The sequence below is a fragment of the Cetorhinus maximus genome, chromosome 24, assembly GCF_964194155.1.
Source record: "Cetorhinus maximus chromosome 24, sCetMax3.hap1.1, whole genome shotgun sequence".
NCBI classification, from domain to species: Eukaryota; Metazoa; Chordata; class Chondrichthyes; order Lamniformes; family Cetorhinidae; genus Cetorhinus; species Cetorhinus maximus.
Window position 1 is genome coordinate 37873884 of NC_135902.1, and position 144179 is coordinate 38018062.

General features: G+C 41.8%; 3 protein-coding genes across 4 annotated transcripts in view; all 3 read right to left on the minus strand.

Moving 5' to 3' along the window:
- Window positions 1-10433: 10433 nt before the first annotated feature.
- faap100 (FA core complex associated protein 100) lies at window positions 10434-40048 on the minus strand. 2 transcript variants are annotated; one of them, XM_078571023.1, is made up of 9 exons: window positions 39870-40048; window positions 33769-33887; window positions 25730-26718; window positions 24365-24521; window positions 23155-23978; window positions 18519-18661; window positions 18057-18173; window positions 13838-13924; window positions 10434-11640 (listed from the first exon to the last, which is right to left on the minus strand). In XM_078571023.1, exons 1-9 carry the CDS (start codon window positions 40023-40025, stop codon window positions 11509-11511), a joined length of 2724 nt encoding a protein of 907 aa, XP_078427149.1. In that variant the 5' UTR covers window positions 40026-40048; the 3' UTR covers window positions 10434-11508. The 2 variants fall into 2 exon arrangements, with proteins under 2 accessions (XP_078427149.1, XP_078427150.1); XM_078571024.1 differs by lacking the exon at window positions 39870-40048 and having other exon boundaries at window positions 33773-33876.
- A 14874-nt stretch (window positions 40049-54922) lies between these two features.
- On the minus strand, window positions 54923-71874 carry LOC144699792 (uncharacterized). The gene is made up of 4 exons (XM_078571028.1): window positions 71822-71874; window positions 71326-71413; window positions 60071-60200; window positions 54923-55323 (listed from the first exon to the last, which is right to left on the minus strand). The coding sequence occupies exons 2-4, from the start codon at window positions 71405-71407 to the stop codon at window positions 55068-55070; spliced, it is 468 nt and encodes a 155-aa protein (XP_078427154.1). The 5' UTR covers window positions 71408-71413; window positions 71822-71874; the 3' UTR covers window positions 54923-55067.
- Window positions 71875-87422: 15548 nt separating this feature from the next.
- The window catches only part of nploc4 (NPL4 homolog, ubiquitin recognition factor), a 60271-nt gene continuing 3514 nt past the window's right edge, over window positions 87423-144179 (minus strand). Inside the window, exons 2-17 of the mRNA XM_078571025.1 lie at window positions 137969-138049; window positions 130425-130537; window positions 125031-125222; window positions 122775-122823; window positions 118908-119002; window positions 116338-116461; window positions 113654-113833; window positions 110013-110099; window positions 108527-108598; window positions 105980-106106; window positions 105324-105484; window positions 102148-102219; window positions 95278-95373; window positions 93497-93613; window positions 89947-90049; window positions 87423-87757 (exon numbers count right to left, since the gene is read on the minus strand). Of these exons, the coding sequence (XP_078427151.1) occupies window positions 87600-87757; window positions 89947-90049; window positions 93497-93613; window positions 95278-95373; window positions 102148-102219; window positions 105324-105484; window positions 105980-106106; window positions 108527-108598; window positions 110013-110099; window positions 113654-113833; window positions 116338-116461; window positions 118908-119002; window positions 122775-122823; window positions 125031-125222; window positions 130425-130537; window positions 137969-138049 (1827 nt within the window). The 3' untranslated portion in view covers window positions 87423-87599. The remainder of the gene's footprint in view (window positions 87758-89946; window positions 90050-93496; window positions 93614-95277; window positions 95374-102147; window positions 102220-105323; window positions 105485-105979; window positions 106107-108526; window positions 108599-110012; window positions 110100-113653; window positions 113834-116337; window positions 116462-118907; window positions 119003-122774; window positions 122824-125030; window positions 125223-130424; window positions 130538-137968; window positions 138050-144179) is intronic.

The following is a 144179-nucleotide window of genomic DNA, read 5'->3' on the forward strand; positions in this document are numbered from 1 at the left end:
GAACCCGATTCGCAAAGAATTCCAAACCCTGGATCATTCTGTCCACGCCACCGATGGTCCGTGTGTCAATCCTGTCCAGTTGCTGCCACATCAGGATTCAGAGCCGACACCACTCGCCTGAATCCGTTAAAATAAATAAAGGAAACTTGCCGTCAGTGGATCAATATCAGGGAATCAAATCCTAAAGCTCCTAGTTGAGAGTGGGATTGGAACTCTGCTGGTAGAGTTGAGTGACCCACCTCAAGGAAATGCTGGTGGGGCTAACGTCCTATTGAATCCTACCCCATCGCTGTGTAATCAGAGAGCAGAATCCAAGTACAGCTTCCCGAGCGATTTGGGCAAAAATGCTTGTAGCCCATGATCGCCGGTTTGGGCTTAAATACCTTATCTCAGATAGGGCTGCGAGAGAGACACTCCCTCACGCCTTCTCCTCCTTCCCAGAAACATGATAGGGTCCCCCTTGTCCTCACTTATCACCCCACCAGCCTCCGCATTCAAAGGATCATCCTCCGCCATTTCCGCCAACTCCAGCATGATGCCACCACCAAACACATCTTCCCTTCACCCCCCCTGGCGGCATTCCGTAGGGATCGTTCCCTCCGGGACACCCTGGTCCACTCCTCCATCACCCCCTACTCCTCAACCCCGACCTATGGCACCTCCCCATGCCCACGCAGAAGATGCAACACCTGCCCCTTCACTTCCTCTCTCCTCACCGTCCAAGGGCCCAAACACTCCTTTCAAGTGAAGCAGCATTTCACTTGCATTTCCCCTAACTTAGTCTACTGCATTCGTTGCTCCCAATGCGGTCTCCTCTACATTGGAGAGACCAAACACAAACTGGGCGACCGCTTTGCGGAACACCTGCGGTCTGTCCGCAAGAAAGACCCAAACCTCCCTGTCGCTTGCCATTTTAACACTCCACCCTGTTCTCTTGCCCACATGTCTGTCCTTGGCTTGCTGCATTGTTCCAGTGAAGCCCAACGCAAACTGGAGGAACAGCACCTCATCTTCCGACTAGGCACTTTACAGCCTTCCGGCCTGAATATTGCATTCAACAACTTTAGATCTTAAACTGCCCCCCACCCATCCCCCCCACCCCTCCCCCCATCCTCACCCCGTTTCTCCCCCCTCCGTTTTTTTCCCAATAATTTATATAGATTCTTCTTTTCCCACCTATTTCCATTATTTTTAAATCTAAAACTAAAACTTTGTTAGTCTTTCCACCCCACCCCCACTAGAGCTGTACCTTGAGTGTCCTGTCTTCCATTCTTAATTAGCACCTTTCTTAGACAATATCACCACCTTCAACACCTCTTTGATCCTTTTGTCTGTAACATCTTTTGATTATCTGCTCCTATCACTGCTTGCTTATCTCCACAATCACCACACCCTCAACTTCTCTCTCTCCCCCCACCCCCCCACCTTAAACCAGCTTATATTTCATCTTTCTCCTAACTATGCTTCAGTTCTGCAGAAGGGTCATGAAGACTCGAAACGTTGACTGATTTCTTCTCCACCGATGCTGCCAGACCTGCTGAGTTTTTCCAGGTAATTCTGGTTTTGTTTTGGATTTCCAGCATCCGCAGTAGCTTTTAGCTTTTTGTTTTTACCATTGACCTAAGCGTCTTCAGGTTCAATTGCGGAAAAATGAGCATGATTCCCGCTTTTGATTACTAACTACATCCTCTGATGAAACAGGTGTTACAATTGAGGTTTGTAAGATTGTTTTGATTTGGGGCTGTGTCTTAAATTTAAGGTAAAATGAAGGGGGGTCTTGTGACCTGTTCTGAAGTCTGCCTGACAGCAAGCCTGGTTGGTTTGATTGCTAGAGATCAAAGGGAGGCCAAATTGTATTACTGGCAAGAGGTTGCAGGGTATTTACACTTGGAGACAACAATGGCAGCAGCCTGGGTACTCACAGTTTATAGACTGAGAGTCCCCAAAGTCGCAACAAAGTGTTGAGTTCGGGTTGTAAACAGTTTCCCTTGAAGCTGTGCATTTACTTCCAAGATAAAAGAGAATTATAGTGTCAAGGCTAGTTCATCAGCATTTATGCCTGGATACAAGGTCCATATGACTCACATTGCCATGGCGATGGGATTTGAGAGGAGAAGGATTTCTAAGTTATCCCTCTCACAGATAAGGTTAGTCTGCCAGGATCCAGGAGAGGGAGAGCAGATAAAGGCAGCAAGATGCTGTAGTTCACCGTGCAGGGATACAGGTGGGTGCTCACCGTGGATTGGAAAGACCAAATGCAAGGGGAGTTAAAACGAGGCTGGAAGATTTGCCTAGCTTTAACTATAAGGAAAAGTCTCCAGGAAAATTCATGCCTTAAAAGAAAGTTCCGGAGTTAAAAGTTTCCAGGCTGGGAAAGGAAAAGATCGGAAGTAAACCCTTGGAAGCTAAGAATCATTTTGGACTGATTCTGGGAGAATTGAATGTCTACTTAAAGGGCAGTGCAATGTATACCTGTGAAGTGTGTTTTTTTGGCTGTGCTAAAATTAAAAAGGGAAAAGTTCCACACTGTGGTTTAAAGTATAAGTTGCCTACAAAAATGGTGTTTAGATATTAGTGCTATTAGTCTGGTGCCACAGTAAAAGTCTTAAAATGTGAAATCTTGCTGTGTTTTTAAAAAGTTATTGGTCTCTTTGGTGATCATGACTGTGATGTTATCTGCAGCTAAATGGCATTCCAATAGCACAGATGAAGATTAGCTCACTAATCAAAAAGCACAATACCGTGGATGCTGGAAATCTGAAATAAAAACAGAAAATGCTGGAAATACTCATTAGGTCAGGTACCACCTGTGGAAAGAGTCAGAGTTAATGTTTCAGGTTGAAGACCTTCCATCAGAACTGGGAAAAGTTAGACATGTAAAAGGTTTGGAGCAAGCGGTATGTGGGGCAAGGACAAAAGGAAGGTCTGTAATAGGGTGGAAGGCAGGAGAGATTGAATGACAGAGGAGTTAGTCCTCTAGGGCCAATGAGAATGGAGATGGTGCAAGAAAAGAAACAAAAATAGCAAAAGATGAGCCTAACCCAAGTGTTCTGCTGTCTGAAAGCAAAAGGAAGAGAAAAAAAAGTGAAACATGCACAGAAAAGGAATCAAAATGGGGGACAAGAGTTTATGTCCTGAAATTGTTGAACTCAGTGTTGATTCCAGAAGGCTGTAAAGTGCCTAACTGAAAGATGCCGTGCTGTTCCTCAAACTTACGCTGAGCTTCACTGGAACAGTGCAGCAGGCCGAGGACAGAAATGTCAGCATGAGAGCAAGGCGGAGCAGAATCACAGAATTTTAATGGCACAGAAGGAGGCCATTTGGCCCATCGTGTCTGCACCAGTTCTCCAAATGAGCATTATTGACCGAGTGCCATTGTTCTGCCCCATACCACCAGCCATCAGAAGCTTGAGGTCACACTTGCAGACTGAACGGGGACAGCTTCAGAAAAGAGCAAAGCAGTGCTTCCTCAGAGGCATCCAGGTGACTAGATACAGGACTGCCCAGGTCCAGAGGAAACTAAGGACAGGAAGCTCCTGGGAGCCCAGGTATTACAGCTGACCCTCGATCAATGTCCAGATCGAACCTGATGGGCAGGATCCCTACTTCACTGGTGATTGAATAAGCCAAAGTCCATTTATGTACACGGGAATCTGGAATTTGTGTGCTGCGCCATTGGGATGACATCCCACAGTTCCATCCATTTTCTGTGAAAATTACAAACAGATGGCTATGCTGAGGGGCCAATTTTGATTAATGAGCTGGCCAACTACTAAAAAGAAACTGAGAGCATGTTTGAACAAAGGCACAGCACCACCTACTGACACTCAGTGCCATTACACAAGCAGCAGAGAGAAAAAAAATCGATCAGCAAGGTTTCTAAAGGAGTCCATCCATTACATTAATCTGTTTGCATAATAGCTGCAGTGCAATTTGATTCCTAGACTTGAAGCACTGATATGGAGTGGTTAGTGTTACCCGAAACTGCTTAATCACAATCCAACCTGTGGAATAGAGACACACGATTTGCCATACTAGTACAATAAGCTGGATACTGCATAGTATTGCACAGTATTTAATAGTTTATTTCTGAAAAAGCGTGTAATTCAAATTCTTATTTATTTTAAAATAAAATTATTAACGCTTTGAGACTTTTCTATGAATTTCCCTGACAAATGAGATCCTCTAATTAAGCACAGACCAGGAATCACCACTCACAGGGTCTCCTGAGTCTGTACTCCTTAGTATCATACCAGGTGGGGCATTTAAAACATGAAGGCTTGCAACTTTTATCAGAGCTTGCAGCTTTTCCCTTACATTTCTTCCTCTCCTGAAGCTGCTGATCGAGACAGTTTTGCATTGGCGCCAGATGCCCTCTGCTACCTCATGCAAGTGGCCATTCCCCTCAGTTGTAAACCTTGACAGTGAGCATTGGCAGATTCTTCAAGCCACGTTGTCCAGATTGTCTCCCCTAATTCCTGCTCAATCTCTAACCTCCCCTTTCTTGCCCAAGGTCCTCGAGTATATCATCAGCACCCAGCCGTGTGTTCATCTCTTTATTTGAATGCCATCGGCCTCTGTTCTGCCCTGGCCAAAGCACCAAGGCCACACTAGTCAAAGTTGCCAGGTATCTTCTGTGACTGCAACAATGGCAATTTACCCCTCCTTGACTTCTCTGCTACACTCGACATGGTTCAGCATGCCATCCTCCTCCAGCACTTCACTTCAGTGGAAGCGCTCTTGCTTGGTTTACCCTGTTAGCTGTCCCAATGCAGCCAGCACATCTCCAGGATCGGCATCTCCAAAGTCCTGCAAGGTCGCATAGAAAAACAAGTTGTTGTGGTCGCAGTCAAAGTTAATCCTGTTTTCAAAAACATGTTTTCTGACAGCTGATTGTTGGATAGTGACCAGGAGCTATAAGACCTGTTGAGTTACCATTCCCTTGCCCAGGGATAATGAAGCCAACAGTAGCATCGCTGCTCGCACTCTAACAAGAGAATAAATAACTCAGGAGTTAAATCTACGACCTGCAGATCAATGTGGTTGAGCTAAATATAATGCCTTTACCAACTGACCAAAAAAGGACAGCTTTTAATAACAAACCTGCTAGTAATTTTTGGTCCAATGTCTAATTGCCTCCATCATTTTTCAAGACAGACTGTTGTGGATTTGTGTCCCAGAGGCAAATTTTAAGCCCGAGGTCTAAGATTTATCTCTGGCATTGCTTCATGAAGTTCAAAAAAGTATCACATTAAAAACTTTATTAAACTAAAATATTCATGTGCTTTTTAAATGAAATATATATTTTCCTCCCTTTCAGCTTTGAATAGAATCGACCAACTGGACATATCCAAAGGCGGCCAGTTAGCAGAGGACAGGTCAGGGACCCAGGCAGGTCAGATCTCTATTTTGACCACAACTAAACAAAACAACGTGGACCCAGATGAACGAGCTTATTCGTTGGATCCATAAATACATAATTGGCCCTAGAAAATTTTCTTCTTTACTTTTTATTTTATTTTAATTGCTTCAGCTTACCCAGTATTCAAGAAACTAGGCAGGTGGATGAATGAATCCAGCGTCCAATGCTGGGCAGGTGGATCAATAGCTCACAAATGCAATGCTGGACCAGCAGATCAATGCCCTAGCCCACAGCCACAAAGGCAGTGGGGGTAATTTCTCCAAGGGCTTTTCCAGTGCCTCTCAGAAAGTCATATATTTTCAGGTGAATGTTATTTTCCTTGACTAAGCTTTCATTATAAGAGAACGAAAGAACACAATAAATAACAGGAAATGGAGCATGTTGCAAATAAAGCTGGAAAGACAGAGAACCCCTAGGTTACACCTACCAGTATCCTTCAGAGACTTAATTCTATGAAACCTACCGGCCCCAATTTGTTTAATTATATCCACACATTTACGCAGAACAGCAGTTTTGTAAATTACATATATACGTATTAATATTTAAAGATTCACATTAGATGAGTATACCCAAGAACCAAACACCTTATTTTGAGGATATGAAAGAATTTGCTGACCAGACCCTTCTCTTGAGATCACGCATGGACACAATTGATTCGCACAACTGCACCAGCTCAGAAAGTGCTAGCTCTATTGTGGCAATTAATCTCCCTCCTTTGTACACAGTTAGACAACTATTGCGCTTGCATTTAAGGAAAGGTTGGACAGGTTGGGCGTCTATCTATTGGAATTTAGAAGAATTGAGAGGTGATCTTTTTGGAACATTTAAGATCTGAGGGAGCTTGACAGGGTGGATGCTGAGAGGATTTTTCCCCTTGTGCGTGAGACTAGAACTAGGGAACAGAGTTTAAAATAAGACAGAGATTAGGAGAATATTTTTCTCTCAGAGCATAATCCATCTGTGGAATTCTCTTCCCCAGAGAGCAGTGGAGACAGGGTCACTGAATATTTTTAAGGCCGAGTTAGGTAGATTCTTGGTTGATAAGGGAGTCAAAGGGTAGAAAGGAAAGTAGAGTTGAGGCCGCAATCAGATCAGCCATGTTCTTATCAAATGGCAGAGTAGGCTCAAGGGGCTGAATGGCCTACTCCAACTCCTAATTTATCTGTTCGTATTTGTAGAGCATTCCCCACTTAGGACATCTCAGATCATTTCACAAGAGTGGTGGACTACACTTAGGAAGTGAGGAAAATTGGGGGGAAGAGATAAAGTCCTAAGACACAGTTTACAAGGAGGCCCTTGAAGATAAGGCGAGAGTTAGCAAAGTGGTATTGGACAAAATTCAAGAGGGAAGAGACACAGTGACTGAAAGCTTTCTCTGCTGATTACAGATTTCCATACCACTGCAGGATTTCTCGTGCCCTTCATTACATGGGACTTTATGAATTGTTTCACTACAGTTTAGACCACACTGTCAAAAGGAAAATTACTCACTTTACCTTTGGTTTTTCTCAGTCTTTCAACAATCACCACTCGAACCTGAATTCCCTATGATTTTTTTCTCAGCTGCATACTTAAACCAAATAGTTTGTCTGCCGCCCCTTATGATTCAATGCTTAAAATGCTTTTCTCATAAGTGAACCCAGTCCGTGATCAGCGATTGATAAAACAAAGCTGGGATCTCATGAAACACAGTGTCAGACTACCGCCATTTCTTTTTCAGGTGAAGCCAGTGCTTCAGAAACATATGTGAGCTCTTACATGATGAATTCGGAGCGATGGCTTTTATACATTCCGGCGAGAGGAAAATGCTTCAACTTGCATCCGATCTGCGCTCGAGGTTAGTTAGCAAGAGCCACATTTTGCAACTACTTTCGCTGCTTGTAGGTTACTGCTGGACAAGCACCATTAACAATCCGCATTAAATCTCAATGCTGTCAATTCATTCAAAGGACTGTTTGAAAATGCATCTCACGTTTTACTCACCATAATTAAAGGCAAGAGATTGGTTATCACAGGATGCTTACAGGTAAGGGAGGCCATTTGGCCCTTCTTAAATTTCCATCCATATTCTAGTCTTTCCACCACTACAGTTAATTGTTTTTTAAGCGTTTCGAGATTTTGCCTCAACTATGCTATTTGGAATAAAAACAAAAAACTATGCTATTTGGAAGTTCATTCCAAATGTTGATCACTCTGCGTGAAGAATAATTCTGGGTATGAGCCTTAAGACAGTCTTTTATTGGTTGAAACCTGCATCCTTTCATTCAATTTCCAGTTTAATTCATGGCTTTCCACATTAGTATCCTGTATAACTCTGAAAGGTCACCTTTCAGACATCTCTTTCCAGCATGAATCGTCTTGTTCTCGTCTCTTATCTCAGACCCATGGCTAGGGAGCAGCCTCTGCACTGCTGCAGTGCATCAATGCGCCTCTTGTTTCTTGGCACAGTACTCAAGGTGCAGTCTGGCCAGAGGACTACAAAATTTGGTCACCTTTTCCTACAACTTCATATGGATCCACTCAGAAACAGACATTTTAATTGCCTCCAAGATCGCAATGCTTGGGCAGTAGATCACACAATAGGTGGGTAAGTGTAAAACATTGTGGCGTTTGTCATCCTGTGGATTGTAGACACCGCAGCTATGGTGGAGGGAGTGGGTGTTTAAGCTGGTGATGGAATGCGGACCATTATGCTGGATAGTGTTGCTAAAGCTGCACTCATCCAGGCAAGTGGAGATTGTTTCATCTCATTGCTAACTTGTTGGTGGTGGAAAGCCTTTGCAGAGTCGGGATATGAGCCACTCATAACAAAATCACAGAATTTTACAGCACAGAGGGAGGGCATTTGGCCCATCGTCTTTGCACAAGCACTCTGAATGAGCAATTCACTTAGTGCCCATTCTCCCGCCTTCTCCCCATAACCATGAACATTCTTCCTTTTCAATAACAATCTATTTCCCTTTTGAATGCCTCGACTGAACGTGCCTCTACCACACTTTCAGGCAGTGCATTCCAGACCTTAACCACTCACTGTGAAGTTTTTTTCTCATTGCTTTTGCTTCGTTTGCAAATTAGTTTAAATCTGTGCCCCCTCGTTCTCAATCCTTTCACAAGTGGGAACAGTTTCTCCCTATCTATTTGGCCCAGGCCCCTCATGATTTTGAATACTTCTATCAAATCCTCTTTCAGCCTTCTTTTCTCCAAGGAAGACTTCTCCAGTCTATCTTCATAACGGAAGTTCCTCATACCTGGAACCATTCTGCATCTTTTCTGCACTCTCTCCAATGCCTTCACATCTTTCCTAAAGTGCAGCGACAGGATTGGACGCTCCAGCTGAGGCCAAACCAGTCTTCTATACAAGTTTAACATAACCTTCTTGCTCCTGTACTCTATGCCCCTATTAATAAAGAATACAGTACCCTAGGCTTTATTAACCACCCTCTCAACTTGTCCTGCCAGCTTCAATGACTTATGCACATATACATCCAGGTCCCCACCCAGTGCGGAGGGAGTCGGGGAGGGAGGGGGACCTCCTCCTAAGCTTCCTTCTGAGCCTGGACAATTTGGCCATCAACAGGTCCAGGCAGCGGCAGTCAATGTTCTGAAGAAGAGTCATACAGACTCAATACGTTAACTCCGTCTTTCTCTCCACAGATGCTGTCAGACCTGCTGAGTCTTTCCAGCACTTTTTGTTTTTGTTTGGGCAGTCAAGGGGCTTGTCCTGCCTGTCTGTCTGTCTGCCCCTCTACCGTGGCAATGTTCGCGGCCGGACGGCCCTGGAGAGGTAGCACGCGGTGTCCGCCGGTACACTAGAGGCCTTCCGCGATCGGTGGGCTGGGGGGTGCATCATCACCCCCGGAAATGGCATTTTGGTTTGATTTTGTAAGTTTTTGTTTTAGCTACAGTGGCCCCACCAGGGGCCGTCACCCCCTCTGATTTATCGATTTTTAAGTTTGATTTATTGATTTTTGTTTCTCAAAAAAGTACACCCAGTTCCCTCTGCTCCTGCGCTCCCTTGAGTTATACCCTTTAAATATTGTCAGTCCTTGTTCTTCCTATCAAAATGAAACACTTCACATTTCCCTGCATTGAACGTCACCTGACACCAGTCCACCCATTTCACTAACTTATCTACGTCCTTATGAAATTCTACACTATCCCCCTCACAGTTCACAATACTTTCAAGTTTCGTATCATCTGCAAGTTTTGAAATTGTGCCCTGTACACCGAATACCCAGTTATTGACCTGCTCTGGTAGCCACAATATTTATGTGGCTGGTCCAGTTGGATTTCTGGTTCATAGCAACTCCCAGAAGGCAGGGGATTTAGTGATGCTAATACTGTTGAATGTCAAAGGGAAGTGGTTGGACTCTCTCTTGTTGGAGATGGTCATTTTCTGACACTTTTATGGTGCAAATGCTACTTGCCACTCATCAGCCCAAGCCTGAAATTATCCAAGTCTTGCTGCATGCAGGCAGACAGCTTCATTATCTGAGGGAATGTAATTAAAGCATAACACTCTGGAACCATCAGTGAAGAGCTCCACTTGTAAATTTGTATCGTGCACCATTCCTTCATAATTTTTTCCTCTCTAATTTTCTTCCCTCTTGCTCTTCTGAAGATGTCAACTTCCTCAATGAAGGTAGTTCAACAAGCATTAGTCCTAATGGGCACTGTTCACACGTCCCAACAGTGAGTATCAGTTGCTGAAAACAGACCCGTCATCAATTAAAATCCAAATCTGTCCTTTTCAGCAAATCAGCAATCAGGAAAAAGAACATGATCAAATTTTCCTCATCCCTAAACATTAGGGCACTGAGACCAACTGTTGTACCTCAACCCCCCGTGTGGCTCAACCACCACAATGCAGTCTCAGGATCAATAATGGAGCCTTCATTATCTAAATGACTCTTGGATAGTGAATTTACCTCCAGTTTTTCCAACACTTTATAATGCTTTACGCTAACGTTTTCTATAAAAAAAACATAACTTATGAATACCAAACAGCAACTTATTTCCAAACAATTTTATTTCAAGCTTTTCAGTTCTATAATTTTTTTTTTAAATTACATTTCTGTATCACTCTCATTTGATAAAACTAGCTTCCCACTTGAACCCATCACATGCCTGGGATCACACTGCCAGGCACATTTTACCACCGTGGAATGCTGGGTTATGCAAGTCCTTGTTTAGCAATGAGGCTCATGCAAATGGTACAAAGGCTGCAAACTATCGCAGAAAAATATCAGCCCACAGACTCTAACCTGTCCTGGTCCACAATTCTTATGACCATCATTGCCATTCCCTTAGGTTTATATAGAGCTCCGTCACAACATTTAAATGTCTCAAGGTGTTTACCGTAATGAATTATTTTTGGAGTGCAGTGATTCTGCTTCTTCAGACCAGTCCAGATATTTGCATTCCCCAAGGTGGCTGCTATTATGTTTTATGTAATAACTGAGTGTCAGCTTGGCACAAAGGTAACGTTCTGGTCTCGAAGTCAGGAGATCATGGGTTCAAGGCCCAAAGCGGAATTGGAGCACATCGTCCAGGCTGCCAGTTCAATGGGGTACTGAGGGAGCACTGCACAGTCAGAGATGACATCTTTTGGAAATCAAAGCCCCATTTGCCTGTTTAAGTAGACATAAACGATCCCATGGCACTGCTCAAAGAGGAGGCACCTCTCCTGACATCCTGGCCAATGTGTCTCTCAACCAACACCTACTAAGCTGGTCAAAGGGAATCATTTATTTCACTGCTGTTTGTGGAACCTTGCTATGCACAAATTGGCTGCCAAGTTTGTCTACAAAATAACAGCAACTACACTTCAGAAGTAATTCACTGGCTGCGAAGTTCTTTGAGATCTCCTGAGAATGAGAGAGGAGCTACATTAATGACAATTCTTTCTTCATGACACATGGCAAATGGAAGAAATATCAGAAGATCAGCATTCAACAAGTTAGCAATTTAAAACTGACACAAAACATAAAAGTCCCCTCTCATTAGATGTGGACTGCTAAAAAAAATAAGTGGAAAACAAGCTCAGCATTATCTGGAGATTGTGGCACTTTGAACAATTCCATTTGTTACACAATAACTAGATCAGTGTTCCTCAGTTGCACGTACAGTTGTAGAATTTTGGCCACGGTGTCACTCATGTTCATTTCCGCCCCAACACACAATTGGTCACGCAGTGAATGCACCTCTTTGAGAAGGGCCTGAAATAAAACAAGGTCGAAATAAAGAAATTATCATCTGAAGATTACAAGAGAAATTTCTTGTATTTTCGGTAAAACAAACTGCATTCACATCCAAGATGTTATTCTAGGCAGTCTGGAGAGAGAGTGCTTCAGCAGTGGACTCTCGAGCTGAGCTGCTTCACATTCGCAAAGTTAGGAAAATCGGTCAAACTGTACAATAAAAGCAAAATACTGAATTGCTCAACTGATTCCTGGGACGATGGGGTTATCTTATGAGGAAAGACTGGACAGGTTGTGCCTGTATCCACTGGAACCTAGAAGATTGAGAGGTGATCTTATTGAAACGTTTAAGATCCTGAGGGGGCTTGACAGGGTGGATCCAGAAAGGTTGTTTCCCCTTATGAGATAGACTAGATATGGGCACAGTTTAAATACAAGGGTGCTCCCTTTTAAGACAGAGATGAGGAAAAATGTTTTCTCTCAGAGGGTCATTAAACTGTGGAATTCTCTTCCCTGGAGAGCAATGGAAGCAGGATCACTGAATATTTTTAAGGCTGAGTTAGACTGTTGATTGAAAAGTGAGTCATAGGGCAGAATTTTTCCGTCAGCGAGCTAGGGGCGGGGCCCACTCGCTGACGCGAAAATGACGCGGGATAACGTTGGGGGGAACCCCCGATGTCATCCCGCCCCATTTAAATATTCAGGAAGGTGGGGGCACAGCAAAATCAGCTGTCCACCCATCGACCTGTCAATGGCCAATTGAGGCCATTGACAGGATAATTAAGCCAATTAAAGGTCCTTTAATTGGTGGGATGAGGTTTCATGTCTGTTTTTAAAAACTTTATGTGATATTTATTAACATGTCCCATCTCGTGTGACATTGTCACATGAGGGGGACATGTTAATAATTTTTTTATTTTTCTATTTTTGAAGTTTATAAAACTTTCAGCGCTCTCCCTGAGGCAGCACTTAGTCCCAGGGAGATGTGCGCTCTTTCATGCGCATGCACGCACTCTGACAGTTGGGGAATCCCTCTGCCCCCCCCACCCAACAAACCACAGGAAGTGCATAACGCTTCCCGTTGGGTAGCCCAATGAGTGGGCCTTAATTGGCCCGCCCACTCAAAATGGCGGCGGGGCCCGTTTTGGTGGCGGCGATCGGCTGCCCGGCCGAGCTGGTGGGGCCCGCCCGCCCATCAAGGGCAAAATTCTGCCCAAAGAGTATAGGGTGTAGACAGGAAAGCAGAGTTGAGGCCACAATTAGATCAGCTATGATCTTATGAAATGGCAAAGCAGGCCTGAGGGGCTGAATGGCCTACTTCTGCTCCTAATTCGTACGTTCGTATGTAAGTACCGTGAATGCTGGAAGTCGGAAAATACTTAATAAGTCTGGCAGCATCTGTGGAGCGAGAGGCAGAGTTAATGTTTTGAGTTAAATGTGTTCTGAAGAAGAGTTATGTTTGACTCGAAACATTAACCCTGTTTTTCTTGCCACAGATCCTGCCAGACCCGCTGAATATTTCCAGCATTTTCTGCTCTTAGGTCAAACTGTATATCTGGATCACGGAGCTTAGGAAGGTAAAAGTGGAATTGAGCTTGACTAAGTAAAACAAATCCTATATTTATTGTTTTAGGAATTTCAAACTTAACTGCATTTTTGTTGGGATGGGAATTCTGTTCATGGAACTCAATCTGCCTCCCAGTAACCAAAAAAAAGAGGAATTTAAAAAACTTAGCATGTATTTATTCTTGGAATAGAAGAACAGTATATAATTCCCATCTTTAGTTGCCTTGAAAGCATTTACAGTCTTCAACTTAGTGTGGGACTGGAATCACAGAACAGCTAGGCTGCTGTATTCTTTTGGTCCTTGGGAGTTTTTCTATGAATGCAAAATGGACAGATTTGTGCATTCTTTTACTGCCAGCAGAGGACTCTAGCATGCCAGATAAACTCTCCATCAAAAGAGTCATTACTTCAGCAGGCATTTTTTTTCTAAGTTGACTGTTAATATTTAGGTTGTTTCAGAGAACATCAGAATGAGGGAGGGGTTGGTGGGGGGCAGGGGACCGTGTGGGGAAATGGTAGATGCACATTAATCTTGGGGTTTGTGTTTTTCAATTACATGATCACAAGCACAGTCTGCCTTCCCAACATCTGTCCAGCACCTTAACTCAGACTCTGCAGTATTCCCAAGTTTGCTTCACACTCCCCTTACCTCTGCATTGTGTACCAGCTGTCTGAGACACTGTACTCGAAGGCCAGGCAGTGAGTCACCACTGGGAGAACTCTGCTCCAAAAGCATCTGTTCAGCGTAAAAGAAACACACGTACAATTAATCAATTTGAGAGGACTAGTAAAATGACGTTTGCTATGAAGCTCTTAAGCGTGTATTTTAATGAGCACTGCCTACATTGTATGTCCCTCTCATTTCATTATTTTTTATAAACAGTGACTGTTTGAATAAGAAATGTCAATAATCAAGGGAGGCAGTGGCATAGTGGTATTGTGACTGGACTATAATCCAGAGTCTCAGGGTAATTCCCTGTGGACTCAGGTTCCAATCCCACCACAGCAGATGGTAAAATTTGAATGCAATAAAAATCTGGGCTGTCTAATGATGACCATTCTCGACAATTAAACAACCCATTCTCGACTGTCGTAAAAACCCATCTGATTCACTAGTGCCTAAGGAAATCTGTCGTCCTTACCTAGTCAGTGCTTCCTCTCAGTGATGTCCAACATGGAGAAGTACTGATTCATCTGCGTGGTGATCAGCAGGAGGTTTCCTTGCCCATGTTTGACCTGATGCCATGAGGCTTCATGGGGTCTGGAGTCAATGTGTGGCAATACTACCATTCTAAGTGGGATAGATTTCGAACAGATCTCGATCAAGATTTTGCAACCATGAGGCGCTGTGGGCCATCAGCTGCTGAATTGTACTCAGCCACAATCTGTAACCTCATGTTCCGGCATATCCCCAACTCTACCATTACCACCAAGCCAGGGGATCAGCCCTGGTTCAACAAAGAGTACAGGAGGGCATGCTAGGAGCAGCACCAGGCGTACCTAAAAATGAGATGTCAACCTGGTGAAGCTACAACACAGGACTACTTGTGTGCCAAACAGCATAAGCAGCAAGTAATAGACAGAGCTAAGTGATTCCACAACCAACAGATCAGTCCTGCCACATCCAGTCGTGAATGGCGATGGACAATTAAACAACTCACTGGGGAGGAGGCTCTGCAAATATCCCCATCCTCAATGATGGGGGAGCCCAGCACATCAGTGCAAAAGATAAAACCGAAGCATTTGCAACAACCGGCCTGTCCACCATCTACAAGGAGCGGAGGATCCATCTCGGCCTCTTCTGGATACAGATCACAGATCCCAGTCTTCAGCCAATTCGACTCACTCCACATGATATCAAGAAATGACGGAAGGCACTGGATATTGTAAAGGCTATGGGCCCTGACAATATTCCAGCAATAATACTGAAGGCTTGTTCTCCAGAACTTACTGTGCCCCTAGCCAAGCTGTTTCAGTACAGCTACAACACTGGCATCTACCTGGCACTGTGGAAAATTGCCCAGGTATGTCCTCTACACAAAAAGCAGGTCAAATCCAACCCGACCAATTACCGGCCTATCAGTCTACTCTCGATCATCAATAAAGTGATGGAAGGGGTCATCAACAGTGCTATCAAGCAGCACTTGCTTAGCAATAACCTATTCACTGAAGCTCAGTTTGGATATCGCCAGGGCCACTCAGCTCCTGACCTCATTGCAATCTTGGTTCAAACTTGGATAAAAGAGCTGAACTTCAGAGGTGAGGCGAGAGTGACTGCCCTTGACATCAAGGCTGCATTTGACCAAGTGTGGCATCAAGGAGCCCTAGCAAAACTGAGTCAATGGGAATCAGGGGGAAAATTCTTTGCTGGTTGGAGTCATACCTAGCACAAAGGAAAATGGTTATGGCTATTGGAGTTCAATCATCTCAGTTCTAGAACGTCACTGCAGGAGTTCTTCAGGGTAGTGTCCTAGGCCCAAACATCTTCAACTGCTGCCTCAATGACCTTCCTTCCATCATAAAGGTCAGAAGTAGAGATATTCGCTGATGATTACACAATGTTCAGCACCATTTGCAACTCCTCAGATACTGAAGCAGTCTATGTGCAAATGCAGCAAGACTTGGACAATATCCAGGCTTGGGCTTTCAAGTGGCAATTATGATTCGTGACACACAAGTGCCAAACAATGACCATCGCCAACAAGAGAGCATCTAACCATCGCCCCTTGACATTCAATGGCATTAGCATTGCTAAATTCCCCACTATCAACATCCTGGGGGTTACCATTGACCAGAAACTGAACTGGACTAGCCATATAAATACCATGGCTACAAGAGCAGGTCAGAAGCTAGGAATCCTGCGGCGAGTAACTCACCTCCTGACGCCCCAAAGCCTGTCCACCATCTACAAGGCACAAGTCAGGAGTGTGATGGAATACTCTCCACTTGCCTGGATGAGCATAGCTCCAACTACATTGAAGAAACATGATACCATTCAGGACAAAGCTTGATTGCCACTCCATTCACAAACATTCATTCCCTCCATCACCGACACACAGTGCCAGTGGTGTGTACCATCTACAAGATGCACTGCAGGAACTCACCAAGGCTCATTAGATAGCACCTTCCAAACCCATAATCACTACCATCTAGAAGGACAAGGGATGGGAACACCTGGAAGTTCCCCTCCAAGTCACTCACCATGCTGACTTAGAAATATATCGCCGTTCCTTCACTGTCGCTGGGTCAAAGTCCTGGAGCTCCTTCCATAACAGCACTGTGGGTGTACCTACACTACATGGACTGCAGTGGTTCAAGGAGGCAGCTCACCACCACCTTCTCAAGGGCAACTAGGGATGGGTAATAAATGCTGGTCCATCCAGCGAAGACTACATCCCACGAATGAATAAAAAAAATTACTCCACAAAGAATTAATTTAACTTGTAAAGATTAAGGATTTGTACATGCCAGTGATTTGAGCTGTATTTTCTCCTGTTAAAGAAAAGCTGTGCTGTTACTCCTTCTGTCCTCTTTCACCCTCTGTACTTCCCTCTCCAGGTGCCCTAAAAGTAAACCAATTATCAACCAAGGAGAAACCCAGACAAGCTGCAGTGAATGGCTAACTTTCAAGGAGGGGGTGGTGAGAGGGGGTGGCCTTGTGCAGCCACTCCTCCTAATCTTTCCACCCTTCCTACACAGAAGTAGCTGAGCTCTATTTGCCTTCATTTCCTTTTCTCCCCCCCACCACCATCCCACTGCGGAGATAATTAACTTGCCAAGTCAGGAAGCGGTGAGGATCCATGTTGGAATACGGAATGAAGACAGCCTACTTTGTATTTTCCCACTAACATTGTGCTTCAGCATCACTTTGCCTTGCTTTCTACAGCTGTAATATCAGGCTTTGCGAATTAGGGTATTAGAGCGTTGGATTTCAATGGGCCGAATGCTTTTTCTCAACCCTAACTCCACCTCTCACCACCCAGAGACTTTATGTAACAGAAAAAAATCTTTTCATTACCTATCTAGTAACAGTGGAAATCAAAGTCAAAAGACCAATGATTCAATCACCTATCCTCTTGCCTGTTAAGAGAGGTAGCACATTCCCAATCTTGAAGGGAAATCTTTCATTCTTACCAGCATAAAAGTGCTTAACACAAAATCCACTCTTCTCAGATTTTGCCCCTAATAAAGTATTTTTGTGGGGTCCCATGGCTCCAGAACAGCTAGCTTGAAGTATTGGTCCCATTACTCTTCCCTACAGATCTTACAAAGCAGCATCTCCATACAAGAGGAAACTTGACTTTATTCAAAAACTTCAAACAAAATTCTGTCTAATCTATTATATCACTGCATAAAACTGAGGAGTACTTTGAACTGCAAGGGGCTCTCCCTGGACTCTCTTTTCACTTTTGAGTGTCTTTTCAATGATTGACTAGCCATGCAGACTGACAACAGGTCAAAGTGAAACAATTTTTGCACCAAACACAGAGATCAAAACTAAACTGGTTTTATCAGCTCCATTTAACAGGGCTGCTGTCCGGTGGTAACAAGGAGAAAATACACAACCATCAAACTGATTCTGATGAACAGCTTCACCAATTGATGGGAAAAAATACCAGACCAAGAGCCAGCACAGTCATAATAGGCCAAATGGTCTCTTTTGTGCTGCAGGATTCTATGAGTAACAACAGATGATCAGTTCAGAGCTCAGTCAAAGTTCCACTGAAGCACAATATGCATGACTGGATAATGTATTGCACTGCAGCAGGGATCAGCCTGGGTGACTGCATGGACTATTAAAGACTGCATAATGTACGGCAGCAAGTGTGGGGATAGCTCTGTGCTGGGGCAGACTGTCAATATCCTACCTGGACACGCCGTGCAATTGCCTGATGCAAGAAACAAAACATAGTGAGCGAGGAACACTCCATCACAATTTCCACTGTACTGAGTGGTCCATCAACAGAGAAATCGGCAACAACAACCTGTAGGGAAAGGAGTAAAAGAAAAATGCAATGTATTTGGAGTGGCAGTGTCACTCTGTTAGATCTAAATGCGACTAATGTGAGGGATATCACCGATTAGTCATTAAATACTGCCGCTGAAATTAAACAAACAAACACTACACATTCTGTACATTGAACAATATCTCAATTGAACTCTATAGAAATTATTCCAAAAACTGAGAGCTCCCCACCCACCGTTCATCACATGTTGCTGCTGCCCTCTCCTGTCTCTCATTGTATAAGCCTTTTAATAATGGGCAGGACATGTAATCCCATCAGTAACTGACTGATGTTCATCTACAAGGCCGAGCATTAACCATTCACCTGCTTTGTGAGTATCCGGACACTGCTGCCGTCTGGGGCAGTGCAGTGCACAAACGGCAGAGGCTTCGTCCTTACTGTCGCCACCTGGGGATTGGCAGACAGCAGCCACTGAAGGACATCAGATCCATTCTCCTCAGCATTTCCTGTGGTGGGGGTGCAAAAAAAGTGAACACAACAACTCATTGAAAAAGCTCAGAAAGGGCCACTTTGAAGTCACCCAATGCAAAAAATGTTAGTGCAGTCAATCATGAGGAAAAGAAGTCACAGAAATTTACAGGACAGAAGGAGGGCATTTGGCTCTGACTGATCAACAAGAAGCCATCCAGCCTTATCCCAATTTCCAGCTCTTGGCCTGTGGCCTTGTAGATTACAGCACTTCAAGTGCATATTTAAGTACTTTTTAATGTTATGAGGGTTTCTGCCTCCACCACCTTTTCATGCAGTGAGTTCTAGACCCTTACCACCCTCTGGGTGAAAAAACTTTTCACAGCAAAACCTGCTACCTCTTACCTTAAATCTATGCTCCTTGTTATGGAATCCTCAACCAAGGGGAATCAGTCCTTCCTATCCACTCTATCTGGACCCTACAAATTTTTATGCACTTCAATTCGGCCTCCCCTCAGCTTCCTCTATTGCAAAGTAAATAATCCTAGCCCAATCCAATCTTGCCGCATAACTAAAATTTTCCAGTCCAGGCCAAACCACTAACTACAAAAAAAAACCAATCAGATTCAAAGCAGGAAACTATTTTCAGGGTAATGGGCCGAATCTTGGGTTTCAGATCTGTCTTCCATTTTAAGTTGGTACCTGCAGTAACATCAGTCCGAGATCCAACAGACAAGTGGAAGGTAATATTCCAGCACTGCAGTACACCAATCCTGCTCATAGATTTCTGTAACACATTCCCCGAGTTAGCAGCAACTTCAACACTGCAACAGTACAGTGCTAAACTTCAACCCCGGGTAGATCCATTGGCAGAAACGGGGCTGAAGGACTTGGAAACACTGCAGTCTCTGCCTGTCTGGCAATGAAAATTAGGATCAGCATCAAGTCCATTTTATGCCAAATGGAGGCTGATTATTTCTCTGTCTCGTTTGCTCAAGCTTATACATTTTGACTTGTAGTATGAACACGACAAAGCAGTCAGGTTCCAATATAGTGTAACACGACAACAAAAACAAAAGTACCTGGAAAAACTCAGCAGGTCTGGCAGCATCTGTGGAAAGGAGCACAGTTAACGTTTCGAGTCCGCATGACTCTTCGAAACGTTAACTGTGTTCCTCTCCGCAGATGCTGCCAGACCTGCTGAGTTTTTCCAGGTATTTTTGTTTTTATTTTTGATTTCCAGCATCCGCAGTTTTTTGCTTTTATCTCGGTGTAACACGGCACATTGTCCACCTCCAAAAATCAAAATTATTTCAGCATTTATTTGGGGAGGTGGGGTGGCGAAGAGGTATCACATAGTGGTAAGGACTCAGCTGGTTTTAATATTACGAAATTAACTGCCTTTCTGATTTTAATAAACTGCCTCTTCCGAAAAACATTTTTGACAGCCCTACCCAAACCTGAACCTAGCCCAAAATAAGTATTGTTAGGAGCAGCAAGCGCTTTAAATGGATACCATCTTCACCATATGTATTAAAGCAGAGTAAAATTAGATACTTTCCTCACATAATCCAGCTGTGTGATCATCGTGAGTGTCATGGTTTGTTCTATGCACTGTGGATCCTGCTCATCTTTAGCAGTAACACCCAATGTAAATGACTGAAAGCCCACCAACTCCTAGCAGCTCATCCCAGGGTATCAAACTAGAATTAATAAATCATTGAGACTGCAGTCCAGGAGAAGCAAACACAAACAAAGCGAACTTATTATCTTGGGTGGGTTTAAGTCCCCCCAGTCGTCGGCCTACTCCAACGTTCCAATGAAGCCCAACACAAGCTGGAGGAACAGTACCTCATCTTCCATTTAGGCACTTTACAGTCTTCTGGACTCAACACTGAGTTCAACAACTTCAGACCATGAACTCTGTCCTCCATTTCGAATTTTTTCTCCCCAAGTGCCCGTCTTGTTCTCATGTTTTTGCTTTAAGACAGTGCTGACCCCTCTCTCTGCTATTAACATATTCTGCTATTTTGCTTTCAGTGTTGACCTTTGTTCTGCTATTAACGCCAACTCTGGACCAAAGCTTTAGTCTTCAATATAATAAATACCACTCCTTTTGTCTTGTGTTCCATATCTTTTGTCATTTAATCTCCCCCGCCCACTAACCTATCCCTGATCTTCTATTTTGCTCCACCTGCCCCTCCCCCTTTCTCAGCAGCATAAAACCCACCACATTTCTACCTCACTCCAATTCCTAAGTAGAGTCTTATTGGCCTCGAAACGTTAACTTTGTTCCTCTCTCCACAGATGCTGCCAGACCTGCTGAGATTTTCCAGCATTTTCTGTTTAATTCGGATTTCCCGCATCTGCAATATTTTGCTTTTATTATTAACCCCCCCCCCCCCCCCCCTTTAAGGTTTATTTAACCCACCCTAAACTAATTTAATGCATCGGTACCATTATACAAAGCAGAAAGAATACTTAAGCCACTACATTTCTTATGTGATTCGCTTAACTCATGACTTCTAGGACAACTAGTACTTTACCCTAGTTCCATACCACTCAAAATGCTCGTTTTAGGTCATCACCCTGCCTAATTGTCCTGGAGTTTTTGAGAATTAAAGATTAATCTCTTGGTTGCTGTTGTGAGTAACCCAGGAGAAAAACTGAGGGATTGTTTATCCTCCACTTTCTTTAAATGTAAGTTTTTAAAATATTGGGAGATGGAAAACAAGCTGTTTACTGGTTGGAGTGGGTTGACAGAGGGAGGTCATGTGATAAAACCTCCAGGAATACATCCAATCAGAGCTGGCAGCCATACATGCTCTCCCCCCCACCAGGCTCGACTAAAGTTTGAAAAGCCAAAATTTGTGATTACCCTGCAGCCTGTTTTTCCACTTTAAATGGACCATTATACTTTACTGAAACCCTAATGACAAAACAGCCCCTCAAAACAAAAAAAACCTTCAGCTATAAAACCAGCTGCAACATCTGTTAAAGACTGCAGTTAGTCAAAATGCTCATGGGTTTTTCGTGCTTCAGCCCAGAGAAAGTTCCAGAAAATTCCATACAAAGGAATGCCAGAAGGGACACATAGCAGCTCCAAGGACAACTAGTACTTTACCCTTGTTCCGTCCAACTCAAAATGCTCATTTTCGGTCGTCACCCCTGCCTGGTGGTCCTGGAGTTTCTGGAAATTAAAGATTAATCTCTCGGATGCCGCTGTGAATAACCCAGGAGAAATATTGTGGGGGGTTTTTTCCCCCACTTTCTTTAAACATAGGTTTTTTTTTAGAATATTAGGAGATGTTTGACTGGGTGGGGTGGTTGACAAGAGGGAGGTCATGTGATAAAAACTCCAGGAATACATAGTCATTTAGTCCTCAATGTGTCATGCCCAGAGCACAAACAGCACGTGCAGATGCCAGTGAGCTGCTATGGTGTACAAACTGCAAAGGCATCAATGTAATGGGCAGCCCAACAATCTCCTCTGTACAAAAACAGAATTACCTGGAAAAACTCAGCAGGTCTGGCAGCATCAGTGGAGAAGAAAAGAGTCGACGTTTCGAGTCCACATGACTCTTCAACAGGACTGAGTATAGTTAGGAGAGGGGTGAAATATAAGCTGGTTTAAGGTGGGGGGCAGGGGGAGAGAAGTTGAGGGGCGGGGGGAGAGAAGTTGAGGGTGGGGTGTTTGTAGGGACAAGCACGCAGTGATAGGAGCAGATAATCAAAAGATGTCACAGACAAAAGGATCAAAGAGGTGTTGAAGGTGGTGATTTGTTTTTATCTCCTCTGTACCTCCAATATACTTCTACTGAAACAATGGTTTATTCCCAGCCTGTAGGGAATGCCAACTGACCTCAGCAATGGGAGTCTTGTCCTTACTGATCCCTGTTGTAAGAGCACACGTACATACGAATAATTGAATAATCTGCCCATATATGGATAATGAGCTGCCAGAGGGCAATGCCTAAACCTGGAACTAATCTCAATATCTCAAGCAGGAGAAAAAAAACAATGGAGAAGAGAGCAAACCATTGGGGGTGGCAGGGGAGGGTAGATTTTGACTTTGTGCAACGACGAAATCATCAGCCATTTTACCTTTCTGCCTATTTTTATTTCCACTGAAGTCAGGAGAGGTATACAATGTGCTGCCAACTAGTCATCACATGTTTGATACTATCACACAGTCAAAATCTACCTCAAAAAGCCTCACAACATTGTCAGTGGGTTAGCACATTGGTAATTCCCACTCAACGAACCATTCACAGCTGGGTCTTTGTAGGAAGCACCGAACAGTGGTCAGGGAGCGGCCCAGTGGAAGTGTGCTGGGAAATTCTGTGCAACAGCCACTCCTCTGTGTCATCTGGTAACAAGCTTAGCAGAGGAAATGGCAGAGGTCTTGGCACAGGTCGGCTGTGCTGCCACTCAGCACTTTAGTGATCCAGAAATCAAACCAGGTGCAGAACATCTCAGATTTACACGCTTACAGCACACAGGTCATCATTCATGAATAAAACTTTCGCACCTGTATCCAAATCTTTCACAGCAACCTTCACCAGAGCAGAGGACAACTTGATGGAGGCTGAAAAAGGTCCTTTAGCTGTGCTTTCACTACCTGGAACACTGAAAGACCCTTTTAACTTTTCACTGCCATTAACATAATTGACTTCAGGCCTCATAAAGGACCGTAGAAATATCTCCAATGGGTCTGATGTGCTAGCCTTGTGGCTGTTATTCAGGGCTGACACCATTTCAGTTGCTCCTCCTCCATGAATGTGCAGGCAATCTAACAAGTCAATAGTATGAGTGCTTAGGGGCAGGCAAATTCCATTACTTTCTGAAAACCTAGGTGACAGCGAGGAACTATGAGAGAAAGGCAGCTCACTGGCATTCCCTGGCAAAACACTGGTCAAACTATAATAGAGAAAGCAGTGAACCGACACGGGAAGAGCTACAAAACTATCACTCTCAGAGTTCAAAGGGACGGTGGCCTCCATTTTCTTTCCAGGTGCAAGTTCACTGATGGGAAAACTATGAGTGAAGGCTGTGCTCTCCGAGCCCTTGGTCAAAGCAGATGTCTGGATAACCAGCTTCACACAAAGAGACCACCTGTGTTCCAGCAGCCAGTCGCTGAGGTTCTCCAAAATGCAGGAAACGACTAGCGAATCCTGCAGCAGTAAACGGTTCCACCTCGCAGTGACTCGGCAGCTGACTGGTTGTTTGGAGGGCACCATTCCTTTCTCCTGGCTTTCCTGATTGGACAGCAGCGCACAGCATAAGTTGAAGTCCTGGTTGAGCCCTTTTAAAGCCTTGTCTTTCTGCTGCATGACACACTTCAAGGACGTGATTCTGGGGACCAAAGCAAAAACGACAGTGAGTTTTGTTTGCCGATGTCCTGATGGTTTCTCCTCCTCTCCTCTAAATACTGATTTTATGCTGAGAGTGTGCCACAGGCGGCAGCAACTTCCTGTGAATAATCCAAGAAGCCCATTCTTCATACGTAAGCTTAGACAGTGACGAGTAGCAGGCTATCCGACCACGAATGGGGTCGTAGAGAACCCACCCCTGGTTGGTCACCTCTTCACACTTTCTGATCAGGAGCCACAACCTCACCTTAAACCAGGGACATTTCGCCAGCTACAGGGTCCTCACTGCTGTGAACGAGTGGTCTGCTCGTCTCAGCAATAAACCAGGCAACTCCAGAGGAAACTTTAACTTAAGCACAGTCCTCTTACCTGTCGGAGACGCTGCCAATCCCAGAGAGAAGGTCCTTAATGCGCTGTCCTGCGCTAGCTGCTGTAAGGTTCAAGCTCTGGGTTGCACTTAGACTGCAGGGTAAAGTACACACCATCACCTTGCCTTTCTCAGTCAGCGCTGCTAAATCGACATCACCTGGTTAAAAACACAAGTTGTGAACAAAGGGAAGCCCCACATCATCCATTCCAGCCTACCTGCATCCCAGTGTTTTATCCCAGGAGCTGACCCGGCAGCAGTCAGGGTTCCGAGACTCGGTCAATCTTTCCACCCAAGTCAGGATCAAAACCAGAACATTCAAACTGAGAGAAAATGAAGGTGCTTTTGTCAAGCACACTTTTCTCTTCATGCAAAATACACCAAAGAGTTTGCGGTCAGTCGGAGTGTTAATGCAATAGTATGACACAGAACAGAAAATATTTTCGCTCCCTAGAGATGTGATATTCAATAGCAGTTAAATTAGAACAATACCTAGCAGCCTCACACAACAGGTTACAGACATTATCCACCCCCAGCATTAATGGCAGCTCTTGTGGTGAGGGAGTTCCATAGCAGAGCAAGAAATACTCACTGACCAACAGCAAAAAATCTGCCAGCACTTACATTAAAAGGAGTGCAACATTACAATGGACCTTTACGAGACTGCGACTGTGTTTAATATAATCAATCGCTCTCCTTCCACGCCCGCCCACAGTATGAGCAAATTTAAATGCCAATGTTAAAGGACAGGGTGAACAATTTGCAATGTAAACTTTCAGATGTCCTCCCCCTCCCAGCCCCCTCACTTTCAATCTGTACACTCAGCACAGGACCACAGAATCACTCAGGAAGGGGGCCTGAGGGATTAATGCAGATTGGCAACTCTTCTGATCTTGGATACCAAAGCAGCAGGAGCCAAGGTGGGAAAATTTTAGTACAAGGGGTTCTGAAGGATTCGAAAAGGTTTCCTTTAGTAGAGAATTAGGAATACGAGTACCTTTCCAATAACACAATTGATGTTAAATGTTTGCCTATCAGCAATCTACATCACTGGCATGACTTCACAGACTGGCGTATACAAATTGTTATTCAGCTTTGATCAGATCTCATGCTTCAACTAATTCCTTTCAATCCTCTACTCCTTAAGTCAGATGCCCAGAGAATATGACACCCACTCTGAATTTGGTGAGAATGTGGAGTTGGAGGGGGGGAGAAAATACAACTCAATCAGAAATACAAACGGGAAAATGCTGCAAATACTCAGCAGGTCAGGCAGTATCTGTGCAGAGAGAAACAGAGTTAACGTTCAGGTCGAAGCCCTTTCACCTGAACCAGAGTCCTGGCTAAGGATGCAGATAGATTATTACCTTTGGCTGTCAGTGAAGGTTTGCAAACAGCTACAACCCCACAGATGTTCAGACTAATGGGTGTAAGAATGGAGGGTAGAACACATTCAGATTGGCCGTTCCTCTCATCTGCTGTCCTCCCAGCTAATCCAAACGATTTCTCCCCATGCACAAGCTCAACACTGAAGAAATCCCAGCAAGTGCTGTAGTAAAGGGTACTAGCGTGGCAACAGGCACTGACGATGGGCCCTCGAAGGTGATACTGAATGAAGTTGGGAAGCCACATCTCCATTTGAAGACTGGCCTTGATAATCACCACTTTGCCACCTTTCCCGATCACTACAATACAGTCAGGAATCAGTGGTTTGACTGTTGACGACTGGTGTTCCTGATCATCATTCCCTTCCTGTTTTACTGTCACAACTCCAATAAAAACCACTGGTTGTTCGAGGTGGTGCAGCACCGTTATTCGTGATGCATGACCTTTGGCCTCAGATCTGGCATATTTCATTGGCACAAAGCAAACTTGCCCATCTGGCAACCCACAAAGGATGATGGGTGAGTTCAGCATGTTGGCATCAACACTAAAGAGCAGACTGAAAAGAGATGGTTCCAGACAGAGATAATCGTCACCCCTTGTCCGCTCCTCGGAATCCTTCACGGTGTGAGGGTAAATGCAACTTAACACTGGCGGGTGGCTTGATCGGAGAGATTTTTCACAACATGGTACATTGGGATGCAAAGCAAAATCTATGTCTTCAATTTTTCTGCACAGCTGAACCTCACAGCCTAGAGGCGGGAGTCTGAGGAAGCTCATCCTCCATTTCTGATCCTCCTTAGCCACCGTCGCGACAACATCATCTGACACAATGAAGGAGAAGATTGCAGACTCCCTGATAATGCATCTTTCAGCACTGACAGCACAGACACGAGGCATGTGACTCCCACAGTTACTCTCCGATTGGGAAGCATCAAAGAGCGATTCCCGAGTTCCTGTCTCTTTAGTAAGGCTGAAAAAAAAAGAGGGGGTGGGGGTGTGGAAAACAAACCGCATAATTATTTTATACAGGACATTTGAAGATAAAAATCAGCCACAAAACTTTTGACACAACTTTTGTGATATACTAAAACATTGCCGAGTGTCAGAAACTGGAAAATATGTCCATATTTCAGAAGGCCTTTCAGTTCAAACTGCCAGATAATGATTATGGATAATGCAGGGAAAAGGTCAGGGATTCTCCAATTTTGCAGAATATGCTGTGTAAACACAGCAAAGCCAGAGAGTGAAGAGGAGTCCATTATATGGCTCAGCAATCCTGTAAGTGTCTCAGTTGTGGGAATGGGAGTGGCTCCTATGTTCACTTACAAGGCCCTGGCACCCATGAGAGCAATGGTTGGACCAAGATGTATTTCTTCTATTTTTACGTTGACATTTTTTTTTAAACCTCTGTGACTATAGCAAGTAATGTGGCATGACATGACAGAGCACAGCAAATTTTTACAATTGTCCTGTGTAGCTTTACTCTCCAGTTACCTTAATTTTGATAAAATGCCTCAAAAACAGCCACTTGCCTTTATCCAGAGCCTTTAAACATAGAGAAAAAAAAGTGTCCCAAGGCACTCCACAGAGGTGCAACGTACAAAATGGATGCTGAGTCAAAGGAGATATGAGGCAGTGTGACCCCAAAGCTGGGTCAAAGTGGGGAGATTTAAAAAGGATCTTAAAGAAGGAGAGTTAGAGGCAGATGGACCTAGAAGGGAATTCCAGAGCCTGGGGCTGGGATGACTGCCAATGGTGAGGAAATGGAAGGAGGGGTTGCACAAGAGGCCAGAGGCAGAGGAATTCATGGTTCAAAGGAGCAGCAGAGAAAGCTGAATGTATGATCTCATCTGTCGTAGACAACAGATATTTTAAGAGGACAGATGAGCAGGGTAGAACAAGGTGGGGGGCTCAAAGAAGGGGAAGGTACCAAAGAGTGAGAGATCAAGGTGTGACTTGGTGAAAAGGATCACAACACCGCCATCACAGTTTGGCTGGGTAGGTGGTAGAGAGTTAGCCCAAGGCGTTTTCAGTAAGTGGCAATCTACTGTCAAAGAAAAGATGTCAATGCCATAGTCCACAATAAGGTTGTGAATTGCAGGGGCCTTATTAATGAGTCAATCAACATTCTGGAGGGAAATGTGGAGAGGGATGATGAGTGATCCACAGGCAGAGTTCAAAGAAGCGGTGGTAAGAGGGCTGAACAGGTTGGGAAGACATCAGCTCCTGAGAACACATTGGGCAAGAAGGTTTGCGAGAGAGGGGGATGTGACAACTGGGATTGCTGCTCATAAGGGGCAACGATGGATTCCTCAATGGGTCCTTTGGAGAGAGACAGAGAGGACAGTTGAGAATACTGGGTTTGAGCCTGTATCAGCAATGTGCAGGCGGAAAACCAGAGAATATGAGGTACAGACTAGTGGCAGCAAAGTACCCAACAGGAGAAATGAAAGGCCAGCCCATAACAGAAGGGGGAGAAGACTGAAGAGGATGGGCCCAAGAAGGGAAAAAAAAAACATCCTCAAGACGGGCTTGGGTCCAGAGCAGCAGCTCAAATGCACAGGAATTTGAGTTTCATGGGACAAGACAATGTAAGAGTCTGAATGGTTAACAAATCACTTGAATTTTCCATGAATTGTCATAAACAGCAAAGCAGGGGTCAGCACTCAAGCTGGGACTCCACCCACTGTCCAGTCCCATCATGCAATGTGTCCAGCTTTAGAATGAGCCACAAGTGGAAAGCTTGCTGAATCAGTCAAGGCTTGCAGTTGCAAATTCAGTTGCTAACTTTTCATTTTCTTCCCTTTACCAATCAGACAGATCTCGCTCCTTTGTCAGCCAGACAGGAGATGCACTCAGTGGATGAAGTAAATCCCCTCCCCCGCCATCTTTCTTCACTCTCCCGAGGTGATTGAGCTGATACTGAGAAACATACCCCCTAGGGGAAGTCTGGGCATTAAATGGCAGTCTAGACTGAGATTCCTGTTTGAAAGCAGCTGTCGTGTTACAGCTATTGGGCTGCAGCTGTTAAATATTTTATGGTACAGGTTTTATTAAGAGCGGAAAATATTCCTCCAACATGAAACAGAATGGTGTATCTACAAGATTGCTTTTAATGCTAAATGTCATTTTAGTTTTTGGCTGTCTCTGTAGCTCATATTTCAATCTTATTCTACTTATTAGCTTCATCAAAAATTTGATGCCAACTTTACTCAAGTCATGTTCAAAAATGTTAGCAAAATAATCAGAAACTTTATTTCTCTTTTCCACGTTTTCACCTGTCTCTATAGATCTTTTTTCACACTTGTGTCTCAAAATTATGATCAAAATATGAGGACTCGAAACGTCAACTCTTTTCTTCTCCGCCGATGCTGCCAGACCTGCTGAGTTTTTCCAGGTAATTCTGTTTTTGTCTCAAAATAATAATTTTTCTTTCCTTTCTCACGCATTTCCCAAAGGTCACAAAGGTTGAGAAACAATAAACTGGGCTGGCCTAGCAACTAATACTCTATTCATCTGTGCATTTCCAGCATCTGGTTGTGGCGTAATGGCCAATGTTTCTTAAATAACTTTACTTCCTGTCTTGCTTTATTTTGAATTTTAGTCTTATTCTATTTACAATCCATATAGAAATTTAGGCTGGCATTTTCCAGCCCCTCACGATGACGGTTTCTTCTGGTCCCGCCGATGTGAATGGGAGATTTCAATGGCTCGCTGGCCCTACTGTGGGGAGGGTGGAAAAATCCTGGCCTTAGTCCTAAATTTTGTTACTGATAATAAAAAAACAATAGGATAAAAGCAAAATACTGCAGATGCTGGAAATCTGAAACAAGAACAAAAATTGCTGGAAAGACTTAGCAGGTCTGACAGCACCTGTGGAGAGAAAGACAGAGTTAACGTTTCAAGTCTGATTGACTCTTCTTCAGAACTAAAGAGAGGTAACAATGTGGTGAAATATATACTGTTTAAGGGGGGATGGGACAGGTGAAGCTGGATAGAAGGCCAGTGATAGGTGGAGGCAAAGGAGAGATTGCAAAAGATGTCATAAACAGAAGGCCGAAGGGGTGCTGATGCTGGTGATACTGGCTAAAGGAGGGGCTAATGGTGACATTAAGAATAGAAAGCAGGATGAGCAAGTGACAGATGGCCCTCGTGGGGGTGGGGTGGGGGGAGGGGATCGAAATAGGTTAAAAGGTGGAGATAAAACAATGAATGGAAATAAATTTTAAAAATAATAATAATAAAAATAGGTGGGGAAAAAATATATATAAATAAAAATTAAAAAATAAACAGTTGAAAAAAAAAGGGGATCAAAAAGGGATGAGGACAGAGGAGAAAGTTCATGATCTAAAATTGTTGAACTCAATATTCAGTCCGGAAGGCTGTAAAGTGCCTAATCGGAAGATGAGATGCTGTTCCTCAAGTTTGCGTTGAGCTTCACTGGAACATTGCAGCAGGCCAAGGACGGACATGTGGGCATGAGAGTAGGGTGGAGTGTTGAAATGGCAAGTGACAGGGAGGTCTGGGTCATGCTTGCGGACGGACCGCAGGTGTTCCGCAAAGCGGTCACCCAGTCTGCGTTTGGTCTCTCCAATGTAGAGGAGGCCGCATTGGGAGCAGAGAATGCAGTAGACTAAATTGAGGGAAGTGCAAGAGAAATGCTGCTTCACTTGAAATGAGTGTTTGGGCCCTTGTACAGTGAGATGGGGGGAAGTAAAGGGGCAGGTGTTGCACCCTCTGCGATTGCATGGGACGGGGTTGAGGTGTTAGGGGTGATGGTGGAGTGGACCAGGGTGTCCCAGAGGGAACAGATCCTACGGAATGCCGACAGGGGAAATGAAGGGAAGATGTGTTTGGTGGTGGTGTCATGCTGGAGTTGGCGGAAATGGCGGAGGATGATCCTTTGAATGTGGAAGCTGGTGGGATGAAAAGTGAGGACAAGGGGGACCCTATCGTGGCTCTAAGAGGGAGAGAAAGGTGTGAGGGCAGAGGCACGGGAGATGGGTCAGACACGGTTGAGGGCCCTGTCAACCACCATGGGTGGGAAACCTCAGTTAAGGAAGAAGGAAGACATGTCAGAAGCACTATTTTGGAAAGTGGCATCATCAGAACAGATGCGACGGAGGTGAAGGAACTGAGAGAATGGGATGGAGTTCTTACAGGAAGCAGGATGTGAGGAGTTGTAGTCGAGGTAGCTGTGGGAGTTGGTGGGCTTGTAATGAATATTGGTGGACAGTTGTGGGAAGGGGCCCGAGTAGGATTGGAACAAGGAATGTTCCACATATCCCATAAAGAGACAGGCATAACTGGAGCCCAAGTGGGTATCCATAGCCACACCTTTTATTTGGAGGAAGTGAGACGAGTTTAAGGAGAAATTGTTCAGTGAAAAGAACAAGTTCAGCCAGACGGAGGAGAGCGGTGGTAGATGGGGATTGTTCGGGCCTCTGTTCAAGGAAGAAGTGGAGAGCCCTCAGACCAAACTGGTGGGGGATGGAGGTGTAGAGGGATTGGACCCCTGGTGAAGAGGAGGCGGTTGGGGCCAGGGAACTGGAAATTGTTGATATGGTGTACGGCATCAGGGAATCGCAGATGTAGGTGGGAAGAGACCGGACAAGGGGAGAGAGAATGGAGTCGAGATAGAAAGAAAGGTGTTCCATGGGGCAGGAACAGGCTGACACGATCGGTCTACCAGGACAGTCCTGTTTGTGGATTTTGGGGAGGAGGTAGAAGTGGGCTGTCCGAGGTTGGGAGACTATGAGGTTGGAAGCTGTGGAGGGAAGATCTTCAGAGATCAAAAAAATAATAGTTTTGGTTAACAAGACGGCCATTTTCACTGATGAAAATCCTGCTGTGCATTGCATTGGACTCAGCTCACAAAGATCTACGCTATAAGTGTTTGTCAAAGCGCTCGTAACAGCATCGAGTGCTATATAACAGTGCACTGGTCAGCAATCTAATAACTTCTGTCTCAGGACTAACTGGTTTGATAGTCTTTGGCCCTGACTAGAATATGTCTCCGAAAATGTCTCAATAACATGATTAATTCCCCGATAGCCTCATTGCTTGAATGAAGGCACCTTGGTTCAACATGCAGGTTTGTTCAAGAAATTGTAAAATCGTCGTGGAATTAGAGTGGGTTCAACCTCAGGCACGAGGGTAAGCGCTGCAGCTTAGTTCCACAAGCATGTTGAGGATATTTCAAAATGAACTTAGAAGCAGGGAATAGTGCCGTACACAAGGCGATTCAGCCCATCGAGTCTGCATAACCCTCTCAGGGAGCAATTCCTATATCGCTGCAAACTTTTCTCCTTCAAAAATTTATCCAATTTCTTTTTTAAAGCTGTTATTGAACCCATTTCCACCACCTTATCCAGCATTGTAGTCCAAACTCTAACCACTCATTGCATAAAAAGGAGTTTCCTCATGTTGCCTCTGGTTAGGAGTTTTTCCTCCGCTCATTTTAACTCTCTTGCTCGAATAAATAATTCTTTCCTAATTCCGGATCAGTTGAGGTGACAGACACAACAGTGAATCTGACAGATTCACACCAGTCACCATGCTGTCATGGCAACAATGTCAAACTGCTGGTGGTTGGAGACCAATAGTTGCAGTTTGTACACATTCGGATGATAGGAGCGCCAACACCGATGTAATTATCTTCCTCTTGTAATCATTTTTTATATATGTTGGAATGAATATACCCATTTCTCATTGAGGACGTGTTCAAGAAGAGAGTATCAAGAGGCATGAATGTCATGTTGAGAGGACAAAGCTCATGAGTGATTTATTGTCATTCAAAACTTAAAGAGAAAATATTTTTCAATAGTCACTCTCACTCAGCCATGAGGGACAAAGGAACAGCAGTGGGCTATTTAGGCCCGCGAACCTGTTCCGCAACTCAATAAGATCATAGCTGATCTACGACCTAACTCCATATACCCACCATCGCCCCCACATCCCTTAATAGCAGCCTTATTTAACAAAAATCTACCAATCTCAGTTTTAAAATGAAGAATTGATCTGGCATCAGTTGCCATTTGCGGGAGAGTTCCACCTTGTGTGTGTAGAAGTGGTCCCTAATTTCACTCCTGAAAGGTCTAGCTCAAACTTTTGGACCAAGTCCCCTAATCCTAGACTCCCCAAATAGTTTCTACCAAATCAACCGCATCTGTAACCCTTAATATCTTGAAAACTTCAGTCAAATCATCCCCAACCTTCTAAATTCCAGGGAAAACAACCCAAATCCTCAGAATTTAACCCTTGGGAGTCCAGGTCATCATTCTGGTAAATCTTTGCTGAACTCCCTCCGAGATCAATGTATGCTTTCTAAGGGGTGATTCCCAGAACTGCTCACAGTTGGTGTGGTCTAACCAGATCTTTGTATAGCTGAAGCATATCTTCTACCATCTTTGTTCCTCGAGATACAAAAGGCCAGCACATATATTTTCACAATACATTTAGCAGAGTTCAATTATATTTTTTGACTCAATCACTGCAAGTTCTAAATATGATCACAGCAAAACCACAGGAATTTCATCAGTTGCAGATAACCATGAGAAAACACACTGTATATTAGACATAGATTAATATACAATAAAGTGCTAACAACCATCAGCGCATTGAACAATGGGTTGAGCTGTTGCAGACCATGGCTGTATTACAGACCATTAATCAGTATTATAATATAGCGGTCTCATAGCAGGACCTTCAAGATGAATAACAGCCCGGACCTTTAATGAAAAAACTCCAGCTCAAGAAATCGTATCATTGGGGGATTTATTTGATTGACTGATAACAAAGAATGTGGGAGTTTGCATGCATTTTTATTTGACGGATTATTCTAGAATCACGAAAACCCTAATTTAGCATAACAATGCAAACGACACCGAACATGGCACTTTTCAGGTATGCTCAAATAGCAATTGTGTTCTGTCTCGGTCAGCTCCCCTGTTTGGCAATATATTATTTATGCATATTACTACTGCTTAAATAGTACAATATTACATAGAACACATCTTACCTACACTTCTGGTTTAATGGTATGCTGTATATTCCATAGCCAGCACACAGCACAAGCAACCGCTCACTCTTGCTGTCCACTTCCACTTGCCATACAGAACCAGGTAACCTGTACACAACCTAGTAACACAGAAGGCAAAGTAAACATTTTTAAACCTTTCCCCTCATCTTGTCTCGCTGCTGAATCCAGCTGTGAAACAGTTCCTCAGGGACCAACACTGCACCCCCCCACCCGGCCCCCACTCTCGCCCAAGAAAGAACTTGTATTTATATAACCCATTTTACAATCTCAATACTTTTTGAAGTTGAGGGCGCTGGAAAGCCCCACAAACAACAATGTAATGAATGATCAGATAATCTGTTTTTGGTGATGTTGGTTGAAGGATAAACATTTGCCAAGGAGAGAACTTATCTTGTCCTTTTTCAAAATAATGAGTGGGTTCTTTTACTTTTACCCGAGAGGACAGAAGGAAACTCCATTTAACGTCTTATCTGGATGCCGGCACCTCCAACAGTGCAGCACTCACTCAGTACTGTCCTGCAGTGTCAAACTAGATATATATGCCCACAGCCCTGGAGTGGGATTTAAACACACGACCGTCTGACTCAGAGATGAGTGCTACCAACTGGATCACAAGGGACTTAATTCTTCATCCATGAAATCTAAATAGTGAGTGTCAGCAGACCATGTGGCCATGGAAGGTATCACAGACAATCCCAATTCTGTTCTCACTCAATGGCCGGAATCGCCCCAGATTCACACAAAGTGTGGTAGCCCTCAAAGGCGGCTTTCATGCTGTTTCGTCCCAACCCCGCTGCATTAATTATGCATTCCCAGGAAACATGCCATTTCCATTGCGAGCGGGCTCTCATTCACCTGCCACGCCATCACCTCGTCGTTTCAGCACGTCGGGCGCCATATTTAGACTACAGCCACACACACACCTCTCAGTGCTTCCAGCCCACGACTGCTGCAAAGAAGACATGGCCCCGAAAAACAAAAAGACTGCAGCCCCCAGGTTCAATGACGGGTCCCTCAACTGCCTTTTCGACACAGTGGAAGCTCACCATGATGTTCTCTACCCCCACTCTGGCTGCAGGATGGGCTGCAATCTCACTAATCCGGCTTGGGAGGCGGTGGTCAGTCCCAATGCCCTGCTAAAGAGGACAGCCACCCAGTGCCGCTACAGGGTGAATGGTTTCATTCGTTCCGCCAGGGTAACTCACTCTTCTCATCACTCTCATTTCACACTCACAGACCCATCACACATCCACAGGGATCTCACACCTCAAGGGACAACACCACTAACTCTCACACACACCCTCACATCTCCATCAGGCTCATATCCTCTGGAGCTCACGTCCTCATCCTGTCCATGGCTCCGCTCACCACACAAACATTCCACACAGTGCCATGTGTCCTGCTCATACTCTCGCCATCTGTTTTCATGCAGGAGAAGCTGGCTCACATCAGCAGGAAGAGGTCCCAGGCCAGGGGTGGAGTGACCCACATTAGGCCCCTCACTCACTTTGAGGAGTGTGTCATTGCACTGACTGGTGAGGACATGGACCGTGCCTGCAGTGAGTGAGGTCAGCGACAAACACCCTCGTTAGGGTCCTGCACCACATCATCCCTCTCTCAATGCAAATGTGAGTGCTCACTCTCCTGCTTCAGTCACCCAGTCCCTCAGCTCCATCCACGTCCTCACCTCCAGCCAAGAGGACACCTCCTCCATTAAAGAGCTGGAAATAATCAGCCTGGAAGACCCGTCACAATGCTTGCCCACACCCTCCACCAGCGCATGGAGACCCTGGTCCAGCAGAGTGTGGAAATGTGCGCAGACCTGCACTCCATCACGGGAGCCATGGGCGAGTTCCTGCAGTAGCAACTCGAGAGGGAAACGGGGTGCCTTGACCACCCTCCAGGTGCTCCATCCCCTCAAGGAGTCAGGCCAGGGTACCCGGGCATCCGAAAGGAGGAGGAGCGGCAGCTGGACACCCCTGGATCATCCACTCAGGAATCTCAGAGGCTGTCCTCTCTCTCAGAGACCCCTTTGCCTGTGAGCTCTTCAACCTCATCCTCTGTCACCACAGAGGGAGCAGCCGGCCAACGAGTGATTCTGGAGGGAGAAGTGTGTGGCATGGCCTATCGGAGCCTCATGCAAGCACTCTCCCACGCACGCAGATCCCTTTCTTATCACACTCACCTCAGTGTCCTGAGCATTTTCAATGCTGCCTGCTGGGGTTCACTTTTAGTTGTCTATCTGAGCTGACCTGCATCTCCGCCCACCCACTGATCACACTCCCATGCAGCACCTGATCTCGCCCACCAAAACCGTCGTTTCACTTTCGATTTAGACAGCATGGTCTTGATTCGGTTTGTCGTGCGCTTCCCTGTCTTTTCCCTTCCCACAATCACCCATTTCCTTTCCCCCATCACAGTTGACCCCTGCAGTATCACCTTTCACCTCCCCTCTGTGACATGCCAGCCACAACCCTTTTCCTTCGGGAATGTCCAGGTGAACGTGCAAGTTTCCTTCCTTTCCGAAAATCCCACCCCCATCCACCTCCCCGATCTGCTCCTTCCCACACTCAGGGTCCATGTCTGCCTCCAGCAGCCACCCTCGCTTTCCCTTCTACTGCTGCCGTCGAACTCTCACCCTCCCAACCTACTGCCTCACTCTGACCCCAGTCATTCTCACCATTCCTTCCTACCACGCCCGCCCTCAGTTCGCTCCCCAGGAAGCAGTCATGGGCCCATCAGACCCCTCCCTCGGACATTCACATGGACATCCCCCCCTGCCCCTCTACCACCCCAGAAGCCCTTTTCCCTCACTTAGTCCCCCCACCTACCCCCCAGACTCCCTCCCTGCTTAGTCTCGCACCCTTCCTGACTCCCTCAGACGCCCTTAATCCTTCCCACCTCCTGATTCCTCCCTCTAGCCATACCTCTTCCTCCAGTCTCACTTCTTCCTCCAACCTCACTCCTTCCCCCTTCCCAACTCCTTCCTCCACACTCCCTCCCTCCCTTCTCCGCACTACTTCCTCCCCCCGGACTCCCTCCCCTCTCCGCACACCTTCCTCCCCGGGACTCCCTCCCCCCAGACTTCCTCCCCTCTCCGCACTCCTTCCCATCTCCACACTCCATTCCACCTCTGAACTCCTTCCCTTAAATCTCCCAGCCCCCATACACCTACCTCCCCAGTTGCCATCTTCTCCCCTCCTCTCCCCATGCTCCTTCCCCCATCCCAACCTCACCCCCCTGGCACCTTCATAGCCCCCTCCCAACCTCGTCCCTGACACCTTCATTCCTCCCCCAACCTCACCCCGCCCGACACCTTAATTCCCCCCTCCCAACCTCACCCCCCCACCCCCCGAAACCTTAATTCGCCCCCTCCCAACCTCACCCCGACACCTCTTCATCTCCCAGTCGATCCTTGACCATCCTCTCCCACCCCCTCAGCCATCATCCGTTGTGAGCATCAACGATGACTTTCCAACGTCTGTGCGCTGCCCGCCTTCGGCAGGTAGAGTGGATGATCGCAAACTGGTTTCACAACGTCGTGAAACCAATTTTTGTCCTCGCCATATTGTCCGCTCATCCCACCGAACATGCCTGACGCCAGCGGGCACGGAAAATCCCGGCCAATATCTATACAAGCCCATCTTCATAGGTTCCTGCATAATGATCTGGAGTAACAATTGTAAATGATCATTCACATTTTTTGCATGGGCTATCGGCACCTGATGCACATTCACAGCTTGTGCATTTTACCAAGGTGACTGTCAGGCTGCTTGCCTTGCTGGGAGCTCCAAAGACAAATCTCAGAAGGGGAGCTGGGTCAGAAATGGCAGGGAAGGAGGCATGGGGATGGGGAGAGAATCACAAGAACTGCAGAGTTGGAAGAGCTTCCTCAAATTTCTTATTTTTACTTTCATTGGCAGCTGCAGGGGCCGCTGAAGAATCCTGAGCAGAGAAGGCCCGAGTCTGACTCCACTCATCATCAAACAATTTCAGCAACGACATGGAAAACAGATTTTAAGCCTCTTATTTACATATATGAGAAGCCTAAATGGCGGTTTTAGACTGTCACTGAGAACACCTATAAAATGATCCCAATGAATTTAGCACTGACCCAAACACAAACGTAACTGGGTTTAGGCTGGTCTCACTGCTAAATTGGCCGCTGATGCTTGTCCCAGTATCTCAATCTCCCTATCCTCCTTTCAGAACCCCAATAAAATCAATCTCTTTGACCAAGTCTTGGGTCACACCATCTAATATCTCCTCCTTGGAGTCATGAAAATTTATATTGGATTACATATTTCTGAAACACCTTGGGACAGTTTACTATATTAAGGTGCCTTTTGACTGCAAATTGTTGTTGTTAAGCCATAGACCCCAGCAAGAGTTATCCATTGGAGGAAAGGGCAGGAAATTATGGAAAGAAACCATTTAAAAATTCAAATTATTGCAACCATATGACAAAGGGTAAGCTGAATTATGGTCAGAAGCTCATCTCGGGGTCAAATATGACATCAAGGTTGTGAACAATCACATTTGGCCTCAAGTAATTGCCAGGTATAGAGATGGAGTCGATGGCTATGGAACAGTGGTTTTGGCAGGGTCTTCCCAACATTTTGTTGGAGAAAATTACTGTTCATCCAGTAATGGATGTCAGACAAGCAGACTGACAGTCTGGAGACAGGGAAGTGGTCGAGAGAGGTGCTGTGGTGGTTGTTGTCAATATGTATGTAGAAACTGAGCAATAGTGGGGAGCTAAGGATAGGGGACAACAGAGGTAATGGTGCAGGAGCAGGAAGAGCAGCCATTTTTGCAGGTGATCATCAGGCTATGATTGTATAGATAAGGAATGGAATCAGGTGAGTGTGGGCCCAGTCAACTGGTCAACAATGGAGGTTTTGGAGGAGGATGTTGTGGTCAACGGTGTCAAAGGCTGAAGACAGGCCAAGAAGGACAAGGAGGGATAGTTTACCTTAGATACACTCACAAAGGATGTCATTTATGACTTTGGTAAGAGGCATTTGTAGTATCACAGGGGCTGAAACCTGTCCATCTCTCGTTCTCTCTGCTCCTTTAAGATGCTCCTTAAAAACCTACCTCTTTGTCCAAGCTTTTGGTCACCAACCCTAATATTTCCCTATGTGACTCAGTGCCAAATTTTGTTTGACAATATTCCTGTGAAGCACTGGGGACATTTTTACTATGTTATGGGCACCATATAAACACAAGTTGTTGCTGGAGCCAAACAGTCACAATGGGTCATAAAATCAGAGTTGTCTGCCTGGCAGGGATGCAAACTTTAGGACAATTATCATGAGATATTTTGCTACCTAAAAATGCTGAGTAAATGCAAATTACTGGACAGATGGGCAAGCTTCAATGGGTCAGTTGCCATTTTGCATCCTTGACTTTTAAAGACATAAGAACATAAGAAATAGGAGCAGGAGAAGGCCATTTGGCCCCTTGAGCCTGCTGCACCATTCAATAAGATCATGGCTGATCTGACTGGGGCCTTAATCTACTTTCCTGTCTGCAAACCACCCCCAGCACCAGCACCAGCACCAAGCCTATCTGGGGCCTCAAATCGAGGAGGGACCCAGGCACAGGTGAGCGATGACAGGAAGGGGATCATGTGGTCGAAATTGTGAAGGATGTGGGTCAGCAACCAGGTGGATCTCAAAGGCGCCCCCCCCCCCCCCCCCCCAACCTCCTGATGCCTGGTCCCTCAATCAGGCCTCGCCCTACACCCCCCCCCCCGCCTCCATCTACCCCTGTCAACTAGCTGATCCCCTGTGGGGTTGCACAAGGATGAACATCTTCACAAACTATACTGAGAATTAGAGGTCTATAACTAAAGCAGAAACTGCTGGAAAAACTCAGCAGGTCTGACAACATCTGTGGAGAGATAGAGACAGAGTTAACATTTTGGTCCTTCTCCAGGTCTATAACTGCTTGGAAGTGGATACAGTTGGACTGTATCTTTAAAAGGATACACTAAGGAGGCGGATACAATGTCGCAGCCCGGCCTCCCTCTGACGTCACAATCAGGGTGCTGGTGATTGACAGCTGTCACTCACCTCCAATAAGCCGCTGTCCCTCTGATAAACGGAGACAAACTCGGAGCCGCTCCACACACACAGCCGGTTGGGAGAAGCCAGAGGCCGCAGCCCGCCGCGGGCCCCGGCTTTAATCCGGTCCAGGTACCGAACGGCTCGGGCCCCAGACCCCGCCATCTCCGAGCAGCTCCCGCGCGGCCGCCTCCTCCAATCAGAACGGGGCCCTCGCCGCTCAGCCAATCGGATCGATCGGAGATCCGCTCTACGAGTCGCCGCGAAGGACAAAACAGACTCCGCAACCCCAACAACAAAAAAAATCAATTGCAGATGTTCAATGTGCTGGATACACTGGGCAGCACCGCCACCTCCTAGAATAATCTGCAGAATCTAAATGAAAAGCAGATGGAGAGGCAGTCAATGTAAAGAACCTCAAACTTGACTCTCTCCTTTCTCCTCACAGCTGCCGACTGCCTGTGGTGGATTCTGAGCATTTTCCCATTTTCTTTCTCCCCATTGGCCAGGCTATTTTATTTCTTATGATATTTATTATGATAGCGCGTGACTATTTTTCCAATTGGAAATGGACTAAACAAATTAGGAGACATTCGAGGATCAAACTGCCTGGAACTCCCAAACCACAAGACTCCCGAGTCCCACCATACAGTATTTCGACTTTATATGTATTTGTATAACACCTCCCTCAGGACTGGTGACTGTCTGTATGCTCAAGTAGAGCCAGTTTTAAAACATACCAGAAAGTTCTTGTTTTTTTTCTAACCAAGTTTCAAAATTCATCTTTTAAAATTATTGTTTTAGGACAGCAGGCTGATTGTGATGAAAGTAAACCCGAGCCTAGGGTCTAGCTAGTTTGGCAACCAGAAACAAAACTCAAAAGAAGATGACAATTAATTTGTGCCAAAAGCCAAACTATTATTCCACCCCACCTCTAAATTTTTGGATGAAATGCTCCAATAGATCCTTTGCTGGACATTCTTCAAACAACAGATCTATGATTGAAGAAGTGAATGTGCATGAAGTTAAGCCAGAGAGCCTGTTTTATTCATGCAAAGAGCAATACTATGGCACAGTTTGTTGGAAAATGCAGCAATAACACTCCGGTCCTTTAGTTTATACTGTGAGTCTCTTATGCTATTAAGTGTCAATAAATTGCAGGCTTGAGGGCAATGCCCTAAACCATTCTAGCAAATCTCCAAGTGCCTCTTTCCAAATCCAGAATGCTATTGCAGAGTCCTGGAAGTGGATTATTCTCCTGTCCATTTGCAGTTGATTTGTGATGCAGCAGACACAGTCCAGAGAGAAAAGAGACCATCCAGTCCCTCAAGCTCATTCTGTTCCACTCATGGGTGGCTATAGGGAGAATATAAAATTTGAAATAAAAATTTTTTTCTAGCAGCAAAGGACCACTGGGTCAAAATGGTTTGGATTCGTGACCAATCTCTGTGTGTATCATTTCCATTGAATAATGAAAAGCCAATTACAAACTATATCCACATTACTATGGTTTGAGATATTTTCTCACTGGTATTTTGAAAGCAATTTAACAAGATGTAATGAAAACTGGAAAAAAAAATCCAGTTATGAACCTGTATATTTTTTAAATCTAATCGGCTGATTTCACGAAGACAAATAAGTTTGGAATTCTTTGGTTCTGATAAAAAGGAATTAAATATTTAAATTAAATAATTTGAAGATAATGCCATAATTTGTTTCATTTAAACCTTTCTGCAGTGCACCACAAAACCACAGGGCATAGAAGGATAAGTAAGTTAAATACAATGAAACCTGACTGGGAACATAATAGTCGTCTTTTTTTTTATTTGTTCATGGAAGGTGGAGGGGGGGGGGGTGGGGGGCATCACTGAGAAGGCCAGCATTTATTGCCCATCCCTAATTGTCCTTGAGAAGTTGGTGGTGAGCTGCCTTCTTGAACTGTTACAGCCCATGCGTTGTAGGTACACCCACAGTGCTGTTAGGGAGGAAGTTCCAGGATTTTGACCCAGCGACAGTTAAGGAATGACGATATATTTCCAAGTCAGGATCGTGTGAGACTTGGAAGAGAACTTGCAGGTGATGGCGTTCCGATGCACCTGCTGCCCTTGTCCTTCTAGGTGGTAGAGGTTGCGCATTTGAAAGATGCTGTCGAAGGAGCCTTGGTGATTTGCTGCAGTGCATCTTGTAGATTGTGCACATTGCTGCCACTGTGCTTCGGTGGTGGAGGGAGTGAATGTTTAAGGTGGTTGATACAGAGTAAATCTCCCTCTACACTGTCCCCATCAAACACTCCCAGGACAGGTACAGTACGGGGTCAGATACAGAGTGAAGCTCCTTCTACACTGTCCCAATCAAAAACTCCCAGGACAGGTACAGCGCGGGGTTAGATACTGAGTAAATCTCCCTCTACACTGTCTCCATCAAACACTCCCAGGACAGGTAAAGCACGGGGTTAGATCCAATCAAGCGGGCTGCTTTGTTCTAGATGGTGTTGAATGTCTTGAGTGTTGATGGAGCTGCACTCATCCAGGCAAGTGGAGAGTATTCCATCACACTCCTGACTTGTGTCTTGTAGATTGTGGACAGGCTTTGCAGAGTCAGGAGACGAGTTACTGCAGAATTCCCAGCCTCTGACCTACTCTTGTAGCCGCAGCATTTATATGGCTGGTCCAGTTAAGTTTCCGGTTATTGGTAACTTCCAGGATGTTAATGATAGAGGATTCGGTGAAGATAATGCCATTGATCTGCAAGGGGAGGTGGTTAGATTCTCTTTTGTTGGAGATGGTTATAAAGGAATGTATCAGAGAAACTAAAGGAAATTGCTTCTACATCAGGCGCTGTTCTTCCTGAAACCTTGTGAACCACACTAATTGTTATCTCAGCCTCTTCATCAGAAGAGATATTTATTATTGAATAATATTATGTTCTAATATTGCATAAGCCTCTTTTTGAAGTTTATTGTGTCCTATAAATTGTAAATAAGCATGTTATTCAATTAAGCATGTAATCATTAATCTGTAACAAAAACAAAAATACCTGGAAAAACTCAGCAGGTCTGGCAGCATCTGCGGAGAGGAATACAGTTAACGTTTCGAGTCCGAATGACCCTTCAACAGAACTAAGTAAAAATAGAAGAGAGGTGAAATATAAGCTGGTTTAAGGGGGTGGGACAGGTAGAGCTGGATAGAGGGCCAGTGATAGGTGGAGATAACCAAAAGATGTCACAGACAAAAGGACAAAGAGGTGTTGAAGGTGGCGTTATTAACTGAAGAATGTGCTAATTAAGGGTAGAAAGCAGGACAAGCAAGGTACAGATAGCCCTAGTGGGGGTGGGGTGAAGGAATCAAAAAAGGCTAAAAGGTAGAGATAAAACAATGGATGGAAATACATTTAAAAATAATGGAAGTAGGTGGGAAAAGAAAAATCTATATAAATTATTGGGAAAAAAAGCCGGGGGGGGGGGGAAATCGGAAAAGGGGTGGGGATGGAGGAGAGAGTTCATGATCTAAAATTGTTGAACTCAATATTCAGTCTGGAAGGTTGTAAAGTGCCTGGTCGGAAGATGAGGTGCTGTTCCTCCAGTTTGCGTTGAGCTTCACTGGAACAATGCAGCAAGCCAAGGATGGACATGTGGGCATGAGAGCAGGGTGGAGTGTTGAAATGGCAAGCAACAGAGAGGTCTGGGTAATGCTTGCGGACAGACCGAAGGTGTTCTGCAAAGCGGTCACCCAGTCTGCGTTTGGTTTCTCCAATGTAGAGGAAACTGCATTGGGAGCAACGAATACAGTAGACCTAATTGAGGGAAGTGCAAGTGAAATGCTGCTTCACTTGAAAGGAGTGTTTGGGCCCTTGGACAGTGAGGAGAGGGGAAGTAAAGGGGCAGGTGTTGCACCTTCTGCGGTTGCATGGGAAGGTGCCGTGGGAGGGGGTTGAGGTGTAGGGGGTGATGGAGGAGTGGACCAGGGTGTCGCGGAGGGAACGATCCCTGCGGAATGCCGCCCGGGGGGGGAGTGGTGGGGGGGGGGTGAAGGAAAGATGTGTTTGGTGGTGGCATCATGCTGGAGTAGGCGGAAATGGCGAAGGATGATCCTTTGAATGCGGAGGCTGGTGGGGTGATAAGTGAGGACAAGGGGGACCCTATCATGTTTCTGGGAGGGAGAAGAAGGTGTGAGGGTGGATGCGCGGGAGATGGGCTGGACACGGTTGAGGGCCCTGTCAACCCACCGTGGATGGAAAACCTCGGTTAAGGAAGAAGGAGGACATGTCAGAGGAACTGTTTTTGAAAGTGGCATCATCAGAACAGATGCGACGGAGGCGAAGAAACTGAGAATGGGATGGAGTCCTTACAGGAAGCGGGGTGTGAGGAGCTGTAGTCGAGGTAGCTGTGGGAGTCGGTAGGCTTGTAATGGATATTGGTGGACAGTCTATCACCAGAAATTGAGACAGAGAGGTCAAGGAAGGGAAGGGAAGTGTCAGAGATGGACCATGTGAAAATCTGTGTTTGATATTCCCCTGTGTTGATTGGAAAATGCAACTCAGGTCCATGCATCATCCAGTGGGCAGGTTACTGCAATTAAAGTGGCTGTTAACCACATGCAAAACTGACCACAGGTAAGTAGAGGTTTTCTCTTGGTAAATGTAGGAATAGGTTCTGGTATGTAAAGCGTTTGTGTGGGACTGAGTATAGCATTGCCCACACAGTGATGTAAGAAACCACATGACCCAGAGCCAGGGTCAGTCTAGAGATGGACAGAGATGTGTAAAGACGTTGGATGGAGTCAGCTCTGTACCTGTGCCCTCTACTGTACATATGTATATAGTTATGAGTTGTTAATAAAGAGTTGCTGTTAATTTACTCAAGCCTGCGAAGCCTTCTTCATGGTATCCAAAGTAGCACTCTTCAGTAAAGGCAACAAAGCCATTGAAAGAAAAAAAGAATGCTTTAAAGAGTCCAATCATAACATGATGGAGTTGGTCTGCAAACTGAGAGATTCTGTTTATCTGTTAACTGTAATGGTCTGTGGTTGTATTTGTGTGAAATGCTACACTGTCCTACTGTGACATGGTATAAAGAAATGATTTCTTTTCAAACATTGATTAAAATCACAGAATTATTTGGCCTTTTCTACAAATCTCAGCTTAGTGCAAAGCAGTCAATGCAAAAATCAGAACTGGGAGAAATCTGCAGTCACAGTTTGGTTTGCCACCATGGCACAAAAGGATGATTTTATTCAAGAGAAATGTCAAAAAATTAGCACCTACTTAATAATTATATTAATTTAAATACATTTTCAACATATGTTTGCATTCTTGACTGGACACAAAGGAGGAATGAACACTCATCTGGCATGGGGAGTTTAAAGAGAAAATCCTTGTCCGGTGCCTTTATTCACAAATTAAGTTTTTTTTTCACAGGCATTTTGCTGCTACAGAGGGAGTAATAAAGTAGTAGTTCGGAGCTTGTGCGATGGTGAACCAATATCTCTGGTTGGTGCAATGAAGCATTTTAGCTCTATAAAGGTTATTTTTTTAGCTTCTTTCTTGCTGGTCATCACACACACACACACACACACACACACACACGGTTAATTCTGGTTTCTGCAAGACAGAGGAGTATACATCATGACCCGACTTGGTTCCTGTTGAACAAAAAGAAATTCAATGCTTATTGAATGCCGATGAATTGCCAGGAGTCAATTTGTTGAGTGGTTTTCTCAATAGCCAGCTATCCAATGAGTTAATTTATCACCATTACAAATTATAAAAACATGCTATGTAATGGATTCAGGGGAAAATTGAAAATGGATAAGAAATGGACTAAGTGATAGAAAGACCAGGCATTAACATAATGTTGGGTTTCGCAGGACTCAGGGTTTTGACCACAACTGGTTCTAAATTATATTAATGACTTTGGACTGAATTTTCCCAACTTTGAAAATATTTGGGAGGCTGGACCATTTCCGGTCCTGACCCTGCTCACCGCCACTTTGTGGCCTCCCCAGCTTATATTTACAGGAAGCAGCCAATTAGCAGGATTGTTCAGTGTCACTGCCCAATTAGGGACAGCGGGTGGCCTGGGGATGCAGGAGGTCCAGAGTGTCCAAAGTGAAGGGTGGCCAGAAGTCCCATTGCAATATCTGTGTTTGCTGAACTGAATGGAGCAGAAGGGTGCAGCACAAGACAGAGGTATGATATTGGCGATGGCACTGGCTGCCAACCCCTCATGCCCAGCACTGCTCTGCTGGATCCATCTGCAGGTGAAACACATGGATTTGTAAGTCTTTGCAGGATGGCCTGAGGATTTGGTCCTTCAAAGTGAGCACTTATATGCCTCTCATGGCGCTCTGGCCTCCAGCTGTACTCTCGCCTGATGAGTGGGTGTTCTGCAGACAAAGCGGAGGTCCCATGTGCCACTGGCAAAAAGTTCAAATCCCTTCAAAAAATGCCCGCTAATTGGCTAAGTTATGACATTCATTAAGATAAAAGCAAAATACTGCGGATGCTGGAAATCTAGAACAAAAACAAAAATACCTGGAAAAACTCAGCAGGTCTGACAGCATCTGCGGAGAGGGATACAGTTGATGTTTTGAGTCTGTATGACCCTTCATCAGTTCTGAATTATTTTTGTATTTTGTATTGAAGTATTTTTGTTTTTGTTATGACCTTCATTGTCTTCCCATCGCTGCCAAGTGGGTAGCTGAACCCACGTCTGGACAAAATCGCAATGAGGCGGGAACACAGCGGGAAGCTGCCCCAATGCTTTTTTCTCTAAATTTCCCAGCCCCCAAATCTCCAAATCGCTGACCACGGGGCTGAGAAAATTCTGCCCTTGGACTCTTGAAACCCAATGCAAATTGATGAAAGCAAAATACTGTGGATGCTGGATATCTGAAATGAAAATGGAAAGTGCTGGAAATACTCAGGAGGTGTGGCAGCATTTGTAGAGAGACAAACTGAGTTAACGTTTCAAGTTGAATATGACTCTTCTTCAGAACTGAAGGAAAGTAGATAGAGATGTGATGGGTTTTAAGCCATTGAAAGGGAGGAAGAACAAAAGGGAAGGTCTGGGGTTAGTCAGAGGGCAGGAGAGATTAAATGACAAAGATGTCATGCAACAAAAGGCAAAGGGAGTGATAATGGTTGCAGTAAAGAAACAAAACATTTGTTCAGGGTGAGTGTAAATGGTAGAATAATAAGTAGTTCTGTCTGAAAGCAAAAACATGAAAAACAAGATTCAGGCCAACACATGGCAAAAAGAAAGTATCAAAATGGAGGACATAGTTCAAGGCTTGAAATTGAAAGCTCAATGTTGAGTCCAGAAGGTTGTTAAGTGCCTAATTGGAAGATGAGGGGCTGTTCCTCGAGCTTCAATGAAGCGCTACAGAAGGCCAAGGACAGAAATGTGAGCATGAGAGTAAGGTGGTGAATTAAAATAGTAAGCAACTGGAAGCCTGGGGTCATGTGTGGGTTTAGCAGAATTGTTCCGCTGTGTTTGGTCTGCCCAATGTAGAGGACACCGCATTGCGAGCAGCGAATACAGTAGACTCATTTGAAAGAAGTACAAGTAAATTGCTGCTTCACCTGGAAGGAGTGTTTGGGGCCTTGGATGATGCATGGGAACTTGCCCTGGAAAGGGGATGAGGTGTTGGGGATGATTGAGGAGTGGACCAGGATGTCATGATGGGAATGGTCCCTCCAGAATGCTAACAGGGAAGGGCGATGGGAAAATGTGTTTGGTGGCGGCCTCATGCTGGAGGTGGTGGAAATGATGGAGGATGATTCTTTGAATATGGAGTCTGGTGATGTGGAAACTGAGGACAAGGGGATCCCTATCGTGATTCTTGGAAGGAGGGGAAGGAGTGAGGGCAGGAAATGGGTTGGACACAGCTGAGGGCCCTGTTAGACACAGTGTGGGGCAGAGGTCGGGGGGGGGCAATGGTGAAATCCTCAACTGAGGAAAAAGGAAGGCATGTCAGATGTGCCATTGTAGAAGATAGCATCATCAGAACAGATGCGATGGAGATTGAGTAACTGGGAGAATGGAATGGAGTCCTTACAGGAGACAGTGTGGGAGGAAGTGTAGTCGAGGGATCTGTGGGAGTCAGTGAGCTTGTAATGAATGTTCGTGGACCATCTATACCCAGAAACAGAGACGGATAAGTCAAGGAAGGGAAGGGAAGGGAAGGGCCGAAGATGGACCACGTGAAGGTGAGAGAAGGGTGGAAATTGGAAGCAAAGTTGAGTAATATTTCCATTTCTGGGGTAAGAGCAGGAAACAGCACCAATACAGTCATCAATGTACCTGAAAAAGAGTTGGGTAGGGGGCCCACATCGAACTGGAACAAGGAATGTTCCACTCAGCCTACAAAAAGACAGATACAATTAGGGCTTATGCGTGTACCCATAGCAACAGCTTTCATTTGGAAAAAGTGAGACAAATTAAAGGAGAACAAGTTCAGCCAGGCAGAATAGGGTGGTGATGGATGAGGACTGGTTGGCCCTCTGTTCAAGGAAGAAGTAGAGGACCCTCAGACTGTCCTGGTGGGGGTTGGAGGTGCAGAGGGATTGGACATCCATAGTGAACCAGAGGCAGTTAGGGCCAGGAAAATTGTTGAAATGGTATATAGTGCCAGAAGGGTCACGGATTTAGGTGGGATGACACAGGACCAGGAGAGACAAAATGGTCAAGGTAGGGAGAAATAAGTTCAGTGAAGCCGGAAAAGGCTGAATTTTTTTTAAATTTATTCATTCATGGGATGTAGGAGTTGCTGGCTTGGCCAGCATTTATTGCCCATCCCAAATTACCCTTGTTCAGAGGGCATTTAAGAATCAACCACATTTCTGTGGGTCTGATGTCACATGTAGGCCAGACCAGGTAAGGACAGCAGGTTTCCTTCCCTAATGGACAACAGTGAACCAGATGTCAATCAGCAATTTTAATTCCAAATTTTTATTGGATTTAAATTCTGCCATAGTGGGGTTTGAACCCAGGTCACCAGAATATTACTCCTGGGCTTCTAATCCAGTGACAATACCACTACACCACCACCACCTCCTCCATGATGGGTTTACCAGTACAGTCTTGTTTGTGGATTTTGGGAAGGAGGTAAAAACAGGCTGTACAGGTCTGGGGGACTATGAGGTGGGTAGCTGTGAAAGGAAGGTTGCCAAAGGAGGTGAGGTCAGTGACAGTCCTAGGAACAATGGCTTGATGTTTGGTTGTGAGGTCATGGTCCGGGGGAAAGTAGGAAGAAGTGTCTGAGAGTTGGCACTCAGCCTCTGCAATGTAGAGGTCAGGATGCCAGAAGGCCACAGAACCCCCTTTGTTAGCAGGTTTGATAACAATGTCAGGGTTCGACCTGAAAGAACGGAGTGCAGCGAGTTCAGAACAGGACAAGTTAGATTGTGAGGGGAGCAAAGAAACTAAGACGGCTGATATCACACCGACAGTTGTCAATGAAAAGATCTAGAACTGCTAAGAGGGCAGAGAGAGGGGTATAGGCAGAGAGAGAATATTGGAGGCGGGTGAAAGTGTCCGCAAATTGGTCAAATTTGTAGAAAACAGCAAACTAGGAAGGTCCGTGGAATTGGACAAGGCAACTCAAACGGCAGGATGATTTTAACAATTTATGTGAGAGGGTTCAGCAATGGCAGATGAAAATGTGATGTGGATTGTGCAATGAAAACTGCCAGAGTTGAATGTGAGTCCCAATAACGATTAAAAATGCATCATGACCATCAGCATCTAAAAAGAGTTTAACGTTTCAGGTTGAGACCATATGCAATTCTGCCTCATGAAACATGAAACTCTCTCTTTACAGACCTGGCCTGCTGCATATTTCCAGCAATTCAGTGCTTGCACATTTTTCTTTATTTCTTGAATGAGCGCCAAGGCTGGGATAAAATATTGACTCCCCTAATTGAATGTACAGTATTTTACTGCTAAGCTACTGGGCATCTGTGTAGTTTTACTTCCCAAAATATGGTTTCATTTAAATACCACGAAAGCAGCAGGTCTGGATATTCAAAGCTATTGAGTTTATTGTCATCGAGAAGAAAGAAAAAGTAACCTTCTTCTGCATTCAAAATGCAAAAATAACACATGTCACATACTTTCCAATGAAAGAAATGACTATTCTGTAAAGGAAAGCCATAAGAAAATAGATATATATACATAAATGATGAAAGGTCATGAGCAATATTCGATATCCCAGCCTTACATGGCCTCTACATTGCCATGACATAGCAGTTGCCATTCTTGACAAAATGTGCCAAAAATTTGAAAGCTGACACCCAAAAATATTAATTTAATGCTCATGGGCCCTATTACCCACAGAGCAACTGCTTTAGAATAGTTAAGTCAGGGAGCTGAGGACAAAGGAGCATCTGACCAGACAGAATAATGAGAATTGATCCTGCATTTACTTTCATTACATGTTCCTCTGGTGGGATTCCCTTCTTTAGATTCAGATATCACAGATGCTGCATTGCAGTGACAAATCCCCCACGCTGTGCTGAGATTGTGAGGTCCCAAAGCTAATTAATATTGGTATCTGCTTTTAGCGGCACTATAATTATTCCAATTTGGGAAAGGAGTGGGATGTTTAGCAAATTTTCAGATTGGAGCAGTGGTAGGGGGGCAGCTGGGGGAGGGGTGGAGGGGTGCTGGTGGGTGGAGGTTACAGAAAAGGAAGTTAAGAAATGGACTCAGTGTGTGGTGGTGGGGGGGGGGTGGGAAGTTGGACGGCGGTGGGGGGACTGGAGTCAGAAGGACTAGACTGTACAATGAGGGAGCAGGAAATATTGCATCTTGCAGAAGCACTACTCCCACTATGATTAATGGAACAATGTTTCCGCAGGAATATGTGGATGCTACCTAATTAACTCCAGCCCTAGTGCTAGCCTATTCCCTTGTATTCACCCTACTCTGGTCTCACACAAATAAAAGGAAGATTGTCTGTAATATTTTCACTATGAATATACATTTTGAAAGATGCTTCATATTGCTTGATACACAATACTGGTTCTTTAACATTTATACAGAAAAGCAGCAGAATGTAATAATGCTACTTACAAACTTCTAGTTTTTGCTATAACAATTTGCATTTATAAAGAATTTTCCACATTAAAGAACAGCTCAGAAAAATTAACAAAGTAAGCAGCAACCTGTGAAAAAACAAAGAGACGTTAGGCAGGGTTTTATTGGGGGCTTTTGAAGAGAGAGAATAAGGCAGGAATATGAAGAGATTGGAGGAGTTGTTTCCAGAACGCAGGGAAACAGTGACTGGGATTCAACAGGGTCTGAGGGAGTGGACTGGGAGGGAGGCAGCAAAAAATTAGGTGTGATGGTGGGTGGGTGGCTGGTTTTGCTATACTTGTCACCTTCTCAAAGCCGCTGGCCTTTTACCAGTGGCGGGTAAGTGGCGGACGTCTCACCTGCCCTTAGGCCAATTGAGACCCTTGCCTATTCGGGGCCTCTTCTGCTCTGGGGACTGGCTGCAGTCCCAGCAGTGGCCACCAGTGATGCTGCTGGGACTGAAGGGCTGCTGGCCCTCTGATTGGCTGGCAGCTCTTGGGGGTGGGACACCCTCTCTTCGAGGAGCACAACCCACTATTGCAGGGAATTAATTGACTGATCAGTGCAACATTCAATCGGGGTTTCCAGGACCATTGGAGGCAGGGCTGCCTCAAAGTTCCCAGTCGATGGGTTGGGCAACCGCCACCCCTTAAACTCCCAGCCAGTAAGCGTGCTCCTACTTCTCCTGGCTCCACAACACACTTAAAAAGAGAAGCATACCATTATGTTGGTGGTTGCTTAATAGGCCACGTCCACACCTGAAAAACTTGAGAGGAACATGCCCAAATGTGGCTCATTTCCCACCAAAGGGTCATAAAATAGCTGTTAAGCCCTCATTAGCTTATGGAAAAGGCCTGTTTTAGGCAGCCAGAGACTGGCCCAATCATTATTGGGTTGGATGGCGTACAGGCAACTTTTGAATACAGAACATTTGCCCCTGAAATTGCACGCACGTTATAACTACAATGAGTTCCAATCTCTACAGATTTAGTCTCAGAAAACAGCCAGGAAGGTTGACGAGTGGGTGCCATGTTTACCATAAGCCAAAGCCAGGAATGGCTTCCGTCTTGCCGATGGTGAGCTGAAGGAAATTTTGACCTATAGTTGTTTGGTAGCACAGAACTTGAGTATTGCTGAAAAAAGAGTCATGCTGTCGAAGCTTTTTGTCTTGCACTCATCAGGACAGATCACAAGATTACCAACAGTAAAGGGAACAACAATTTATACTGCATGAAAGGAAAGTGCCAATCAGCAGTTCCAACCAATCAGCACTGCTCAGTTGGTGGATGCAGAAAAGTAGACTTGGGTCATCAATGTGAATATATAAAAGGCCAATGCCATGCCTGTGGATGAAGTCATCAAGGGGTAGCATGCAAATGACCGATAAGACGAAGTCCTGGGACAAACCAGTGGTGACTTGAGCACAAATAAGTTTTGCGAAATTTCAGTAAATACTGGCATTTTCAGCAGTTAACGCCCTGTCATTATGGTGAAAAAATATCATTAGTAGATTAATGTTGTATTTTATTTAAAGTAAAATTTATAAAGAATGTTTTCACTTCAGATGGCTGTTCCAAGTTCTAAGTTTCAACCTGGCGATATTAATTTTTCCTATTAATTCAGCCGCATATTAAATTAAATGTTCCTCACAATCAAAATCTGCACATTTTTATTACATAAGATTGAGACTTTTCTCTCTTGCTGAAATTTTAAGTTTACATTTGTTATATTCTTATTTGGGATTCAGAGATGTTACTGGAATCCTCAGAAGAGGACAGGGTGGAATATTATAAAATGCAGAGTCACACTATATCCCGTGTTCGAAGCTAATTTGTAATTTTTCCCAATTTTTGCATTGCTGTTTCCTTTAGGCTATTTGTTCATTAAAGTAACCCCTGTTTGCCTGTGTATAAGACTCATGTGAAATGATGGCAGACTAACCTTATTAGGTAAAGGTAAATAAGACAGCAAATTGCAAGGTAACAAAATGATGGGCTGTTCACTTAAAACGTAACTCCTCACTGGGCATTCTATCTTCTTTGGGCTTACTTGCATCAAAAACAACTTGGGATCACATGTTCCTTTGTGATTCATTCGGTGATCTCAGATCATGCAGCAATTATTTAACTACCTGGGTTTTACTTGTGCTCCGATTTGAGCTAAGTACATGACACATCCGAAATCCTGCTACTTTGCTCTTTGATGGGGCCGGGGGTTAAGAAAATGTTACTGAGAATAGAAAAACTATAGAATTACTGTGTAAAAATCTATCCCTCCTGGAAAGTAAATGATTTTTGTGTTTGAGTATCTTTTCCAGCTGTTTCACCCTGTTATTCACACTACCTATTTTGATCAATTTAGTTCTAATGAAGAAATTAAAGGCCAATTTTGCACTGAGTGGGTGCAATGACTCATCAGCAACTGAAAGCACCCTACAACTCGCTTTCAGGTCATTCTCATTGGATTGTGAAAGTCACTTGTATAATCAAATTAGTTGCCAGGAGGATTCAGGCATATTGCACCTTAAACCATGGGGCGGGGCGGGGGGGTGGGGGGAGTCCCACCCGATTGTTTGTCCCTCTTCCGCGGCTACGTTCGCGGCCGGGTGTCCCTGGAGAGGGAGCACGCGGTGTCTGCTGGCACCATCGAGGCCTTCCGTGCCCGGTGGGCACCGCGGGGACTGGGGTGTTTTGTTGACCCCTTTAATCACATTTTGGTTTGATGTTTGTAAGGTTCCTTTTAAGTTTTTCCTTGATTTTGCAGCCGACCTGACTTAGGGGCTGTGCTTCATTTCTCCCTTGTTACTGTTAATTTAGTTAATTGTTTTAACTCTAAAAGAAGTTAAACCATGGGGTTTATATTAACCCCAGTGGGTGGTCCAGTAAAATGGTTCAGGTCATTTACCTATCCTCAAGCCACCAGGAGCCGACCTGGTGGGGTTTTCACCGCTGGCAGCAAGGACATCAGCATGAAGCAGAGTCCTTTTTAGCATTCTCATTATGGGTCTCGGTGACATCACCGGGAGCAGACTGCTATTCTCACTCATAGGCCTGAGCGGGAAATGGAAGCAAGTTTACTGGCCTAGACTGCCCAGCCAGGAATTAGATTGAAGCCGGAACAGACCCCAAATAAGTAAGTTGATGGTTTTACCTCTAATTTCGTTGCGAGGCCAAGGAGTACTTTTTCGGGTCCCACATGGAAATATAAGGCCTACACAATCTTGCCCTAATCACACAGATCCTGCCCGCCCCCTCCGCCCTCACCAGGAAGGCCCAGCAGTCCACCCCACGCATTTACTTGCTTTTCACAGTTGGCCTTTGGGCTGAGTGAATTTTTGCCACTTCCCACTATGAACAGATAAGAAGTTGGCAGGGCCACATTTAACAGAGGCCCGGGAGTTAAAACACGCTGGGCCTTCTTTGCTCCAGTGGGTGAGTTTTGAACTGACATCAAAATTTGCCTCTCCTGAAACTCAACACCATTTAAATTGGGGCCATAACTTTGTGAACAATGTTAATAAGGAGACTAGGGATGCACAATTCACATTTTTCAATAAAAAAAACAAAACCCTGACTCTCGTGAAAATACATGGCTGCAGCATTCAGCACAAAAATCCACCTATTCTGTTAAAAAAAAAAATTGTTCATGTCAACATTAAAAGCCTTAACACTGCAAAACTGAGTCTGGGAAATCAGGAATAGAGGAAATTACTGGCAACCAACAGCTGATGTCTATTAAACAGCAATGACAGCAGATTTATTGACTGTATATGATACAATGAAAGTATGTTGGTAGGACTGACATTGGCAGAGAAATACAATACTTCTTGGAAGTGTAAAAGGCATTCTCGCTTTAAGTAAATACAGCTGAAGCCAGTTACATTGGAATATTCTGGCAGAAATATCATCCATCTGGCAAAGCGTTCCTTGCACAAAATTTATTTATGCTGGTCTGAATGCATTAAATGATAGACGCGAAAATGCCTTATTTAGAGGAACATCCCCATTAACCAAGTCTCCGCTAACATGCACCAACTGTACTAGCATGTGATAGGATGCGCAAAGAAACTTTAGAAGTCCCAATAGTTATTTGTAGAGAATCAGCAGTATTTGGTTTTAGCTTGACTGAGTTTAGGTACTAGGTTTGGCGACTTGCTTCTTCACTTTACGGACCACAACTCGTCTTCTCTGGGGTCCATCGTTGCCCGGCTTCTCATGCGTGGACTGGACCCGCCTCTCACCAATTCGGGCAGCATGTCGGACGGCCTTTAGCTCATCCACAAATAACTCAACTCCCTCAAACTTGTTGGTCAGCTCAATCAATCTCTCCTTCAAAGCATTGAACTCTTTATAGAGATCGTCAAGTGCTTCAGAAAGTGTGTGAATCCTGCATGGGAGCAGAAAAGGTGGAAAAGTGTTGCTAGTATTCTGAGAAAGACTGAAAACACAACTTTGATTTAAACCAATGTGTTAATCTTTGTCAAAGTGAACTTGAAACAAGTTTTTTTGTTGTTATATATATATCTCCATATATTTATTGTAATATATTAGTACTATTTGCCCTTCCTCCTGTCAGTTACATCATCATTGGATGGAATGGAGAAAATATGCATAAAAATTATAAATAGACTGACTCCAGACTGGGCACCACTGACTACCACTTGGGTGACCTTCAAATCTGACTGTCAATAGAAATTTCAGTTTCAAATAAAATAAGTAAAAAATGTAATCATAGCTCCCTCAACAGATTAGTGGTTAAACGATGTGGTACGAAGCCAAGGAGACCTTGAAAATTCCAGATTCAATCCCTACTTTGGGCTCAGTTGGTCAGTTTAGTTTCCATACACTTGGGCTAGGGACACACCAAGAGTCAGCTGAGGATGCGCTCCTGATTATTCCAAGTGAGTGTGTGCTCTGTTAGACCAGCATCATGCTCTGTCTCCTGCCATCTTCCGAGTCCCTATTGAGTAATCAACCAATTCTGGCTGCCTGGGCTCACATGCAGCCAGAATGGACACTTGTGCTGCCAAAAGCCAGGGCGGCCTTGTGAACAGCACCTTCAGTGCGAGGAGGCAAGATGAGAGAAATTTACTAGCCAACAATGGCATTGTAACTCTTTTCTGGAATGATTAAAATTCAGTTAATTAGACCTTTTAAAACATTAAATTTTCCAAACAAAAATTAACTACTGCTGTAGTTTAAAGAGGCTCAATAAGGCTTTTCCTGTAACGATTAGGCAATCCCAGTGCCCCCTCATGGAGTAAATGTCTGGCAATAAGAACATAAGAAATAGGAACAGGAGTAGATCATTCGGCCCCTCGAGCCTGCTCCGCCATTCAATAAGATCATGGCTGATCTTCTTGTGTTTCGATTTCCACATTCCCATCTAACCCCGATAACCTTCGATTCCCTTGCCTAACGAGAATCTTTCTACCTCTGCCTTAAAAATATTCAATGACCCCACCCCCACCACCTACTGAGGCAGAGAGTTCCAAAGTCGCACAACCCTCTGAGAGAAAAAATTGCTCATCTTTGCCCTAAAAGGGCGACCCCTAATTTTAAAACAGTGCCCCCTGGTTCTGGACTCACCCACAAGAGGAAACATCCTTTCAACGTCCACCTTGTCAAGGCCATTCATGATCTTGTATACATCAATCAAATCACCCCTCACTCTTCTAAACTCCAGTGGAAACAAGCCCAGTCTGTCCAAACTTTCATCATAAGACAACCCCCTCATTCCAGGTATCAATCTGGTAAAGCTCCTCTGAACCACCTACAATGCATTTACATCCTTCCTTAAATAGGAGACGAAAACTGCACACAGTAATTGAGGTGCGGTCTCATCAATGACCTGTATAACTAAAGCATAACATCCTTACTTTTATGTTCAATCCCTCTCATAATAAAGGATAGTATTCCATTAGCCTTCTTAATTACTTGCTGTACCTGTACTAACTTTTTGTGACTCATGTACTAGAACACCTAGATCCCTCTGCACCTCAGAATTATGCAGCCATTCTCCATTTAAGTCATACTCTGCTTGACACGTCTAATAAAGCTCAGACTGAAGCTCACTATGGGCAGGATTTTTACGTTGGCATGCGGGTGCGATCAACGGGCCTGGGAGCGATCGGGAAACGGACCACCGCCCACGATTGGCCCCCAACCGTTAATTGGCCAGCCCAGGGTGAAGTGCATGCCGAGATGCTCAGCTCTGCCGGGGTGGGGGCAGGAGGAGGATGGGCGCTGACACAAGCGCGGGCGCGGGCGAGCGCTGAATGAAAGCTTTCGAAAGGCAGCAGAGAGCTGCCTCAGGGAGCTGAAGACTTCAAAACGATTAAATAAAGATTTTAAAATCCGGAAAAAAATGTCCATGCATCACAATCGGCCACCTGAACATATGCATGATTGAAAATTCTGTCCGTACATTTTTATTTTATTTAACAACGGAAACCTCATCCCACCCTTGGATGAAGTTTCATCAAAAAATGCGAAGTCCGCCCGGCAGATTCACCAGTCTGCAGGACGGACCACGAAAAATCAGGAACAATTCGAACTTGAACAACTTTAGTTGTCTTTGTAATTGTTGGCGGGTGCACTTGCGGCGTTCGTGCACACCCGCTGACCAAAATACCGTGTGAGCACGGGATGACATCAGGGCGCTCGCCCGACCGCATCTCGCGCAAATTCGCGTCCGATTGGATCAGGCGCGCACCCGCACGCTGACCTAAAAATTCTGCCCCTTGTGATCAGTGTGCGTAGAATTGTTGAATCAAAACTTCATGTGGTAAGGGTACCATGTGATATGGAATAATGTGGGTAAATGGGGTGGAGGTACTGATCATCCATGATCTGAGTGTGACTGTCTGTTTTTGCTTGGTTTTGCTTGTTCTAGCTTTCAAGTTGCTATGTCAGACAAACAAATTAGATGTGCTAAATAAATGGGAAATGGGAATATGATCAAATGTAAAAACAGCTGGCTATGTAGATGCTCTTGTGTTCGAATGATACTGCAGCTGCATTACTCTTCCTGTTAAATAAGAATTTTGATTGTGGCCATGGCCCATTGGATCCAGATTGAACCCAATAAACAAAGTCAAAAAACTTGGCCATATACTGGCAGAATTAACAAAACATTAATCAAATAAAGCAGTCAAGAATATGAAATCAATAATCTGTAACTTTAGATATTAATAAAAATAAATGTAGAACACTATATTGGAAATGATCCAGCTATTTCAAAATGCCATTGAAAACTGTGGAGGAGACTAGAACTAGGGGACACAATTTAAGAATAAGATGTCTCCCTTTTAAGATGGAGATGAGGAGATTTTTTTTTTCTCTTAGAGGGTCGTTAGTCTGTGGAATTCTCTTCTCCAGAAAGCAGTGAAGGCTGGGTCATTCAATATATTCAAGGGTGTGTTGGATAGATTTTTGAGAGACAAGGGAATTGAGAGTTATGGGGGACAGGCAGGAAGGTGGAGTTGAGACCACATTCATATCAGCCATTGCCCACGCAGAAGCTGCAACACCTGCCCCTTCACTTCCTCTCTCCTCACCGTCCGAGGGCCCAAACACTCCTTTCAAGTGAAGCAGCATTTCACTTGCATTTCCCCTAACTTAGTCTACTGCATTCGTTGCTCCCAATGCGGTCTCCTCTACATTGGAGAGACCAAACGCAAACTGGGCGACCGTTTTGCGGAACACCTGCGGTCTGTCCGCAAGAAAGACCCAAACCTCCCTGTCGCTTGCCATTTTAACACTCCACCCTGTTCTCTTGCCCACATGTCTGTCCTTGGCTTGCTGCATTGTTCCAGTGAAGCCCAACGCAAACTGGAGGAACAGCACCTCATCTTCCGACTAGGCACTTTACAGCCTTCTGGGCTGAATATTGAATTCAACAACTTTAGATCTTAAACTCCCCCTCCCCCCATCCCCACCCCGTTTCTTCCCCCCCCCCACACCCCCCTTTTTTTCAATAATTTATATAGATTCTTCTTTCCCCACCTATTTCCATTATTTTTAAATCTAAACTAAAACCTTGTTAGTCTTTCCACCCCACCCCCACTAGAGCTGTACTTTGAATATCCTGTCTTCCATTCTTAATTAGCACTTGTCTCAGACAAATGTCACCACCTTCAACACCTCTTTGACCCTTTTGTCTGTGACATCTTTTGATTATCTGCTCATCTCCACAATCACCACACCCTCAATGTGTCTCTCCCCCCCACCCCCCCGCCACCCACCTTAAACCAATTTATATTTCTCCCTTCTTCTAACTATGCTTCAGTTCTGCCGAAGGGCCATGAAGGCTCGAAACGTTAACTGATTTCTTCTCCGCCGATGCTGCCAGACCTGCTGAGTTTTTCCAGGTAATTCTGTTTTTGTTTTGGATTTCCAGCATCCGCAGTAGCTTTTAGCTTTTTGTTTTTATATTCATATCAGCCATGATCTTATCGAATGGCGGAGCAGGCTCAAAGGGCTGAATGGCCTACTCCTGTTCCTAAGTGCTATGTTCCTATGTGTGCCAACCTGTGACATGTAGCTACGTTATGACATGAGCAGTACTGAGAATTGTTAGTGTATGAATATCTGTCATGGAAAAGCAGATATTTAACAGAAATCCATTAAGCTTAATTACTTCCATTCAACACTTCACAAATATTGGAATTTAGCCTTTTATTTTAATGTCTATCAAATTGATTAAGTGAAAGTCAAAAGGTCACACCTAAATTCTCAAGAGCCCGGACTTTATGAAGTTGTTTTCCCCTTCCCCGCCTCCCTCATGTTGCGCTCATTCACCAGCTCAGGCATTGAGGCCTCTCCTCATTTTCTTTCCCTGCAGTGGGGTCATGCTGAGCACCACTTGAATCAGCCAAGATGGCCCAGATGGGACTGAGTACATTCCTCATTCTTTCACTTAGTGACTCATCATTGCATTGGACTTGGAGTGTTCCCCTGCTTTTCCCAGGGATACCAACATCCACTTTGCGAAAACTGGCTGCCCTGTTTCCCTGGATTAGAAGACCGTTCAGGCTTCAAAAGCACTTCTTTGGCTTAGCGACCTTTTGGGGCTGAGGTTATGAACGGTACTACAAAAATGCAAGTTATTTCTTCCTTTACTGAGCACATACCTTCCATAGTCTGGCAGCACAGTCTGATGATCATACAGGAGCAAGTCTTTAATCTGGGTCATGATGGCAAATTTCCAGTTGTCCAGAACATTGGTGAGGTTTGCACATCCTCGCATATTCACTTTCTTGGCTACAGTTTAAAAGCACAACATCATTAGAGTTTTATTATTTCTCATAAGGTCACTATCGCAATTAAGGTCATAGCTACTTACTCCAGTCTCCTATTATTTTCATACAGAATCAGAGAACAGTTTTGTAATTGAAAGCCCATTATCATATTTACAAAATATAATCAAAAATAAAGACTTCCTTCTGTATTCAAGTCCAAAATACTGTTTTGCCTCCCTTAAATAAAATGAAGTTATTTCCTTTCTCTCTTTAGCCTCCTCCCATGCTCTCAACTGATAAGCCAGGTGGATAGCATGGTGCCACTCTCCAGTTATGCTACTTTTGGCTGGTTGCTTGGTGGGAACGAAGAGAAGCCATCTTTCTCTTCCTTTGGAAGCACTTTGGGATTATATGGTTGAGCTTTCCAATATCTTGATCCAGAATAGGACTGGAAATGACCATGGCCATCCATTTGACCAGGCCTGGAGTTCAAAACCAGAAGAAACCCTCGCTACCTGAATCCCTCAACTGATTTGCTCATCAAATGCCTGGCTAACACTTTCTTGTTATTGGCCTCAATTACCTGCCTGGACAGTCCATTCCAAACATTCACCACCCTTTGTGTGAAATAATGATATGGTTCAATCCATTGACCTACCCTGTTCTAAGCTCCATTCTGTGCCCCCTTGCTGTCATTCTATGAAACACGATAAATGGTTTCTCAGGGTTCAGTTTGTTAATTTATTTTCAAGGTTTTGACAATCTCAACAAGATCACCTCTCATCTCTTCTTAAATAAACCCAGCTCAGTAAACTCTCCTTGTGGCTCCGGTGACTGATGTGGTTGCCAAACAAGTGCTTGACCTTTGTTCTGTGCCATAATGTCCTTCCAGTGACATGCGGACCAAAACTGCACACACTGCCCCAGATGGAGATAGACCAGTGCCCAATCCAACCCAGAATCCTATTGACTTTACTTATTGTTACCTCAGTGACTGTACAGATTATTTCAACAATCTGTCTACCAAACCCTGAATCATTTATCCAAGCTATACCCATTTAGTTTATAGTTATATTGTTTTTTCCTTCTAGTCTTACTGGTTTTCATTTATATTCTTAGGAGAGATATTTTGGCCTTGGAAGGAGTACAGCATGAATTTATAGGAATGATACTTGGACTCCACAAGTTAAATTGCCAGGGAAGATTACACACACTAGGGTTGGTTTTCCTGGAATTTAGAAGGTTAAGGGGCTGTTTGTTCAAAATTTTCAAGATGTTACAGGGAACAGATAGGGGTAAATAGAGAGAAAGTATTTCTGCTGGCTGGGGAGTCCAGGACTAGGGGGTATAGCCTAAAAATTAGAACCAGGCCTTTCAGGGGTGAAAATCTGAAAGAGGTCTACACACACATACACACACACACACACACACACACACACACACAGAGTGCTCAAAGTTTGGAACACCCTTCCACAAATGACAATTCATGCTCGATCAATCGATGATTTAAATGTAAAATTAATAGGTTTTTGTTCTTCAACGTTATCAAGGGATAGGGACAAATGTGAGGATATGGAGTTAAGTCACAGATCAGCCATAATTTCATTGAATCGAGGAACAGGTTCTAAATGGCCAACTCCTATTCCTGCGTTGGGGTTAATTTTAACTTTGTCGCAGGGCAAGAAGTGGGTAATGGTGAAATCAGTCGGCCACTTTGCACCTTGCCCCATTTCCTGGAAGCCTGGTCTAAAGCAAAGGAAGTAAGCAAACAAACAAAGAACTGGGAGATACATTGTCCTTTACACTAAGCACATAGGTTTTTGAATTGCAATCCTTGCGCCCTAAGGGACCAGAGGTCACTTTTCTGTATTTGTTTACCTAGCAGCACAAGTCTAATCTAGTGGTAACACAGGAGTCCCATTTAGTGTCTTTGCACCATAGGGAACTGGACATCATTTTGCAGTAATCTGTAAGATTATCAACACAGAATACTAGTCAAATGATTGTGCCCGAGTCTTCAGAAGTGTATCAGTACTGGAATGGGTCAATACGTTTAGGGGTCTCTCTCAGTATTGTTAATTATTGCAGTGGGTTACCAACACAGAAAAGTTTAAAACCACTGATTCAGGATTATATAATAACTCAAGATAAATGCACTTCTGCTTTTCTTAAACAAAAGGTAAAAAAAATCTTCACCTGGCTTCCTCAACCTTGCATTGAACTTTTTACTGCCAGAGAGACAGGGCATGGTCTGTCCAACAGATCACTTCCACTTGAACCTGGGAACACAAAGTACTTCAACTGCTGTTGACCTGGTCACTTAAGACTGAAGAGGGCAAGCAAGCTTTCAAGAAGAAAAGGAAAGCCTTTTTGGGGGAAAGAAAGAAAATCAAACAAGATATTTCACCTATGGGGCACTGGAATGACAGATGGATGTGATTACAAAGTGCTGTATGTGTAGGTACAGTGGACAGGATGGAGCAGCTTGAAGGATTAAACTTTTATTTTAAACAGATGTTAAAGAATGATAGTTTACCTAAGACTTTAACTACAATCTTCCAGCTGCACTATATTAAAAGCAGAGGCAGCTTAGCCAAAACTAGTAAGTATCTGTATCAACCTGTCCCAGAAGAAGATCAGCAAATGCATCCTGAAACAATATTAAATTCCAGAGAGCTGCTGGATACCTTTTCAAGAATCTGCACTCAGTATTACTACAGTGATATTCCGTTTAGCCAATAGTCCATCTTCACATTTTAAAAGCTAAAAACGCTGCAGGTAGAAGTGAAAAGCCTTCCTGCTCTACGCTTTAAACTTGCCATTCACGCACCATCTGGAACTTGCACTGCCTGTTACTGACTAAAGCAAAAGGCCAGCCCAAGCTTCCAGTCAATCAGAATGTGAGGCACCTCGAGTCCTGGCAGATACACTATTGCTTGCAAAAGCATCCACTTCTCATCTTTCCAAAAGATATTAACCTTTCTGAACGGGACAGGAATAAATCAGAAGTAGCGAAAAGTGTAGAAAAGGTTTTCGGGGTAGGGTCCCACACTAAATGTTCATGTCTTTAAGATTCTGGCTAACTTGGTGTCTGTTTCTACCAAGTTCTACCATGGGGGGAAAGATTGTAGAGTAATGGGTTAATGGTGATGCTAATGAGACCATGATGATATTAATGATGTAATTGTGACATCAGGAGTCAGGTGACCAGGAGGCTCCAAGAGAGCTAGGTGCAGAACAGTCTGTGTGCTGAATACCATGTGCTTAACCTGAGGCCTTTGGAAATAGTTCTTAATAGATTGAGCAAAGCGTCATCAAGGTACGGTAGGCCAAGACATGGTAACAGCAAAACCTCACTCAAGCTCAGCAACAACAACGAAACAAAGATTTTACTCCTTCCATCTGTAGAAAAAAACTAAGGAATTGCAATCATACTCCAGGAGGTTAGGAGATATTTTCGACAAACTATGTATAACATATCTACCAGGACTCAAGGTGCCTCACATTCTGATTGACTGGAAGCAGTCATATATCCAAATGCAGCAAGACCTGGACAATATCCAGGTTTGGGCTGACAAGTGGCAAGTAACATTCGCGCCACACAAGTGCCAGACATTGGCCATCTCCAACAAGAGAGAATCCAACCCCTTGATGTTCAATGGCATTACCATCACTGAATCCCCCACTATCAACATCCTGGGGGCTACCAATGACCAGAAACTGAACTGGATTAGCCACATAAATACTGTGGCTACAAGAGCAGGTCAGAGGCTAGGAATAGTACGATGAGTAACCCACCTCCTGACTCCCCAAAGCCTGTCCACCATTGACAAGGCACAAGTCAGGAGTGTGATGGAATACCCCCCACTTGCCTGGATGAGTGCAGCTCCCACAACACACAAGAAGCTTGATACCATCCAGGACAAAGCAACCTGCTTGATTGGCACCACAACCACAAACATTTACTCCCTCCACCGCTGACGCATAGTAGCAGCAATGTGTACCATGTACAAGATGCACTACAGGAATTCACCAAGGCTCCTTTGACATCACCTCCCAAACCCATGATCACTACCACCTAGAAGGACAAGGGCAGCAGATAGATGGGAAAATTACCACCTGGAAGTTCCCTTCCAAGTCACTCACCATCCTGACTTGGAAATATATTGCCGTTCCTTCACTGTCGCTGGGTCAAAATCCTGGAACTCCCTTCCTAACACCACTGTGGGTGTACCTACACCACATGGGCTGCAGCGGTTCAAGAAGGCAGTTCACCACCACCTTCTCAAGGGCAACTAGGGATGGGCAATAAATGCTGGCCCAGCCAGCGAAGCCCACATCCCGTAAATGAATAAAAACTATAGCTCGGCGCTCCGATATCAGTGTCCTCTCTCAGGTCAACATCGCCAGTATATAGGCACTGGTTATGGTCAATCAGCTACATTGGTCAGGCCATATCATCCGCATGTCTGAGAGAAGACTCCCAAAACAAGCTCTCTCCTCCGAGCTTTGTCACAGAAAGTGGTTACCAGGAGGGCAGAGGAATCGTTTCAGGGACGTCCTCAAATCCTCCCTGAAAAAATGCAACATCCCCACCAATTTTATGGGAATCTCTTGCTCGAGACCAGCCAAAGTGGAGAAGAAGCATCCGCGAAGGTGCCAACCATTTCTAAAGCCTCCGACAGGCCCAGGTGGAAGCCGAGCACAAACAGCAGAAGGAGAGGACCAAAATTCGAACGTCCCACCCACCCGCCTCATCAAACATGACCACAGAGTGGGCCGATCCAGCATTGGGCTTTTTAATCATCTCAGGACCCATAACCCCGGAGCGGAAGAAAGTCACCCTCGGTCCCAAGGAACTGCTTAAGAAGACGACAAATTCAGCAATAACAAATGTGCGATTGCTGATTTTTTTAAAAAAAATGCTCAAACTTGGCCTCTTTTAAACTGGATTTGTTTTTTTAAAGCAAAGTCACAAAGACACGAGAAACCTGGATCAGAATTGAGTCACAGTTTCAATGGAATAGCAATCAATTAAAATGGTTTAAATTTAAACCCCAATTTAGTGAGGTAGGGTCAATGCTCATCAAATCTAACCCAATATCCAAATTAATGACTGACTGGTTCTTCCTTACCAACAGTACGTCACCTCAGCTTTAAAATAATGGTTTAGTTTTACACGTACGGTGCTCCTGTAAACCATAGAAGAGTCTTGCAGTTTCAGAGGTAAAATGAAATTGTCCCTTCAATCTTCAAGGTGCTGGCCTGAACCACCTCATCCTACATCCAGGAAACCACAATGCTTTTTCTCACGGTATGACAGCCTCCAACCATGCACTGCTGCAAGACTAGAGGCACAGTGCAGGGAGCCTCCACCCTGGGCCCAGTTGTCTCTGATGGAACTTAGTCTTGTGGAAGCCTCCACATAAACCAGAGTTCCAGTGTATCTAGATCCTGGTGTATGCTGCAGCTGTTGCAGTCGACTCCTGTTGAATTTATGTTGTGTGTGCTAAATATCAGAGGAACTTTGGCACCTACATCTTTTGGTGCTTCTGTTCTAGGTTTACTGCTGAAATAAGGGTTGCATTCCGCAGAATAAGCAAATGGACATTTTCTTTTTGGAAATACTTTAGATTTTTTTTTTAATATATAGATTGTTGGTGTACGTGATGTTGGGCCAGGCTGTTAAGGTCAGACGTTTGTCTACATCTTGTGGCACTCTCATACCTGACATTGGTCTCAGTGCATTGACAGAGGCAGGGGGGAAATTGCTCAGCTACCTGACTGCAGATGGTGTTTGCCGTATCGTAAAGGAAAGTATTGGATTCTTCCTGCGGCGCACTCTGAACTGATGATGCCAAGGCCTGTGTGACATTCGTATTATGTTATGTTGTTTCACAATTTGCTTATAAAGGATTGATTGAGCCAATGTCTTTGTGCTTTCACATCGTGATCTGACCTGGGGGTTTCCCTGTTTTGCACTCAGATGTCAAACCATTGAGATAAAGCCTGAAAAAAATGAAACTGTTCATATTGGTCTTTGTACATTTTTTACTTGAATAATCACAATGAAGGTGAATCACAGTCTGACTTTTCCTGTGGACGGCAATTGTTCCATGTATTTTTATCCCAGTATTCATGCCTGCACACTGGGTATTACCCGATAAAGAACAATAGAAAAGCATTGAATCTGTTTCTGTGCCTTGCTTGATAGCCTCAGGGTTACAGACAGTGGTATCACACTCACCTTTGAGTTAGCAGGTCACAGGTTCAAGCCCCACTTCCAAAACTTATGTGCATAATCTATGCCAACAGTGCAGTACAGTAAAATTTCCGGTATCCGGCACTCTATTGACTGGAATTCTGAGGTTGAGTTTGTTTTTTGATCGGCGATGTCAAGCTCACTGGTAATAGTTATCTGCGGCCTGTCCTCACCCTCCAGTCTCAGCCTCCCATTGTTCTACAGCACTCTCTCCCCTTGGCGCCGCTCGCTAGATTTGCACGCTCCCCCACCTCTCAAGACCTCAACGGCTGCATGATGATCCTGGAGCTTTCTCATTGGATGGAAACGCAGAAGTCACCTTACATTTCAGTGAACCAGCATATTTAATTAACCGGCGCCTCCCATTCCCAGATCATGCCAGGTAGCAAATATTTTCCTGTATTGAGGAAGTTCTTCATTCTCTGGGGTGTCATTTCTCGGATGAGATGGTAAACTGAGTCTGCCCTCTCAGAGAGTGTAAAAGATCCTGTGGCACTATTTCAAAAAGAGCAGGGAGGTTTTTCCCAGTGACCTGGCCAACATTTATCCTTCAACCGACAACTAAAATGATGATCAGGTCATTTATCTCATTGGTCTTTGTGGGAGCTTACTATGCACAAAAAGCTTGCCATGGTCCCTACTTTACAACAGCGACTACACTTCAAAAGTACTTCATTGATTGTAAAGTTCTGAGGTCATGAAAAGTTCTCTATAAATGCAAGTTTTTTTTACAGATGCATGAAAAATATAAGCACAAGGTAAAATTGATATTCTTTATTTCTCCCTGAATCTCTCCTTGCTGTTCTTTGTTTCAGCTCAGCTCTTTTTCTCAGTACCTAAGCTAGTCTGTAATCATTCCTACTTGTTTGTTTGTTTTTAAATTTGCTCCATTTCTCTCCGATCGCTACTTCATTTTCTCCCTGCTTCCTAAAAGAAATGCATTTCCTTCCTGTCACTTTTGTTTCTCTCTCTCTCCTATTTCAATCTTTATTTCCCTCTTTTTCTGTATCTGATTCTCAAAACTTGTGCTCTTTAGTTCCCAATCTCTGAATCTGATGAAATGCCCCATTTCCCTTGCTCTGCTCGTACAGCCAGCAATGCGCCATGCATTGCTCAAGGGCAGACGCCTGACTTACCTACTAAGTAAAATCTGACCCGCTAAGTTAATTAAAAACATGTTGTTTTGCAGCCAATAATAATTTACAGTACTGATGGTGACTATAATCTTAAATGGAAGTAATTTCTATAGACAGTTACAAACAATGGATCCTGTAGGATAAAGGGTTAGCAGATGGGATATGCTAATGTATGATGTTGAAGGTGATGTACCACTGACATCCGTCAATCATGTTAAACTCTTGAGAGAGAAAGGTTGGAACACCATGCACAGGAGCAACGTGCTTACTCTGTATTAAAGCAAAATACTGTGGATGCTGGAAATCTGAAATAAAAGCAGAAAATGCTGGAAACACTCATCAGTCCTGGCAGCATCTACGGAGAGAGAAGCAGAGTTAATGTTTCGAGTCTGAATGACTTCTTCAGAGCTAAAGAGATGTAGAAATATGATGGATTTTATACTGTTTAAGAGGGGGTGGAGTAGGTGGAACTGAGATAGAAGGTCAGGGATAGGAGACAGCTAACCTTTTAGAAGTAGTACTAATAAACCAGTGTTAAACAGATACTAGAGTATGACTACAGTCTGTCTACTAACCAAGTAGCATACCCGGGGCGGGATTTTCTGGAGGGTTCCCCCATGGCAGATGCGGTGAGCCATTCAAATATTCATTGACTTTGGTAGGACCAAAAGATCCCGCCAGTAGGAGGGACCAGAAAATTCCAGCCGTAGAGTCCACAGTTAGAAGGACCAACTCAGAACAGCTCCTTCCCCATATTTGTATTTGCCCCCAGCATCCCATAAAATACATGGATGTGAAAAAAACGTGGGAGCACTACATCAACCCAAGATGTTTTTAAGGGACATTTTTACTGTGCCACTCAAATACAAGGTTTTATGGTTCAGCTTCCAAAGAGCAATTATGTAACATATAGCAGTTCGGAGGAAAGGCTTTATACCTGAAACATTAACGCTGTCATGTTTTCTCAATGGGTGCTGCCTGATCTGCTGAGTGTTACCAACACTTGCTGTTTTTATTCCTTATAAATAAGCAGGGCCAGAGAGGAAACATATGGAGCACGATTTGTGCGTTCAGAGAATTACACATTTGTGGACCTAGCATTGTCCGTTTCTCCCAGTGTTGGATTGTTTCATTAGGGCGAGAACCAATGTCAGCCATTAGCTGCACTCTTAGCGTATAAAAGCACTTAAAAATGAAAATACTAGCACACTTTAAATTGGAAATGTTCATCTGATGTTGGTACTCAGACATGTGTAACAATATAATTAATCACATGGTCCTTATTCTCATTAAACATGTTGGTCATTCCCGCTTGCTGAGTAGTAAAATGAACCCGCAATAAAGCCGAACACTTTTGCAGCTCTCCTGAATTTGTAGTACTTGTGGTTTGTTAGGAATCCCCCTGTTGCTGGCTCACAATCCAGATGGCACACTTTGTAAATGGAAGAGTTCTGGATATGTTCCAATATACTGCAAGAAGACTGTTGTTCTTAATTCATTAAGTCAGGTTACTCATTTATCAGGAACTCATAATATATGTATTTTGTGCTGTCCTATAAATAATGGCAACAGATTATCTCTGGTACCTTCCTCCAGTCTGGTAGATTGCTGAACTGATAACAGTCATGCAATAACTTGAGTGAACACTTAGGTAAATGGATAAGTTGGACAAAGATGCATCCACTGAACAGGAGCTAATATGACAAAGACAGCTTTGTATTTTCAATTTCAAATAGTCGCTTGGTGGTATAGAACTTGAGTTTTGCTGAAAAAAGAGACATGTTGTTGAAGCTGCTCCTCTTGTGCACATCAGGACAGATGCACGAATACTAAATCTCAAAGGGAACAACAATTTATACTGCATGAGAAGAGGGTGCTGATTGGTTGGTAAGTGGACTCTGATTGATTAGCAGAGGCATTACCAACCAGAGTCCACTTGCCAGCCAATCAGCACCCTCTTCCAATGCAGTATAAATTGTTGTCCCCTTTGAGATTTGGTATTCTTGTGAATCTGTCCTGATGCGTGCAAGATGAAAAGCTTCAACAGTATATCGCTTCTATCAGCAATTTTCAATTTTGTTTTACTAATAGTGAACTTAAGGGGTGGCGCAAATTGTATCTGAAATGTATTTATTATTGAAAAGCTTCCCTGAGTCAAGGATCTAGACAGGTGCAAAATTAGCATGGGAACAGTCTGCTGCCAGACAAATAGAATACGAGATTAGAAATTAATGTAATAATATTTCACATATCCAGGATTTACATTTCAACTCTTAGCTTCTAAAGCTCTGAAAGTTCAAACCAAAACAAATTAAAAATAAAAAAACTTGATGTTTTAAATGATAAGTTTTGTACATGTTAGACAACTTTCTAACCAGTTACTGGGTCTCTATTCTCTACAGACTAAACATTTAAACACGTACTTAAGAAAAACAAATTACACAGCTGTAACAAGTAAATCTGAAGCAAATGTCACTAATTAGCTGGTGACTGAAGGGAGATCATGGTGATTGCAAGGTTTATAATGAATACAGCAACTGTTTTAGTTAGTGGTGTGGAGTTTATTAAGATCAGCTCAAAAAAAGGTAATTTTAACAGGAATAAATGCTAACAAAGCCACCTGGACTTTTAATTGTAAGGTTTTGTTCAATATTAAAATACCTTGAAAATCATGATAAAAAGGTTGAATCAGCCAACTTGAATGGACAATAGCTCAAATAACATGATTTAAAATAAAGGCTAATTGTAATGATTTATTTTGAAGCAAATTCTCTGCTAAACATAACTTACTGAAACAAATTTACTCTCCCCGTTCAGCTAAAGGGGCTCCTCACCTTCATTTGATATCTCTTACATCCAAAAGTAACGAATTCAGTATGTGGGCAATCATAGTGGAGAACCCAAATCCTGCCAGGCTGACACTCTCCTTAACCATATTGACCTGATGTTGCAATAGTCTATGTACTGCATACTATGAGGTTTATCCTATTAAGTCCTAAATATGTAGCAAATTGGAACTGTAAATGATTTTTCGCTTTTAATTAGCATCACAGTTGGCAATAGGATTAGCATTCACCCCTCAGGGAATAAATGAGCCAGGCACATAGCGTATTTTTTTTTCAGTATGTGAATTCACTTCCGTTTTAAAAGGGATCCATGGAAAACTACGAAAATTACACAGATCTGGATATTGAGATTTTAAACCTATCTAATTTATTTTAATCCCTATTATGTATAACATAACTGCCCAGTCCACATACATAGTATACAAAGTGGAGAACAATAGTCTGCTAAGACACACTGGTGTGTCCTCCTGCTGATCAATACTCATGCCAATAATCCAGTAAATTCAACGTTCCCGTCCTCCTGTTGTTCATTATTAAACTATGGTGTGTACAATAGCATAACAATAAGGAAATTACATTTTAATTTAATATCTTGGTGGTCCAAAAGAGACCTGGCAAATACGATTCCTATGAGCCCCTTCACTATTTCTTTAACCCTGTTCTCGAATACACTTACAGAAGGAATCCTTTACATTAAGAATTGGTGATACCCATTTTCAGTTTAAAAGTTCCCTTGCAATTCCCCAGCCCCCTTGCAGTGGTGGTGTGATGGCGAAGTTATTCAACTGGTCATTTCTTTTGTTCTGGGAATGACATTTCCACTGCACACAGTCAAAAGAGAATCTTGAACCTTAATAGCTACCGCTCTGTAAAAGCTGATACTGGTCTTTGGGTGCCGTTTACCTTCTGATCTGTAGTCCCATTCCGGGCTCTTTCGGGCGGAGACGGCGATAACCAGCAGGAGCAGGAACACCAACTTCTCCATCTGTCTCTGTGAGAGAAACAGCTTGGCTCAAACGGGTTTTTGCACTGTACCTGATCTCTCTCTCCCTCTCAAACGCTTCGCCACACACGACGCAATCGCCAGCAAGTTAACATTGACTACTGAGACCGAGCGACTCCGCACTGTGTGAGCTAAACTAAAGCACCTTCACGTTCACATTACAGCACTTCCCCCCCCCCCCAAAAAAAAGTCTGCCCTCTAATTATTCCAGCTTTGACTTTAAAAGGAGGGTCTTTGTATAACAGGGCGCTGCTCTGTAATTGTTGCTTCACTGCTTATCAAGCCTTTTTTTAAATAAAAAAAAATAGCTGGTAAATAATGACAACCCCCTTTGAAGTAAATCACAAACAAACCCCCGATTTCCACAGATAAGATGTCAAGGAGTTAATTGCAGACCTCCTTCCCTGGGGCTTGTGAGCTGCACAAGTCCCGGCTCCTCTCAGCCCGAGTCAGACTTCCCCGCTTGGCTTCATTTATTTGGATGGAGGGTCGCCAATGTAAATATACCCATGGAAAATGTGTTTCGCGCTTAAGATGAAACACGTGTCTCCAAAAGGGCCAAGTACCGAGGCAATTTTTCCTGCAGCTCTTTGGAAATGAATCCCAGCGTTAATAAACCAGGATAACCTGGGCTTGTTCAACCATGATGGGAGGGAGTATTGTTACTAATAAAACCCGCGTGACTCGGAATACTCAATATAATGGGGATAAAATAAATCTATGTTTGTTGCCTTTGTTACCTCTAGATTTGGCCATGTCAACAAACTCCTGGCTGACCTCCCTCGAAAATTGAGGTCATCCAACACTTTGCTGCCCCTGTCCTTGCACCAAGTCTCGCCCATCACTACCTGTGCTCACTCACCTACATTGGCCCCTGGTTAAGCAACACCTCGATTTTAAAATGATCACCCTCACCTTCCAATTCTTCAATGGCCCCACCCCTCCCCCTATCTCTGCAATCTCCTCCAACCGCACAACCCTCCAAGGTATTGGCAGTCCTCTAATTCTGACCTTAATCCCCGATTCCACCATTGGTTGCCGTGCCTTCAGCTGCCAATATCCTAAGCACTGGAATTCCCCCCTATCTCTGACTCTCTACCTCTCTTTCCTCCTTTAAGGCACTCCTAACATCCTTCCTCTTTTGTCCGAGCTTTTAATCATCTGCTCTAATATCTCTTTATGTGGCAAAATTTTGGTGTTAAAATTTGTTTTGTAGTGCTCCTGTAAAGTACCTACGTTATATATTCTATATAAATACAAGCTGTTGTTGTTGGCGATCCTGGTGGAGTTGGGGAATTTTTGTTTGATGAGAATTTAATTTGTTTTTGCTCGATTTAGTTCCATAGCTCTCATGTTTCTGGGAAATATTGAGAAGAATCCTCACACACTGCAGAAATCTTCAGCCAAAGAAAAAATGCACTTAAAGATATTGTTGTTACAGTTTCCATTTTCTCCCGATGCCCTTTCCTTCAATTCACAGTGAGAAACACATCTGCATCTCCTGTGCTCGGAAACCTATATCCTTATGAATCCGGCACATGGAACAAGCTACTTACTGCTCTTTACCTTTTTATTTAGCTTTGAGCAGTGTAAATCCACCTGAGTTTCCCACCGTGTGCTCCTGACTCTTCTGAAGGGTGGAAAACATCACACTATCAGACCATACTCTGGAGGCAATCAGATTTACAAAAGAATCATAGAGAAGCAAAGAACACAAGTATATAATCCGTTGTCAACTATTTGACTTACACAATACATGCAAGTGCCCTCAAAATAAGAAAAGTGCAAACCCTTAGTGTCCTTTTCAGATTCCTTTAACAGTCTTTTGATGAACATAATGTGGGTAAATTATGGGGTAAATTAAAAATCTCCCACTGCCACAATAATTATCACCACTTGCACTAATCCAAGAAAGTTGGAACACGTCAGATCCAAAGCTGTTTGTTCACAAAGCAGGGAATGTTCTTAATGGATTTTATGATTATTCATCAGTTCAACTATTAATCTATTCAGTAGACTTCTGGTCGTCTCAGAAGGCTGATTGCATTTGACATGTGATTTGGATTCCAAATAGTTTGGGTCTAACAAGACTTTGGAGTGTCTGACAGACATCTGGAAGTTTTTCATGCCTTAATATTTCAAAGATATGAGCATATTTCTGAAGCAATTAACATGTTAGTATGTGTAATGACTTCCCTCCATGAAGCTGGCTAATCACTTCCTTTACAACAGGTAGCCATCTGTAGACAGATTGGTCTGATGATTTACATTCCTCACACACAGTAGCTGATAAAATACAGCTAATAGAAGTCAATTTTAAACTCGTTATATTGGCATATTTAAAATTTCATAAGAAAGAAAGAACCGCATCTTTCACAGCCTCAGACCATCCCAGAGCACTTTACAGTCAATGAAATATATTGGAAGCACTGTCATTGGCAGCCAATTTGCACACAGTGAAGTACCACCAACCATAATGAGATAACGACCAGGTAATCTGCTTTTGTGATATTGGTTCAGGGATAAATACCGACCAAGAGAACTCCCCGGATTTTCTTTGTAGTGTCATGGGATCTTTTATGTCCACCTGAAAAAGCAGACGATGCTTCCATACGATCCTAACTGAAAGATGCTACACTGACAGTAAGGTGCTGCATCATTACTACACTGACATGGCAGCCTAGATACTGCTCCATATTATTTGAAGGTAATATAGTGGACAGATTTACCTGCTTTTGTTATTGATATTACATCAGGGTATTTAAATTAACTTCCTTACCACAAACTATATAAACTCTTGCCCTAAGGATACTTCCATAGTTCTTTAATTCAAGGAGAAACGATAGCAACTAGAATAAAATGAAATAATCCATATAGTATATTAAAAATCTTATGTCTGCAGCATTTCCTGTCAATTTTGACAGCAATGACATCACCAATGGAAGAGTGTAATGACAATAACATCTTTGTACAGGTAGTTTTCAGAAATAAAATGTGCATACAGTAATTTATAATGAAAAGATATATACAAATAAGGACAGAATGTGACTTTAAAATGGGCATTGAATTAATCAGCTCTGAAGAAGGGTCATACGAACTCGAAACGTTAACTCTTTCTCTCTCCACAGATGCCGCCAGACCTACTGAGTTTTTCCAGCGTTTTCTGCTTTTATTTCAGATTTCCCCACATCCACAGTGTTCTGCTTTTATTATATCGCTGAGTTAGTTCTGTGTGCTCTGGTCCACTTATCCCTTCTCTTTTAACCCTACTTCACCTGAAGACAACACTTAGTCTTAACTTTCCAGAACCAGTTTCTATCCCCTTACCATCTTGTTTAGCACGAACAAGATATTAGTGAGACACAGATTTTCCAAAAACGTGTTGACATTCAACAGAATGTCTGCCCATTGTGAATGTCCAGCGGGCCTTAAGACTGCTTCCACTCAAAGCCTGGCAGATTACCCAATAAATGTGTTCAAATGAGGTCCTATGACATTGTGAAGACCCAAACGCTATTTTTGTGTCAACCAGCTCTTCTTCCTCAAACCATTCACAAATCATGGGCAATACAGAGTAAACCTTATTTAAACACTAAGTACCTTCATGACATAGTATTTACAGTTCAGAAACAGACCATTGAACCCAATTTGCTGATTTTATGCCCCAGTTGAACCTCCCCCCATCATCCTTCCTCTAACCCCATCACCATATCCTTCTGTTCCATTCTCCTTCTTGTACTTATCTAGATCTGCCTTAAATGCATCTAACATTCACCTCAACTACCCCTTATGGTAACAAGTTCCACATTCTAGCCAAGCTCTGTGTAATGTAGCTTCTCTTGAATTCTTTTTGAAATTTATTAATGATTATCTTATGTTTATAGCCTCCAGCTCTGATTTCCCCACAAGTGGAAACAACTTCTAAAATGTCAATCCAATCAAACCCTTAAATAATCTTAAAGACATTAGGTCACCCCCTCAGTGTTCTCGTTTTTAGGGTATCTAAAAATCATGGTATCCTATCTCTTGGCATTCTTGCCTTCCCATGCAGCAGTTTTCTTCCAGTCTACATTGGCCATTGCACAGGAAACAGCTGAAGAAAACATTGTTTACTTTAATGATACATATACTTGAACATGATGCTTCAATACCTATTTCTACATAAGGTTTAAAAAAAAATATTTATTTCCTTTAGTCAGTCTGCATGTACCAGTAAAGTAAAAACAATATGGACACAAGGTGACCACAGGAGGGTGAGTGGGCAGCTGGTATGATTTTAGGCATGCAGGATTTAAATTTTCAGGCCAGTAAGGCCCCAAATTCTGAGTTGCTTCAGAAGTCAGTCCAACAACTTGAGACGAATCTCTGCCAGCTCACAGACCTGGCTTGGATATTTATATATTGGCATTTCAATCTGATGTTGATTTGGAGTATTAAATTCATCAGGAACTCCTCTCCTCCCCCCACAATATACATTATTACAGGAAATGGCAAATCTAGAAAGCAAGGGCAGATTATCAAGTAACAGAGTGGAAAAAAAACAAAGATTTTATGAACCTTGGCAGTGATCAGCGAGATTTTAAAATTAAATTTGCATTAAAATATAGATCTTTTCTGAAAGAAGATAAAGTATAGGCTTGATAATTCTATCTGAGCAAAGTCCATTCATTAGGCATCTATATACTGCCATTAAATTTTTTTGTAACTACCTCTTTTCCTTGTGCTCTGGTACATTTCCAATGACACTGCCAACTCTTTGGCAGATCACCCAAATGGTCGTTCTTCATGTGTAGGCTTAGGTTCTGAGTGTAGGTAGATTATTGTAACAATGAAGCCCCCAAAGCCAAACCTAATTTTGTCCTCACATATGTGCTTATCAGCCGGCTCATTGGATTGTGATCTCAGTGGGAATGGTTATAGACTAATAACCTAGAGACAGCAGTTCAAATCCCACCACAGCATCACTTGAACGTCTATCAGAAAAGCCCTATGTGTTAATGCAAATTTAAATTCAGTTAATTAAATAAATTGGGACCATGTAGCTACCAGATTATTGTTTAAAAAATCATCCTGGTAGGGATAGATATCTGATGCCCTTATATGGTCTGGCCTATATATGACTCCGAAGCATGTCAAGAAGACAGTTCACTACCATTTTCCCAAGGGCAATTAGGGATGGGCAATAAATACTAGCCTTGCCAGCAACACCCACACCCCATTGATGAAAAAATAATAAACCTAGCTGAGGTGTTTGGAGGCTAATTGCAGCTCCCAACTACTGCTTCAACTGGGATTAACTGAATTAGAACATACCAGGAATTGAATCTGGGGCATTTTGATCTAAATGACTGATAGCATCTACCCTGCCATTATGCGTTAGATGACTGGGATGGCATGGTGTAACTTTTTAAACTGTTTTATTATTGTGCATTCAGTTTGCACTTACAGTTGTAGCCCACAGAATGGATGAAAAGGTTTTTCTAAACCTAGTAAAATGTCAGTATTGTGTCCAAGCTGGGACCAATGACGGGTTATATGCCACTTTATGGAAATACGTTTAAAAGATACTCTCCTAAAAGAGGTACTAGGAAAGAGATTGACTCTCAAGGTCTCATGTGACACATGGGAAACAATTCCTAATTTCAAATTACTTGGCAGGAGCTGGGCTGGGGGGTTAGGGAAAAAGGATGATGTCAATTCACTGCTTAGAAACAAAGAGCAGCAGAATGCTGGGAGCCAGGCCAGACTGGAATGAACGTCTCTTCTCACTGTTGACTATAAGAATATGTGTTTAGGAAATAGTTATAATGCAGTTTGCAAATTCACAATCTGATTCAGAGAAAACACAAGACTGGTTTGGTGCGGAAAAAAACCCACCATTCTGTGGCACATTGTTCTTCAGAAGTTGGGGTTAGGGTAGTTTACACCATATAGAATCACAGTGAGTTTGAAGTTGGTTTTTCTTTCAGTTCTCTGCCCAAAGGCATGTCTGACCCACAGCACCACAACCTCAACCTCAACCATCAGGCAAGCCCTGAATCCATCCCAGCCAGAACAGGAATCAAACCCCATGTTGTTAGCACCAATCTGATCCACACCGGCCGTCCAGCCAACTGAGCCAATTGCCAGCCACCACTACCACCTCCTCCCAACAATTCCAAGTTTCTGTGGCACCATGCACTTTTACATGCGTGTTGTAGCCTAAAGATAGACAGCGACGGTAGAGGCTCCAATTTTCTTTCCATCACATGGCTGACCTGTCATTGACGTACGTTGGAGGGATTTACAGCATCATGAACACAACTTCTTTGTTCATCAAGTCCTGGAGTGGGACTTGAACCCAGGCTTTCTGGCTTAGAGGCAGGGAGACTACCACTGTGCCACAGGACCTCCACTTGATGTCAGTATAAGGTAATAAAACCTGAAAGATTTTGACATCCTGACCTGAGCAGAAAGATCCCAATTTTTTCCATTCCTCTCCTGAAACTGCAGACTCTTGCTGTTATGATTCCACAGGCACCATTTGCCTTTGAGTGCCTTTGCCAAGTGGCCTCTTTGTAATATGCAAGCCTAGACGGAGTTTCAGTCAGCGGTTTCACTATGCAGGCAACATAGATCAACACAATCCTGTTCTCAACTAAACACCCACACAGTGCATTTTTCAGCATGATGCCACTGAATTGCAAATAGGAGCAACAATTCAAGTTAATTTTCATCCTACCCTAGTCAGGAGGTGCTATTCTATCAGCTCAGTTGCACACACAAACCTGGGACATTCTGTAGCTTTGGTGCTGCAATGGACAATGAATGCGTCTAGGCACAGAAGACGTTTAATATTTTTTTAAAGTTGAAGAGGTAAAAGTGATTTAAAGTAATATCTCTGTTCTTTAAGCTTCACAATTCTTTATAGATAATGAATAAACTCTCTTGTTCAGCCCACCTTCCCCAATTACTTCTGATTTACAGATTAACCAGAGACATGATAGCAAATCTAGTCTGTTGCTGTGTTTAACTTGGAAATGTGGTCAGATTGCAGTTGGCGGCAACAAGCACCTCGACCTCCATGTTCTCAAATGGCATCGATTACAATTCTTAAAAAATGTTTTATTTATAAAATTCAAATATTCCAAATTTCCTGACCAGCCATGCAATATGCACAAGTGCTGCTGCTGTACTATATACACACTATGAACAAAACGTGAAGCAAAACTTCACAATTGTTTAGCTGATTTGCTAATTCAGGCTATGACCTGAATTACACATTGTCTTTGACCCTTGGTTGGAATGGTTAATAAAGCTGGACTGCTAAAGTAACTCCCAAAATTAAATCAAGATGTTGATCATTGAGAAAAGCTTCACAAAACACATGTTTAAAAATAAATAAATAAATAATAGTTGTACACGTTATTGTAATTTAATGCACTGTTTCATGTGGTTAAAAAAAAACCACATTCTTAAACTCAACTGTCACAAACTTCTGTCCATCTGGTTGTTGCATAATCTCCATACTCCTGGACTTTATATTGTTATAGACTCCACTTGGCTCAGTTGATATCATTCATTTCCTGAATCAGAGGTTTTGCATTTAAACCCCATACAAGGATTTGAGCATATAATCTGACACTGACACTCCAGTGCAATACTGAGCAATGGGCTAAATTGCCATGGATGCTGTAGTTTCGGAAACCTCAGACAAACACCAATTCAGCTGGACTTTATAGGATCTTTAACATTGAGACAAGCATAGAGTTCTTATGTTCTAACAATCTTCCAAAATCAATTCGTTGGGTCATTCATCTCACTGCCATTTGTTGAATCTTTACAGATAATTTCTATGTAATAACCAGGACGTAAGAGGTACTTCAAAAACATTTATATTATGTAAAGACCTCAGCTGAGAAAAGGTTTGGCCCATATGTACTCATTCCAATTCATGCTGGAAGACATGCCCATGCACCAACTTTGCCTCCACCTCCTGGGTGAGGTGAAAAAAGACCTTTTGAAACGATATATATATATATATATATATAAAAGTCAAACCTTTCCCTTTTTAAAAAAGAATAGTAATTGAGTTACTCATAGATAATAACCAGTATCTCTTAAATAACTATTTTAATCAAGTTGGTTTGGAAAATGCAGCCAATACCATGACGTTATAACTAAGGACTGTAATGGGTGGGAAATGTTGCTCATCAACCAGCAGCACTAAATGAACCGCACAACATCCAGATTCTCTACGTTTTCTTTCCAAAGATTGTTTCTAATGTTGAATATATTTCAGCCAAATTTTGAACTGAATATATTCAAGGATGAGTTGACAGATTTTTGATTAAAGTGGGAGTTAAGGGTTATGCGGGGTAGGCAGGAAAGTGGAGTTAAGGCCACAATTATATGAGCCATGATCTTTTCGGATGCAGTAGCAGGTTTGATGTCCTACCTGGCCTAATCCTGCTCCTATTTCTCGTGATCTTATAGTGGAAGATCCTATAAAGTGGGGTTAGAGCAATGTACAGTTGCACAGGGCATCGTTATTTTACTGCATTGTTTGAATTAGTGTAAAAAAATTTTTTGGGCCGGTATCTAAAAGAACTGAGCAGCTATTAGAAAATTGCTTGGTTAAAATTGAGGGTAATTTTTCAAAGGCTAAAAATCTGTATACTCAGGATATTGTAAAGCACTTCATGGCAGTTGAATAAATTATTTTCTGAAATAGCTGTACATCTATTAGACAAATGGAGCAGCCGCTTTGCACAGTAGCATTTCACAAAGAATTTTGGTTACGAGACAGGTGAACTCCCTCCTCCTCTTCAAATAGTGTCTATTCATCTGGAGCACGCTGATGGACAAGACCTCTAACAATGCTGCACTCCCTCAGTATGCACTAACATGCCAGCAGAGGCTACGTGCTCAAATCCTGAAGTCAGGTTTAAATGCAGACTGTTAATAAATTAACCAAGAACTAAGTCATCAGACCAAAAACAAAGATGAGCAGGACATTACCTAGCATTACACACCTTTGTGAGATATATTGATAAATGTTCATGCTCATTTTTTCACAAGAAAATGACACCGAATGGCATCTATATATCCATTAGTAGTTCAATGACCGTCACGTTAGTTTTATTTTCAGTTAAACTGTGCATGTCATGAAGGCATATCAAAAAGATTCTCAATAAAAGGCACATCTCAAGTTTCTCCTTACTCCTGCTGTGCTCCTAGGTTCCATTCTTGGCCCCTTATTATCCATCTATAGAGTGCTTCTTGGCAATATTGTCAGTAAACATGATGAGGCTGTTATTCATAGATGTGCTGCTGGCATTCGGTTTTACCTCTGCACCACTCAATTCTGATTGTTGCTTTGTTGCCTTAAATTGTGAATGAACTAGAACCTTCTGCTAAACAGTGACAAGACTAAAGCCATGTTGTTCACCTCATGTTATAATAATTATACAGGAGTGCTGAGTTTCAACCCCCTTCCCAGTTTCACACTTTGGACTAAATCTGATTCTGCATATTCTTGGTGCTCTAACTTGAACTTCAAACTCATTATCCTGTCACCAAACTGCCCATTTGCCACTTCATTAAATTGCCTCTACCTCATGCCAGCCATCACAGTCTCTCAGCCACATTTTTGTCATCTCCAAGCTTGAGAATTGATGAGTATGAAGTCCAATACAAGATCATCACAAAAATAAGAGATGTTGAACTTCAAGTAGCTCCTTAACCCTCTCCACAGAAAGATCACTCTGTCCAAGAATAACCAAAACTGCCCAAATTTATCCATGCGTTTGTTGGATGTAGAATCAGTCTGGCATTCAAAAGTTAAACTTTAAAAATGTTGAGTTCACCCCACACCCATTATTGCATATCTTTAACCTTCACTGTGGCACAGATAAATCAATAAATTATAATTAATAAATTATCCCAGTGCAGTTTGACAACTGCTGCCAAGGACAAGATAACAGCAGCAGGCCTGGTCAAAGTAATAGCAAAATCATTAATCTTTACATCCTGCAGATCTCTGAATAAAAACCCGGTATTTGGGGCTATTTTACAACCAGTTGCAGGCCAATGTTTCCAATGTGGGCTCCCATCTCTAAACAGAGTAGCATAATCAAGGAAGGAGTTGGGGAAACAGGCAAGGAAAAGCATGCAGTAACATATAAGGCTACGGACCAACGGTTGGAAAATGGGGTTAGGCTGGAAGGTCTTTCTCAGCTAGCACAGACATGATGGGCTGAATGGCATCCTTCTGTGCTACAAATTTTGTTTCTATGTGAAACATTTATAATTTAACTATACATTTTGTACTTGTTTTATGTATATATTTATTAGAAATTAGGAGACAGACAGACTGGGAAAGAGTACAGGAAGCACAAGGATAGCGAAGAAAGTAGGAAGCATTAAATATTAAACAAGAACAGAAAATGCTGGAAAAACTCAGGAGGTCTGGCAGCATCTGTGGAGAGAGAAACGGTTAACGTTGAGTCCATACGACTCTTCTTCAGAGCTAAAGAGTTTAAGTGTGATGGAATTTATACTGTTTAAGGGGGGTGGGGCAAGTGAAGCAAGATAGGTCAGCGATAGGTAGGGGGGTGCTAAGGAGAGATTGACAAAAATGTCATGGGCACAAGACAAAGGGAGTGTTAATGGCAGTGGGGAAGACTAAAGAAGGCGCTGATAGTGGCATAAAGGTAAGGAAGCAGAATGCATTAATGGCAGGAGGAGGGTCGGCACTCTGAAAGAACATAGAAACAAATGACATGGCCCTGTGGGGAAGGTTGGGGGGAGGGGTGGTTGGGGAGAAAGGATTTTTAAAAATTGTGAATAAAAATAAAATTGTAAAAAGGATTTTAAAAGGGGTAAAGATGGAGGTGAGTTCATGGTCTGAAGTTGTTGAACTGAATGTTAAGCCCAGAAGGCTGTAAAGTGCCTAATCGGAAGATGAGGTGCTGTTCCTCCAGTTAGCATTGGGTTTCACTGGAACATTGCAGCAGGCCAAGGACGGACACGTGGGCATTAGAGCAGGATAGTGTATTGAAATGGCAAGCAGTAGGAAGGTCTGGGTCATGCCTGAGCAAAGGTGTTCTGTAAAGCAGTCACCCAGCCTGCGTTTGGTCTCCCCAACGTAGAGGAGACCGCATGGGGAGCGGCGAATGCAGTAGACTAAATTGAAGGAGGTGCAAGTGAAGCACTGCTTCACCTGAAAGGAGTGTTCGAGGCCTTGGACGGTGAGGAGGTAAAGGTTCAGGTGTTGCACCTTCTGCAATTGCACGGGACGGTGCTGTGGGAAGGGGATGAGGTGTTGGGGGTGATGGAGGAGTGAACCAGGGAGCTTTTATCATAGCATTAAATATTACTTGTGCATTAAGACTAAAATACAGCTATCGGAACAGCCATTTTATGGTACTATTTACATCAATTTTATCATCACTGGAAAAAAATGTTTAGTCCTGACTAGAACTTTCTGCCCATTCAAGTGGATGTAATAGATCTCATGGCATTATTTCAGAGCAGAGCATCTCTCTGTCATTGGCTGACCAATATTCACCTCAATTAACATCACAGATTTATTGATAATCATCCCATTGCTGTTTGTGGGATCTGGCTGTGCAGATATTGGCTGCTGCTTTTCCTGTAATAAGCAACTATTCTGCAAATGTACTTCACTGGCTGTAAACCACTTGGGATGTTCTGAGCTTGTGAATGATGTTATAGAAATGCAAGTTTTTTTTCTTCAACCAATTGGTTGTCTATGGTGTAATGAACACAGAAACCATCAAAGGGCAACTTCATACTGATTTTTTAAATTCCTTTATTTTACACTCATCCACTGCAGAAGCACAACTTCAGGTGGCAGTGTTAAATACACCTGGGTGCAAAGTGAGAATGTCCCAACATTTGATTAAAGAATAGTAGTGTCCAACTTTACAGGATTTTATGTTTCAGATCAAGTTGTTTGACACTGTTGCTAGTTAAGAGAGATCTCTTCAATTTTTATTGTCCATTTCCAATATTTTAACTGCATAATATAACACGCTTCGCTCCAACCCTACAGTTGTTACTCTGAAGCAGTCACAATTTGTTGTATTCCTAAACATGCTCAGAGGATTAATAGCAGAAATCCATTTTGGTTCCTTGACAATCTCCTATACGGACTCTCCCACTGAAGGTTCTTGACACCATTTGGTTGGGAGGATGGGACAAAGTAATATCATTCAATGCTCAGGAGACGAGGGCAAATCAGAAAATATTTAACTGGACATTCAAATCAAAACTATCCATTCACAAGTATACTTTCGTAGTCCATATCCCAGATAAGAGATTTTTCAGGGCAAAATTGGGTTAAATATATCTTATACATGACTAGAAAATGTGCGTTCTCAGCAGCACTGGAATTTGGGCAAGCACTTGAACAATCAAGTCAAGTCGATCTTAGAAAGCTAGCTGATCTCCAATGTTACTCACAAGGACTGGAGATAGTGGGATGCCAACATGATGGTACTTATCTCTGGTAGCAAGGGCCCATATCTGCAAGGGGAGGGGGTTAAAGGTCATGAGCAGGGAAACCCACAAGGCAGGCATGAGGGGCTGAAGATCCCTCATGTGAGGGTAGATAAACAGGAGCTCCATGAATGGAGAAAATCCAAGGGTAGAACTTCTGAGAAAGGGGGTGGAAATGAATTAGTGAGGTAGGATGTAATGGAAAACTGTATTGGTAAGTTTTGCAGAGTTGTTAAAATGTTATATGCATTTATCATGCTACATGAACATTACTGGTAGGGATATTGTCTATTCCTTTTCAGTCAAAATTACTAAACTCAAATTAGGTTAATTCAGATTGAAATTGTACAAAGGTGTCCACTGTATTGTTTAATTATAGGTACTTAAATTGGACAACTAGTTAATGTTTAATTTTCAAAAAGATAGCTTTGAATAGGAATAGACTGTACAATAGGGGCACGAGCAACATGGCCACTGGTAACTTTTCCTACATGTTCAAGCAAATCAGTTATCTGAACTACAGGAAAGCGCATCATATTTTTGGGTAACAGACATACTTTAAGTGTAATGCGAAGCTTGTAATTATAGAGATAGATGTGCAATTTATATTTAAATTTCTAATTATACATATTGAGATCCCTTAAAATTGTGCTGCAATTAGAGTCAGGAGAATGACATACATGAAACTAAAGTCAAATGGTTGCTATAGAGGGAGGGTGTGGTTACAAAGATGAGCTTTAACTAACTGAATGAAACTTCTACCTCCAGGAGCTAGGTACTAAGATTAGAGTCTCCAAATAAAACAATAACACAGTGCATTAACATTATAAAATAGTGCTAACCTCTTTTAACTCTTAAAGTCCGATGAAAATAAGTTAAAAATGTTTCAGCTCCACACACTGATAATGGAATGAGGGCTGATTTATTACTCTTGTAAACAATGGACATTACCTTCTCACTAGCCAGAAACTCTGAAATACTGAACCTGCCTTAAAAGCCTACATACAATGGCAAACTTACAAAAACGGGCATGAAACAAAAACACCTGTCAACTTTATAGTATTTAAACTGCTTATTTTAAAGTTTCCATTTGTTGTTCTATTCAATGTTTTATACTTGCAAGTGAAATTACCTATTTTGAGGATGTTACTGATATCAAGATATGCAAACTAGTAGTCAAATATCACTGTATCAGATTCCATCTATTGTTCCAGTTTTGTTCACAAACAAGGAACTCATTAAACATGGGTAACCATAATCATGTTTTCCACAAATAATTTTCCATACCCCTATTGCAGCACCAAGTCATTTTGAAGTAAACACTGAATACTGCACCACCTCTTCTTACTAGTCTCAAATGATTTTGAAAGTAGAGCAGTGGTAGAAGGAAATTTCAATCGGCACCAGAGCAGAGTCTGGAGATAGCCAATGTATTTAAAATATAATTTTAATGCACTTGTACTTATTTAGCCTTCTAGCGGCCATACCAATTTGTAAGTGAACTCTAAAATAAACTGTCATTATTTCACCTCTGCATTTGACCTAGCAATGCTGGAAAAACTGATTTTTTTTTCCCAAAAACCTTCAGCTTCCCTCTCACCCCAAGGCGTCTTAACTAATTTGGATCGATACTGATTTTGAAAATCAAACAATAATCTTCTGGGCAAACATCTACTGCCTGAGCACTGAGACTGTCAGGTCACTAAATACAGCAAAGTTTGGATATTGATTTTACACTCTCACTTCTATCCATGTCATTCTGCCTTTAAAAGGATATTCACACATTTGGCTTCTGGTTAGCCTCTTTTCAGCCGGGAGTGCAGGTGAGAAAGATTTCAATGCTAATGCCACAATATGCTCAACTGATAGGCACCCTGGTCAAAAAGTGGCAAGCGATGGTTCTAGAACTGTAAGGCAAAATATTTTGTAACCTGAAATACAAAACAACCTAACACAAGGATGGAATCTTACCTTATACAAGGTGGCCCTAACTCTGATGTGGAACATCATCCCATTCTATACTCTTGTCAGTGGGAAATACACACCACAGGGCAGCAAATTTTACTCCTCTGGAGATATTTGTTATACATGAGTTATCTGCCAAAAGGTTGTCTGAAAGCTTTCTCAATTCACTGACCATGTGGCTAATGGATTGAAGTGGTAGGCACGGTCAGGAGTCTATGACGTTAGGTGCTGCGTAGGGAGAACCTTAACTGCCACATTTCTGGGCCAGCTTATTAAAAAGAATTTTCATCTTGCTGGGAGGTCATCTATTAAAAGCAGCATCACACTTTTTTGACATCATGCTAAGAATACAGAATTGAAAAAAATAAATTAAGTGAAAGTACAGGTTCAAATCACAGCTTAAAAAAGCTGTAGTCTCCATATCACAACTGATTTGTTACAAACCCATTAAAAGACGCCAGCACTGAAGTTAATTTATCAAGCATGCCTTGACAAGTGAAAGTGTGTGAAATACAAGTCATTTGGCTCAACTGAAGTTTGCAACGATACATTTGTACCATTATTTGCTGATGTGCAATCTAATTATAACAAACAATATTTAAGTTTTCCTTGAATTTAACGTTGTATCCCAACACACTCAGTCCAGGTCACCAGCACATTATAAAAATAGATGTGCATCAGAAGGCAGCTGGACATATTACTTTAAAGCAATGCAACTAGTTTTGAAGGGCATAGTACTAGTTAAATATTGGTCATATTTAAATGACTCACCCTTGCATGTTCTACTCCACTGAAATACATTTAACAGCACATACTTTCAGACAATGGTTCATTTCTTAAAACACTGGTTCTCTGATATTTTTGATGGGAAAAGAAGGAAAAAGGCATTATCACAATTCTAGATATTATTGGATTTCAAGTTGCTCTAAATTTCACTGTATGCTCCAAGCACTGTGGTTACCTCAATGTCATAAAGGCTAACATTCAATTGCAAGACAGTTTTAAGACTGTCAACGAGAGGTGTTAATGTCAAGGCTGGGGAAAATGTCACAGATTAGCAAAGTAACACGTAGGAAGTAAATATCTGCACGTGTTTAACCTATCTTGCCCCTGCCAAAAAGGACTGCAGCAACACATACACAGCACTGATTCTTCAGTCTGTTATGCCTTGTCCTCATAGATAACATCCGACACAGCACAAAGCAAAACCTGCCAAACTCAGCAACAGCTTTTTTTTTGGTACTGCTTTTGGGGTTGGTTATAGTTTTGCACCACATATTTGAGCAGCCTAGGTGACTTACTAAATTCACCTCATTTGAAACCCTTCCATTGCATTTGGTGACAGTTAATCTTCACCAGCTGTTCCCAAGCTGGATGCCAGATTTTGGTCTCCAGATTTGATAACTAGTGAACAAGACAAGTGTGTCATTATAACCCCCATAGAATTTGTTTTGCACAAATAGTGACATTTTCTCAAAAACCATTCAACTAAAATGTGGAAGAAAGCAAAAGTCCTTGAAAGTAAAAGTTGTATTTAGTAATTGTTTCATTTTAATCTCAATTAAAGTCCAGGCAGATCTCAAGAGTACAAGTTCACTTGTAGAATTTTCTTGCTGGATCCAGAGCGCCCTGGCAGCCACCTTGTCTTCCCAAATGGACAAAGGGTCAAATGGTATGGCCAAATCCGGCTTTCATTTGCTGCTGGCTAGGTTCTAGGAAGATTGCACATCTCACATTGGTCAGTGCCTGGGTGGTTCATAAAGGTGCAGTGTCTACAGGACCACATAGCAGTGGGAGCAGACTGCTGAGATCCTCCCAATGCACCGTATTCTGAAGCACTGTGTGGCTGAACACCCACTGTACCTGTAAGCAGAGAGCAACTGATTAGTATCTAGGCCTCAAAGAATAAAAACCAACTGTGCATACAAATTCACTTAGGTGAAGTTAAGCATGATTATGATCATGATGAGAAAGTGAGAGAGACACAAACACACCAAATTTCAGAGTTGGTCACCATCAGGACAGGAGAAAAAGACCCAGCCATCCCACATTAACATCATGGAAGCAATTCAGATTCTGATCTCCTGTTTCGTTTTCGGTTGCCAAGCAGTAGCACAGAATCTACCAGGAGATTTATTGTTCCATATTCAGTAAAAGGGACATGAGTGGACATCTGTATTGTTCAAATCAAATGGCACCCTTTTTAAACTGAATGTAGTACAAATCTTACATTAAGAGAAACGGTGTGTTTAAAGTTTGGTTAGGTAAACCAATTTTTAGACTGAGTATATTCATCATGTTCTAACATATCTACTACCTATTTTTATGAGATGTAGAATACATCAGCACCCAGAAAAAGTAGGGTAAAGTTTATACAGAAAACTCCTACATGATCAGATTTGTAAGACTTCCATCAATATTAGAATTACAAACAGATATGTGCTTCACAAGGTGCACTCTTGTGCATCCAAATGGGGATGGAGTAATTCTGCATTGGAAGAACATATTCTTCTCACATAACACCTACAAACTAGTTTACAGATATATTAAGTTGCTAATATTCCATCTCAGTTACAGAAAATATTTGAGGCCTGCAAGGAGAGATAATTTTGGAAAATAAAAGTTAATTACAAATGTTACTGACCTCAGGTCATTCTCTCTAATCAGCAAATTTCCCCAGTTATCAAAACCCTGCCATATCTATGTTACGTAACAATGAGACAGGGAAGTTTATTTTTTGAATGCGTGTGACAATGGCAAGGTTCCAATGTTACAACAGTGTTCCTAGGATATGAGCACCGCTGGCAAGGCCAACATTTGTGGCCCATCCCCAACTGCCTTCTTGAGCCACTGCAGTCCACGTAGTGTAGGGACATCCACAGTGCTGTTGAGAAAGGGAGTTCCAGGGTTTTGACCGGACGACAGCGAAGAGGAGGCAATATAGTTCCAAGACAGGATGGCATGTGGCTTTGAAAAATACTTCACTGTTTGTATATCGGCTTTGGGGGATGCTGATGTTGTGAAAGGCGCTACATCAATGTAAATTCTCTCCCTTTTTCCACTTATTGCCCATCCCTAGTGGCCCTGATAATTAGTAGCAATTATTTTTAAACTGAGTGGGCATTCAGCATCAACCACGTAATGTGGGCCACGAGTCAGGTGTATGACAGGTTGGGTAGCAGCAGCAGGTTCATTTTCCCAGCCAACATTAGTGAGCCAGCTTTTCCAGTAATTCTTTACTGGCAGGCCACAAATTAAACAGAAATGGTGAACTCAATTTCACAAGTTGCGATTGTGGGATTTGAACATCTAAATTTTGGACTGCTAGTTGGGTACCATAGTCACCATACTATCGCACCCTCCTTTTTCACACCTTCCCTTGTCCTGAAGGCATTCATTCTTTTGTAGGGCACAGAAACCCTCTGACATCCTTGCCCCAGCAGCCATTATTTAAGTTTGAGTCTCATCACTGTAGCTCAATTGGATGGGTCAGAAGAAAACAGAGAAGTTCTAATTAAGTTAGGTCTGGTTTTCAACAGATCTTCACACATATACCTTAAGCAGTGGTGACTGAAATGATTTTCCCTTCCTAACTCAAATGTGTCAACTGGGATCAGGCTATTAAGCGGATACCAAGGATAAAGCCTGTAAATGCTTGCTGCTGACTACTCAATGCTGAACTCACTAGCGACATGTCTTTTTAAAAAAAATAGCACTTCTTAAAATGAGGATTCAGTTGCTAAGTCATCTAGCTGTTGCAACATAAATTATATTCAGAAACCACTTGTTGATAGCCCCTTTTTTAAAATGCATTGTGAAGATTGGACAACAATACCAGTAGAGGCTACTGTGTAACCGAGAAAGTATTCAAGAAATTGGTATTCTAGGCAGCTGCAGCTATGGCAGTAGACATCTAGCTTCAATCTGAGTGTTAGCTTCAGGTATACCAGTGATTAGCATGTGAAACCAATATGCAATAGGCAGGCAATTCATACATTTTACAATTATTGTTTAGACTAGCTGCCACTGCCCATCCCCCCTTTTCTCCTTACTGCAAAGCTGTTCAATGGTAGCCCACTGCTCTGATCTCTTCCAGGTCTGGGCGAGTTCCTCATTCCGTGTTTTCACTGCTTCCAACAACAAGTTGATACTATCCTGTTAAAGATATGAAACAGTGAAGGTTACATGTAAAAATATGTAAAATGGCCATTTTGCAGGCCTGATGCTACCTGATGCATAAGAACGAATGCCTTTGGATGAGAGATGAATGAGGACTTTAATTAGCCTGTTCGTAACAGCTTCAACTGAATCCAACTTTAAATAACCAGTGGAAGCTAGCTTTCCGTTCCAAAATAAGAGTCATTTGGGTTTGCTATCTTTGAACGGAAATCTTGAGAATTAGGATAAATTCAAATTACAGCTGCTATGTTAGTGAGGTAATAGATAAAAATTATCACCCTTACAGATGCAAGATTACGATAAAGCACATTAATAACAGCACTGAGCCACCGCTTTGTCACCTGCACGCCAAAAACTCTATTTTACACAAGTACTCATCAATTTTCAAGTACGACCTCTGCTCAGACTCTTACATAACCATACCTCAGATCTCTAGCAATGGAACCAATTCATGTCCATCAAGAATATATTCTTTTTTTGAAAAAAAATACAAAGGGATATTCGTGATTTAAAGCAATTTTGAATATATAAATAAGAACTGTACAGAACTGAAATGTCCCAGTCACAATGATCAATATTTTGGAAAAGATCTGTGTAAAGTGTAGACTTTGAAGAAAATACTATAACCTGACACATTGACATAATGGCTGAAATTTCTGTAAAGTTAGTTACATATGTAGCTTGCATTAAATAAAGAGCATAAATATTTCATTTGAACATTGAGGTTTTTCCAATACAATAGTATATTTTGCAATGCCTTTCGGTACCTCGATCTCCAGGTAGATTTAGATGGGCCAAAGTATCAAAATTAGGATATTCTATCAAATAGACAATAGAGTGCAGGATTATGGAAAACAGATGGCAATAACTGGAAATTCGTCAAGACCACCAAAATAAAGTATTAATCCAAATGTAAGAAAAAAGTCATATGATTAGTCCTTTTATTCTTAGGAATGAACAGTTAGGTGAAAAGGCATAATGGTTTTTCAAAATGATGACAAATTTGCAGAAACAAATATCCACACTCAGAAAATACTATACCATGATATGGTACTTGTGAATATCTATTCATCACACCCAAGTTTTCTCAGTAAATTTGGTCGCTGCAAATTCATGGCTCTGCTAGTCTTTTAATAGGTAAAATTTGCATCTCCTAGCATCTGACTTTCTGTGGGGTTTTTTTTTGCCTAGAGTACCTAGCCGTATAAGGCTTGCTATGAGGATTTCATAGAGATAAAAACAAAAAACTACTGCGGATGCTGGAAATCCAAAACAAAAACAGAATTACCTGGAAAAACTCAGGTCTGGCAGCATAATCTTCGTCTCATCCGACGCCTCAACAAGAAACTTTTTCTCTTTCTCTCAAGTGCTATGCTGCCAGACCTGCTGAGTTTTTCCAGGTAATTCTGTTTTTGTGTTGATGAGGATTTCATAATGTGTAACTAAACCCAAAAGGCCACTTTGACTCGAGGCTTTGCCAAAACCAGTGTGCTGTGAAATGAGGTATCAGTGGTTAAAAAAGGTATGTCACCCCTACTCCCAAAATTAGGGAATGTCCCATTGGTCCTAAAACAGCGATATCTAGCACTGCACCAGGTGCCAGTTAAGGGAAATCCTTGCCTTAAGCATGATTTATTGTGTCTGATGATATGCATCTTCACAGTATCCTACTTCCTTAGGGAAACTCACTTGTGGCTGGCAGATGTGAGTATCAGGTCATAGTACATTTTGACTGAAACCCTTGATTATATCAGTATACAACTGAAGTCTTTCCGCAATGAGAAAGTTTTCTTTTTTGCTTTAAAAACACATCTTCAGTTATAAAGTATCTGGAAGTAATACATTTTGAGTGTTTAACACAAATACAAAATGAACTTAACCATACTGTATTCCCTTATTCATTGTAGTCCCTCAATAAATGAAAATAATTTTTATCTTCAACAATGCAATAACTAAATCTGTGTGCAAACCCAGACTTTGAGTTCATCTTAAGGTCTTTTTAAAGGGGGATATTCTACAGTTGAACAATTTGGATGCCAGGTAAAAGTAGGAAAGCTGATTATATTGCTGTACAAGATATATGCTCAATCTTAAAATAATTATTCAATATGGCTTTTCCTTATCTTGGCAATTCAGAATATTACTTGCATCATTTTACAAGATTTCAAAAATGCTCTGTATGACAAAATAAATCTGTAAGCAATATTCCAAACTATTGGTATCTTTCCAAAAACAATGCTAATTTAAGTCCGATAGAATCCTGATAAGGCAAAATTTACAATCTATATTGAAAAGGTTAAATTCAATTCCAAATACTTTCAAATGGGATATAACACAACTTAAAATATCTTGTGTTGTGGCATTTATTGAAATACAACTGCACCCCTCTGTGCCCAACAAAATTTTGATTGTAAAATGTGATTTATACTTTTATTGCTAAAGGTGAAAATTAACATTAATTGTAATATTCATCATTAAATAGAACACAAAGATGACTAATTATTTGAAATGAAGACTTTCATCAAGCCCTAATCAAATGCATGACAGGCAATGCTCAAAGTTCCAAGCAGGTCAATATTTTGATTGATCCTGATCTCCAGTTGATCACTGTCAACCAAACTGCTCTACACACATGCACACATTGTGCTTGCTGCTGACCTAAAAGGTAAAGTCTGGAAATGATCTGAGCAGACATTCATTGGTAATATGCCAAGATAGCAAGCTGCTTCTGACTCAGAATCAAATCTGGGTCTGGTGTCCTGCCAAAAATATGCACGCAAACAATATTGTATGAGTGTTGTGTCATATCTGGGTTTAAAAGCAATTCATTACAGTAAATATTTTAAGTGTCCAAAGAACATTAAGCTCCCCAAAACAGACTGTCAGTAAATGCAAATACAAATTATTATTGGTGGTCAAGTAATCCAAAAACTACAATAAGATTTCTGGAATAAAACATTAACATTAACAGTGTAGATCTTTCTAAAGGAAGATGAATGCAACAGTGGACAGCAAGATCAGAGAACAGGATAGCTTTCTACATATTGCTAATAATATTAGTGTGCATTTAATTTATTCCCTTTTACTCTTCATTTGTATAAAATACTTTAAATATAATAAATCTGTTTCCATGGGTGTTGCAAAACAAATTATGCAGGTGTTTTTTTCTATCATAGTGAAATTGTCAGAACAGCCACTCAGAAATTTGCTCCGTCCATTTCCAATGCCAGACATTACTACATTCTGGCTTTCATTTGTTTTCACTTATTTCCTCATTACAGCCCTATATCTCAGTAAAGGAATTAATAAAACTCCTTTCAGGTGTGGTCACAATGTCACACAACAAAGAGACTTTAAACAGAGGAGTGAAGTGGAGCTTCTAAACTATTACAATACATTCAGGGGCTGTTAAATGATACTCACCCTGAGTGGCATAACATCATTGGTTACCAGGAACAGAAGGAGGTGGAAATCTGAGATGACATCAAGAAAAACAGAAGATTGATTCTGTGATAAGTAGGAGGCCAGGGTATGAAAATCCTATAGGAAACAAAATAAGTTACTGTACAACAGTACAAAAGGATCACAAGAATAAAACTTGTATTGAACTTCATTTATTTTTTAAAATAAAAAAAAAAATCAGAGGTTGCAGTGGGTAACTGTTATACAGACCAGTGAGGTTGAAGGTTCAGACTCTTGTCTGAATGAGTTAGCTGTTCTGAGCCAGAGAACAATAAGAATGCTATAATAAGAATCACTGCCATGGTCAGGTAAGCAGAGGAGAAAAGAAACAACCAGCAAGAATTTCTATTCCCTATCATTTTTGAATGGCCTGTCCTGGAAAGTGTATGTACTTAGACAGCAGGTGAGGGCAGAAAAGGCTCTGCTGTGATGCACTTCATGGAAAAATAACAAAGGGTGAGGCACCCAAAATGCCTGAAAACATTCCTCACTAAGAGTCAACATCTTCAGGAAGGGGACAAAAGATTGAAGGTTCCACTTTTCAGTCAAGAAAATTATATTGACAGAAATTCAAATTTTCATGATTGAATTAGAAGGTTCTACTGGGGTAATCCAACTTCCCTCAAAAGCCCAGTTAAATATCATAAATGCCAATGCAGATTGTGCAAGATGCTGACATAGCTCACCCTGAAGAATCAATATATAAAACTGACATTTTCTGCTAGAAATCTATGCAATATGTCATTTCAATATAAATTCAGATCAAGTTTTTACAAATTGCTTATCCAAAGTCAATTTAAACTGGCAGCACAAATGATTGCTTTAATATCTCATTTAAAAATTAAAAGAAATTCCAAACATTTAAATTTGATCCCAATTAGCAGCCTTAAGGAGAATTCATTCCCATGCAGGATGCCACATAGCTTAAAGAAACAGAGTATTTTCTCGTAAGATTTATTCGGATGAACCATATCATCAAATACCATAGGTCTATTTTAGGAAAATAAGCACTGTATAAATTCCTGGTACGGGGGTTAAGTCCCACTGAGCCAAGCTGAAGTAGCTGGAGGGAGTTTAAAAGATCACAAAGCAGAAGCTAAAAATCCTATAAATCATTTAGTTGAAAGGATGGGTGTTTTGTTGGGGGGTGGGGGGGGAGAAGGAATGAATATAATGAGAAGACAAGATGCTCACATTGTAATGAAGCTGGAAAAGGCAGAGCTTTACACACTAAAACTCATGCACAGCAGTGCTCGATGATAGAACTAAAATATTATTGGTAGCCAGAATTTGAATCATCAATAGCGCTATTTTTTTGCTGGGGCTTTGTATTAGCTTTTGTTATACTGCAATTATTCCGTTACTTATAGGAGACCACTTATTAGAGCACAAACTCCTCTGCTAAAAAGTCACATCAACATCAAAAGCAAATGAATTGTTGAAATGCAAGAATCAAATCATTTAGAGTGACTATGAGGTAGGATATTGTGTTACATAGATATTTGTTTTACAAGTGCTACTAATTGTTCTTGGAAGTACCTCAGCCAGTTTCTCTCCAGCAGTACAACAATCCTGTAATAAAAGGTCAACTGCACAGCAAATAGAAATTAAAAGAATTTACTCATCAGTAAAACTTCAACCCCTGTGTTGGCATTGTACTTCGTGCTTCATTCCTCTCAATCTCACGCAATTCAAATTTTAATACAATAGTAAATTGTTCATTACAGCAGTGAGACATTTACCTGTGTTTCTCCAACGACATCCCTGTTCACAACAGAAAAAGGGTGTGGAGGTGAAGCAAAAGTGTAAACAGGATCCTTTGGAAAAGTCGTGGGAATCTATATTTGAAAGAAAAGAATGGCTGTACAGTCAGAGTTAAAAATCAGGTTTATGCATACAAAAACAGAAAATTGCAGAAACAGGCAGCATATCTAATAGCATCTAGAGAGAGAAAAGGCAGGCTAGTATTTCAGATGTAGACCATTTGTCAGAACACTTCTGACTAGACACAAAACATCACACCGTCTTGTGCAGTCATTACGGCACAGAAGGAAACCATTTGGCCCATCAAGTCCTTGCCAGCTCTCTGTAGAACAATCCAGTCAGTCCCATTGCCTTGCTCTAACACCATAGCCCTGCAAGTTTATTTCCCTCAAGTGCCCATTGAATTTCCTTTAGAAATCATGCATTGTCTCCACTTCCACCGTCTTTTTACAGCAGCTGTAGGTTTGCTATGGATTCTCCTTATTGTCTATTTTTGTTTCAAAATCCAATATTGGCACTTATTTTTCTACAGATAATTTGCTTCCATATTTCAAACAATCTTGTGAAAAATGACCTTTAGGAATGAGATAAACCATATTTTCTATAAGGCTGTAACAACTTGCACATATGTAGCATCTTCAACACAATAAAAGGTGCTTCACATGAGCCTCAGCTTTTCATTGTACTTAATCACTCGATTTTAATTGCGCCACCATTTGCTGCTGTGCCTTCAGCTGCCTAGACCCCAAGCCCTGGAATTCTCTCCTTAAACCTCGCTGCCTCTCGCTCCTTTAAGATGCTCCTGAAACCTACCTGTCTAAGTTTTTGATCACCTCTCCTAATGTAACTCAATGACAAACATTTGTTTGATAATGCTTGTATGAAATGCGCTATATCAATACAAGTACTATATTTATCAATGACGTGGATGGAGAAGAGAGAACTATACTGTATATCCAAGTTTGCAGTGTGGGGGGCACAGTAGATTGTGAAAGTGGTAGTAGGAAGTTACAAAAGGGCTTAGACTGATTATGAGTGGACAAAATGTAGCAAATGGAGTTCAATATGGAAAAGTGTCAGGTCATCCATTTTGGGTTGAAGAAATATAATGGTGGTGGACAATTAAAGGAGGAGGCGGCTCCACAAATATCCCCATCCTCAATGATGGGGGAGCCCAGCACATTAGTGCAAAATATAAGGCTGAACCATTTGCAACAATCTTCAGCCAGTAATGCCAAGTCAATGATCCATCCTGACCTCCTCCAGAGGTCCCCAGCATCACAGATGTTAGTCTTCAGCCAACTTGATTCATTCCACGTGACATCAAGAAATGGCTGAAGGCACTGGATACTACAAAAGCTATGGGCCCTGACAATATTCCAGCAATAGTACTTAAGATTTGTGTTCCAGAACTTGCCAGGCCCCTAGCCAAGCTGTTCCAGTACAGCTACAAAACTGAAATCTACCTGACATTACGGATAATTGCCCAGGTATGTCCTGTACACAAAAAGCAGGACAAGTCCAACCCGGCCAATTACCACCCCGTCAGTCTACTTTCAATCATCAGTAAAGTGATGGAAGGGGTCATCGACAGAGTTATCAAGCGGCACTGCTGAGCAATAACCTGCTCACTGATGCTCAGTTTGGGTTCTGCCAGGGCCACTCAGCTCCTGACCTTATTACAGCCTTGGTTCAAACATAGGCAAAAGAGCTGAACTCCAGTAGCGAGGTGAGAGTGACTGCCCTTGACATCAAGGAAGCATTTGATTAAGTGTAGCATAAAGGAGCCCTAGCAAAACTGGAGTCATTGGGAATCACAGGGAAAACTCTCTGCTGGTTGGAGTCATATCTAGCACAAAGGAAGGCGGTTGTGGTTGTTGGAGGTCAATCATCTCAGTACTAGGACATCACTGCAGGAGTTCCTCATGGTAGTGTCCTTGGCCCAAACATCTTCAGCTGCTTCATCAATGACCTTCCTTCCATCATAAGGTCAGAAGTGGGGATGTTCGCTGATGATTGCACAATGTTCAGCACCATTCGTGACTCCTCAGATACTGAAGCAGTCCATGTCCAAATGCAGCAAGACTTGGACAATATCCTGGCTTGGGCTGACAAGTGGCAAGTAGCATTCGCATCAACACAAGTGCCAGGCAAAGACCATCTCCTACAACAGAGAATCTAACCATCGCCCCATGACATTCAATGGCATTACCATTGCTGAATGCCCCACTATCAACATCCTGGGGGTTACCATTGACCAGAAAGAGAACTGGACTAGACATATAAATACTGTGGCTACAAGAGCAGGTCAGAGACTAGGAATCCTGCAGCGAGTAACTCACCTCCTGACTCCCCAAAGCCTGTCAACCATCTACAAGGTACAAGTCAGGAGTGTGATGGAATACTCTCCACTTGCCTGGATGCGTGCAGCTTCAACAACGCTCAAGAAGCTTGACACCATCCAGGACAAAGCAGCCAGCTAGATTGGCAGCCCATCCACAAACATTCACTCCCTCCACCACCAATGCACAGTGGCAGCATTGTGTACCATCTACAAGATGCACTGCAGAAACTCATCAAGGATCCTTAAACAGCACCTTCCAAACCCACAACTGCTACCATCCAGAAGGTCAAGAGCAGCGGACACATGGGAACAGCACCACTTGGAAGTTGTTCCTGAAGCCACTCACCATTCTGACTTGGAAATATATCGCTGTTCCTTCACTGTTGCCGGGTCAATATCACAGAATCACAGTGCAGAAGAGGCCCTTCGGTCCATCAAGTCTGCACCGACATGTGAGAAACACCTGACCTACCTACCTAATCCCATTTACCAGCACTTCGCCCATAGCCTTGAATGTTATGGCGTGCCAATTGCTCATCCAGGTACTTTTTAAAGGATGTGAGTCAACCCGCCTCCACCACCCTCCCAAGCAGTGCATTCCAGACCACCACCACCCTCTGGGTAAAAAGGTTTTTCCTCACATCCCCCCTAAACCTCCTGCCCCTCACCTTGAACTTATGCCCCCTTGTGACTGACCCTTCAACTAAGGGGAACAGCTGCTCCCTAACCACCCTGTTCACACCCCTCATAACATCCTGGAACACCCTCCCTAACAGCACTGTGGGTGTACCTATACTACATGGATTGCAGCGGTTCAAGGCAGCAGCTCACCACCACCTTCTCAAGGGCAACTAGGATTGGCAACAAATGCTGGCCTAGCCAGCGACGCCCACATCCCATGAATGATTGAAAAAAATAAATCTGAATATTTTCTCAATGGTGAAAAACTAAGCACTGTGGAGGAGCAAAGAAATTTAGGTGTCCCACATACACAAATCACTGAAAGTTCATAAGCAATTGCATAATTTATACCAAATGTTGCAAATGCCAATAAGTGCAATGTTACTCCCTCAAGGCCAAGGTAACAGGAATAGCGCAGGCATTATTAAGCAGTAAGTACAAATTGAGAGGTTTAGCTTGTAAAATACAATACAGCTAATGGAATCATAAACTCTCTCATTAATTGATTATGCTGCACAAACTCTGAACTACTCCCAGTCATAAAACTCTGCAATCTGGAGTTTATACTAACAGCTGGATTTTGCGTGTGATCAGATCTAAAAATGACAAAATCTTAAATTGAAAAAATGCTTAATGGTTGACTGAATACAGTTTAAAGCTGAAAAAAACTGTGACTTTGTAAACTGCCATGCCTTTCATTCCACAAAGTGAAGCTCCACGAGACACAGACAGTACTGAGCGGGTGAAAAAGGTCGTTCGTGACTTCTCCATAAGGAATGTTTTTCTTTATTTAGGCAGTTTGAAGAAAATTTGCATGTTCCAAATAAAACATTCAACTGGAAGTTTTGACTTGCCGTGAATTATTACATCAAATAGGCCTGCTGCAAATCCATGCCAGGGTCATTCCTTGCCTTTACTGCACTGTCGCTGGGTCAAAATCCTGGAACTCCCTTTCTAACAGCACTGTGGGTGGACCTACACTACATGGACTGCAGTGGTTCAAGAAGGAAGGAACCACCAATTTCTCAAGGGCAATTAAGGATGGGCAATAAATGCTGGCCCAGCCAGCAAAGCCCAGGTGTAGTAAATGATTTTTAAAAAGTTGTCTGCCTAGTTATATACAGAACACTAATATAGAAGAAAAATAAAACTAATCATCCATGGATAACACTATTAAGGACCATTTTTGTAGCTGAATAAACATAAAGGGTGCAATGGCTGTCAACTTTTCCCTCTAATCTGCATGTGTGCAGCCATGCGGGAACCTCTAAGGTACTGCATAAGACACTCAAGTTGTACCCTTTAAGGTACTGTTTCTACGCAGCCAGACAAAAAACATTTAAGGTACCGTGCATTGAAAATAACAGGGCATGCGACACGACAAAAAAAATTAGAAGGGACAGGGACCGTAATCATTTTAAACCATTATTTGTGTAGATAAAAGGTTTTCGGAACACTGAGAGGCATCTATTGGGGCACACTAATGCTAATACAATCCAGCACTTTCAACACCTGCAGAGGACGTAGCTTCAGATTCTAAACATTTCCATGAATTGGCAGATGCTGGGCTGTCTGTCCATCCTGTTTCATTTAGGTTTCTCTGCAGTGCCTTGCTTTGGCTACTGAATTAAGAACAGTGCTGACACACATGTAATCCTTTACATCTGTCATATCTCAAGAGAATAATTATCTACTGAAAAGAATTAGCACTACATGACAAATAGATCTCTGTTTTAATAATGAGCTAACCAGGGAGGATAAAAATTGTACTGCTTTGTAACTCAGTAACAAATTCAGCAAGTTAAAATAATTAATTCAGTACATCGAATTAGAAACTAATAGCTCTTAACAGATGGTACAGCAATTACCCAACCAATGGCAAACTGTTATGGGTTTGTCCGCTTTGGTATCAACTCTGCTTGTCAGCCATTTTGATTTGTTGGATTGGTTACCAAGAACATAACCTTTATGAATAGTGGAATATAATTTTAGGCTTAAAAATAGACAAACTTGATAATTTAACAGCTGTATATTCTTTATAATTGATACTCAGGCAGTAGAATAGAACAGTGCTACAAACAACCATTTCCAACAAGAGACCACCTAATCACCTCTCCATGACGTACAATGGCATTTGCACTACTCAAGCCCCCCCACCCCTGCTATCAACATCCAGCGGAGCTTCATCGTTGCCTAGAAACTCAACTGGGCCAGCTAATTTTCTCCCTTTTGTTCTCTCCCAAGAACAGTGGCTCATTGTCTGGGCAAGAATGCAAAACTGCCAGGTTCCCCAACAGCTATTTTTCACCTGTGATCCCCAACAGTGAGTATAGTCAGGATGTTCAAGCACAGGGTGCATCATTACCAAGCCTAATCATGTCCTAGGAGTAGGTAATCCGGTCAAATTTCTCCTCCTCTAACCCTGGAATGCTGAAACTCTGGAACACCGAAACTAAGGGAAGAATTTTCCCCCTTCTGGGGGGTGGTTGTGCAGGAGTGGGCAGGAGCAAGTGCGTATCCGATCGGCGCCCCCAGTGGGGTGCGCGCCGCCATTTTACGTGGGTGGGCCAATTTTACGTGGGCTATGTGCTCTCTGTGCAGGTGGGGGGTTCCCTGAGTCGGGGCCTGCGCTCTTTCGTATATGCACGCGTAAGAGCGCAGAAATCTCCCTGAGGCACGGAGGTGCCTTAGGGAGATTAGTTTAAGTTGTGGAAAGGTTAATAAATGTGGGAAAAATTTTTAAGGACATGTCCCCTCATGTGAAACCGTCACATGAGCTGGGACATGTCCATTAATTTTTTCAAAATTTTTTATTAAATTAACAAGCCCTTCATGAAACCTCATCCCGCCCATGGATGAGGTTTCATGAAAAATGCGACGGCCGCCTGGGCTCTTTGCCTGCCCCCCGCCAACCTTAAGGTTGGACGAGCAGCATTCTTAACTATAATTAGTTTAATAATGGCCTTAATAGGTCTTGGACAATTCAGTGGGCGCGCAGCCAATGCGGCTGTGCGCTCGCCGAACTGACAATCTAAATGACGCACGGTGATGTCGGGACGCACACCCGACGTCACCACGCGTCATTTTACGTGTCAGTGAGCGGACCCCCACTCCTGCTCGCCGACAGAAAAATTCAGCCCTAAGTGTAGTACTCCAACTGCCACTTGGCTGGCATCAATTCGTTCAGCACAGTTTGCAACTGAGAGGGGTACTTTCCAAGTCTGTGTGGCTCAGCTATTCACTATCTTAACTAGTCTTGCCATTGGGATAGCCAGAATTCATGTTCAGCCAGAAACTAGCCTGATTTTTTTCCCCCTTTTAAAACCATACACACAAAAGTTTGGTAAAAGTGCTCTATTAAAAAAAGTAATACTGGTTTAGAGTAAAATAAATTTACTTTACGTTTGGAATGTACTACATATTAAGGAAACTGATTTTCTCAAGAGACAAGCAATTTAAGTACTTCTATATATGCTGCCTGCATCTAATTTGTGCTTTAGCAATTGAAATAACTTAGCATAGTAGGGGGAGTGGAGTGATACCCAACACCTACATATCTCTGGCCTCAAATTTAAACATAAATGCCATTAATAGAATTAAATCCATTTCAGAACACAATACATGCGTTTAGGCAAACTAGTTTTTAACCACTTTATGTAACTTAATTATTTTAATATTGCAGTATTAGCAGAGGCAAAACAAGCATTAATAGACTTATGTCATCATGTGCCATGCCTCAATGTTCCCTTGTTGTATCTCAGGAAAAATGAAATGCAGTGCTGATTAAATTCAGGATTAGAAATGTACCTTAGCTTGTACTTACATCTATGATCAGGTACTCAACTGGCAATGGCCTTGCTAACTGTGTGATTTCGTTACCAAACTTGTCTATGTCCTATGAGGGAAACCACAAGAACAATTTACATGCACATATTCACTTCACCATATGGACATAATTAACTAGAATGTGATAACAACTATTATTTTTAGGAATGCATTCATATAAGGTTTTGCAAACATTTCTAGTCAAAATAAAGCTGCTGCCAGCAATGGTAATCAACTATTCAAATAAGATGAATAGTAGTAGACTTCAGGACGACTTTGATAGACTGGTAAAATGGGCAGACAGACGGCAGATGAAACTTAATGCAGAGAACTATAGAGTGCTGTATTTTGGATGGAAGGCTGGGGAAAGGTAATAATTTTAAAGGGTGTGCAAGAACAGAAAGAAGTGGGGATTCACTTACACAAATCTTTGAAAATGGTAGGACAAGTTGGTAAAAGCTGTTAACACTAACTTTTTAAAAATTCTTTCTTGGGGTGTGCATGTCGCCAGTTAGGCCAACATTTATTGCCCATCCCTAATCCTTGCTATCAATAGATATGTGGAGTACAAAGCAAGGAGGTTATGCTAAACATTGGTAAGTCACTGATTAGGCCTCAGCTGAAGCACTGTATCCAATTCTGGGTACAACAACTACTTGCATTTATACGGCATTTTTAACACAGTAACACAACACTAGGTGCTTCACAGGAGTATTATCAAACAAAATTTGACACCCAGGCACAAAAGGAGATATAGAGCAGGTCAAAGAGGTACATTTTAAAAAACATATTAAAGGATGAAAGAGTGGAGGAGAGGTTTAGGGAGGAAATTTCAGAACATATGGTCTTGGCAGTTAAAGGCACCCTCACCAATGGTGGAGTGATTAAAATCAGTGATACGCAAGAGGCCAGAATTGGAGCAGTGTTAAGATCTGAGGGCTGGAAGAAATTACAGAGAAAGGGAGAATCAAGGCTAAGGAGGGATTTGAAAACAATGATAAGAAACTTAAAATCCAGGCGTTGCTTAACTGGGAGACAATGTAGGTCAGTGAATAGAGGCGATATGTGAACAGGACTTCATTTAAGTTAGGACATAGTAAGCAGACCTTTGGATGATCAGAAGTGTATGAAGTGTAGAAATTGAGGGGCTAGACAGAGTGTGTTGGAATAGTCAGGTTGAGAGGCAACCAAGGCACGGATGAGGATTTCAGCAGCAGATGAGCAGAGGAAAGGGTGGGGTCAGGCAATGGTACAGAGATGGAAGTAGCCAGTCTTAGTGATGGTGTGGATATGTGCACAGAAGTTCAGCTCAAAGTCAAATATGACACCAATATTGCAAATTGTCTATTTCAGCCTCAGGCATTTGCCAGGGAGAGCGATGGAGTCTGTGACTAGGAAACTGAGTTTGTGGTGGGGACTGAAGACAATGGCTTCGGTCTTCGGGATATTTAGTTGAAAGGAATTGCTGCTCTGGATGTCTGATAAGCAGACTGACAAATTGGAGGCAGTGGAGGGGTCAAGAGAGATGGTGGTGGTGAAGTAGAACTGCATGGTTTCAGCTTACACATGGAAACTGACATGGTGTTTTTGGATGATGTTGCTGAGGGGCAGAATGCAATGAGAAATAGGAGGGGGCCAATGACAGCCTCGAAAACAACGTTCCCTCAATTATTAATTTATTTATTTTTTGAGTGCATGGGCACTGTTTTCAAACAAGATTTCTTTAAATTGCCCTCAGGAGGAGATTTACCAGAATTACACCAGGGATGAGGAACTTAAGTCATGTGGGCAGACTAGAAAATATGGGATTGTTCTCCTGAGAGTAGAGAATGTTCAGGGAAATTTGACTGAGGTGTTCAAAGGTGTGGTGGATTTTGAAACAATAAATAAGGAAAAACAGTTTCCACTGACTGGAGGATTAGTAACTAGAGGACACAGATTTAAGATGATTGTAAAAAAGATGAGATGAGATCTTAAAAAAAAACACCGCAAGTTATGATCTGGATTGCTATGTTTGAAGGAGAGGTGGAAGCAGATTCAATAGTAATTTTCAAAAGGGAATTGGGTATGCATTTAGACATAATGCCATGATAGAGAATTACTCTATTCTGTGCTATAAGATTCCATAGAACAATTTATACAGTGCTGTTAAGATAGAAAAGTGCTGCAAGGCACTTCACAGAAGTGATCAACCACCAAATTGACACCGAGCCACAGAAGGAGATATTAGGGACAGGTAACTAAATATTGATCAAATGGGTAGGTGTTTTAGGAATGTCTTAAAGGAGGGGTAAAAATGTGGAGAGGTTTAAGGAGAAAATTCCAGAGCTTAAGGCATAGGTAGCTGAAAGCATGGCCACTAATGGTGGCATGAAGAAAATCAGGGCTGTGCAAGAAGCCAGAGTTAGAAGAGTGGAGAAATCTCAGAGAGCTGGAGGAGGTTACAGAGAGAGGGAGGAGCAAGGCCATTGAGAGATTTGGAAACAAGAACAAGCATTTTAAAAATAAAAGGTGTTGTCTAAGTAGAAACCAATCAAAGTGAACAAGAACAGAGGAGATGGGTGAACAGAGCTTGGTGCAAGTTGGGGTACAGCCAGCAGAGTTTTAGATAATATTATTTTGATGGACGGTGCAAGGTGAGGCACCAGCCAGGAAAGCATAGAAATTGTTGTATCTAGAGGTAACAAAAGCATGGTTGAGGGGTCCCGCAGCAGATGAAAAGTCAGGGGTGGAGATGCGTAATGTTATGGTGATAGAAGTAAGTGATCTTGGTGATAGACAGGATATGGGGTTGGTAGTTCGGTTCAGGGTCGAATGGGACTTCAAGGTTGCAAACAGTCTGGTTCAGCCTCAAACTGGAATGATTATCTAGGATATTTTGAGTGGAAAAGTCCCTCTACTTGGCTGAGCAACAATTTTCCTCAAACATGAACACAAAGATCAAACATTATTTCAGACAGTCATTGAGTTTATCTTTTTTGGAGATTTATTTCCTTTGCTTCCAGCCTAAAACATCCCACTGTCTTTTCTCCCTTCTTTCCATGATTTATAAGGCTGACTATGATAGCAAACAAAAAGAAATAATGAGTGGGCGAAATTGATTTAAACTATTTGCTTGGGCGTATGTTGCCTGTAGTATGTAATACGCCACAGCACAGTCAGTTATGTAGTTACCTTATAGAAAACATCAGGAACATATTGTTCACTAGAAGACTCCTTCACATATCCGAGCTCTGGTGCATCTCTGCATGGCAGAAAACAGTCATCGCCTACAAGGGCCATACATTGATTGGAAACCTGGTAACCTTCAAAATGAACCTGATTATCTGGGCCACCTGCGGAAAGGGAAAAAAAAACAGATTTCCATAAGAAAATTGCATGATGCTCAGGTGAGATGGAAGACAATATTGTTTCAAGATTTTCAATCCTACTCACTTCCTTAAACCAATGCACTTGCTTGCTCTGTGTCACGTAAAAAATGTGAAACTATTAACTTTGCAAAAACACACCTCTGTTCTTCATGCAAAGTTGACATTTTCACTTTTTTCAAATCTGGACATATCTAGTCACCGTCACAGACACACAAGATTTTCACCAACACGTGATCCACTCCCAGTGAAGCAGCCAGAAATCAGGGAGCTGTGGGAGGCTTGTTGTAATGAGATAGAGGGGGAAAGTAAACTTTCTCCAAGTGTTATGCTGGGCATCGGGTTTAACAAGTAAATTTTGTTCACATTAACACGCCTGCCATAAGTGGTGCAGACTGTATTCCCCATTCTGCATTATTTTTCAAAAGCTGAGATTTGATCACAATCACTATCTGCCCATACCTGTTGCCAAGACAGTAACAAACTTGGATCCAAAGTGATTATCAGGAGATAGGCGGCAAGCGTTGGGGTGCTTGTTCTGGAAATCCCCTGCTGTGATGCACTCCTCCGCACTTAGGAAATGTGCATCCTGATAAAGAAAAATAAAACCATTAGCATTTCAAGCATAGATTATCAATAGTATAAGCGCAGCTGTTTTGAAATTTTTTTTTGAATGCCAATATCAAAATAGCATCATGCTGTAAGCTCAAACCAGTAGAATTATTACCACTTCAACTCATTTAGTTCAGGACCAGCAGCTGCTTGTAGACAGGAGAGATTGCTCCTCTCCACACCTCCCAAAGCTATGATTTTGTGCAGCTACTAAAGTACGTTCGTGACTCAGCCATATCTCCAAAGGATCTATAAGGCCATTCAACCTTGTGCGTCTGTGCCAGCTGCTCGGTAAAGAAATTTTAAACTAATTTCACTGCTCTCCTTTGTTTTCTATTTCCCTCTACTTCAAATGTTTATCTACTTTTCTCTTGAAAATGCAATGGTCCCTGCCTCAACTACCTCTCCTGGAAAAGCTACAGGCTCAGTCGCTGGCTGAGGAAAGGTGGTCTCCCTGACCTCTTTCCTTTCTCTCAGTACCAAATGTTAAAATCAATAACCTCCCATCACAGATTCAAAACAAAAGTCTTTCTGTATTTATCCTATCAAAATCTGCCACAAACTTTGAAAGAAACCTCTAATTAATCTCCTAGTCTTTCCTGTCCCAAGGAAACAGCTCCAAAATCTTAAGTCTTTCCTCATAGCTAAAGCTGCTCATTCCTGGTAACATCTGAGTAAATATACCCTTTACAGTCTATTAATTAACGCCTTTTCCATAATGGGCTGTTCTAAACAGAACACAGTAATCTTTACCTGTGGTCTAAATACTGCCGTGACAAGTTTATCAGACACTTGTTTTCTCTTGTACTCTATGCCTCTATTTTTGCCACCTCGCCACAAAAGGGCACATGATCTCCACTCTACCTTTCCTAATGTCAGTGTGGTTGATAGTGAATGTAAGATTGTAAACTTAATTTGTTTAGGTCATCAGCTTGGCTTGAAACTTAACTTTTCTTCCAATTTTCAGAACTAGAGTATATTAAAGAGGTTTTTAAAGAATGTATTTACTTTTACTTTGTGGTATATATTTACTGGTTAAAAGCATCCAATAATACACTTATTTGAAGTTCTTGGTTGGTTAAGTAGAGTACCCCTTTCCAACCTGAATTTATTTATACAATATAATCCTAAATACACATTTTGGAGACGGGCACATCCGTGCATGTCTGCACCGGTAGTCACTTCTGTCTGGGAGAGATTTCTGGAATGCAGCAAATGTCTTATGAAACATAGCTGCAAACCTTTTCTGCACCCATGCTCACTTGCTTTATTTTACACTGAAAACATTTTAGAATATAAATATCAAATGTACATTAAAAAAAAACATTTTCCTGTTCTGTTCTCTAGCTCAGCATGATACACATACAACTTCATCATCTAAGAGTTTATTGGGAATGATCCTGAGCAAAAACTTTCAAAATTTGGACAGGTTAGTTGAGTATTAATAAATTAGCAAATCTGTAATCCAGCACCTATTCCTAATGCTGCTCTCTTATCAATCAGCCAATGAAGCTGCTATACCAAATAATACTTCTGAAAATTAAAGCAAAAATTACTTTACATGGATTTATGGCATCAAGCTGGATAGGGGACAGATCCTGAATGGATCAGAGAAGTCAAAACAGATTCTTCTGCTCTAAACTTGCATTTATCCTAATGTTGTGGCATCTGTGTGAAATTTTTTCACTTTACGCCAGAGCTGCACCAATAGTATAAGTGGAACCTGGGTACAAATTCAGGCCTGACCTTATACTGGGAGGAAGCAGAACAAGATTCTGAGCAAGGAGCTTCACTCCACTTCATTTCAGAGTCAATATGAGTCTTCCCACCTGCTTTACCTTCCAAATTTAAAGCCAGTGTGAAGCTCTTTTGGCTTCATACATTAAACTGTGGCGTGTGAATGCTCCATAATCCAGTGGAGATGGTGGAAGGAGAGGAATGGAAGAGGATAAAAAACAATAAGTACATATAGCAATAGAGTGGGATGTATTTTAAAAAGCTCAATGATTCATTCAACAGGAAAGTGGTGCAATTTCAATTCAAGTGCTTCTTTTAATTTACTGGAGTGACAGAATTTTTTTAAATTAGTGGGAACAGTAAAACCTGTAGGAAGAAGAATCAAGAATGTTGCTAAACAGTTTGAAATTAAATGTATGTTATGTCAACTATATGCCAGATGCCCCTAAGTAATGGAGAAAAGCAAAATTCCTGAAGCAAAAAACTTAAAATAGAAATGTATGAAAATGAAATAAGTCAACAGCCCAATATTCTCTCAGGACAACAAACACGCTTGAAATATTAATTTTTAAAAAGTTAAAAACACAGCAAGAGGAAGCTTTAAATGGGAGTGCTACAGCAATCCTAAAAATTATTTTCAATGAGCATCAAACTCCTTACCTTATTCCTGATAAATTTGACAGTGCCTTTCCTCGTGTCCTCCGATAGAAGATCTGTGAATATCCAGCCAACCTGAAACAAACGATGCAGCAAGTTGAAAACAAGTCTAAATTATTAAGAGTTGAGTGTTTTGATGTTTCCACCTTATAGCTGTGGACTTCCATTTAGCTTTCAGTTAGAATGCTAGGACAAACTCTGGGTTGACTTGCTAACCTCTTTCCCAGTCCTATTTTGTGCTCAGCTAACGTATGTACTTATAAACATTGCGAAACTAATCGTGCCAGATTTTCCTTACTCATCTGCACTCATCCCAAGTGCAAAATTAGGAGCCCCATCAAGCAACCCAGCCACAAAAACAGTAATTGAAGTTGGCACATTTGGTATTATTCTACAAACAATATTTCGTCTGTAACTTCTGAACTGACAGAAATGGCTCTTTTATTGAAGTGCTGACATTTGAAAACTTTCAATATCTATCGGTGAATTTGACAGTGTGGTCACACTATATACACTAATAAACATGATAGACTTCAATGATGAAACATATTAGAGTCACAACTGCACCTTCTGCTGAAACATCATGGAATAGTTTTGAAGAAATGTACATCCCTTCCCATTCCACTACCCAGCTAATAAAGTGTGTCCTGGGGTGAAGGCAACTACAACTGCAAAGGAAAAACTGCTGGTCAAGAATGCATTTGTCATTCTCTTTGTGCTGAGTACTTATTTTTGATAATTTGTTTTCACAAGTTTTTTTTTTGCCTTATTGGCAAGAACAGCTAAATAAAAGGTCAACAGATTTTTCTATTTTTAACACCCCAGAATTTAAGATCTTCCTTTTTCTATTCACATAGGTCTGAAAGTTAAATAAACTTTATTTTGCATGCATGCAGATCTTATGTTGTCCTGCCCATAGCAGCTGGAAAACATTACTCCATTTACTGTAAAGCAGTGTTTCACATCTGCTTATTGTTAATAAAACAGAAAAACAACGCAAGATCCAACTGTTGGAAGAACGGCCATTTTAGTACAGGGCATAAAATAAACTAAACTGTTTTTTTTAAATTAAAAGATTATTTAAAAATAAATTAGTACTATTTTTAATTTTAAAAAAAAGCAAGGCTAGCTGACAGCAAGTCAAAGAGCTCCAGAGAGGTTGTTTGGTAATAATTAAGACTTGGCATGCCATTCAAATTGCACTTAGGCTTGAATGAATAAACCTAATCTTTCTTGGCAAATTCAGTAGGTATCTAGTTGGTCAGTGCCACAGCTTCATACCCTTCATGTGTTTGAATGGCAAATCTCTTCAGGAAGTGTTGACAAAGCAAAGCTTTTGGAGAAGGGCAACTTGGACAGCAACATCCCAATTCTCACATTTAACTGCGCATTTGCGACACCGGAAATTGCTGTCAGATAGTACTTAATAACAGTGACTGTTGACAGCCTTTCCATTATTCCTGCAGCAAAATCTGGGTCATTGACTCACCTTTCTCAATCCAAGTTTAGCAGCAATTTCATCTACAACTTCAGCTTTTGGGTCTTCCAAAAATTCTAGGCTGTTTGCTGTACCAATCTATAAAAAGAAGAAAATCAGTCAAAAAGCAAACAACATTCAAAGATAAGCTAACTGTCTGTTCTTATTTAGTGACTTTTAAGAAATTTAATCACTTGTCCTCATGTTTCTGAAGTTGTGAAAGAGGGAGTAATTGAACATTTCTCCATTGTAATTGGTGCAACACCTCAAATATTTTATTGGAGGGGAAAATTTAATTCCTTTTCTTTAATTTAGTTTAAAAAGACAACTGTGAGCTCAATTTAAATGTAACCATCTTATAGCTCTCAGATATAGGTGCCCCCAAACTAATCTGAGCCAGAAGAGTCACAGAATACTGATACTGTTATCACATAAAACTTTATCAAACTGGATTTCAGCTGACGATTACTTAATGGTCCAAGAGAAATTAAGTTGAAGTCACCCTGCAGGAGGGATGTTCTAAATTTCTCGATAAACACCACTGGAGGAGCTTAATCTAGTTAATGTTGTATGCTCTCCATGCTAAAGGCTTTTGAGAAGCTGGGTATCATCCAAAGAATGACAGTCATAATCTAGAAATCATGACCTCCAACCAGAAAGCAGTTAGGTCTAAGAGGTGCATGTAACCCAAGAGTTAATTGGGAATGAATTTCTCCTCTGGGGAAGCAGGTCAAGGAGAAGCAAGGAGAATCATGGATTCCAAGACTAAAAACTTGGTCCCAGAATCAATTTCATCCCTTCTGTCCAGATCCTTTGAAGGATCCTGGGGATCAGAGGAAACAAGTAGAGAAATCTACCTCTACACGGAAGATAGTCTCCAAGCTGACCAGACTCTGATTTGGGAGGAGAGGGTAAATTGTCTGTTGACACAAATAATTCAATTTCTATGTAACTGCAGAGCATTAAGATATCCAAGACCAGCTTGAAATGGATCATTCACTCAAGCAGGTGGATTTAACTGTAGATACTGCTGATTGAATTGGCCTTCACAGACAAACGTTTGCCAAGTGCAATTTTGAGTTCCAGTTAGCTTCCCAACCGTGGTGTCAATATTGCCGTCACAATCCTTAGACTAGTAAGCACCTTCTGAACGCATAGCTAAGAAGAAATCTGTGTTCTTGCTCAAACTTTATACACAGAATTTTTGTTCAAGACAGAAAACTGTTCACTTATGACGCATTGCCTAAGTCAGGATGGCTCAATATCATGGTATGGGAACATAGTGGTTACATTACTGGACTAGTAATCCAGAAGCCTGGACTAATGATCCAGAGTCACAAGTTCAATTCCCAGCACAGCAGCAAGCGAATTTAAATTCAGTTAATTAAATAAATCTGGAATAGAAAGCTGGTTTCGGTAATGGTGACCATGAAACTACCAGATTGTCATTAAAACCCATCTGGTTCACCAGTGTCCTTTTGGGCTGAACATCTGCTGCCAGACCCAGTCTGGCCAACATCCACCTCCAAACCCACCACACTGTGGTTGACTCTTAACCGCCCTCTGAACTGGCCTTGCACGTCACTCAGCTGTTTCAAGGACGATAAATGTTGGCCAGCCAGCAGTGGCCCACGAATCATGAATAAATTATAAGAAAAGAACACCTTCCTCCCACAAATATCTGCTTAAAAATAGCATGAAATATATGTATTGACACATTAATAAAATATATGTAAAATGAACGAGATCTCCAAATAAAAAATGAAACTAACAGTATGCAATTTTTTTTTTTGAAAAGATGTATATTCTGAACCAGAATTGAATTCTACATGCTTAAAACTGGCATGATAATGTAGCTAATATTTATTACACCGTTCATTTGCTGTAGAATATATTTACAGACAATATGGGGCCATCTGGTGGATCCAACCTGCTCTCATTGAGCCACTGGGAAGAAGTGTACTCAACACCACACAAGTTCTCTTCTTGGGTAACTCTTTTGCTGAATGTACATACAGAGGATAAAAAGTAATTTGATTTTAACTACATTACATAGAAGTCCAGGTTATATGACTCCTTCACATGAAGTAATAGTTTTGAGTATGTAAGGCTTCACAAGTTACATTATTATATATCTGCACTTAATGATATTTAGATTAGATAGTATTTCTTTGTTTACATTTGTTCAGCTCTCCTCCTGTAAAGGTTTTAGGCCCCTATGTTAGGAGCACGAGTACCAAAAACAAATTAAATAGAAAGCAGGTACCATAAACTATACTTGATTAAAAAGTATGTTATAACGTGTGTCAAACACAGCCTTGCCAAAGTGGATTCATTCTCATTGCTGAATTACAGAGACAGGGGTGAGGCGAATTGAATTATTATTACTGTTCCCCTCTTCGGCCCATGATAGCGATATTTTAATTTCTAATTTAATTTGTTTCCCTTAATATCCTTTCCCTGGCCAAAATGGGCCATGGTGTGTTTCCCAAACCCTGGGTTATGAGGTCCAATATTAAAAATAACCCCACAGCAAATTCTTTAAGGTGATACAAAACTAGGATTTATTAACACATTCAGACCCGAGGGATGGGTTGAGACACACATTCACACTCACAAGCATACAAGGTAGAAAGGCAGAGAAAGAAAGGGAAGGAAGTTACAAATAGCAAGTTACTTAAAAAAATTCAAAAAGTGTTGGTATTAATTTATGTAAGTAGAGTCCAGTAAGTCAACGTTCTTTCAGGTGGTTTTATCTGGAAAATTCTTGGTCCTAGGAACTTGGCTGCAGGTTAAAGATGCAGCAAAGTATTCTTGTACTCTGTAAATTACTTGTATTCTGTAAATTATATGTATTCTGGAAATTAAAGTATTCTTGTATTCTGGAAATTAATTCACTCTGTAGGCGAAATACAGGATTCTTTCTGGAGATCCAACTTTGAGAGAGATGAAGTCAAAGGCAGGCTGCTAGCCTGAAGACCAATTTTCTCTTGAGGTTAAACCACAACCAAAGACACAATCCAAAAGCTGTATAATTAAAGCAATTTAAACAGCTCAAATCTCAGTCATGCGACAGGGTGGTTTTGGTTCGAGCCACTCAGCTAATGATTTACTTTAAGGGCCCTTGTTAAAACCCATTGTATTTTGAGCAGATAACTGTGGAACCATTAGCACAACGTTGGAGACGAGGAGTCACAATAGCTCTGCCTTTGTCCAGAGCTGGCTGGTGCAGACGTCTTGTCTACTAGTCCTTTGTGTTGGTTTGGTTGGAATGTTCATACAATGCAAAGGGTGTCACACTCCAGGAGGTTGATGAGTTAGCCTTTGTCCATTTTTAAGAACAGAATTTAAACAAGAGAATATGGAAGGGAAGAAAATTTTTAAGATTTTTTTTCTTCACGCCTTCTTGGCATAACAGCTGTTAAATTTTGCCAATAATCTGAGCTATATTTTTTCTGCATTCTCAAACCCTTCTGTTCATAGGAAACAGTGTTTATTTCTCCACTCTCCTTACCTGTACTTGTAATTGAACTCACTCTACAAAGTGTCCAGATGTGAAATGTTATTGAATGCACAAATTAACAAAGAATGCAGGGCTCTTGCATTTTAAATGTGTCATGTCTATTAATAAACTGCAAAAGCAGATCTCTTACTTGTGGAGGTTCATAGATGGCAGCAACCTCTGCTCGAATACCTAGAGGAATGTCCGTGTGTTCGGTATAGCGACCATAAAGGAATCCAAGCCGCTGGTTTCCTGTTTGACGCCAAAAGTTGAGGAAACGATCTGCTATTGTGTGGTTCTCAAACATTATGTTATCCACATGCCTGTATTTCTGTTCAAAAGATAATTACTACATAAGAGATCTTGGAAATATTTTTTTAAAATACAATTATTGAGACTTTTAACATTCAGAACTCAACAGAAGACAGCCATGTGCTAAATACAATCTTCAAATCATTTTAATTACAATACTCCATAGGGAAAAAGGTATACAGCCTCCTCCTGATAATTCCAAATGATTGTTTCACTAATAATGTTTAGAATTTTGAATTATCAATGTATTTAAAAAGCATAAACTTAGCTTGTATTTCCAAGCATAGAAGAATGAGAAGTGATCTAAGTGAGGTATTTAAAACGATTAAAGGATTCAACAGGGTGGCTAAAAACAATTCCCTCTGGTTAGAGAATCTAGATCAAGAAGGTACAAGTTTAAAATTAGCACCAGGCCATTTAAGAATTTTTAAAAATTCATTCAAGGATGTTAGTGTCACCAGCAAGGCCAGCACTTGTTGCCCTTCAGAAGGTGGTGGTGAGCCATCTTCCAGAACTGCTGCAGTCCATCTATGTAGGTATGTCCATAGAGCTGTTAGGGAGGGAGTTCCATGATTCTGATTCAGTGACAGTGAAGGAACGGTGATACACTTCCAAGTTAGGACAGTACGTGGCTTGAAGGGGAGCATTTTTCACAAAGCATAGTGAAAATTTAGAACTCACTCCCACACAAAAAAACTGTGGGATGCTGGGTCAATTGAAATTTTTGAGACCTAGATCAATAGTTTTCTGTTCGGTAAGAGTTGAGATACGGGCCAGCTGTGATCTAACTGGACGATGGAGCAGACTTGAGGGGCTGAATGGCCCACTGCTGTTCTTACGTTCACCCTGTTCTGACAGATTTATCCAGCTTATCTTCACTAGGGTAACAGCAAAGCACCTCTGGGCTAGAAAGGGGTTGGAGAGAAACCGAGTGCAATTGGATGGAGGCGAAGGCAGAATTGGGCTCTGGTGTGATGCATCAGCGTCCCCCTCCCCCGATAAACAGCCTGACAACATTCACTGCTAACTTAGTGAAGAACAACTATTTTGTTATGGTCAAGCAATTTTATTGGTTATGTGATTACTTGCAAGCAACCAGATGCCAATGTAATCACATTACCTGACTGCCCCAGCTCAGCTTACGTGCTGTTGAAACCCTCATCCACGCCCTAGTTACCTCTACACTCGACTATTCCGATGGTTTCCCGGCACACTTCCCATCTCCCACCCTCTGTAAACTTGAGCTTATCCAAACCTCTATAGCCCATATCCTAACTGGCATCCAGCCCCATTCACCAATAATCCTGGCTCCTGGTCTGGCAAAGACACAATTTTAAAATTCTCATCTTGTTTTTAAACCCATCCATGGCCTTATCCCTCCCATCTCCAACGTTCCGGCCTTGCACTTCTCCAATTCTGGCCTCTTATGTACCTCAGTTTTAATTGTTCCATCACAAGTTGCTGTGCTTTGAGTACCTAAACCGTAATTTCTGGGATTCCTTCCCTTACCCATTCTGGCACTCTCTCCTCCTTTAAGTCGCACTGTAAAATCTACCTCTGACCAATCTTTTGGACATTTGTCCTAATATCTCCTTTTGCAGCTCAGTTTTAAATTTTATTCGATAACCCTCCTGTGAAGCATTTTGAGATGTTTTAGACATTAAAGGCACTGTATAAATACAAGTGGTTGTTATTGTAAAAAGTCCAAGGCCCTTCACAAGTGTCATCAAACAAAACTGGACACGGAGAGAGATTAGATGAAAGTTTGGTCAGAGGTAGGTTTTACTCAGCATCTTAAAGAGGGAAAGAAAGGTAGAGAGGTAGAAAGATGTGGAATTCCATAACTTGGGGTCTAGACAATGGAAGCCACAGCCATCATAAGATAAGAGGCCAGTGTTGGAGAAGCACAGGGATCTCAGAGGGTTGTAGGGTGGGAGGAGGTTACAGAGGTGGAACGGGTCGAGGACATGGAGGGATTTGAAATCAAGGGTCATAATTTTAAATTTGAGGTGCTGCCACACAAGGGGCCAAGAAGCAAGCACAGGGGGGGAAGTGGGTGACTATTACTTGGTACTGAATTAGCATACAGGTAATAGAGCTTAATTCAATGTTACTTGAGTTGCTTGAAGAAAGTGAATCAGCCAAGGGATCAAATTAAGAAATTTTAACAAAAAAAGTACAAGAGGCAATTTTATGCATAACATCAACTTGAATTAAAAATAGGCTATGAGATAAATACATTTGTTTTTTAAAAAAATTCCCCATAGCAACCCTCACAAGTATTAAACAATACAATAAATGATTGGTGTCTCAGTTTCAAAATCGGACTGAATCGCTCCGAAGGGCTGCCAATGGTTTGGTGTCATTTTATGCTAATTTGTAACAAGCAATTGATTCTATGCTTGAATTATTTAACACGCTAGATAAAAATTGCTTCTAAATGTGCTTTCCATCCCTCTCCAAAATATCCAATACTTTATATAATGAGGTTTGCAAATCCATGAACAATGGATTTATACTTGCCTGTCTGTTAAGTGTTATGGCGCTCGGCTGGCACTTTGTACAAATTCCATCAGGCCATGGGGGATGCCCTTCACACCCAGATTTGATTTTGCAGCTAATGTTCTCCAAGGCAACAAATTTGCCTCTGTGAGCAGAATGACAATCATAATTAAACCTTTCAACTCTCCAACAAGGTTGGGCAAATCCAGAAACATGAACCTTGCACACCACTGACATAATACTAATTGAAGCAGAATAATTAGCAACCTCAATCAAGATATTAAACCCTAGGGTGCTGCTGATGAGATCATCTGTTTCAGTAGGGAGTCAAAATGTCAAGCTACCAGAAGACCCAATGCTGTTTCAATGAAAGAAAGCTTAACCTGGTTGCTTCAACGATGCAAACAGATTAGTCTTTGAGGATTTGGCCACCTGATTAATAATTAAAAAAAAGATGCCTTTGGGCAGGTTTGTGCGTGACTTCTGGTTCAGGCATTGCGTCAGTTCTGTGGAGGCACTAGACAAAGGCCACAGTTGGTATTTAAACATAAAAGAAAAGTAAGAAATACAAATTAAATAAATATCAAGGATAAGCAGCGGATTTAGCCAATGAGCATCTGACTCACACAAGTAATCTCTAGCTTGTTGGGCTGCTAGAGACGGAATTTTTTTTTTTTAGTTCATTCGTGGGATGTGGGCGCCGCTGGCTAGGCCAACATTTATTGCCCATCCCTAATTTGCCTCAATGATCCCAGGTTTTGGGAAGTGAGGAAGAGGAGAGAAAAAATGGCCATTTAGCATGACTGTAGCCTCAAAATTTAAAGTTAGAAATTACAATTACTTTAAAATTCTATTCTCAATGTGAATGGAACTCTAGCATTTTTTAAATAATTAAAATCAGAGAAGCTATCGTACAGTGTTGGTTGCTTAAACACTCACATCTGAACAAAGTTTTTGATAGTTTGGTAATCGTTTTCAATGCAGTGACTGAGTCAAAACCCCAACATTGTAGATGAATGCACCATTATGGGCTGCATCTTCTGCTTGCCGACGCGTAAAATGACACGGGGTGACATTGGGCGTGCGCCCCGACGTCACCCCATGTCATTTAGATTTTCAGTTTGGTGAGCGTGCAGCCGAGTTGGCTGCGTGCCCGCTAAACTGTCAACGGCCACTTTAGGCCTTTAAATAAGTAATTAAGCTAATTAAAGGACCTGCCCGTCCAATCTTAAGGTTGGCGGGCAGGCGAGGAGGCCAGGCGGCCTTTAGAAAAAACATGAAACCTCATCCATGGGCGGGTGAGGCTTCATGAGGGCTTTAAAATGTTTATGAATGTTTATGTTTATGTTGAAATAAAAGAAATTAACATGTCCCAGCTCACCTGACAGTGTCACATGAGGGGGCATGTCAGGAATTTTTTTTCCACACTTCCACAAATTTTCAAAACTTCCAGCGGTCTCCGTGAGGTGGCACTTTGCCTCGGAGATCTGTGTGCTCTTTCTCATGCATGCACGAAAGGGCGCACTCCCGGCTCAGGGAATCCACCCCCATCCCCTTGCCCACACATGGAGCGCACAGCGCTTCTGAGTGGACGCCACGCTGGGCAGGCCTTAATTGGCCCGCCTATGTAAAATGGCGGTGCGCCCCCAGGCGGGGGCACCGATCGGGAACCCGCCAGCCCGCGCCTGCTCACCCCCCCCCACCCCAACAGGGGGAAAATGTTGCCCATACATTGCAACAGAGACAGGTTTAGATTCTTCCGAATTATCCACATCTTAGAAAATTAACTGTATACATAGGAAGCAACTGACACCTTTGAATGTGATTTAAATTTGCATTATTTCAGTGTGGTCTAAAAGTACTATTGGTCTTTTGCTGCCATTGATTCATAGGCTGCAATTCTGTTAAATAAATTGTTGGCCTGAAAGCCCAATGTAGGAGTTTATTTTGCAGCACTTCTTAATTTTAAAATATAGTGAACTGGAAAAAAGGCTTCAAGTTAAAGTGAAACAGTAAAGTAGGAGGCACAGAACAAGCCATCAGTGTGCTGCTATATAAAGGCGGTGACTAAGAAATTGCGCACGTCATACTCTTGGCTCTCAGATTACATGCAAACTACAAGGCATTCCCAAAAGGAATATATTTGAAGCTGAATTTCAGCAATATCTCTCTCACACACAAATACTAAGTCAAACACTGCAAGATGGATTACAAAGACCTGAACCTACTTTTTTGAGATTTGGATCTAAATCTCTAACATCAGTTTACATAGGTCAATCATAGCATCTAACCAGCAGAAATGATCAGGGCAACAAGAAAATTCAAAAATGACCTAACAATCAGGATCAAGTTGCTTTGAATGGATACACTTTATATCAGGATATTCTGGAAAGAAGTTTTTTTTTAAAAGCATCCACAATGCACTACTTAGATACTTCATCTAGTTTGCCCAATCCTATGTCATGATACTATGGCAGTTTTAAACCAACACACCTGGAAATAAGGTATGAATCATAGACTCGAGCAGGTCTACTTTTAGAAAATAATTATTGTGGAGAATCTGAGAAACGCTTCTTCTAAAGAACACTTACTTGTCAGCACCACCGGTCAGTTTTCGGATGTATGCATGGAATGACATATGTTTAACAGGGGGGTCCAAGTGATTGAGATAATCCTCATCAAAAGGCTAAAGAATAAAAAGCATAGTCCAGAAACATAGATGAATGTAAACTACAATTTATGCCAAAAGGATACGGATTATTTGTGTGTAGAACAGAATAAGACAACACATTTTTCAGAACCACCATTAGACATCTACTGAAATGTGCTTAATGCAAATAGGAATATTTTGAATTAAACATAGAATATTTTAAGTACCAGTTTTGCTATAAATGTGAAAATATGTCAGATGCACAAGTGTTTTACTCATATATCACACAGTGAAGGCAAAAATGATTGCATCCATTTACTACTCATAGCACAGATGCAACACATCCCTTTGGTTCAATAGGCTGATATTACTTTTGATAGTTTGCCAAATCAACCAATGCTTCCTATTTTATGCTCCTTATTTGAACAATTCAGAACTAGTAGAAAACAGAATAATGTGAAATATAATCTGTGACTGAATCCGTCTAAACAGTATTGGGATTTTCAGTCTTTTTAAGGTTGCTTGATCATTAACACTTAAAATTCTTATATATAAACTCACTTCCCAAAACAAATTATGATAATGAATGAAGTATACCATTCATATCTACAGAAATTTTTAATGGGAAAATTAGAGATAGGAGCTATAATTCTTCCTCTGCTCCAAATATTCACTAATTTTCCTTAAAAGATGCAGTGGTCTCTCTCTCTCTCAAATGCTTGAGGCAGAACATTGCATGTTCCAATCTCCTTCTGCATCACAAAATTTCTTTCTTCTCAGCAACAACTTCAAATTGTGACCTCTCATCACTAACTCCTTAACAAATAGTCTTTTCCTAGCCTAGTTAACATATCAAAGTCCTTCATATATTTAAAAACCTCTATTAAATTTTCTCTTAGCGTTTTCTTCTCCACTAAGATAAGAATGAAAACAGTTCCAGTACCCAAGCCTCTCAGTTATGGTTTTCTATCCCTGGTATCATCCAAGTGAATCTTCATTGCACACCCGCTTTAGCTTTCATGTCCTTTCTATAATCGGGCAGTAAAACTGCATTCAGTAGTCTTATCAGTGCCTAACCATTGCTTGCACAAATTTATTTTTTCTGATCATTTATTCAACTATTCATCCAAACCCAAGATACTATTGGCCACGCTTGAGACTTTATTATCTAATTGTTTTTCAAGGAATATGTGTTTGAACATCTAGGCCCTTCTTGTTGATGCACATTCTTAAGTGTCTTTCCATTTCTTGGTGTTCCTCCCAAAGTGCGTTTCCATGCCTTTCCTTGCATTAAATTACATTTAACAACTGCTTAAGGCAGTGCACCCTATGCCCAAGTCCACAACTGATCCCTGCCCATATCCTTACAGCCCTTCCTCAATCCAAGCAATACCCACTAATCCTGTCAATCAATTTTCTATCCTGTTGCTTTATTTCCTTTTATGCCACACATCTGGATTTTGCAACAAGCCCGCGAGACACCTCTTCAAATGTTTTCTGAAAATCACTTACACATCTGCTGCATTGCCTTAATCTATCTAATCAGTCACTTCTTTAAGATAAAATACACACAACTCAAAATTTGTCAAATATGACACTGGCTTCTTGGTCTTTGGACACCAATACTACTCCAACTAAGCTCAGGAACAGCATCTCACCCTCCTCCTCAGCACTTAAAATTCTAAGATACCAGAGAGCTGTAAAGCAGGGAGTGTGGGTCTGTGGTAATTCAGGGGCAACAAAGGCAGATTAACACAGTGTAGATCCTTTGTCTTAACACACAGGTGGGCGGGGTGATGGTATTTGCCAGCAGTGTCAGCCTGTTTCTATTCTCTTTTCTGGATCTACTGTGTGCGTTATCAGCATTTTCTGTTATAATTTCAGATGCTTAACATCTAATCTCTCTATCAACCCCACCCAAATCATCACCACCTCTTCTTGTTATGAGCTTCTCCCATGTTTTTCACTGAGCTATTATACATTTGGATGTTATTCTGATGTCTTCATTGTTTATGATTTTTCATATCAACACACTAATTTTTCTATTAGCTGTTAAGTTATGTGGCCATTATTTTTGCTCTTTTAAAGAGTATCTATTGTTGTTCTATCCTTATTTTTTCCTTCTCTTCCACCCAACAAAACTGCTCAATTATCCTTGAATTTTTACTTCTCACACTTAAACTATTAATACCCACCCAAATTCTGCTTTTTATTCCCCTTAAGGTATTATCCCCTTTTGAGGGCTAATTCCCTCCTCAATCCCCATTTTGTTCTCAATACTAATCTGTTTTCTATACCTTCAAAGAGGTTGGCAGCATGCATAGCAAAGGGGTTTAGAAATAAAGACAAACGTTTTTTAAACCAGGCAATGGTGAATATTCTATCATGCAGGTGAATGACAAAGAATGATGCAAACCTTCACAATAGTTTGCTTTTAGGTGAATTGAAAACAAATGCAACATTGAAATATTATACTTCAGGTTGATAAATATCCATGCATATCAATAGGGAATTTTGTTAAAAGTACTTGAAAAACCTTGAAGAACAAGCTATATCACATCACAGGCCACTTAACAGATATGGTAGCCAAGACTGCATTAAGGGTTTACTGAATTAAGTATTAAAATCAATTGTTCACTAAATTACATTACTCCAAAAAAGACTAATATGATGGCATCAAAAACGCTGAGATGGGATTGATTTTCATTTTAAACTAATAGCATGTGCCTGCACATTGCGCTCTGAGAAACAAAATGCAAAGAATCGATTTGTAAAGGGGGAGATATGTTTAAGTGCATGTTAACTGAATAACAAATAAAAGTGGCAAATGCACAGCGTTCAGAAGGGGTTTTACAATTATGTTGCTAGCACATCACAAGATACCTGTAGTTAAAAGTTAAGTAGTGAAGAAGTGTGGGCAAGTTGGTGCTATAGACTAATGAGACCATGAAAATATCCAGCCTCTGTTCTTCTGGGACCCTGTGTACCTTGAGCAGATCTAAATCCAGGTGTACAGTAAAATGATGGCCTATGTCTGTACTACACCATTTGGACTTTTTAAATTACTAGATGTAGGTACTAAAGCAAAAATTTACTATATTAATAAAGCTGAGTGTTCTTTAAGATTCCACATATGCGTTCACATTGTTATTAATACTGATTTGAGAAGCCAATGTAAATTAACACACAACTGCATAAGGATCAGTCAGCAAAAACAACATTTTTTAGACATTCTTGTCCATAATAAAATTATCAAAACATAAAAATCTGTTTCACTGACTGATTTTAATAATGGCTACCCTGTGATGCAGTATATGCTTATATATCCAAGTTCTAACATCTTCCATCATTTCACTTATTAAAAATAATGATTTTCAACATACTTGTTCTACAGAAGATTCCCCCCAATATGAAAACAAATGCCATAGCTGGCTCAGTTATTGTCATGCATGTCTCTTAGCTAGAGTGCTTTGGACAGAAATTTGATTTCATGCTCACTATTGCAGGCCAATCACAGGCCATCATTTTACTGCACACCTGGATTTAGATCTGCTCAAGGTATACAGGGTCCTTTAAGAAAGGAGGGTGGATATTTTCACTCTGTCTCATTGGTCTATAGCACAGACTTGCCCACACTTCCTCAGAGTTAAGATTACCATACAGTCAGAAATGTCCTTTCATCTGTCCACTATGGTAATATCAAAAGCAGCACAAACCAACTTGATCAATATTCTTGGACAATAATGTAAATTCTGAAAAAGTGCAATGATTTCCAAACAGAATAATGAGACTGCTATGACTTCCTTACCTCCAGTGGTACACAATGAACACATTTGCCCAACGCACCATGCCGGCACCTAACAAAAACACAAACCCAAAAGAAGTTTAACAAAGAACGTAATTCTGAAAATGAAACTGAGTTCTTGGTCTAGATTTTAACTGTGGAAATATACAAAAGGACAACTGCAGAAATGTACAAAAGGACAACTGCAAACTGGCAGGCTATTTTGCATCTGCCTCCATTACTTACACTGAGGTCAGGGGATGTGCAACTCAGGCTGCCAATTCACTATCACTCATCATACACTACCACACAAAGTCATAATCTACTCCTTATGTCTTAAAAGTTTTTCACAACAGGACTACAAATATTTATTACTGCGACTCTGTTTATCATTTTATTATGGAATGTAAATACAAGTCTCACTTATTTTAAATGCGAGAACCTAATAATCAGCCAAGTTATCAATACCACATGATGACAGATCAATCAAGGTAGCTAACTCTTCAGAGCCACCCATCAATTGAGAGAATTCTTCAGATCACACTATAAACTAACTTCATAAATGCATTCTTAAAATCCATATAGACAATAAACATCGCATTCCCCTCATTAATATTCCCAGTTATTTCATGAAAAATTCAATTAGATTAGTCAAACATGATCTGCTGTTTACACATCTGTGCTGGCTCTCCTCAAACCTCTCCAAGTGCCTGTTAATTTTTTCCCCTCGATTATCATTTCTTAAACCATACCCACCACTGGTGTTAAATGGACTGGCCTAGGAGTTACTAGGAATGTCCTACACCCTTTCCTCAGCAAGGGTGTCACATTTGCCACTTTCCAAACCTTTGACGTTTCTTCTGTATCTAGGGAAAACTGGAAGATTATGGCAAGCCCTTCTGCTATCTCCAACCCCACTTCCCTCAGGTAACCTGGAATGCAAGCCTTCTGGATAAGCGACTTATGCAATCTAAGCATAGCCAGCTTTCCAATACTTGGTGCCCACCCATTTTCACCTAATCCATTACCTGTCATCTCTGCTTCTACTGATATTTTGTCAGCATACTCTTCCTTGGTAAACAGTAGTACAACGTACTCGTGAGTTTTCTAGCTCACATATTACCCTAATATGATCCACCCCGCCTCTTACTATGCACTTATTATTTACATGCTGATAGAAGATTTTTGGGTTCACAATTATGTTTATTGCCATTCTATTCTAATTTTTTCTCTTTGCCAGGCTTATTTTCCTCTTCACTTCCCCGTTTATTGTATTTGGCCTGGTTCTCAATTGAAGAATTCACTTGACACGCATCGTACACCCTCCTTTTTTTGTGTTTCGTCTTATTCTCTATCTGCCTCGTCATCCAAGGAGTCTTGACTTTGGTTTCCATACCTTTCATCCTTTTTGGAATGTACCTAGACTGTAACCAAAAGAGCTCCTCCCTAAAGATCACCCATTGTTCAGTTACAGTTTTGCTTTTATTTTACCCAGTCTTTACATCCCATGGAAATCCGTCCTCCTCCAATTTAGTTCTCAGATACCAATCTAGACCTTGCGATCCAATGATCGCTCTTACTCAGATGTTCACCCATAGGCACTCAGTCCACTTGGCCCACCTTATTCCCCAGCACCATCACTATTATGGAACAAATAACCATCTCAACTTTAAACTGCTTTATTTCAATCTCCTTCCGTTCAAATGGAATGTCAAACCTGGTTTAGATTGTACATTGCATCACATATTCATCTTGCTTCAGCAGTGTAATTTAATCAAGCTCTCATTGTTATCATATTAAGGTTCATGGGTGCAACATGATGATGCCACAGAACCATCAACCATTATGCCAGTAACACTTAACATAACTAAGGTTATGATATCTGTGCAGAAACACCGAGGGCAAATCAGAGGCACAAACCAAAGGAGTGATTGGAGCAGAGAGACTTGTGCAAGCCTAGATCACTCACTGAGGATCTCCCAAGAATCAGTTTAAGAACCATGGGCGTGGCCAAGGGGCTGGTCACCTAACCTCTTGAATATGGATAATGAAAGAGGAAAGGGGCCGGGGGGGGGGGTACTAATTTAAAAGAGGGAACATTACCACTCAAAAAAGTTAATAACTTTGGATACAGAAGTTGTTCACAAATGGCTTGCGCTTTAAGAGGTCACCTCTCATCTTAATTTACAGCAATTCGAACCCAGTCAATGTATCATTCTATAATTTATAAAACATACATAATTAATGTTATTCTGTAGGTTTCTGAGCAGAAAGTCTTACTGTTGCTGGTCCCTGTTTCTGTATATCTTTCCATCCTGTTTCATTAGATACTGGTCAATTTCATCCTCCACAACAGGCACTGTAGACGTGGTTGAAACTCGTGACCCTCCAGGAGCTTGGGCTGAAGTCTCCATAATTTGAGTGGAAGTCCCAGCGTCACTTGATGGAAAGAGGAACAGTACGTCTCCATGTCTAAGGCAGAAGATATTAAGGACAAATTACTGGGCTTACATCTGTCAAAATATTGAACACTGAAGTTAAATACTGAAACCAAGGACACATCAAAGTCACATTGCATTGGTCCAAATTAAAGCATTCCTGCTGACAAAGCAACCTTTGATATTTTTTGGGAACCTGAGTATTCCATCAAATAATCACATGTACAGTATGTAGAATTTTTTTTTATAAATCCAACTTACTAACATCTAGCAGTAAACTTCACAGTAGATAAAAGCTTTTGGCTTATTTCCACTAATATTCAAAGTTATTCTGGAGAGTTTTTCTCTGGCTAGCTTAATATCTAAATCTCATGTTTTCAAACATCATAAAATCCAGGGGTCACGGTTTAAGGGGAAATAGAGAAATGAAGATACTCCCAATATTTCTGAGCATTTAATTATCTATTAGCATCCCCAGATCATCAAAATGTGACTAGCATCCTTAGCCCAGGTGGGCCGGGAGAAGAATACTGCTGACCAGGATTCTTAGACCTTATCACCATCCAGCAATCCCTTCCTAGAATTATTTGCATGTGACGAGTGTCAGGGCAGATTATGATGGCTTCCCAATTGACAAACAGCCAGTAATCATCATGTTCTCTTTCCCCATTTACCATCCTCCTAGTTTCCCTTAATCTCATCCTCCATATAAGTTCCCCAACCCACATTTATGGTCACCCACTGACCTCACCATCTCACATGGCCTGTGACAAAGGTTACAGATTACTACTTTGTATCATTCTTCACCTACATCCAGTTTCCCCCTTCAAAACCATTGGTCCTTCTGCAACCATCTGCAGGAAAAAACTTTCCCAATTCATATACAACTGCACTGTCAAAATGCCAACTATCTAGCTTTTGGCCCTCCATTCACAACATTTTGGAAGCTATAATTATACTCAATTGCACCCTCACCTCCGCCTTCAATCCCCTCATCCCATTAAAACAACTACTCTCTCTCTCACCCCGGCCACTCCCCCATAGGGTCCTCATCTCCACTCCCTTAACTCCAAGGGATGCAGGCTTGAACAGAAATTGCCCAATTGGTTCAGGCAATCACCGCTAGATCTGGTTAGGCCACATAAAGCACTATCGGATTCTACTCGCATCTGCTAAATTGCTCGATATTTCAGGATCACCCGGGAACGCAAGGTAACCCTGGTTCCTTTTCTCTTGTCATCTTAAACCCGTCTTCCCTGTTTCCTCCACCTTCACCTCCAACAAGTGTGAGCAGCTCATAGATTTGTCACCAAGACTGAGACCATGCAATCAGCTGCCTCTACCATTCCTCCCTGAATCCACCAGGCCGAACTTCCACTAAGGCTTCCTCCTGCCCTACCTCGAACCTGCATCTTTCTCCACCTCCCCTATTTCATCTCATATCCTCTCTGTGTGACCATTCTCTCAAGACCCACCGCCTGCTCTCTAAATCTTAATCCCAATAAACTACTGACTGCTCAACTTCCTTTCCTGCTCCCAGGAGTTAGTTGACATTTTTAACAGTTCTCTCTCCTCAGGCTTGGTTCTTCTCTGCTCAAATATACTGTCACCACCCCTCTTGTTCAAAGCCCAACCCTTTACCCCTCTGTCCTTGAAAATTAGTATCCCATCTCCAACCTCCTTTTCTTCTCCAAAGTCCTTGAACATGTTGTTGCCCATCTTTCTTGGAACTCCATGTTTGAATCACTTCAATTAGGATTCTGCCCCTGACGCAGTACTGAAACAGCTCTCAAAGTCACATATGACATCCTACATGACTGTGGCAAAGCCTAGCTATCCCTTCTTGTCTTTCTCAACCTGTCTGCAGCCTTTGACACAGAATTGTTACTGTGTAGGTGGCTATTCAGCCCATCGTGTCTGCAGCGGCTCTCTGAGCATTTTAACTTAATGCCAATCTCCTGCCTTTTCCCCATAACATTGTTTCTATTTAAATAATCATCAAATGCCCCCTTGAATGCCTCAATTGAACCTGCCCCCACCACACTTCCAGGCAGTGCATTCCAAACCCTAACTACTCGCTGTGTGAAAAAGCTTTTTCTCACCTTGCATTTGCTTCTATTGCAAAACGCTTTAAAACTGTGCTCTCTGGTTCTCGATCCACTTACGAGCAGGAACAGTTTCTCCCAATCTAATCTGTCCAGACCCCTCATGATTTTGAAAACTTCTATTCAATCTCCTCTCAGCCTTCTCCTCTCCAAGGAAAACAGTCCCAACTTCTCCAATCTTTCCTTATAACCGAACTGTCTCATCCCTGGAACCATTCTCGTAAACCTCTTCTGCACTCTCTCCAATGTGCTCACATCCTTCCTATAGTCTGGTGCTCAGAATTGTACACAATACTCCAGCTGAGGTCTAACCAGTGTCTTATATATCATAACCTCCCTGCTCTTGTACTCTATGCCCATATTAATGAAGCCTAGAATACTGTATGCTTTAGAAACAGCTCTCCCTACCTGTCCTGCCACCTTTAATGACTTATGTAAATATACATCCAGGTCTCTCTGCTCCTGCACACCCTTTAGGATGGTATCCTTCATTTTGTACTGTCTCTCTATGTTCTTTGTACCAAAGTGTATCATCTCACACTTCTCTGCATTGAACTTTATCTGCCACCTATCTGCCCTCTACACCAATGTATTAATGTCCTTTTGAATTTTACACTGTGCTCCTCACAGTTTACAATTCTCCTAAGTGTTGTGTCATATCTGCAAACTTTGAAATTGTCCCCTGCACACCAAGATCTAAATCATTTATATATAACAGGAAAAGCAAGGGTGCCAATAACGACCCCTGGGGGACTCCACTACAAACCTCCTTCCAGCCTGAAAAATACCCATTAACCATTACTCTGTTTCCTAGCCCTTAGCCAATTTTGTATCCACATTGCTACTGTCCCTTTTATTCCATGACCTATAACTTTCCTCACAAGTCTGTTATGTGGTACTGTATCAGATGCCTTTTGAAAGTCCACATACACCACATCAACAGCCTTGCCCTCATCAACCATCTCTGTTACATCTTCAAAAAACTCCAGCAAGTTAGTTAGATGCGATTTTCCTTTAACAAATTCATGCTGACTTTTCTGAATCAATGCACATTTTTCCACATTGACCATTAATTCTATCCTGAATAATTGTTTCTAGAAGTTTCCTCACTGCCGAAGTTAAACTGACTGGTTTGTAATTGCAGGGCAGATCTTTACAACTTTTTTTGAACTGGTAGACTGCACCATCCTTCTCTAATGCCTCTCCATCGTCATTGAGTGGAAGGGACTGCATTCACTTGGTTCCACTCTTATCTATTTAATCCTAGCCAGAGGCCCGCACAGTTCACCTCTGGTGCCCACCCCAAGAAAGTGTGGCCCCCTCCTATTTCTAATCTACATGCTACCCCTTGGCGACATCATCCAAAAACATGACAATTCCACACGTACACAGGTGATACCCAGCTTTACTTCCCACTTGACCCCTCCACTGTCTGAATTGTCAGATTTGTTCAATATCCAGTACTGGATAAGCAGAGATTTCCCCCAATTAAACCTCGGGAAAACTGAAACCATTGTCCTTGGTCCCCTTCACAAACACTGCTCGCTCACCACCAACTCCATCTCTTTCCCTGGCAACTGACTGAGGCTAAATCAGTTTTTCTCAAGCTCATATTTAACCCCTTGGTGAACTTTCAACACACATACACACATCACTAAGATGCCTATTTCCCCTTCTGTAACATTGCCCAACTCCACTCCTGCCTCAGCCTATCTGTTGCTGGAATCCTCATTCATGCCTTTGTTACTTCTAGACTTAACTTATTCTATGCACTCCTGGCTGGCCTCCCACATTCTACCCTCTGTAAACTTGAGGCCGGTGACCTAAATCGCACCAACTCCCATTCACCCATCACTCCTGTGCTTGCTGGTCTACACTGGCTCAGAGTTATGCAACACCTTGATTTTAAAACACTCCTCCGCTTCTTCAAATCCTGTCATGATGGCCCCTCCCACCCCAAATCCCCCTGAGGTATCTCCTTTCTCCAATTATGGCCTCGAGAGCCTCCGGTTTCAATCGTTCCACCATTGACATCTGTGTCTTCAGCTGCCTCGGCTTCAAGCTCTGAAATTCCCTTCCCACACCGCAGCCTCACTTTACTCCTTTAAGATGCTCCTTAAAAGCTTCTAGTCATCTTCCTTAATATTTCCTGAGCTCAGTGTCACATTTTGTTTTATAATGCCTCTGTGAAGCACCTTGGGACATTTCATTATGTTAAAGATGCTATATAAATGTGTTGCTGCAGATACTCATGGCCCAATCTAATGCAAGAGATCGGTTTATATGGTGTTCAAAAAACTGAAATCGTTGGTCACAAACACAATAACCATAATCATTTCCAGAAATTCTGAATACTTGTAACTACTGAGGAAGAACTGCTTTTCTTTTTGAGCCAACTACTTCCTTTTTAAATTGCTTTCCACTTGCAGAACACAATAAAAGCTTATAGCTCAACATCAGCAAATAAAAAAATCCCCTTCAGCTGCTTACTCATTCTTCAGCTATTCCACCTATAAATAAAGCAGCCTACAGGCACCAATTTCTTGACACACAAGAAAGGTCAAGTGTTTCCCTATGACAATGGAAAGAGAGCAGAAAACTAAAAAAAGAAAAAAAATCAGACACCTCACATACGTCCTTCTTCTCGATGGCAACCTCAGTTAGGCAAACTATGTGTGCTTTTTTGCCTTTTCCCCAACTACACAATAACTTGATAGAAAATAATTTAAGTAGTCACTGGTGTATGGTAATTGAGTAAATAAAAGTCTTTTAACATAGTATTTTTACTTATGCTTTGGAGATTGAATTCCACAACTCTGCACATTTTCTATCAAGTTACAAATGACTAACTCTACTCGCAACTTCAGGTATAAAGCTTGCTGAACTAATTCTGTTGAAATAAAGTCATTTTCTCAACAATACTTACCACGTTTCAATAAATCCAAAGCCTTAAATGACTAAAATAATCAGGGAGGAGATATATGTCCACTTTAACATTGTTTATGTGTTCAGTAGCTGAAACCCTTTTTTTTTGTATCTCAAAGCTCCCTTTCCCATTCATTTCTTTTCAAAATGTCTAGATGTTGAAATGCGTTCATTACTAATAAATATGGTTAAATACCAGTACGTACTTAATTTTAAGTAAAGAGAGTGATTTATTCGTTGTTGGGGAGATCTCTCCAGTTTTATTTCTGTTAAGGTATACAGAAAAGCCATTGTTAGAACAGCCAAATTCCTTTGCAACCTAAAAAGAAAAACAAATTAAATTACAATTAGAATGCGAGAAGTAAAAAAAATTCAGGACTTCATGCACTTTTGATCTAAATGTGCAGCTACTGACCTATATGTGGACCTCTCTACCATTCCTGAATTGTAACAATAAAACAAGAAACAAGCTTCTTCTGCAGACTGAACAGGAATCATCAACCTGACAGAGTCAAATTCAGAATCATACTAAATAGCCAATGTCCCAAAGTCCTCTGTCATCATCCTTGGGTAGGTTCTGTCCAATGGCAGGACAGACCCACCAGAGATGGAGTCACAGTGGTACACATCATGGGAGGGAGTGGCCGTGGAAGTCAATAATAACACTGGATCCCAAGAAGTTTCATGGCATCCAATTAAACATAGGCAAGGAAATGTCCTGCAAATCAGCCTCTCTCAACTGATGAATCAGTGCTCCTCCATGTTGAACAGCATTTTGAAGAAACAGAGGATAACAAGGGCACAGAATGTACTCTGGGTGCAGGACTTCAATAGTCTTCACCAAGAGTGGCTTGGTTGCACTACCACAAAGCTGACGAATCCTAAAGGACATAGTTGCCAAGCCTGGGCCTGCGGCTGTTAGCGAGAGAACCAGCATGATGAAAAACCTACTTGACCTGGTCAGTATTGGTAGGAGTGACCACCACACAGTCCATGTGGAGACAAAGTTCTGTCTTCACAATGAGGACACCATCTAACATGTTGTGTGACACTACCACTGTGCTAAATGAGGTAGCTTCACACCAGATCCATGGCATTCAAGAGATGCTGCAGCCATCAGCAACAGCAGAATTGTATTCCACCACAATTTGTAAATGCCTGCATGACCCAAACATTGCTGCTACCATCAAGTCAGGTTCAGAGGAGTGTAGAAGAGCATGCCAGGAGCAGGGCATGGGGTACCAACATGGTGAAGCTACAACAGGACTACATGCATGCTAAACAGCGGAAGCAACCAGCGATAGAAACAGAGCTAATCAATCCCACAACAAACAAATCTAATCAAAACTCTGCAACGCTACCACATCCAGTTGTGAACGGTACCAGACAACTTAACAACTAATGGGAAGTGAAGGCTCCATGAACATTTCCAATGATAGTAGAGCCTAGCACGTCCAGCCCAGCAAAAGACAAAAAGACTAAAGCGTTCGCAACCACCTTCAACGAGAAGTGCCGAAGGGATAAAAAGCCCAGCCTTCACAGAGGCCAGCCTTCAGCCAGTCTGATTCATTCCACGTGATATCAAGAAATAGCTGAGTGCACCAGTTACAGCAAAGGCTATGGGCCCTAACAACGTGCTGGCTATAGTGCTGAAGACTTGTTCTCCAGAACTAGCTACACAGCTTGCCAAGCTGTTCCAGGGAAGCTACAACACTGGCACCTTCACAACAAGTGGTAAATTGCCCGGGTATGTCCTGGTCACAAAAAACTGGACAAAATCCAATAAATCCATTATGGCCCCATCAGTCCACTCTCAATCAATCATCAAAGTGATGGAAGATGCCATTGACAGTGTTATCAAGTACTCACCAATAACCTGTTAATCGATGCTCAGTTTGGGTTCAATAGGACCACTCAGACTTTATCACAACCTTCCTCCAAAATTGGACAAGACAGCAAAATTTCTGAGGTGAAATGAGTGACTGGCCTTGGTAAAAAGGCAATATTTGACTGGATGTGGCATTGAGAAGCCCTAGTAATACTGAAGCCAAAGGGTATCAGGGGTTGGAGTCATACCTAGTACAAAGCAAGATAGCTGTGGTCGTTGGAGGCCAATCATCTCAGCCCAGGACATCATTGCAGGAGCTCATCAAGGCAGTGTCCTAGACTCAAACATCATCAGCTGTTTCATCAGGGAACTCCCCTCCATCATAAGGTCAGTAATGGTTCAGCCTCAACTGGAACAGTGCGTCCAATTCTGGGTACTGCACTTTCAGAAGGATGTGAAGGCTTTAGTGAGGATGCAGAAAAGATTTACAAGAATGCTTCTGGAGATGAGGGATTGCAGTTATGTGGACAGACTGGAGAAGCTGGGGCTGTTCTCCTTAGAGGGAGCTGAAAGGAGATTTGATAGAGGTGTTCAAAATCATATGGGGTTTGGGCAGAGTGAAGAGAGAGAAACTATTTCCAATGGCAGGAGGGTCAAGAACCAGAGAACACTTAAAGTGATTGGCAAAATAGCTAAAGGTGACATGAGGAAAAAATTATTTGTGCAGCCAGTAGTTACAATCTGAAACAGATGTCTGAAACAGATTAAATCGTGGCTCTTAAAAGGGAATTGGATAAGCACCTGAATGGAAAAAAATTAAAGGGCGATGGGGAGTGGGTGGGAGCAGCCAAATTGCTCTTGCAGAGATCTGGCACAGACTTGATGAGTCAAATGGCCTCCTTCTGTGCTGTAACCATTCTATGACTCTGAATGGCATGTTTGCTGACGATTGCAAAGTTCCATTCTCAACTCCTCAGATAACGAAGCAGTCTATATGCCTGCATGCAGCAAGACCTGGACAATATTCAAACTTAGGCTGGTAAGTGGTTAAGGAACATTTGTGCCACAAGTGCAATTTGCAATGACCACCTTCAAAAAGACAAAGTCTAACCACCTCGCCTCAACATGCAATGGCATTACCATCACTGAATTCCCTACATCCTGGGCAGCAGGAAAGTCACCAGTGACCAGAAACTTAACTGGACCAGCTACATAAATGCCTTGGCTTCAAGTCAGAGGCAGGAAATTATGCGACAAATGAATCACCCCTTGACATCCTAAAACCTTTTCACCAACTACAAGACACAAGTAAGGAATATGATGGAATACATTCCACTTGACTAGACGAGTGCAGCTCTAACAACAATCAAGAAACTTGACCCCATCCAGGGCAAAGCAGCCCACTTGACTGACACTCCACTTTCCACCTTAAACATTCACTACCTCCACCATTGGCAAGTGTGGCTGCAGTGTGCATAGTTTACAAGATGCACTGCAGCAGTTTGCCAAGGCTCCTTTGACAACATATTCCTAACCCACGACCTCTACCACTTAGAAGAATAAGGGTAACAGGCTCACGAGAACACCACCACCTGCAAGTTCCCCTCCAAGTCACACAGCTCATGACTTAAAAATATATCACCGTTCCTTCACTGTAGCTGGGTCAGAATTCTGGAACTCCCTTTCTAACAGCTCTGTGGGAACACCTTCATCACACAAACTGCAGTCGTTCAAGGCAGCAACTCACCACCACTTTCCCCAAGGGCAACTAGGGATGGGCCATAAATGCTGGCCTTGCCAGTGTTGCCCATATCTCATGAATGAATAAAAAACATCCTTCCTCACATCCCCAACTCCCTGAAGTCTACCACTGGACCATCATACTCAATAAATGCAAATCTTGGCCAAAACTGATCACAACTCAGCTGAAAAATTTTCTTGGCAGATCCCAAGGTCTACACTTCAGGATTCAAACAGGGCAAGTAGCTTACTTTCAAAGCACATTAGACATGGCCTTATTTTGCATTGCTTTTCTACTTTTTCAGCCCCACTCTCCAAAAGCAGAAAAATAAAAATTTTAGCGCAAAATAATTGGTTTTCCATAAAATCTAAATTTGAGATGATAAACTTGGGAGTTCCACAGAATGGGCCGTGAGATGGAGGATGTGGGGAGGGAGGTAAGAGAATCCAAAATACATCTCATTTTGTGAAGTCAGTTCTCTTGCTAATCTGCCTCATGGCTGCTTTGCAAGTTTGCAGAAACTAAATAATAACTGAATTCAATATTTTTCTGATTTCTATTTTTGTTTCAAAGAGTGAAGTAATGCTTCTTAGAATGGCAAACACCCTGATACTCAACAGATAACACGATTCAAGAAGCATCTTGTAATTATATTTTACATTTCTTTAAAAAGAATGGCATAATATTTTAGTCTCTCTTTCTTCCTCTTCACCAACAGTAATAACTGGGGCAGGATTAAGCAGTCTGTAAAGCAAGGTAGATTTTCGCAAAAATAAGTTATTTCTCACCAGCACTCCTACTAGGAGTGATATCTTTGTCTATCTAAGTGATATCTTTGGTGTGCTGAGAAAATCAAAGTCAAAGCCACAAGGTGGGAATGTTTTCTCTGTTTGCCATTTGCAGTCAAATTAACACAAGATTACATTTATCATTTTGTTACAAACAGAAGAAATCTTTCTTCAAGAATCTAAAGGCTTGAGCACTATTCTGAGCCTTGCCATTACTAACATTCCTGCATATGCAGTTAGCAAGTCATTAGTCACTAGGTTATTATTTTTCCATTGGTGAATAGAATATTCACCCCAACTTTTACATACATCTAGAATTCATTTTTGTACTATTCAATGGGCTATTCAGTGTTTTTTTTCATTCGGTCATTGTACATGGGCGTCGCTGGCTGGACCAGCATTTATTATCCATCCCTAATTGCCCTTGAGAACGAAGTGGCTTGCGAGGCAAGGTGTGGGTCACATGTAGGCCCGACCAGATAAGGACGGCAGATTTCCTTCCCTGAAGGAAATCAGTGAACCAGATGGATTTTTACAACAATTGACAATGGTTTCATAGTCATCATTAGACTTTTAATTCCACATTTTTAAAAATTAAATTCAAATTTCACCATCTGCCATGGTGGGATTTGAACCTGGGTCCCCAGAGCAATACCCAGGGTATCTGGAGTACTAGCCCAGTGACAATACCACTATGCTACCGCCTCCCCAAAATTTCTTGCAATGCAGCTACAGCTAATTGTAATCTGTAAGAATCAAGACAATCAAAGCTTGGGAATATTTTTTGAAGTACTCCCCAGTCACTTCAAAAAGTTCACTGTTTTGTTGCATTTTCCCAATCTTAAAGATCAGTACTGATTTATTACCATATGTAACTCATGTTCTGATGCTACTCTAATTGTAAAAACTGACAAATTTTGGCATGGCTTAAGGTTATAAAGGCAATATTTTCTTCAAAATTGCCATCATCTTAATTGTCTTTTCATTTTTAGATGTTGACTTGCTGTATATTTCCAGCAACTTCTGTTGTTATTTCAGATATCTAGCATTTGCAGTTTTTCCTATTTGTTTTACAGCTTTATATTGATGGGATAGGATGTAATGCACAATGTATTGTATAATGGGAGGAGAGTTTAGGTCCTCAGCCTTTTCGAACAGGTGTAATGAGATAGTCTTAAGGAAAGGTGAGTCTGTGTTTTGTGTGACTGACCCTTTAATGCCACAAATGCTAAGTGCTGTAAATAGACACATCCCAAGATCAATTAAAGGATTGCTGTTGTTGACAGAATTTTGTGGATTGGCAGCTGCTTGCAAAGGTCCTATTCCTTCCCTTAGATAGGCTACTTGTTTTTCATTTGGTTTCCTGTCTGCTCAGTTGTGATTTGTTGCTGTTTTATTGAAGTGATTTCAGCCAATGACTTGAATGTTGGAAACACAATTTCAAATGTATGGATGTGTCCAAAATGGCCACATAGTTAATACAGAAGAGGACTGTGATAAAATACAGGAAGACATATATAAGCCTGCAGAATGAGCATGCAACTGGAAAACGAACTTCAAAAAGCATTAAGTGTGAGGCATTACATTTTTCTAAGTGCTTAAATGGAGTAGTGGTACCATGGGATTTTTTTCCCCTTTACTCTTTTATGGGATGTGGGCATCATTGGCAAGACCAGCATTTGTTGCCCACCCCTAACTGTCCTTGAACTCTGAGTGGCCTGCTAGGCCATTTCAGAGGGCAGTTAAGAGTCAATCATATTGCTGTGGGTCTGGAGTCACATAAGAAATAGGAACAGGAGTAGGGCATTCGGCCCCTCGAGCCTGCTCTGCCATCCAATAAGATCATGTAGGCCAGACCAGGTAAGGATGGCAGATTTCCTTCCCAAAAGGACATTAGTGAACCAGATAATAGTTATCATAGTCACTATTACTGAGACGAGCTTTATATTCCAGATTTATTAATTGAATTTAAATTCCACCAGCTGCCATGGCAGGATTTGAACCTGTGTCCCCACAGTAATAGCTCGGGCCTCTGGATTGCTAATCCAGTGATATTACCACTACATCACCATCTACCCCTGTGACCTGGGGGTGCAGATACATAAATCACGACAAGAAGCGATGCAAGTTGAAGTCGTCTTTAAAAAAGCAAACAATGCATTGGGGTTCATTTCCAGAGGGATAGAATTCAAAAGCAGAGAAATTATGTTAAACCTGTACAGACAAGTACTATGCAAGGTTCTGGTCTCCATATTATATTAAAAAAAGACAGAGGCACTGGAAAAAGTGCAAAAAAGATTTTACACGAATGATACCAGGACAGAGTGGTTATACCAACAGGAAAGGCTGAAAAGAGCAAACATACGCCACTCAGCCCCTCGAGCCTGCTCTGCCATTCAATACAGTCATGGCTGATCTGACTGTAACCTCAACTCCACATTCCCACCTAACCCGGATAATCTTTCACCCCCTTGCTTATTATGAATCTAGCTACCTCTGCCTTAAAAATATTCAAAGACTCTGCTCCCACCATCTTTTCAGGAAGAGAGTTCTAAAGGCTCATGACTCAAAAAAATTTCTCCTCATCTCTGTCTTCAACTAGCAATCCCTTATTTTTAAACAGTGATCCCTAGTTCTAGATTCTCCCACAAGAGGAAACATCCTTTCCACATCCACACTGTCATGACTGCTCAGGATCTTATATGTTTCAATCAAATATATTTCCTATCAGCAGACTCTCGGAGAGAAAACTGAGGGTGACTTTATAGAGCTTTGTAAGAGTATGAAGGGGTTTGATAGGTTAAGCATACAAAGGATTCACGACTTGCTACTGAGACTAGAACAAGGGGCCATAAATATAAGGTAGTTGTAAAGAAACTTTTTTTAGCCAGAGAGTGAGTAGCCAAAGCAACACCATAGATGCATTTAAGTGAAGTTACAGAAAAGGAGAAAAGAATAGAAGGATATGTTGATGGTGTTAGCTGAAGAAAGGCAGGAGGAGGCTTGTGTGGAGCATAAATAGTCAGATATGTTGGGCTGAATGGCTCGTTTCTGTGCTGTTGATACTTCATAATGTGCTGCTTCAAAAAAGACAAACATGCGAGATACACAATACTACATATATAATAATTAGCAGGCTCCAGTGCAACAAGTTATACAAAATTGTGTGGAATTGGGGTCCTAAAACCATGTAAATGTTTTAAAGGAACAAGAATTTACAAAGAAAATTCAGTTAACATCAGTAAAGTGGCTGGTGAAAAAGTGACCTAATTCTGTAAACATAACACTTAACCAAAAGTACTCAAGTCAAACTGATAAATTTATCGTATTTTTCCTTTAATTTTAAGTGAAGCTTTCAGAAACAAACTTCCCTTGAAGAAAATAGCTCATTACCTTATTCAAAAATTGGGCTCCTGTTTCTCGCTTCCCCACATTAATCCGTTTCATACCATGCGGTGACTGGATACGGACAATCTAAGATAAGGTTAAATAAATATTTAAGCACAATCATGACAATATTTATTAACGCATCGGCAACAGCTGCATGTGATCTTACATGATGTTCTAGATTAAACTGCAAGTAAATTCCTTCAAAATAGAATTAGAGACTGGAGAATTAGAAACATTTTCAATGGGACTTAAGCAGGCTAAAACAAAGAGTTGACTAAAATACTTAGCTGCTAAATTCTGTATGTTTATGGTATCTCAACTGTTTCATTCTGTTTTAATACAACTGGTATCAGGTATTAAGTTATAATTTTCCCATTGGCCAGTTATCATCTTAGGTTTCCATATCCATTTCAGCCATGCTTGCAGCTGCAAACACATATTCTAACATTGCACAAGTGTAAAATAAAGGGTACATGGCGCACCACCATATTAAAAACCATTCTCAAAATAGAGACACATAACTGAGTTTGATTCCTTCCTACAATTAACAAATCCCTATATTATAAATAAGTGCCTTTTAAAAAATCTGAATGAACTATACTACGGTCCCACTACTGAATCCTGACATATGAAATGTTTAGCCACAGCCTGATATAAGCCACCATAATTCTGTGACAATGCAATCTCACTCGGTTCATTTTTAATAATCAACTGTTATCTGCAGTGTAAGGTTTAAGAACAAATAAAAGTGCACGGCACTGCTGCAGCAACAATGCTTGACCAATGGGCTCCTGACAACTGGCAAACAGCTCAAATTCCAAGCCTTTCCCTACACATTGGATCATAAAGGAGGGATCTCTTCTTAAGCCATTCTGTACAATACTCAATACGCAGATAGTCAATGAACATTTTTACAGATCTTGCTACTAAGTCATCATAATCTACAACAGGTGGGGAAAACATGGATCTGGCTTCAAAGGGGAAGGCTGCAGAATTAGATTTGAAATAAATGGCATAATTTATAGCAGTGCTACTACAACAACGATCAGTGCTGCAAAATCATCAAGAATGGGTTATCACTGAGAAGAGTCCGGAAATGCCGAATGGCTCCCCATAACCAAGAAGAAATAAATCAACCTGAATTTTGCATTAAGGATAAGGGTGAGACTAACAGCACCCACAGCTATTATGGAACAAACTGGACAGCATCGTCCAGCCTCTGCATTTGTAATGTTAAACATCGAAATCTGGAAACTGCTATTTGATTTGCCCTTCTCACCAAGGTGCTGCACTCCAATGTTAACCTCACCGATAGCATGGACTTGGAAGGGCATGAAATTGCTGTACTCACAAACTAGTTATCCACTAAATAGGCCAGAAAATGTTAGGCTGGTGCATTCAGGCGTAAGTGATTTTTTAATGGCATGGTAAGTCTTAATTATTACCTAAGAAGCTCTCTGGCACTGAAATGTTAATTTTCAAGTGTGGAGTCTCATTCCTCCAGATTTTACTTATTGCTGGGCGTTAAAAACAAACCTTTTGTTTTACTTGCTCTCTTTTATTCCTCTCTCTCAGTACCCTTCTTATTTTACTTTCTGAACATGATTTGACATTGAATTAAATATTATAATTTCCACTTCCTGATTTAAACTCTGTATGGCTCAATATGGATTCTTCTATTGGATTGGTTGAGAAGATATGCTGTTGCCTGCCCCTCTCGCGTATGGCCCAGATCTCCTGCAGAGGCATTGTGCTGATAAGAAATGAAGTAACAGTAAGTTTCCACTCAAAAGCCTGCGTAAAGGCTTTGGGCAGCTTAAACACGAAGAAAGGCAATCACCGTTACTTCACCCACTGACTGCAAAATGTTACATAACTGTATCGGCTGGACAAATGTGTCTGATTTTGAGATTGTGTGTGTGGCAAACAGCAGCTAAATATTATGAAATAAAAAATATAAAATTATGCAGAAATATTTAAAAAGTACATAGCACTGTGCAGTGTAGACTCTGGATTGCAGTGTTGAAGATGAGCATTAGAACAGTCAAAATGCCATTAGTTAACCAATACCCAACAGCTGAAAGATCACAGAACAAATTCTGGTGAACAAATTCTGTGGAAGTGTTTAATAATGCATTGAATTCTGCATTGCCTGAATAAAAAGTAGAGAAAGAGCAGCAAGTTAGGTTGCTCTCTCTGTTTGAACTGCTCTAAAATGGTTTCCATGTAATGAGTATAAAATGCATTAGTAGAATGCTCTGTTTCTTTTGCAACTTCTTGCATAATATTCAAATCTATGTCATTCAGTGATTCAGCCACTCTCTGCACTATTAGGTTTGAATGTTAGCTTTTTTTAAATACAAAGCTTGCACTCAGGAGAAGAATTCTTTCCCTGTAATTCAATCTGTCAAAATCTTGTAATTCAACAGCTTATAAGCAACTACAACAGGAAAGCAGCAGTAGCCCAAAAGTTAACATGGTCCTGGCTTCTTTACCTGAATCACGTAAAAACAGTTTACCTCTCAGAATAGCACCCCAAATTTAATTTGATAAAAATGTCATAGACTTTACAGAGTTTAGTTGTGTTTTTTTTCAGGTTGGTATCCAAGGGAGTGAGCCAAGCCATTCGATTCAAATACAAAATCCTTTGGGATTTGTTCAATGTTTCATTGGCAGTTTTTCTTTGAATTCAACAAATAGTTATTTAAATTTCTTTGATCCCAGTTACCTTCCAGTTATTCACATTGGGCAGTTCCTCTAAATTCTTTGGAAAGAGATGGCCAAGTCAGATTGCTCCAGAGATGGTGAGAAATAAAAATCCACCACACAAAAGAACAGATTACAGTTTAGCATGGCAATCACAACTGTTTGTAATTTTCTACTTAATTGAAGAGGTAGTTAAGCTGAATAACTGGATTTTATACCACATTTCAACTGTTTCCTTTTCCCTTCACTGCTTAGTAAATTTGTTTGAGTCATGGTCTGGTGTAGTATTATTCTACTGCCTTCCACACTTGAGGAAGAACACAATGGCACATGGTAAAACCAATAAATCAAATTAAAGTGGAGAATATCCTATTCAATTTCTGGAATGCTTCTAATTTAGTATTTTACTATCTGGGCAAATAGAGGTACTGAAAACATGGAGAACACATGTTCACCTACAGGAGTGGTCTGAGTTACTGAACCCAAAAAAGTATCTGAACTAAGACGACTGAAAGATAATAAACTAAAAGCAAAAAACTGCAGATGCTGGAAATCTAAAATAAAGACAAAAAATGCTGGGAAAATTCAGGTCTGGCAGCATCTGTGGAGAAAGAAACAAAATTAACCTTTCAAGTCCAATATGACTCATCTTCAGAACTGGAGAGGGGTAGAAATATGATGGCTTTTACACTTAAAAAGGGGGAGGGGCAGGTGGAGCATAATAGAAGGTCGGGTAGGTTGGAGGGAAGGGGAGGTTAAATGGCAAAGATGCCATGGAACACAAAACATAGGGGGTGGTAATAATGGTATTAAAGGCAAAAACATTGGCCCAGAGAAGGTGTTAATAGCAGAATAAAGGTCAGCACTGTTTGAAAGCAAAATAGCACAGTGTGTTTATGGCAGAAAAAGAGTCAGAGTTGTCTGAAAGCAAAATCATGAGAACAAGATACAGACTGGCACTTGGAGGTGGAAGGAAATTCTAAATGGATTAATGGATCAATTAATGGTCTAAAGTTGTTGAACATAATGTTAGTTCAGAAGGCTGTGAAGTGCCTAATTGGAAGATGAGATGCCATTATACTATATTATAAATGAAAAATCTTAGTCTTTTCTTGGTCTTCTCTACCACCAGTGTCTTTAAAGAGGCAATCTCCCCATTGGCACAAATTTTAAAACTTCAAATCATTATTGCAACTGTTATAGTGCCATCAGTTAAATGAACTTTTGTTCTAAGTGCTTTGGTTGGTGTAGATGGTTCCATTAAGGAGCATAATCTCCTGATTGACATTACAATATACAAACATGGTATTTACTAGGTAAAAATGTGCGTCAGCATGTGAAATGAGAGGTCCAAGTAGATGAAACATTAAATGAATTAAATATATTGTAAATAATAGCTTAGCAATCAAGCATACTTACATAAAACCACTTAGTTTTATGTCAGCTAATTGTTCTACACATTTATCATGAAAAGTTTAGTGCCATATCTTTTCTGGATTTTTGTTGCAAGGAATATTTACTTAACTGTTATAAATATGCCCATTTTGTAAAGGTAGATTAGCTTTAAGATCTGTTCCATGCAAAACCTTGTTCTAAGCTACAATACTGTGTATTATGTCTAACCAACTTAGAAACAAGGAGTTTGTGTTAGCTTTTATTTTAATTTGACCAATTCCCTAAAACAAAATAGTGTATTAGAATGGACTGGATTTCACAATGAACAGGATGATTCACCTAACCAGTGGTTCCTTTATTAACTTAATTATGCACTGATCATTTGATCTTTATTATTGATTTCCTTGATATGACCTTTTGGGAAATACTGAACGGAACAATATTTTAGGTGAGGACTTTAAGACTGAATATGACCGCACTGCAATGACAAAGACACCACTGTAAACATATTGTTATTGATGCCAATTCATCTCCATTATCAACTATGCTCAATAATCTTCACAGTTAGTTCCCCAATAATGTCAACACTGATTAAATATTCAAAAAAAGTTCTCCTTGCCTAAGGAAGGACATACTTGCCTTAAGAGAGGGTTCACTCGACCTAATCTTGGGATTAGAGGGTTATCCTATGAGGATCAATGGAATATAATGGGTCTATACTCTCAGGAGTTCAGCAGATTGAGGGATGATCTCACTGAAAGGGTAGAACATTTTTAGAGGGCTTGTTAGGGTATATGCTGGGAGATTGTTTCCCCTGGCTGGAGAGTCTAGAACTAGATGTCACAGTCTCAGAATAAGGCGCCAGCCACTTAAGACTGAGATAAGGAGGAATTTCTTCACTCGAAGGTTGTGAACCTTTGGGATTTTATACCCTAGAGGGCAGTGGATAGTCAAGGCATTGAGTATGTTCAACACCGAGATGGATAGATTTTGGGCACTAAGAGAATCAAGGGATATGGGCATAGGGTAGGAAATTGGAGTTGATGTAGAAGATCAGCCATGATCTTATTGAAGACTGAAGTGAGCTCGAGGGATTGTATGCCCTACTCCTAATTCTTATTAACGTTAGTATATTTGACTTTTTTGAAAGCAACAAAGGTTACCTGATCGCCTGTATACAAGGACTATTCACTACATGCACCTGACCATACAATTTAAAAAAGAAAAATGTGCATTTAGACAGCGATTTTTACAAGCACAAGACATCTCAAAGTGTTTTAGAGTGAATGAAATACTTTTTGTACTGTAGTCGTTATTGCAATGTAGGGTGTGCAACAGCCAATTTGCACACAGCAAATTCCCCACAAATGTGATAACAACCAGTTAATCTGTTTTGTGTGATGTTGATTGACACTGGAGATGATTTGCCTGTTCTTCTTAGTAATAGTGCCGTGGGATCTTTTACATCCACTCAAGCGGGCAGATGGGGCCTCAGTTTAACATCTCATCTGCAGCACTCTCTCAAGACTACAATGGGGTGTCATGTAGGTTTTTGTGTTCAAACCCTGTAGTGGGATTTGAACCCAGAAGCTTGTGAGTCAGAGCCGAGTGTGCTCCCAACTAAGCCACAGCTGGATTTCAAAAATCTTATGCCTGCATGTAATTCTTGGCTACAAAAATCTTATTTCCCATATGTGTTTCTATTGCTACTGCATTATAAATTTTTATGCCCTCCTTTATAACAGAAATTGCCTACATAATTACACCATCAGTGGTAGTACTGGAGTGCCTGCGCGCCACATCTTCCAACTTTATTGCAGAGACACTCCTATATTCCAAAGCTCTATTTTCTGTTTCCCAAGTTTCAGTGTTTTGATTTTTTTAACCATAAATATAAAATCAAGGTATTATGCAAAAGCACAGAAAGCATGACTCCTTAAACACCGCCTGGACTGCATTCTGTTGAAGACTCCCCAGCTAAAACTTTAACTCGTCTCTTCTCTCCATGGATGCTGTTTGGCCTGCTGACCTGCTAGATTCTATTTGTGTGCCTTGGTCCAATTACCCCAACTTCCACTGACAACTACTCTTGCTCGTGACGTCATGTATGCAG

Excerpts from the sequence above, each read along its gene's own strand:
- faap100 (XM_078571023.1), bottom strand. The coding sequence starts at position 40,025 with ATGGCGGGGTCTGGGGCCCGAGCCGTTCGGTACCTGGACCGGATTAAA. Across the intron at positions 24,522-25,729 it reads ACCTTCACTGACAGCCAAAG|GTGATGTCGATTTAGCAGCG; the intron begins GTAATAATCTAT and ends GTTTTTAACCAG. Across the intron at positions 11,641-13,837 it reads AGCTGGTACACAATGCAGAG|GCCCTTCTCAAAGAGGTGCA; the intron begins GTAAGGGGAGTG and ends GTTTTATTTCAG.
- LOC144699792 (XM_078571028.1), bottom strand. The coding sequence starts at position 71,407 with ATGGAGAAGTTGGTGTTCCTGCTCCTGCTGGTTATCGCCGTCTCCGCC. Across the intron at positions 60,201-71,325 it reads ATGGGACTACAGATCAGAAG|CCAAGAAAGTGAATATGCGA; the intron begins GTAAACGGCACC and ends TTTAAACTGTAG. Across the intron at positions 55,324-60,070 it reads GTGCTGCCAGACTATGGAAG|GATTCACACACTTTCTGAAG; the intron begins GTATGTGCTCAG and ends GCTCCCATGCAG.